The sequence below is a fragment of the Centroberyx affinis genome, unplaced genomic scaffold (assembly GCF_046629955.1).
Source record: "Centroberyx affinis isolate AG114_WGS23_722 - 3 ecotype Tasmania unplaced genomic scaffold, CSIRO-AGI_Caff_v1 ptg004051l_1, whole genome shotgun sequence".
In the NCBI taxonomy this organism is placed as follows: domain Eukaryota; kingdom Metazoa; phylum Chordata; class Actinopteri; order Beryciformes; family Berycidae; genus Centroberyx; species Centroberyx affinis.
This window is the reverse complement of record NW_027281847.1, coordinates 81029-195000: the sequence shown is the minus strand read 5'-3', so window position 1 is coordinate 195000 and position 113972 is coordinate 81029. Positions and strand designations below refer to the sequence as shown.

Here is a 113972-nt window from a genome sequence, read left to right as displayed (position 1 = left end):
TTGACAGCTACCATGCTGTTCTAACATTAGGCTGCTACTAAGCTAACATTACTGAGCCAGTTCCTCTCTATAAAACACATTGTGTTCATGTCTGGGTCTCGGGATAGTTTGCTCTGTATTGACTGTCAGTCCAGGGTGCAAAAGTAATGAGAAATCTCACTGACTTGTTAGCTAACATAAGATAATTAACTAAGATAAGCAACAATACATTTTAATAACCAATGTCACGTCAGCGTCGCTCAAACTTATAGTCTGAAAAGCATAGCTGTAGCCTACTTCAGATTTTTAAATATGAAGTGAAATTATTTAAGGTCAATTTATTATCTTACCTGGTGATTAAATGAAGTAGTGGTAAAAGTCAAAGTATTTCACTGCAGGCCACTGTGTGGGATAATTTATCCGGCTTTATCGGAGTAATGAAAAAGGACATTGATGGAGGCCAATTAAGTTCATTTTTTCAATGTACATTTCCCTCTCTGTTGGAGGCAGTGTGCCGAAATAATTATTTGACAGACTTGTCTACTCGAAAACAGGAAAAACCTTGTCAGGCTGTCCATATCTGGAAAGATTTCCTCCCGATCGCCGCTTTTGCCAGTTTGTTAGCGATATTGTTTTCCCCCACGGTGGGCGTGGCTTTCCAAGTATGACGTGCTCTGCAGTGTCTCTATGGTAAAGTAATAGGAGAGGTTATCCTATGTTATGACCATTTTTACGGTCATTGGGAAAACATCTAATTGGCGCATCTATCAGACATCTGTTGGACACATCTGTTCAGTCCACTGACCTCAGATCAGGAAAATACTGATTTGGATGCTTAATGAATCATGAGCAACAGAAGGCTGAAGGTTGAAGGCGGGCTTGTGTAAGTAGCCTAAGTGGAGCTGCACAAGACTGGTTACGGTAGTACATATAAAAAAGGTGAGTGCGTGAATGTGTGCAACCCTGACAGTTGCTATAAATAATTATATCTTCTCAGTCAGCCTACTTTTTTTTTTCACTAATTAACATTTTAAAAATAGTGATACAGCACACACTCCAGCCCTCTCCTGGCATGGTTCATATTCAGATTCATTTGTCACTAACTACTTCCAGGGACACTTATTAGTCAGTTCCTAGTTTATGAGTGTGCATGCAAGCAGTTCATTAAGTCTTCCATAAGCAGTTTATGGAGAAAGGAGCTGGTACTTAATGGCTGAGTAAGGGCCCATTGAGTGGTTTATGATGCCTTGTGGATTATACCCCCATTGTTATAAACCGTAATTGTCTGGAGGACATGAGCATAAATTCCCGACACGTAACCGGGGATGATCGCTTTGTCATGTCGGTTATTCCGTCTCTCTCACGTTTCTGCTCCAACGAGCTCGGTTGACATTCAATTGAGTGCGAGGATGTTCGGGAGAGCTGGGGAGACAGCATCTCATTCTCCTCCGTGTCTGCGTGCCAGCTAGTTACTCTCACACATAGGCATAGAACATGATGTAACTCCCCTCGCCTGCCATTCAAACCGGCCTCGGCGAACGCGTGTGTCTTGCGTCTCTCCGGCGTTTTTGATTTCTGCGGTGACTCACGCGGCCGTCTAGCCCGCTCGATATCACGCCGGCTGCCTAATCGAGTGTCTAAATAGCATTTCCGTTAAAACAAGAAGACAGCAGCTCTTCTTCCAGTGAAAAGGCTTCTGTCGTGTTTACAGGAGGAGAAACGTCTGCTTGGATCTCGTTAGCGATGTTCATTCTTCGTTTGCTTCTATTTCATCAGGCATTAGCATATCTTCATCTGAGTTTCTGAATTCATATGTAGTGATTTATAGTCAGAAATTCACATTCGGCATGTTTGGCACCAAATCCATGCAAAAACATATTTATGGTAGAATTGATCAATAGTACACTGGTTGTCAATAGGACGTGCTTCGCCTGCACTGATTATGTTTATATGCTTTTCAGAAACCCACACCAGTCAACCCTGAATGTTTGAATCCCATATAAGCAGACGATTCCCCACAGTTCAAACTCCCAAATTTCGCAAAAACACAGCCAGTTCTGAATTTTTTAAGCTTTGCATGAATATTTTACCATGCGCAAACACTCATAAAGCACATGTCGAATCAATTTTTATTACCATTCGGAGAAAAAAAACCCACATATTTGGAGTGAAAATATTTTTCTTCACTCCTATCCCGTGTGTGTTGCCATGGGAGTGCAAACGTGATTTCATCCCATAACAATAACAGCAGACTTTCCCCGGGAGAGGCAGCGTCAGCTAGAACGGGGCGACCGGCATCGTTCGAAAAATGGAAGCTGTAATGATTTTTTTAATTAGGACGCATTGTTTGTGATTACAGGGAAACGCTAATTAATTGGAGAGGGGAGAGAGTAATTGATTGTGCCAATACAGTTATGAGAGTCACTCAGGAGAGAGAGGGGGGGGGGTGGGGGGTGGGGGCGGCCGTGGACGGCGTGAACGAGGGCCCTCCACCGCTGACGTCAGCACATCTTCAGAGGGGTTTGATAAGAGCCGTCACTGTACACGGCTAATATGAAGCCGTGGATGAGAGCTCTCCACCCTGCAGGCAGTAGTCAGTTCAAGAAAGCTTTCACAGTTGCTCTTTCTAAACACCTATGAGGGAGAGGTCCCTTTTTTTTTTAATGTTTACAGAAGCAACAGCAGCGGTGTGTTTGGAATAAATAGAAGAAGGTAGAAGAAATAATAGAAGCTGCAGTCTACAGTGAGTGTCTTTTTTATTGCAGTATGTTGGGCCAGGGTTGACATTGCGTGCAAAACACCAAAGCAATGACCGCTTATCACCGAGGGGGTCGCCGCCTTTTAGAGTGTTATGTTGGTGAGTAATGAGTAGGTTATGTGTGTTTCAGAGTTTTGAGTGATATGGGTTTTTGAAGGCTGATACAGATACTTTTGGACTGAAGCTGCTGATAACTCGTGATTTTTGCCTTTTCAATATCAAAAAATTACAAGACATTACAAGTATTCAGGGTGGGAAAGCCTCTGAAACAGCATTTAGACCATCATGGGACACTAAAACTCTCAATTGAAACCTAGGGTGATAATAATAAAATGTATTCATGCATACTTGTGTGGAATCTGATCAGAATGTCACATTACAGTCTCAGGTTAATGTCTTCCCATAGACAACCAGTTTAGTATTGATCAATTCTGCATTAATGCAATCAACCAAACTCCATCCTATCCATCATATCAGAGGTGGACGACACTGACGGGATATCTGATTTTTAATAAAAAGCCAATATCGTCTCCATATATCAGTCTAATCCTGGTGTTTGTCCCCCTAGTAAATGTGTGTGTGTGTGTGTGTGTGTGAGACTTTCACTGATGGATCTGAGAATGTCTCAAAAGTTCAGACTGTGCTTGAGGCTGGGTGTCTCAGGGTGTCATGAGACGTTCTGACAGTTTCTCACTCAAACACACACACACACACACACACACACACACACAGTGTAAAGGATGGAGAGGAAGCGTGGCACAATGATATGTTTATTGAGAGGCTTTGGATAATAGAAAAGGTGGCGGCTGCTGATAGAATGTCACAACCATCGACAAAAACATGGACATGAACTCTGCCCTTATCTAGACACACACACACACACGCACACACACACACACGCACACACACACACACACACACACACACACCTTACACCCACCCCCATCGCTCCAAAGAGAGAAAAACTGACAGCAATGCACAGGACAAGACAAGTATCACAGTTTCTACAAGTTCATTTCTACATGGAAAATTCACAGTTACACATACATGAGGGAGATTTTCTTAGGCACGGCAAAAGCAAGAAGACATGTATCTCAACAGCAACAAAATAAAAATAAAACATTTTGCACGTGTCTTAAATCCTTGAGGGGGAAAGTGGGGGGGGGGGGCAGACGGACTGAATGCTTACACCAAGGGACTCGAGTGAAAGATCACACCAAAGAAGAAGAAGAAGAAGGGCGTTGAAGTTGAATGCCGAGGAAAAGAGAAAAGAGTAAGGACTCAGTTCATCTGGTTTACCCCCTCCCCACCCCACCCCTCGTGTTTTCGGTATACATCTCTTTTACATTTTAAGGTACTCTCTCTTCCTATACATATAGACATTAAGGATTTTGCAGAACGCGGGACTGGAACATTTAATATAAATGCAATCCCAGGTCGGTTCAGAAGAAGGGCTATAAGAGCATTTCTCGGTCTACGCACGGCTCCGCTGGTCCGCATCCGGCGGTCGAAAAAAACGCTTCGAAACGATCAGATCACGAGCAAATCACATACAGACAATTATCACAGATGTGTTATTTGAGCCGTTTTGGGCTCTTTTTCTATATCTGCAAAGTTCAGTATGTTGCCCCGTCTGTCTGGAGCGCTTCGGGAGCACGATAAATATATAAAGAGACCATCGATAATTCAGCAGCCCTCTCCGGCGCGTCGACACGACGAGAACGCCGACGCACACACACACCGCCTCGCGCTCCCTCCCTCCCCACCTCGTCTTTCGGAAGCGGCTCGGAAAAAAAAAACCACACACACACACACACACACACACACACACACGCTGGCCGTGTACTTTGTTTTAAAATGAGCGCTGCCGAGTGGTGAGCTGGTGAGCGCAATTTGTTCAAACGGGATCGGGGTTCGGTCTGTTTGTTATTCCGTTATTTGGCCGGTAACCTCGCCGGCAGCCTCGGGGGAATCCGACGGGGAGACGAGGAAATGTTGAGGCAGTAAACAGAGGCTTTTCCGTGCAGTTGGACAACGCTGAGTACCCAAAAAAACAGAAGGTACTGGAAAACTAGGGAATGTCGCAGCATATAGAGTCGATTCCCAGACAGCTGGGACACCAGACCAACCATCAGATCTTAGGGAATGCTTGTGTGGCGTCTTGAATTAGCATTTTAAAGTTCAGTTTTCATGATTTTGTTTTCAAAGATGCCATGGCTCAGAAAAAGAATAATGTAGTTCAGTTAAAAAGTTGAATTTGTTAAACTGAACGAATCTAAAGCCTCGGTCCTCAGTACTGGATCCTGATTGGCTGACAGCAGCAGCTCCTCTAATTCAGACGAGGTAAACCTGCTGAGCGGAGGCTTTCCAATTTAAATGCTCCAAACTCGCCTGATTGGAGGAATTTCAGTCATTTGTTAGTGAGAGGAGCCAATCAGGACCGAGTCCAGTTGTGATGCGTTTCCTGGAGTTAGTCTGAAACTGTCTAGAAATAAGGATGGAGTTTGGAAAATGCAAAAAAAAAAAAAAAAAAAAGAAACTTTAACAATGCCTTCATTGAACATCTTTGATGATATATGTAGATAAATAGAGAATTCCTATCATATGGGACCATTAAGAAACCTGATAGCGCTTTCATTTCACGCCGGGTCAGAAGGTGTTACTCTTGCTGCCATCTAGCACCAACAGACTTCTTGCAAAGCGGCAGGATCCATACCAGGCTGTGAGGAACATGTGAGGAACATGTGAGGAACATGGGGCCAGTGACAGACGAGTCATATCACCTGGATGAAAGGAAAGAGGAAGAAGTCTAGCATGTAAACCTCATGACAGAGTGGAAGGAGCACGAGATTTCACACTATACAGGATACTCTGCCTCTGTCTTGAAGGTCTGGCTCTGCGCTAGCGGCTGAATGAGCGAACCACAGTGATACTATTGCTTCACATACGGTAGATAATAAAGAATGCTGGACGCCCTGCAGTGGTATTCAAAGCAATACCACACACAGACAGCAGTGACTTGTGGGGGAAAGATAGGATTCCCATCCAGAACCTATGTTAGTTTTGAGATAAAACTTTTCATCTTCACAGCAAAAATGGTTAATCACAGTGGAGATGGCATTATGGTGCAGTGTGTGTGTGTGTGTGTGTGTGTGTGTGAGTGTGTGTGTGTGTGTGTGTGTGTGTGTGTGAGTATTGTCCTGCATGAGAGACAGAAGTGTTTGTTTACTGTGTGCTTGTTTAGATAAGCCTGTGCCTGGATGTACTGCTTCTAGTGTTTCTGTGTGTGTGTGTGTGTGTGTGTATATATGTTAATTCAGCAGATGGAGTTTGATTCTCACCACTGGGAAATCTCAATCCCACAATGCACTGGGAGCGGGGCCAAATGAAGAAGCAGCAGCAGCAGCAGCAGCAGCAGCAGCAGCAGCAGCAGCAATAGAGGACCAACCAGTGCTTGAATATTGAAAAAGCTCTCTCTCTCTCTCTATCTCTCTCTCCCTCTCTCTCTCTCCGTCCCTCCAGCATCCGGCCATTGTTGTGCTATCCATAAACATGAATTGGGTCCATAACCATGAATTGACTCTTAATTCATGTGCATAAAACACACACATGTATCACAGACACAGTAAAAAGATACGGATTAACATAGAGCACAGAGGAAAACGGGTTGTTGGTTAATCCCCCCCACATTTTTTTTTTGTTTCTGAGCTGAACAGAAAACAGGAATGTCCGGAAATCTTGGCTTGAGAAAATTCCCAAGGACAAAACAGAGAGCGTCAATATGTAGGGTCTCTATAGGAGATTATTCCGATTTTGAGGCTACTTTCACGTGGGTTGTCTTCCTTATTTCAGCCGGAAAGTCTTCCCAGTGTCTTTTGTGGAGTTGGAATTCAGCTTCTTTAATACACATCGTATCAAACAACTACAGTGAACATGGGGGAGTTACCGGGCAAAAGAAGATGAACGCACCGAAACCAGCGCTCCCCAACACGAGACGGGTGGGATGGCCAGACGGTATCGACACCCAGCGCGTTGATGACATCACATTCCCCCACCACGGATCAGATCAGTGTCAGTGTGTAGGAATGTGTGTGTGTGTGTGTGTGTGTGTGTGTTAGGGTTCGACCGATAGGGGTTTTTGCAGATGTTTTGCGGATTGAAGCTAGCGAAAGCTGATATTTTGTGCTGATGTTCAATATCTTTAAATTTGACCGATTCAGTGTCAGGGTGGAAAAGCCTCTGAAGCAGCATTCTGGCCATCATGGGACACTAAAACTCTCCACTGAAAGCCAGACTAATGAAATTCTCTTAGGTGGGTTAGCAGCTCCTTAAGGCAGGGTGAGGCAGGTTTCATTGCAGGTTTTACAGACTGACACCCTGAAGCTGTGGAGTCAAATCCTCCCACACCAAACTGGAATGATTCTCTGGTCCGACATCTGATATAAAAATAATAATAATAGAAACATATCGACTAGCTGATATATCGGTCTAACCCTAATGTGTGTGTGTGTCTGTGCATGTATGCCTGCTCACAGTGAGAAAAAAAAAGAGTCTTCTATCCCCTGTAGCCCTTCTTTGGCGGGTCTGGGAAGAAAGAAAAAAAAAAAATAAATAAAAAAAAGAGGGGGCTGGTCTTTACTCCGAAACAACCAATCACAGTTCGGCGGCGGTGAACTTAAATGGCTGCTGACACCTCGCCGTGAGATACGGAGCGGACGGAAAAGAGCGCGAGAGGACGGAGGGGTCGGTCAGAGTCCGGGTTTTAGCCTGGGTCCAGGTCCTGTTAGTCCGTTGCTTTAGACTGGTGCTACTGCAGGCCCAGCAGTCGGCGGCCGGCTTCCCATAGGCTCAGCTGCAGCCGGGGGTCGGAGGTCGCCGGCGATGTCATCTCCCTGCGCCCGTCGGCCCAGCAGCCCCCTCCGCCCTCCCCCTCCAGGGCGGGCGACAGGGCGGTGTACAGCACGGTGGCAGCGCCCTCTGCAGGAGTCTGGAGGAGTGCACACACACACACACACACACACGCACACACACACACACACATGCACGCACGCACACACACACACCACACACACACACACACACACACACACACACACATGCACGCACGCACACACACACACACACACACACACAGTAGCCTTAATTGAAAAAACATGTGACATATCAATGATACATAAACATCAAAAACAAGTGGAGTGACTGCCGGATGACAAGTTCAACAATAAGTTACCAAAGCACGGAACAGGCCTGAGTGTGTGTGTGTGTGTGTGTGTGTGTGTGTGTGTGTGTGTGTGTGTGTGTGCGCGTGTGTGTGTGTGTGTGTGAGTGCCAGAGGAGCATTGATGTCACTGTATGTTAGCATCAGTGAAAACAAGGCTCAGGGTGTGTGCCTGCGTGTGTGTGTGTGTCTGTAAGGATGTGTGAGTGTGTGTGTGTGTGTGTGTGTGTGTGTGTGTGTGAGGATGTGTGTATGTGTGTGTGTTGTAACAATGATCTCTGTGTCAGCTGTGAGACCAGAAGCAGGTTTCAGAGAGCAGAGAGGGGATCATATCCTGGGAGCATCAACAGTACACTTGCCTATTCTGTGTGTGTGTGTTTGTGTGTGTCTGTGTGTGTGTGTGTGTGTGTGTGTGTGTGTGTCAGTCTGTCTGAGCAACTGGGCTCCACAATATGGGCAAATAATTAGAATTTTGATTGTTTTCATGAATGAATTTCTTGCAGTGCTAAATATTGCGATATGAGCGATGATACAAGCGAACACAAACTTTTCCTTCATAATTTGTTTTGCAATCTTTTATTTTTAGAGCGTTATTTTGAGAGTGATTTTGTTCAGTTTGCATAAAATGAAAGATTTTCTCCAACATGTAACTTGATTTGCAGTCTTCTATTGTTATTATATATAAATATATACACTGTTTATATATATTTTACTGTTGTTTTAATTACTCTGTGCAGTTGTCGTTTTGTATTTAATACTTTTTTCTTCTTTATTTTACTGATTCATGTTTTTTATTTATTGGTCAAATTTTTATTCATTTTGTAAGGTGTTTTGTAACTGTTTTGTTGAGTGGCTCAGTTTATTATAATTACTATTATTCTAAAATAAAATAACAATTTCTACCCTAGTAGCCTGAATTCTTGCATGACAGCATGTATCTGTGTCCACCAGCTTGCCTGTGTTTATGAGTATATGTGTGTGAGTGTGTGTGTGTGTGTGTGTGTGTCACACGGGTGGCTGTCTTTCACATGCCCTCCCAGATGCTTCCCCGATATCAATATGAAAGGCCAGATGATGCATTGTTCTCAACGTGAGGACCACAGCCTCTGAGCACATTATGAAATTACACACACACACACACACACACACACACACACACACACACACACACGCTTCTAGCCTTTGGCTCTGCTCTGGGCATGCACTTAAATGTTATGGCCTGAGATGAGAGGTGTTTTAACAGACCAGTGTCCGTGTGGTGTGTGTGTGTGTGTGTGTGGTTTGTCAGTGAGTGTGTGTTAATGTGATTAATGTGTTTGTGTATGCGGGGCAAAACCACCCAAAAGGCTATGCTTGGAGGCAACTGCCTGTGACAATTACACATTTGCACATTTCACACACACACACACACACACACACACACACACACACACACACACACGTCTCCTTCCATTACGTCCCAGGGACATTAACAGTAGCCTGAGGCCAATGCTTTAAGCTGTGTAAGAAATATTTAAAAATATCCACACTGTGAAAAGCCTGCTTTAATTTTAGCAGCACTTCCAGTTTCAGTCATGTGGATTGACTATGCATGTGTGTGTGTGCGTGTGTGTGTGTGTGTGTGTGTGTGTGTGTGTGATCTTGTGTAATGAATTGTTGAACAATGTCTGCAGTAGAGTTCATTGTTTCAGTTCACTGTGGTTCACCAGTACAGTATGAGTCAGATCTTAAACCAGATTTAACATTACAGCTCCTATCCCTTTCCAGGAAGAAAGGTCATTTGGACTCTAATGTTACTGGGTTATTGAAATATATGGAATATGTCTGTTCAGAGGACTGGTAGGGTTTTGATAAGTGAGGTGGGATGCACATATGAGGGATTGGTGCCACAAACATGGCTTTTGATGAGATCTACAGTATCTTATCCTACTGAGATCACAGCCAAATGAGGCATCAAAATGTCTTTGTCTGATTTAAACTTCAAATGGGCGGAAGCAGTTTGGCTCTGTTGTAAAGTTAATGAAAACCTTCCTAAGCTCTTTTGGCTGCAAGCTCTTGATATGCGCTTTATCACTGCTGTTGGATGGAAATCTGGTATTTCCATAAAGGCAGCTTTTCAGGAATTAAGACAAATACAGATTACGTCCGATCCCGTGGCACAGCTGTGGCGATGATAGTTCTTTCTTAATATGAGAGGATTGCCGGGTTCACAGATAAGGTGTGAGGATTCATAGTCCAAGTTAGATTTGCACAACAATACAACCTTTACTTCCGTTTATTAATGAGATACTGCTCAATAAAGAACAGACATGATTTTCTCAAGTGGTCTACAACACAGTGAGGCAGTTTGATACTGTACAGACAGACCCCTGACCGGCTGACCTGAATTTGCATCTTGACGACCAATTCAATTTTTTAAATTAAACAAATTACATACAGTAAATTATATTAGTTGAGTAGATTTTGTTTTAACATTTGTTTTAACCTGCTAAAATCACCTTACGCTAGCTAGTGTTAGCTAGCAGACACAGCTAGCATAAACAATTTGACAGTGAAAAGAGCGCTACTAAGGACATGAGGCATAATGTTAGCATATTACTAATACTTAAACTATTACATTAACAACATGAACTGAAAGGAACACTACTAAGGATATGAGGTATAATGTTAGCAAATGACTAATACTAAAAATATTACATTAACAACATGAATCACCAGACTGCTAACATTAGCGTGGATCAACATCATGAATGTTCCCTTCAGTCCAGTTGCTGTAGCTTTTCATTTGGACCTTCTCCAGCTCTGCTCATCTCTCCACCATAACAAAGAATAATTTTAGTGTATATTTCATTTTTTTTAGTCCAAAGCAGCGTTTCCGTTATCCGGTAATTACTGTTTTTTTACCGGTAAAATCTGTTGAAGTCCGACATATTTAAATCTTTCCGGTCATAATGTCCGGTGAAAATAATTCCCTCTAAGCACAATTACTGGAACATTGTGCTCCTTGTTTTACTGAGACTGAGTTACAGCAACAGGTTGAGTTCTACTCCCAGTCTATCTCCTGACCTGCTCCCGATGAGAAGCTTTGAGTCTCTTTCAGTAAAGTAATAATGCACTACGTGAGTTGATTTAAGTGACATGAGACACAACTGGGGAGGATTTACTAAATTGTTTTGAATGCAGCGTAATGTATTAACCAATCAAGGGCGATGTGTGTGTGCGTCGGGTGAAGGTAAGATGCCTTTCCAGTTTATTTTCATGACTTTTTGCTGGACTGTGCTTTTTACAAATTTACTGTGTTGTTTTTCTTGATTGTCGGTTGCGTATTTAGCAATTGGCAATGTGTGATGATGGTTAACGGGACATGCACTTTGCGCATTTGGCATTGCGTAATGGTGAAAGCATATGGCTATTTGGCAATAAAATACATGTCAGGAAGTAAAGTGCAAATTTTCATAGTAGATGATCGTATTTTTCTATTTTGCATGGTAACGTTGTGTGTGTGATGCACACACAAGAGAGATAGTGTTATGCACGTGAGTCTATTGACGGGACTTATTATATTTGGAATATAACGTATAAGCAAAAGTAGCCTACTTTTCGATAAAAAATATTATAAATCTACATGCCTTGATGATGTCATTCTTTATATAGCCTGCCTTTAAGCTCAATAAACACAGATAATATTTGACCGGAATTTCTCCCATTTGTCCGGGACATTGAAATCTTCCAGGTACTTTCTAACGGAAACCCTGGTCCAAAGACAGGTTGAGTTTGCCTCTTGTTTCCCTCTGCTCCGCTCTCTTCCTGGCGGGGTTTCCCACCCCGAGGATGACGTAAATAAAACATGGCCTCCGTGTGAATAATGCAAATGGCTGAAGGTGGCGACTCCTACCCTGAAAAGCAGGCGGGCGGCGGCGCTCTGTGCCAGGCGGAGGGGCGTCCAGAGGTGCCGGTAGAGAGCGGTGTCCACCATGCCCGGGTCCACGGCGCATGAAGTCACTGGGAACCCTCCGCGCCGCAGCTCCCGTTGCAGGTGGGAGGAAAATAACAGCTGTGCCAGCTTACTCTGACAGTAGGCGCCATGGGCTGAATAACACTGGCTGAAGAGAGAGAAAGCGGTAGAGTGTTTTGTCTCATATTTGTACTTGAACAACAATGAACTGTGGCTTTGTATGCATTTTGTTCAAATATAACAAAACACAGGTAATTTTTTGTTTTTCCATCAGCTTTTTCCTCAAAATCAGTTAATCATGTATGGAGAGTCAGGTATGCCAAATGACTTTGCATGCAAAAAAGGTCTTGAGTGATGTTCTATGAGTTATGTTTGCTGATAAAAAAAGGGCACATTACAATAATAGCATCTAAGATAGAGGTTCACAGCGTATGAGAGAACGCCATGAATCAGGGCTAATGATAAGGAAACATTGAATGATTTTGTTAACGGGGGGGGAGGTCACACTGAAAATGGAATAATCTGGCAGAAAACCTTAATTTTGCGGTTGTCATTCCATTTCTCACTTTAGATCCATCATTTCTGCACGTACGCCAGTTGACTGTTAATGGCTTCTGTTTCTTCCCCTGCAATATTCTTGTCTTTCTTCTGTGCTTGTGTATCCTTGTTCGCTGTGTCTACCTTATGCTTTCAACAGGCTTCTTGATTTGTGATGTCTTTTATCCGACTATACAACTTTTCATATTTATTCATGCCCTCTTTCTACTCAGGGCCCATGAGTAAATGAGAGCCTTGCCCTCAGTGTGATTGTCCTGTTTAAATAAAGGTTATAAATGAATGAATACACCTTATTCCACCCTGCTCTATGCACTGTAAATCAGTATATAAGGTAGTCATGCTTGTGTGCTTAAGTGCCTTTGTGTGTATACTGTATGTATGTATGCAAGGTCTTGTTGTCCTTGCAACTTGAATTGCCAAATTTAAGCAAATTTTAAAATGTCACGAAAAATAAAATGCAAATAGTGAATAATCGGGTTGCTGAACATAGAATGGAGCTAAGTCAGAAAAAACACCACAATTAAAATTCAAATAGTTATATATATATATTATATATATATATATATATATATACAGTATATATAAAAAATAGTATAGCATAAACTAAATAAAATAGTTTACACTATGTCAAGCAAGTATAAAAACTTTCTTTGAACTTGAAAGTTGACGTTTCCATTCAGCCTTTCTAGTTTGAAAAAAAAAATAACATAAAAAGTAACGAAAACAAGAAAACAGGCTAATATGCACCGTGATACTCTAAGTTGACAATATGTCTTTAATGTTTGTGTGTGTGTGTGTGTGTGTGTGTGTGCGTGCGTGTGTGTGTGTGCGTGCATCAGCCTACCTGCCATTTAAGTCATCTAGCCTGATCTCGCCGACCCGGTGGGCGGAGGAGGAGACGTTGACCACGCGGGAGCAGGAACCGCGTTTCCCACAATCCTTCAGCACGTCCAGGAGCAGCCAGGTCAGCAGGAAGTGGCCTAGGTAGTTGACCCCCAAGTGCTGCTCAAACCCATCTTTGGTCCGGCCCTCGGGAACCAGCATGACACCCGCTGACACACACACACACACACACAAGCAATTCATGCACACAAAAGCATAATTCAGTAATTGTTTGAGGATAAGTGTGGCTGTAGTCCAAAAATGGTGCATAATACCTTTAGGAAAAATGCCAAATCCTTAGGTAGGTCAGACGTGCTTGTTTTATTAAACATGCTAGATTCATGTACATACACTTAAACAGAGCAAACACAACACAGCACACACTCTCATAAAAATACAACACTCACCTTTTATTTAAAAAAAATCACAATAATACTCCTGTAATATGACCATAGGGACTTACAGTGTGACTGTGGTAGTCTGTGGTGAGTTTATAGTGACTTTATCATACTTTATGGTATTTTTTTTTATCTGTAGCATCACTACACTATTCCAATAGGGACTTACAGTGTGACTGTGGTCCTCAGTGAATGAAAATGGCGACGCAAAATCCTCTGGTAGGTCAGACGTGTTTGTGTTATTAAACGTGCCAGATAGAGGCTACTGTATGTGTACACCAGGGGCGGACTGGCCATCTGGAGAAGTCCCACGCCGTGTGTTAGTTCTGCCCGCCGGCTCCATACAGGTGTGTGTGTGTGTGTGTGTGTGTGTGTGTGTGTGTATGTGTCATCACATCTCACGATCTCGCCACTTTACTTTACTTTGTAAATCGGTATTGGTACATTCTACCTTTCGTACGCTGAGCGGACAGTAACAGATTGATAGTGTTGTGCATAAATGTGTCGATCTAACAGATGAACATTATGTTGACTTCAAGGTGCTGTCAGAAATATCAGAATTACGAGTTGATCGCACATGAACCATATAAAGAACAGATGATCCCCAAGTTGCTGAGATGTGACGTTTGTGGGCAGAGAGAAATGGAAACCTTGTCAACAACTAATGGCAAAAGTGATGTTTTTTATTATATTTTGAATTAAAATATATCATCCCACGTATAAAATCCCAAATTCATTTGAAAGATTCTGAAAAAGTAGGCCATATTATGTGTCCATATTGTGAGAAGCGGGGTGGTGGGTGGAGTATCTGTGGGTCAGTTGAGTTTTTTTATACACCAACATGACATGTGAACCTGACACATAGCGGTTGGCTGCGATGAATGTCCGTCACTCACCATTATTGACCAGGACATTTAGCGGCAGGCCCCGCCCCTTGAAGCTCTGTACGAATCGGCGGACAGACTGCAGAGAGGCTAGGTCCAGCTCCTCGAACTCCACTGGAATGGACACACACACACACACACACACACACACACACAAGACAGAGCCATTGTAAACGGATTATTTCTGCTAGCCATTTCGGTGGTAAGACATCAAAGCGTGTATTAATCATCTCTTACATTGGGCTCTGCGGCTCCTTACACTACAACACTGGCAGCGCTCCGCTCCCCACTCTCTCTCCGGCACATAATATCAAACCTAATACTTCCTCCTGAGCTCCATCAAAGCTTAACACACCGTTATATCAGGGCTAATGTGTGATAAGACACGGGAAAGAAAGCAACGGCCGGGCGCTGTTATCGTCGGAGTGTGAAAGTGAGCGTGAGTGTGTTGAAATTACTTTTGGGATGAAGAAATATGGAGCGTCTGACTATTGTGGACCCTCAGAAAGCCGTGCACGTGTTTCTCGTGCACACAACTGAGATGAACGTGCCCTTTAATGTCCAAGCGAGAGCTAAGATGATGTACGGTGTTGTAATAAACCTTTGCAATGAGAATTCCCTCCACTATGGCCGGTAAATGATAAGGGATTATATTGGATGGTGTCTGTCCCGGCACATCATCTCACTGCTCTAACCAGTGGGAGTGTGTGTGTGTGTCACAGTGAGTGGACCAGCACCAGGCTGTCAGGATCACTGTCTTTTTCTCCCCCGTCACCATGTTTGAGCGTGTGTGTGTGTGTGTGTGTGCATGTGCGTGTGTGTCGGTGTGTTTGTGTGTGAGTGAAAAAGTGCATGTATAATGTCTGTCCTGACGCTCACATGGGACCGCTTGCTGTCTTGTCTATGGAGCATGATGTGTTATGACAGGTTGAGCTGAGTGTAAAGTATCTGATGTCGAGTGGAACAGCGCTGTGTGCTCAGCCAGCTTCACTGTTAATATAATGATTCACAACATTTTCATTCAAATAAATAGCCGATAACCTATAGCCAGTTCAAAGTTTTTACATTTGCTGTTCTAAACACCCGGGGTCTGGTAGCTCTTTCCTGGGAAAAACACTTAGAATTTGTCTAAATTGGTGGCAGGATGAACTAGTGGTTTGAGAGGTCCCCCCCTCAGCTGGAGGGGCCCAGGTTTGATCCCCCATGTGTCCACACCTGCTGAGGTATGCTTGAGGAAGTCACCTAACCCTTATCTGCTCCAAGGACACTACAGCAGCCGGCTGACCCTGCACCCCAACCAGAGGGAGGGAAAATAATTTCCTCCCTCTGGTACTAATAGATCAAAATCACATCAAATTGCCAGCTGGGACAATATCACTGTGAATAGCAATGTGTTATAAGGAATCAGTATTAAAAAATGCTGTCGGTCATAACCGGTGTTATATAACTGCAATATTTCACACAGACAATCCCACACAGTATTCCCTGGTAAAAAGTAAAGGTAGAAATGCAATGAAATCCAAATAAATTCAAGGTTAGAATAATACTTCTGCAAATTCTGCTTAAAATTCAAACTGTTCAAACAAATTTGCCTGATTGAAACCAGAATTTCGCAGTCTCGCAATTCACTTCCGAGCCCCAGCTGGGCCGGCTGTGAATCGTTGTTTTTGGGCCCGCTCCTTTGTATCTTCCCCCTCTAACTCATTCCATCGTCGCCATAAATAAAACGAAGGAAACTCACTGCTCTTCTCCCTCATTGGCGGAGTGACCTTCCCACCCCACACAGGATTGCAGTCACTCCTTATCTTCGGCCGTAAATTGAAATCTCATCTCTTAAAGAAACGCTTTATGTCCTCTTCCCTCCCCACATCCTGCTCCACTGGCTTTTATTTCACTGCCTAGCACTTCTTCTATGAAACACAAATATTCCAGGCACACAGGAATATTTGCTCCATCCATTTGTCTGGGTGTGTAACTACTGGTTGCTTGTAATGTCGGTGATCTCGGAATTGAAGGTTATTCTACTGCTGCACTCATAAGTCACTCTGGAAAAGAAAGTCAGCTAAATGGCCCGAAAATGTAAATGAACTCAAACACACAATGATAACATGACTGGTGAGCAGACACTTGCATTGTCATCTTTGAAGCCTGAAGTCCCATTAGACTTTGCCGCTTTGCTTTGATTAGAAATGTAACTCAGAAGTCTTGCCTGCGACCCATTTGGAGACTTATCTCTCCAGACAGAATATTTATTGAGATAAAGAATCTGTCACCGCTGTGCGCTTTGGGTTGCTTTCCAATCAGAGCCGCATTACGTCGAAAGTGTAATTGCTACACTGAGAAGAGGAGGCACTTTGAAGGTAAAAAATAATTAATGGAAACACCATCAAAGGACGTCAAAACCTTAGCGGTGGAGATTAAACTGCTGAAAATGTTTACATTCTCTTTGTGAGCTGTTCGTCAGACTTAAAGGGTAACTTTGGTATTTTTCAACCTGGACCCTATTTTCCCATCTTTTTGTGTCTAAGTGACTAAAGGGGACAACTATTTTTGAAATTGGTCCAGTATTGAGCGAGATCGCTTCAGCCGGCAGCCGGGAAACGGGCTGCAATGTAATCCGACGGGGCAAATGCGAACCGTCAATGTACGTCCACTGTTTGTCCCCTTTAGTCACTTCGACACAAAAAGATGGGAAAATAGGGTCCAGGTTGAAAAATACCGAAGTTACCCTTTAAAATTCGGGTTAGCCTGACGTGGGTTTTTGAAGGCTGATACCAATATTTTTCCCACGGTGCAAGACATGAGCATAAGGAGCCAAATTCAGGTCAGTCAGTGAGTCAGACATTCATCAGACACTTAGCTCCTAACACCAATGGCGCTCTCTCACCTCGTACTGAGTGATGCTCCCTCGCCTGGTGGTACAGTCTAACTGATGGTCACACAGCAGATACTGAAATATCTAAGACCTTCACCCACTGGGCAATGTGTTGCTATACTTATATTGGGGTAGGGAAAGATTCAGCTTTGCAGTTAAACAAACAAACATGTTGTCCCCCAGGAATATTGCAAGCACTTCTTGGGCCAATCAGTAACAAAACACATCATCCCACCAAGTTTCATTAAAATCAAACCGGTGGTGTAGCAGTTAACTGCCTGGTGCCAAAGTACTACAGCACTATTGCACTAGTACCACCAGGGGTGTTTGGACCTTCGGGCCAATCACAGTGCTTAAAAACGGAAAAGTCCACCCAACCGGGAAGCCGGGCGACGTTAAACAATCAGACATTCTGTCTTATTTTCAGCCCATCTCATAACTGGTACCCTTGTACACAACAATATTCAATTTGTAAGCAACTCTCAACATGGTGTATTCATTTAGACCAGTGATAAGGAGTCATATCATAGCCATCTGCAACACTCCTCCAGCCAATCAGAATTAAGTATTCATCAAGGCCATTGTGTAATAAATATTATTTTGAGAGCTGTCATGTCATGTTTCCTCTGGCAGGGAGAAGGTGAGCCAGTTTTGAGGGAAGTGGCAGAAAATAGTTATAGCCAGGTGCGGTCTCCTTCAAATGGGGAAATGCTAGCAAAATATGAAACAAGTGTATTTGTTTTTTTAAAGGTATTGTTATCCATTCTATCAGTATCTTAGCAAGGACAGCAAGAGATTAAGGGAGCCAGGGTCAGGGAGACCAACCAAACCCCAAATCCAGACAGGACACTGCACCACCCATGGCTTCACTACAGCCTTTTTCTATGTTTATTTTATGTATGCAGCTGTTAGTGCTAAGTGTGAATCAAATTAGAATAATTATATAAAATAATTCAATTCAATAGATCTTTAATTTTATCAATTTAAGATTAACTGTATACTGTACAGTGTTTCTGTGAAAAGCTCTATTTGGGGGTAAAAAGGTCAACAGTCAATCACAATACCTGCAAGTTATCAGAGTATTTGTCATATGGCCTAATTTCTTTTTGAGGGTAAATAATGATAAAAAAAAAAAAAAAAAAAACACCATCAAATTGGGTTCCGGCAGTATAATGACTTGGATCCCTAAAAAGATCTTCAGTTCTACAGGTGCCAAGACTCATGCCAAATAATGTAAAAATGCATGAAACTGCACATAATGAACAAAAAAAAACTTCTGGTAGAGGAAACCCACACCCCTCTCCAAATGTCCCCACCACTTTAAAACAAAACTGACACCCTTGTCATCAACAGTTACCATCAGGATACAAATGTTTTAGCTGTGTGTAATGTTCTGCTGAGGATATTTTAGACTATTTAGGGGGGTTTAAAAGTGAATTACTACACTACTACTATAGTACAAAGTCTGAGTCTGACATCTCATGTCTCAATCTGGACCTTCAACAAGAAAAACTACATACTGCTACTCATCCCTACGACTCCAGACAGGCTGTAGAGGGTCAAACATAATGGAGGAAGACAGGAAGAAGACAGAGAGAGGAGGAGGCAGGAAAGTTGATAGAGTTGAGAGAGGAAAAGGCTGCTGTGACAGATGAGAGTGCAGCCGTCCCTGATGAACGTCTGATAGCGTCTGATAGTATCTCCTAGCCGTGCCACTCATCTCTGTGTGCGTGTGTGTGTGTGTGTGTGTGTGTGTGTGTGTGTCCCACCTGTCAGTCCCATCCTCTGAGCGGGTCCCCTAGGGGCCGGGCCTTTCAGACAGGACAGTCATATCTAGAAAGCACACTGGGAGTGAAATGCCATCGATCGGGCTCCGGCCCGGTGCTGCCAGCCCTCAATTAAGATCTCGGCGTCCTCCATAAAGCAGAGCGACCTCCACTCAATAACCTCAGCTCCGTCTTCAGAAACACTGACTGCGTCCCTATCATGCTGGGATCATCTGAAACTATGTATGAGCCCGGTGAGCCCGGTAATGCTGCCTTCAAGCGCTGTGGGAAATGCTGTAATTACGAGCTGAGCTGCATACAAACGACCCGACCACCGGCACAACAATACACTTGCCTATTCTCTGTCTGTGTGTCCATGTGTACGTGTGTGTGTGTGTGTGTGAGATGCCGGGGGACCAAACCATGGGGGTCCTATGTGTGGTATATAGGTAAATTGTGCACCCAATTATTTATTATAGCATAGTCTTGGTAACACAGCTGTTGAGTGAAAACAGTGCAGGAGGCAGTTGGAACATTTCTAGGGAAAGCCACTGAACTCTACCGTTCTTCTATTTTAATTATATCCATCTATTTTACAGGTGAGACGTTATACTAAACATGTATTATTTACATGATAGCTTACCTAATTCATTCACCTACATGAATGGCACTGGTTATGTTCAGAAATGTATTTATAGTACAGTATATTTGTTAAATGTTCAAGTCTTGATGAAGTTAACTGTTCTAAAGTTTTGGTCAGCTGTGACACGTTGTCATAGTAACCATAAACCACCTCCGGGTCAGGCTGAGGGATGGAAACAAGGGAATGCACATACAGTTATTATAACTGAAGGGCAACAGGAGATATTTACATGATTGAAATGTAATTTAATTTGATTTGAAACCTGTAAAAGAGAGTTATAGCCCATTGCATGCCATTTATACTCACCTTTTGTACTGTAATCTATTTTAATTTGTTGTAGTTTACCGTATATTTAATGTTCATTACATAATGAGTTGGCGGTTGGAACATCTCTGGGGAAAGACACTGCACTCTACTGCTCTACTATTTTAATTATATTTGTCTGTTTTACAGAATAAACCCAATCTTTTAAAATTTGTCACTGCAGACCCGAACATCAACAATGCAACATAGACACACCAATAATTACCCAGCATTCATCGAGTCTCCAACTCAAAATCATCATTCGCATTGCTTGAGCTGCACTTGCACCGAGGCTACCGTAATGACAAACTGATTTGATTTTGAAGAAATTTGGAGAAGTGATGCATCTCACCACTGCGTTCTGGCATTTTCAAAATTACACTGATTGGCCCAAGGGGAGTGCTATAATTACAGGTCAAAACAAGGTGACATATTTGATTGGCCATGAGGGGGGCTACATCATTCATGGGGGGGGCGACATGTTTACTATTGCCTTGTTTCTAAAGTAAAACATCAACCACCAAAAAACTGCTTTCGCTACATGGCCCATTTTGTTATTATTTCCAACCAGAAATACTTGAACCAGAAGCCACATTTATGACTTGTGAAACCTTGAAGGAAGCAAAAGTCAAAGCAAAAGTGGTTTTATGGAAGAATGGAAGAATGATTTCTACTTCTGGTCCAGAGCTGGTGGACCGTCGACTCGGATAGTTTTTTTTCCCCATCGATTCCCTTTGATAAACATACAGCTCGGTCCTCACATTCCCACCAATTTGTCCCATGTGGGTGGAGAGGCAATCACACACTAGTGAGCGTTACACAACAGCGTTACACACATCAGCTCCCTAGTTTTGAACACTAACTGTGATTGTAGACTGTTCCCGTCACATCGGTGCACACTGGGTATATATGAGTCCCAACAGCTTGTTGTCAGCTCGTCCAATCAGAAGTCATGTATCAACAGTCAGTCCTGGCTCAACTCGCTTGGTACAAAGGATACTACTGTATACTGTACCAAACTCACAATGTAGTGCAGAATGTGAAACAGAAGGTTATGAATAAACAAACAGTTGAAACCGCTAATGCATGTTCCACATTACTCACAACTAACAGTAGATGAGTAGATGATTCATTTCCTGGCTTGGAAGCTGTTGCACCTTCCTCTGCTCCCTGTTTTTTTTTTCACAAAAAGGATGAGGGGTGGACTGTCAATTTCCTTATATAACCCCCCCCCCACCCCCCCCCCACCCCCGCCCCCTTTCCACCTGGCTTTAACATGTATCATCATGTCTGGATACGATTTAGCTGGATTACATTTGCATAGACATTAAAATCCGTTTTCTTTTTCCCTCACCAAAACGCAGAATGCCAACGCTTCTTCTCGTAATAATTACATTCCAAATTGACAGTAAACACCTCGTCTCTCTGGTTCCCCATCCACCAGTATCCTGACGATCCATTTTTGACATTTATGATCTGCGCTCTAAAGTTTAGTTCTGTTTCGGTAGTTGGAGATACAACGCATTTACGCTTTGTTGCTATTGAGGCCAAATGCGTCTCTGACAGCCTCCGGAAGCGGTATGGGTAATCGGGTCTTGAAGGTGTCTTGGGTGCATTTACACCCGGATTTGACGTGTTTTTACTCTACAATACAAAGGATGCTTATTAATGCCAGGCAGAAAGGGGGTCAAAGCTGTTTGTGCCTAGAGATAGGCAAGTGGTTTAATTCCCCTGCGTATGGAGCCACATGTATTCCCCCAATGGCCTGGGATCAAATCTACTACTTCTCACCTACTCTGTCTCCCTCGCTGCAATCCCACTGTCTGAATAAAGTCTAACTAGAATACTAAAAGGAGGAGGAAAAAAAAACAGTACTTTCCAGAGATGTCTCAACCCCTCTGAAATCCTATAAACGCCTCATATGAGACCCAGAGGAGGTGGTATAAATAATTTCACTTTGCCCTGTCTGTTAATAAAGTGAAAACAATACAGTGGTATCAAAGCATATTTGGTCTGGGCATGGTGCCAGGGTGAGATCCACCGAGGAGGTTTTTATTCAGCTAATGTAGGAGAGAGGAGGCTTGCTGGCGACCCAGTCAACCTGGACTTGTACTGTTGATGGAATGATACACTCCCAAGCCAAGCCGGCTGTACATCCAATTCTGTTAATATAGTGGGGCTGTCTGCGTGGCGCTGATACACTGCGCTGTCACCATGATTCACACACACATGCTGGAAGACACACACAAAGACTGCAGCTCTAATACAAACAGACCCTGGCACATACATGTCACACACACACGCAATAAAAGATAATACACAAGAACATAGCTTTTTGCGCAAATGCACGCACTCACACAAAGACACACTCATGTACAAACACACACACACACACACACACACACACACCCCAACGAGGTCACAGTCTTTTGTAAACAGACTCCAACAGAGAAGCTAAGTGGCAGATTCAATTACTGTCATTACCCAACAAAGCAAAAACAAAGGCAAATCTAAAAATAATGTTAATTGGAGTGAATGAGCTTTGGAAAATTGCACGTTGGCAAAACACTGTGGGTTTGCAGGAAGGGAGCAGCTTGGTTACCTAAGCTGAGATTTTAATGTGTGTTAAAGACACACACACACACACACACACACACACACACAGATTCCCTAGCTTCACACTGTTAATCTCGGCCTATGGTTTGAGGCAGAATGTGTTACTTTCAAGTGCACCGTGACTAAAGTTAGTGGACAGACAGTGCTGCCTGTGGCAAAAATACAGAAATACCCCTTATCTGTGTGTGTGTGTGTGTGTGTGTGTGTGTGTCACGCAATACATTGCATGTTCGTAATTTAAAGTAAAATGCCTTAAGCCTCATTGCCGTCTAAAGTCATTAGCATATTTCCATAGGATTACATAGAGGTGTTCTAGGGACAGTTCATTACCTTGCCAACAGTGGTTTATCAGGCAATACACTGCAGCATGATTGCAAATGGACACACACACACACACACACACACACACACACACACACACACACACACACACACACACTTAGTTACATGCTACACAGGTGCACAAACTCATACATGAAAAGAACACACACACATAATCAAAACAGCACACACTCGCATGTAAATACACACGCCTAACAGAAAATCATTAGAATATTCCTATAATATTAATATAGGGACTTATAGTGTGTCTGTGGTGAGTTATCGTTACTTTATCATATTTTACACTGTTTTTATATCTCCTATACAATTCTGTTGCTTTTGCTTCCTTGCTTTATTTTTCATTGGAATGAATAGCAGAGAAATCCCATTTATTGCTGACCTTCACACAGCCAATAGCAGTATTGCTTCAGGTACATATTCTATGTACAAGGCCACTCGCTACATTCCAGATACAACAAAACTCCACTGAACGCCGTCTTGGCGCGCGATGTGACATGAAATTACTTTTCTGCCTCTCACAGATAACCAGGGCCCAGCCAGTCAGAGATGTGGTGCTTACATTTAAATGCCTCCAGTGTGATGTGATACTGAAAGAGTCCAACTGCACACAACGCAGCCGGTCACGGCCACAAGCGCTTGTCGGCAGTGTAATAGAGACGCTCAAATGCTAGCGAATTGTGAACATGATCATCAGTTATTATCCTTCAAGGGCGTCCTGGTGGCTCAGCTTGACACTGTGATCCGATGTGGTCCTGGGTTCCACTTCAACTGGTTTTGGTTGGAAATATTAATAATAAAATGGACTCTGTAACAAATCTGTTTTTGGTGGCTATTATTTCATTTTAGAAATCAATTACTGCAAACCGAGGAGGAGAAAATGCGTTGATGTTTTATTTAATTTATGAGCGAAACATTGTTCTATACTATCTGCAGCTGTGTCTCCAACATCCAGAGGACAACTTAAAAGAATGCACGAAAATGCATGATGACTAAAACTTATATATATAAATATAATGCTAAAATACATCAATTGTTGACATGGCTTCATGCTCTCCGCCCTCTAAACATCCACTTTTCCATTGCATTTAGAACTCTGTTGTCGTTCATGTGCGCTCAATGCATAAATCTGATATTTCCGTCAGCACTTGAGGGCAGCGTTACTTTCTATCTCAGGCCCAGAGCGCACTAGAGGATTATCAGGCAGATTAACACCAAATGTGGCCATCCCAACAATTGGGAGACTGATGGTCTGCGCAGATTATCTGGTAGTGTGAAGACTTTACAGCAATGAAAACAAACCCGTTTGGTATTATTAGGAAATTCAAGGCGCTGAGACTGTATTGGTACAGCACGTTTATGCAATATCAAGACTCATAAACTTATGACCGCACCAACATGTTTAACAGGAGAATTTGATCTGTCAGACTGCATTGACATTCATCTCTACTTCTAACACATACACAGAGAGAGAGTGAGAGAGAGAGAAGACATAATATAGATCATCGTCAAAAGTATCAAACTGATGTAAATTACATGAAAACAATGTCTTTTAAGAGGAATAAGGGCATAGATTAATATTTTTCTGAAAATAAAATGAATTTTTGTTCATATTGGTGGCTATTTGCCTTTTGATGATCACTGACTGGAGGTCATAGTTCACATCAGTGCACAGACACATCACCCTCAGACTAACAGTACTGTAGTGCAGGGTCCATGTCAGGGACTCCCAAATACACACACATTAGGTCATGGACCTCCATCTGATAAGATTTTGTCTCAGGGACCCATGTGGAAAAATGTTTGTTGTTGAATTATGCTGCATTCAAGTGCTTCTTGTAAGCTCGTACTTATTTTCTTAGTTTATTTCTCCTAGTTAGGGTGCTAGTAGGTCTTTATTACATCTTTTGCAGTGATATACTGTAAATAAACTCTTGGCTAAATAGTATTTGCAGCTCTTGTCTCTTCAGCACATAAAGGACAAAAAAATTAATTAAAATCTGCTCAAAAATTCAACTTAAATACTAAATAAAATACTATATTTGTTCAGTGGCTATCAGAGCTGCCCTTCTACCACTGTACCAAATTTTGGAAAAATTGACAGGGCGGTTATGTCTAAACTGGAAATGAGCTCTCCAGTGCCTTCATGTTGTTTGATTGGGCCAAAAATGGAGGGTTTGCCTCTTCTTCTGTCTGCTGATAAGCCACACTGTAGGCAAGTTTGATGGTGTTAGGTGAAACCCTTCCTATGTTATATGCCTTTTTGTGAGAAGCCACGCCCACTGCCACGCCCCCCTTTGGCCAATTGGTGTCAAAACTTAATCAGTTCTTCCTTGCCCCATGACCAACCTTTCCACAAAGTTTCAAGAAAATCCATTGATAACTTTTTTGAGATATCCTGCTGACAGACAGACAAACAAACAGACAGACAGATAGAATGGGGTGAAAACATAACCGTTGGCGGAGGTAAAAAGCCTGTTTAAGATGAACAAGAGTGGACTGTGATGCGATGAAGACGTCCACCAATAGAGGGCGCATGCCATTCTATCAGTAGTGACTGGAGAGGAAGCCGTTGGCAGGTGGAGTTAGCCAAAGAAAACTGTGTATAGAAGAAGTTGCGTTATGGATAACAAGACATGGCTTCAATTCATGACTTTTTTCAGTCTTTGCAGAAATGAGTGGTGAATGACGGCGGAAAGCCAAGGTGATGTTGGAAGTGTCCAGTTAAAGTTTGTAACGTTACAAAGCCAGGGGTTTGGTTTAAGTTGGACGTGGTGACAAAGCCACGTTCACCTGGAATTTCTTTATTTCCGACAGCACCTGAAGGCAGCATTAGTATTACATTGTAGAACTGTCTACACTGTACGTGGGCAGATAACAACTGCCAGAGTGAAACCTATGATTACACCAGTCATTCTTATACATTCTCTAATTGGCATAATGTGTAATGAATTAAGTTATAGTGGAGATTAAACTGCTTCTCATTTCGCACGGGGACCGCCTGAGGTCCAGTTTGCTGGACTCCTTCTATTTCTCTTTCCTTCTATTTCTCTTTCCCCATAACACACACACACAAAAAAAAAACGTGCGAGAACACTAGGAGGGGTGCCAAAGGACGTTTGGACAGAGATGTTTAAAGCTCCTGCCTCACATACTAATGAGAATCCATTACCTTCTCATTCCCAAACACACTCACTCACACACACATTCTCATTCAGGGCACAGGCATCTGGCTACAGACACCCCCCCCCCCCTCTCTCTCTCCCTCCTTGTCCCCTATGCCTCAGTGCCTGCCAATTACAAAAGGAGTAATCAATTCCACCACGGCCCCGTCTAGGGAAATCGACTTCAATGACACTGGCTACATGGCCGCTGTCGCTGTACCTGACAGCCACTTAGACACAGCGGAGGGACCCAGCTGGCCCGCTTTCCGCTGCAGGGCCAAACAGGGCTAACCGGGGCCCGCTCCCAATTAGTGGCGCTCCATTTCCTATCATACATAGTTTTTGTTTGTTTTATTTGTCTCGGTATATATACGTTCCGCTGCTGCTGGTGTTCTGCGTATGTGCTGTAAGTCATATATTTTCACTTTTCTTTCATGTGTTTCTACTCCACAAGTTCAAGTGGCAGAACTATCAGCTGTGTTATGTGTAATACCCCCATTTGTTCTACTCTTAATTATGTCCTACTTTTCCTTGTTGTATCCTATTTCTATTGACTGCCGCAAGCATCCAATTTCCCCACAGGGATCATTAAAGATTAATCTCATCTGATCTTATTTCCCACTAAATATAAAATATTTCCTTGGTTCTTTTACCACTTGTTGCTAGAGTTGTCAGCTGGGATTTCACTTGCTTTATCACATGTTCTCAACCAATGACTGATAGCCATTTTAGCATATCAAGGTATATATGATATATATATATATATGTGTTCACAAAGCGTTGTGGCCTGAGATGGTTAACAATCATTCCATATAAATCAAGAAGCAGATGGATGCTTTACAATGTAACACTAGCCTGCAGTTAGCTCCAACAATCAGAAGTCATGTACAATATTATAATATAAACACAAGAGTCAGTGAAATGTGACAACCCAAACAGGTTCAGTAGGTATTATAAGAACAATTATTATATTATAATAACAATTACAACCAAGGTGACTTGCTGATTCACAGTTTGACCAGCATCAGACTTGAGAAAACCTGATAAAACAAACATACTATATTTATCATGTTTTCATGTTGCATACTAATACATTTAGCGTTGTTAATTAGTTAATTTGGCAGATCATCTTTGTCATAATGACAAATGCCGGTGCAGTCAGTGTGCAGAAATCAAAGCGGCAGAAGCTCCTACACCGTGTCGCACCAGTGAAACTGGAAACTGGCCCGGCCCTATTGGTCATGCCTGACTGTCTCTGGTTTTGGGCGGGTAATCCCCAGTGTAAAGTCTATTCATTTCTGTCTAGTGTCATGACAGGACACATAATTACACCGTGGTCACAACTCTCCTGTGCTGCAGCCACTATTAGACTATTTGAACTTAGACAATCTGCAGACTGCCAAAAACAAAACACATTATTACATTATTAATTCTCATCATAACACATTATGGCATTTACAGAGATGTCAGTTCCAACTGGTTTGCTATTATCAGATGACCTGGCAAACAATAGGCAATAGGCACTGGATTTTTTTACTGTCCGGACTTGTAAATTTAAAATTACAGATGCCTATTTATTACAGTTACAGAACCTCCACTAGTAGTAATAATATAATCCAAATTGTCTTAAGCCCTATTCACACAGAACTAGTATTATCACTTTGCAAATTATAAGCATGGCAGATTCGCACGGGACTAAAATCACAGATGATCTCCGCAATTATTACAAATCACTTCACGCCCCCCGAGGAAAATGGGCTAGTGACAAGCCTTAGCGGGCCGCTAAAGACTCAAGGCCCTTCGGTACAGCAAAGGATGACTTATGAGGCTCCTTAGTCACAAGAATATGGTGGAATTTATGGTGCTGCGAAGGTCGGCCGAATCCATTTCTCAACATGCGAGTTATAGTGACCAGTCTAACCTTTGGTCAATGGAATAATAAATCTCTTCCTTGCTGTCATTTGTCTCCCCTTCCTCCTCCTCCTCGTCTTTCTCTCTCCTCTTTAGTCCATCTCTCTCTCTTCTCTCTTACAGTGTTTTTCCCTGTTGCCCCCCCTCTCCCGCTCTTCCTCTCCTCATACCCCTCCTCTTTTATTTTCCCCTTGTATCTCTTGTTCATCCTCCTCTCCTCCTCGGAGTACATCGGCAGTAGCGGTAGTCAACCTCATTACTACTATCGTTATCATTATTATTCAGTCCTGGTAGGACAAGAGAGCCCACAGCCACTGTACAGCCAGCATGGGAGCTCTGTGTGTGTGTGTGTGTGTGTGTGTGTGTGTGTGTGTGTGTGTGTGTGTGGACTGCATTGCTATGAGCAAATGTGTGTAAATATATGAGCTGCATACCTACAAGTGTGTGTGGACTGCATGGCTGTGAGCAAGCAAATGTGTGTGTGGGAGTGCGTGTGTGTGTGTGTGTGTGTGCACGCACAAGTGTGTGCATGTGAGTGGTATACCTGCAAGGCTGCAAGTATGTGTGTGTGTGTGTGTGTGTGTGTGTGTGTGTGTGTGTGGTAAAGCCTGTAAAAACAAGCCTGAGGGACACACTGCTGCAGCTCTGCCCTTTATCTTCAAACGTTGGCAGAACAAAACAAAGTGCAAAAATGTGTGTGCGTGTGTGTGTGTGTGTGTGTGTGTGTGTGGGTGTGTGTGTAGACATATTTGCATCGTTACCTTTGGCCTCTTTGTACTCTTCGCGGATCCTTCTGACTGCTGTCAGACCCTTCTGCTCATCCCTTCCACCTGAGAGAGAGAGAGAGAGAGAGAGAGAGAGAGAGAAAGACAAAGAGAGAGAGAAACAGAGGGAGAGAGAGAGAAAGACAAAGAGAGAGAAACAGGGATAGAGAGAGAGAGAGCGAGAAAGACAAAGAGAGAGAGAAACAGGGATAGAGAGAGAAAGACAAAGAGAGAGAGAAACCGGGAGAGACAAAGAGAGAGGGAAACAGAGGGGGAGAGAGAGAGACAGAGAGAGAAAGACAAAGAGAGAGAGAAACAGAGGGAGAGAGAGAAAGACAAAGAGAGAGAAACAGGGGGAGAGAGAGAGAGACAGAGAAAGACAAAGAGAGAGAGAAACAGAGGGGGGGGGAGAGAGAGAGAGAGAGAGAGAGGTTACTACAGTGTCTGATATGGCCTTACTAGCTTTATTACAATAATCATTTAATGTATAAACTGCTGTTTGTTGATTTTGACTTTGACTTGTGATGAGACTTATATAATGTATATCTTATAAACACACACTAGCATTACTTTTGTACACAAGACATATTAATAACAACATATATTGTGTTCAAATGTATTGTCATTAACATATGTTGTACTGAAAAGTAACACAAATGTGTGTTGTCCCAAAGACACACAAATATGCTAAAAAAGACACACTTTTTTTTTTTGAGTGTAGTAATAGATGGACAAGCATTATTATCAGTATCAATAAGCAGCATGGATAATGGCATCAGTAATGATAAAAATTTATAGTATATCAATTAATAGTATTGATAAAATCCTAACAATACCCAACCCTAGTCTGTGTTCTCATCACTTAACAGGTAAGTTGACCAACGTGCCAAAAGCTTGCTGTGTTCCTTTAAAGTTAGACAATTTATTTTAAGACTTTTTCAGACTTTTTAAGCACCAGCGGATACCCTGGTGAGAGATACAGTGATTTACACTCGGGACAGACATTTTGTTTATCGAGGACGTCTGCATATAAATGAAGCCCGCCACAATGAAAGAGAGGAGAAGGGATTTAGAACGAGAGAGAGAGAGAAAATATGAGGAAGGGAGAAAGAAACAGGAGAGAGAGACAGAGAGAGAGAGAGAGAGAGAGAGAGAGAGAGAGATGGAAAGCTGGTGTGTCTCATCTTCTGATCCCCTTCTCCAAGAGTAAACTTCCTCCCAAAGCAGTTAGATGCACGCTCACGCACACACACACACACACACACACACACACACACACACACAGATACACACAGGCACACACAAAGACACAGAGACACAAATAAACACAAACTCTTGCTCTCTCCACACACATACTGATACAAACACACACACACACACACTCTCTGTCCACACATGCTGGCACACACACACACTTTCTCTGTGCACACACACACACAAACCTGCTCTTTCCACACGCATACTGACACACACAATCTCTCACTTGCTCTCTCCACACATGCATCTGACACACACACAAACAAACACACACTCTCTCCGCACAGGCAAACTAACACACACACAAAAACACAAACTCACCCATTCCCTCCACACACACACACACACACACACACACACACACACACACACACTAATCTTGGATTATCATGCAGGCCTTTTCAAGGGCACTGCATCGTTTGGCCTGATGCACCGCAGTTCAGGCAGGGCTGAAGGAACACGGCTCTTCTGGGTGAACGCTGCATGAGGGACAGACACAAACACACACACACACACACACACACACACACACACACACACACTTTCCTAACAAAATAGTAGATCTGCAACAGGCTACTCTGCTGAACCCACAATCACAAACATGCACAAACACACTGCGTATGATTTAGCACACACTTTTTGCACAACCGCTCTAGGTCAAAGCTTTCCATTAGAATAGCCGCTGATTAAAACTTTGCCCTTAGGAAATAATTTGCCTACTAAATATTTTGGGCTTGGGGGGGGGGGGGGGATATTAAACACATAACCCAATTAATTCATTAAAATAATCTCGCCGGCTGCTGAACAAATGAACGAACCGAGCATGACAGAGTAAGAGGGTCTTAACACGCAGCTCATACCTGGAATATTACGCTAACAACTGTAATGGGCGAGGGAGAAGCCCAGCGGTCCATCCAGCTTCACTGGCTGGATGGCAGATGTGGATTGGAAAGAAACACAAATTGGAAATAAACTTTAACTTTAAAGGTGCCATGTGTAGCATTTTTGAAAAACATGTCATTGTCAAATTATTTGTGATATCTTGGTTTATGATTATCATAAACAAATTGGAAACCTTCTATTTCATGGCACTGGTATTGTTAGTACTAGTGTTTCTCAAAATTAAGACCACATTTCCCATAAACCCTGTTGCTTCTTGTCCCCCCCGCCCCCTTTCTGGCGTGGATAAGAAGAGGATAAACATGTTGGAAGTGAATTTTCCATCAGCCTTTCACTCCTTCCACCAGCTTTAGCTCCGTTTGCTCTGGAAGAACAGCGCCTTCTTCCTGTTCTGTGCCGTAAAGCAATCCAGCAGATTTCCCGCCAAATCCGACCAGGTGGCACACAATGTAAAATACAGAGTAGAGACTGGTAGAGGCTGACAGTCTTCTCGGTGATGGTCTCACTTGTTTACAATAATTATATCATCTCAAAATGAATGTGGTAATGATTTATTGATGCTACAAAATGCTACACGCAGCACCTTTAAACTGTGGTAGATTTAACAAAGGATATGTCACAGCAAGTCAAGAGAGTGGGATCGCAATCACTCTGATAAGATTAGATGAAACTTTAATAACCCCTTTGGAGAAACTGGGTCGATGCAGCAGTAACAGTAATAGCAAACAGCAAAGAAAAATAGAATATAAATAAGAATATAGAAAATGGGGGTATAAAAACATAACACAACCAACAATTTAAAGGACATAGTAGGACACATAGTGGCAAAAATGTTTTTCTCAATCTGAAATATACCAAGGATGGGAAATATATGCAGCATGAGATTAGTAAAAAAAAAATTAAAACTATCAAGATATATTATGCATTTACTGGCAAATGTGCACATTTCCCAAGGTAATTGTGTTAATCCGGTGTGTAGGCTACACTTCCCAGTTAATGTGAGTGGAAAACGGCAGTCACAGCAGCGTGAATGAAAGTTCATCGATAAATCCCATCAAGGCTTATGTAACAAAATTGGCCCGCAGAGCGTTTTTTTGCCTCCGCCGTAACAAATCTGTTATGATGATGTGCGTTTTGAGGAGACAGAAATGATTCCCTTTCTGAACCTGACTTATCAATCATGCATATTACAATCTGATTTGTATGCCAATTTTCAGTGAAATGTAATAAAGTCACAGATGAAAAACATGCAGCCTGCTATTATTTCACATATTTGATCGGCTAATGGAGTATCAGTCTTTATTCATGATTTTGTGATTTGTAGAGAGGCAGCTCTGTTTAAGGGACAGGTGGATAGATGTACAGAGATTGAAGCACAATAAAACAACAGTGCCCATATCTCATTAACAATAATCATAATAATTATTATCATAACAATAATGGCATCATTACTCAATTGTATTTAACATGTCTGAATTACAAATTTAGACTAGTCTGAATGAGAACACATCATCTCCAAGTGGCAGCATCAAAACGTACTGACGCACTAACGGGCCAGTAGTTTCAGTGTTCGGGCCAGTAACTTTGAAAACCACTGGCCCAGATGGCTCGTGGAAAATTCACCTGAATGTCAACTATTGACCTAGTTGATGCATGGTTCCTTTTTATATCAACACCTTTTTTTTTAGCATCAGTTAGGGGCAGTAAAGTCCAGACTGACTGTGCCCACTTATCTGAAAATAAAACTTTATGTATTCAAGTGAATGTAGTATTTACACAATTACACAGAATTACACAAGAAATATTAAGACTTTCACACTGCACATACTGCATATTTTCATATATTGTCTCATTATACATATTTTTCATTCTTTTTTTGCATCAGTATGTTCTACCGCTGTTATTTTGCACACCCTGCATACATACTTTCCATTCATTCCACTTCTATTTAATACATTCTACTGTTGTAATTGTTGGCGGTGTTATGTTGAATACACACCCATTCGCTCCATTCTTGTTTCCTTTGCTGTTATCTAGTTACTATTTTGCTGCTGTGACGACCCACTTTCCCCACAGCGATCATTAAAATTTCATCGCATCTTATCTTAAACATACTCAGAAAGGCAGCATTACCCCAAAATCCGACTCAAAAAAAAACACTTGGAGAGCTGCTGCAAATTATTTACTCTCCACCTCTGCTACTTTTCCAGCGACCGGTTTAACTGAAATATCTTCACTTCATGAATTACCTCAAGAAGTGGAAGGATATTTGCAGTGAATATAAACCGAGAACACACATAATATTGTGTGGGACTACAACAGACACTAGCAAATGTATTGATTTTGTGTGTGTGTGTGTGTGTGTGTGTGTGTGTAGCCGTAGTGCTCTAGTCTCATTCATGTTCCGCTCAGACAGTCTCCAAGGATACACTGACATTGACATTGCGGTATACACACTGAATGAATAAAGCGGAGTTTTCTTAAAAGTTTTCAAGCTCGGGAGCTGCACGGGGAATGCAGTCTCGCCCTGCAAGCCAGGCTCATGAAAAAATATGACTGTGCTGCACATGGAAGAATCCTGCAGCTGTTACAGGCCTGCAAACCCATCCATCCAATAAGATTCTTGACTTATATGCTATTTCTACTCTAAATAAATGTTTTACTGTAATGTTTCAAATATAACCCAAGTTTTTCATGGCATATAATGTTTTTTTTTGGAGGGATCCCTGTCTGCATTCTTCATTATGAGCTCAAAAACCGGTCTAATTCTAACGGGTAACGCCACCCTTCCTCCTCAGCCTCCTCTCTCCTTGCTCTCTTGCCAAAGAAAGCCATTATTTTTAGTGCCCTGACTCATTCTATAACAAGCAAATAGTAAACATGTTGTCCCCCACCAGTGATGTAGTTCCCCCCCTTGGGTCAGTCAGTGATTGCTGAGTGTATTTGAAATATGAGTGAAATTGTATAAGCATTTTCATATGGGACAATGAAAGGACAGATTGACCATATATTTCTGTTGCCTACTCTCCTCAGAATTAGGCTAACAAATTGTATCTTGAAATGTAGTAACTGTAATTAAATACAATCCTCACATTACACAATGTACACTACAATACAATTTATAATACAATATCCAATATAACATACAACACCAGGAGCGTGAGTGTTATGAATAATATAAATGCTAAATGATAAGTGATATATGGTATTGCACAGTAGGTAAGTGGTAATATGATATAAGTAGTCAACACTGAGGCACAGTGGTAGTGCAGTGATGATGCAATAACAGTACAACAGTCCAACAACTGCACAATAACTACAGTGTCTTGTGGTTAGAGGTTTGCCCAAAAATTCTCCATTGACTCTCAGTTCAACACATCAACCCAGTTTGATGTCTCCAAGTGTGTAGTGTGTGTAGACTATTATGTTACCTATGATAACTTTAACTGTATTGCTTTACCACTGAGTCCCCATTCATTGTCCCTCCCATTGTATGATAACTTTAACTGTATGACCTGCTTTACCACTGAGTCCCCATTCATTGTCAATGGCGCCCCCTAGCGGCACAAAGTCAACATTACAGTGTGACTAACAAACGAATGAACAAACTACCGGACGGAGACCGATCCATAGTCCCCCCCTTTGGTGGGGGACAATTAAGATGTGATATCAATATATAGGTTCCTCATAGTCAGTCAGCTGGAATGTCGATCGATAATGAATCCAGGTTGATTAGCAGACTCTATGCTGATATGTAGGCTGTTTGCTAACTGGATTTGTGCTTTAATTACTTTACTACTGGGTAATTTTGAAAGATATTACTGACTTCATGAGAATGATTAAAGCATGTTGCGGTCCAAAAAAATCCTGTTTTACGTAGTGTGTTCTTTAAGAAACAACCAAGCATGACCAAGCCCCTCATGAAATAAAACAAAACAGAAGAAGAATAAAAGATTGTAACCTTCTACTCTCATCCTGCAGGCTCAGGCCAGGATCACACCTCATGCATTAAAACTACAACATGCAACTGTTTGACTTTAGAATAAACATAAATAAATCACATCTTGTCATATCAGTCTGGGTCTGTCTGTGACCAGGAAATGCTTAAATCCCCATTTGCCTGAAACTGGCTTTTCAATGATGTCTGCGATGTTCTGGGGTGTGTCCTATTTGCTGTGGGCGTGGCCAGCAGTGAGTTGGGTTGTGACTATCAAGGTGAGGCTAGTGGCCACAGAACAGGAAGTCATAGTAACAGCAACAATGGTGGAAAAAACAAAACCCTTTGAAAATCACGGTGAACATCAAGGTTGCTTTTTCTACTGCCAATTCCCTGCATTTGCTGTTTCAAGGTAGACAGCTCATAAAGATGAGTGACTGTTTGGGGCGGAAACTTGACCAACTGAGAGAAAGGAGGGCGGGACTAAATACACTTCCTGTCTCAAGGTGAGAAGTTGCATATTGTAGCTTTAAATGTGTTACTTCCCAATGTTTCATTAATTCATTTCAATGAGAGAATCCCTTCAGAAAACCACTGTTGTTTTGCACTGAGGAACAAAATAAAATCCCTTCAGAGGTCTAACTATCACAGGATGATGAGATTTGAGGGAAATTACAGAGATCCTTTATACTGTATGTGGTGGAAGTTTCCTGTAATAAAAGAGACTTGGAGAGTAGAGTTGTCTTTCTGTCGTCTTTATTGCCTGCAGACAAGGCACAATGCATTCACAACAGGTGTGATCAGCAAAGGGCGAGAAACCAAGCCTTTGTCTCTGTCTTATAGCTGAAGCCCCAGAAAGCCTGGCCCATCCCTATTTTAGGTTTCTTCTGATAAGACGTTTCGGTGCATAACAAAATCCAGTTCGTACTGGACACTCCAGGCCATCTCTGGGCAGAACTTTTATTTATCTCAAACTGGTGGAGAATGGAAAATTACTGAAGCAGAGACAGCATTCAACTGAGGAATGAGATTGTGCTTAATACATAATGAATAGAATGGTATATAATGGTATAATTTCTACTACACTGTATGAATAGTCCTGTGGAATTACATACACAGCACACAAATACTACACTCCTGGACCTCGCCCAGTAAAACTAATATAGTTCAAATAGTTCTTTATACAGACTTAAAATACACGTAAAACTCATGTGTAGCTGTTTCATACTGTCAGTCCTTGTATCAAAAGTCGAGTCAAACAATTTGAAAATGAAAAAGAGTTATTAATCCCATAAAAGCCATTTCCTTTACTGAATTCCTTAAACTATCCTGCAACACAATAGTGCATCTACACACCTTTATTATGCAAAAAGCCTCTCATACTTTAAATCTGCATAGCTCCTCGCATTTAACGACCAATTTGGCAACAAATAGCATTTCTATCCCGGTGGAGATCAAAAAGCCTTTACATCACCTCCCGCCAGATTTCCTCACGATGAAAACAAATCGTTTTGATGTTATCTGAAGCCTTAAGACTGATCAGCGGGAATGTCGGGAGGCTTCTGAATGCGCTGTTGACCCTCTGATACTAATTAAGCATCTGTGACAGCTACAGGCTTTAAGCAGGCATACACAGAGGAGGCATTCAAAATCAGCCTGTCACCGCAAAACCACGGCTTTTCTCACACAGTACACATTACTGTATGACAGAGAGATGCATCTATAGCAAGGCAGGAATCTAACCTCTAACCTGGCAGAGAGAGAGACAGGATAAAGTGGCTTTGTGGTGAGTCAGACACGCATACAGATACATGTATCATTCATAAATCTAACCTACAGTGTACAAATATTGATTCAGGGCAAGACTAACAAGAGCAGCAGTACATGACAGAACTGACAATCAGCTTTACTGTTCGGTGTGTGTTTGTGTGCGTATGTATGGCAAATGTCACACCTAGAACAACTACATCAGTTATTATCATTATCATTATTATCTATCGATCCCTGCAGGGAGGTGGTGTTTATGGGCGAGCACATCCTCTCGCTTTTTTGTTGATTGGTTTATACTGGGTGGGAAAGCCGACTGGATTCTTCCTTGAAATCTTGCCAGCTAATAATTAGGACTGGACTGATATATGGGGCTGATATTGGCATTTAATAAAAAATCAGATATGGTCCAGCCAGTGTCGTCCACCTCTGATATGATGGATATGATGTAGTTTGTCTCATTAAATGTAGATAGAACTGATCAAAACTACGTAGGGATTTAATGATACATTCTGCTCAACATTTAACCATAAAGGAGTATGTTATTGTACATGCTGCAGCGTGTTGCTAGTGTTACCTGGAGGGCAAGGCTGTCTTACAATACTCGCTAACAGTCTTTGTCTTGTCAGTTGTCTTGCTGCCGTTTTCTTCCTTCACTGGAAAGCCAACATGCTGCCACACAGCAGACTGAGAACCTGACGGAGCGTCCCCCCACTTTCAGTTTGGCCTGAATCCATCTGCTCTCCTACAGCATCGACACAGCAGTCAGTTCAGCTGGACTGACTGAGCTAAAACTCTGCTGCTCAGACAATGCAGAGGAGAAAAGACCATTGTGACAGTCATTTCTTGGATATTAGACCGCAGCTGTTTCCGACTCCAATTCCAATTTGTGTATCGCGAAATTTCATGACAATAAAAGTGTGGTTCTGTGCTGGAACATTACAGTAAACAAAGACGGACCTGAATATGCAAAAGGGTTCGTGAGGCAGGAAGCTGACTGAGCCTGCAGGTCGGGCAGTGACGACGCACTCACCGCCTATTTTGGGTGTAAAATTGCAATGTAAACAGATGGAAGCAGGCCCTTGGCGAAACCTCTTTATCGTACCTTTAATACTGCGTGTCTATCCTGTTAAATGTTTGCATCTCCTGCTCCCGGTCCTGTGTGCGTGACGGACGGCGGTGTGGTGCTTGATACTGTACCTATGATAACATGCGCCCCCAGGCTGGCCATGTGGCGGGCCACCTCATAACCGATTCCCCTGCCTCCTCCTGTCACTATGGCAACCTTGCCATCTTGTCTGGGCATCACTGGCAGAGGCAGAAGAGGACAGACAGATAGCAGGGGGAATGTCATTCAACAAGGAAGCCGCTTATCCTCTTTTAAAAAAAAAAGGAAAAAAAAAGAAAAAAGGCAGATCTGTATTTCAAGGCATGAGAAGTGCTTTTGGTACCAGCTCAAAACAGATCTCACATGTAACACCTGAATGAAAAATCACTATACAATCCCTATAGGGACTTGTAGTTTGTCTGTGATACTCAGTAGTGAGTTTATAGTGACTTTTTTTTTATCTCCTATGGTATCACTATGATATTCCAATAACATCCCTAAATAATATTATATATAATGCATAGTTCTGCTGTGATGTTTGTATAATATGCTATCTTTCTAAAATGTATTATAGGATTAAGTATAATTATTTATATTATAGACAAGAGGAAAAAATCATTCTCTAGTTTGTAACAACTTAATATTATAAGTAACTCTTGAGACCAAATCAGGAACTGTCTTTCTACCTGATCATTTCTATAGTCTTATCTGAAACTGATCCTTACTGTGATCCAAATGTCTTTACCTTCAACTACATCACCCTGAGTAAAAAAAAAAAATCACTATAATATTCCTGTATGGGCTTACAGTGTGTTTGTGGTACTCTGTAGTGAGTTTATAGTCACTTATCCTAATTTATGGCATTTTGTTTCCCATAGAGACTTAGTTTTGCTGTGATATTTGGGTAATATCTTGTTTAAAATCATGAGCAGGCAGGACGGAGTGCACAATTGGTGCGCACTTCAGACTCTCCTTAATGCACGTTTCTTATCAGTGGTTGAAGTGTATTTCATACTCTCGCCACTCCATGGCACATGGCTACCTTTCACCTGGTGTGTTTACATGTTTTGTAACAGAGAGAGAAAGATATAAGAGGGTGTCATAGATCACCGGCGATCTTTTAATCCAAGTGACTGACAACCGGCGACTGAAAATAAGCACTGTAAACAAGTAACGTTACGTTGTCTCGCGTGGAGAGAACACAACCCCACATTTCATTCAAAACTCTGGCAATATAATGCTGCCTTGCTTAGTAGCAAACGTGCACGCCTCGTAGAACATAACGTGAGAGTTTTAAGGAATCGTTATGGTCTTCTGGTAAATTCGGCATATAAATGATCCACCAAATAGCGCTTTATTTCAATAAAATCTCAACTTTTATAACTGCCTCTCTCTGCTCGCTACCGCCCACCATAGTGTATTTTAGTATACGATGAAGATGGTGGAACAGGAACCAATTCTAAGAGTTTCATTTTTGTTGAAATAAGTGCTGCTCGGTGTATTGAATGTATGCCGAATTGAAGTGTGGATCCTAAACGTTCACAAAAGATCTTAAAACATGTTCTACAATGTATGTAAGTTTGCCGATACGCAAGGTCACGTAAAGTTGCATACGAGAGAATGGCACGTATCACGGCTAGTGTAAGCTAACGTTAGTAGTAAGATAGCCTAGTAGTAAGAGTTGAACAAACCTGGCAACCTGAAAGGTCTGCTAAACAGCTGAGCTAGCAGCACCTTCAAACCGACCAGGTAAATCTTGATAATTGGTAGAATATATGACAGAAAAAACGCCATATCTCTCCGGTGCTTTTCCCGTCTGCTCCTACAGTACGGTGAGCGAGCAGAGCGGAGCAGAGGAGCGCAGTTCCGTCTGTTTTTGCTTGGGACGCGTTCCAATATGAAGCCGTCCATGCTCTCCTTTCCCCCTGAGAGACACTAGCTGGGTTTCCATCTAAGTATTTCTATGCAGTTTATGATGTATCATATTTAAACCACTAAATAGCAACAACGAATTTGAATGAATGTCCCTGAATTTCGCAAAAAGATTGACTCTTGTTTGTGGTGGAAAGGTTTTGTTGCTTTTCTTTTTTTTTTATTTATTATTTATTTATTTATTTTTAAACGATGTAGCAATGTGTCCACCGGCCTCCCACATGTTGTCTCTCCCAGATAGACTAGTTGGTACATAGTGCATTTCGTTGTTTTCATCTTCAGACAGCATGAAATATGAGTATTTACACTGAATATTAGCAGACTCTTAAAACAACTTGCTCAATAGGATCAATTTCCTCCTGAGATAAATGCGACAAGGAAAATTCTATATCCAATTATTACGGAGCCCGGGAGTGGCCATTGGGAGAGAAAAAAAGTTAGATCTTGTCCACGATTTACTGTAACGTGCGCACGTTTTAGTTCATTCGTGCACACGAGATACAATTTGTTCCCTCGATTTTGTTAAACTGTGTATTTTAGGGAAAAAATGCAACTTAAAAGGAACCTTTTAGGTATTGCAGATAGGCCTAGTAAGGATTTGGTATGCGAATATCCATTGTCTGTTTACACCGAATAGGCATATCCCCCAAATATTGCAAAATATTTAGCCACTTAACCTTCAGGCCATGTAACCACAGTCAGGTGCTGCATTGACACGCTTTGACACGAGGGGGAGGCGGGGCCCTTGCGTAATTTGCGGGGCCCTACGCAACTTGCGTAGTGAGTATAGGGCCGCCCGGCTCTGGCTGCAGCACACCCAGGACAGCGCCACATTTAAACATAATCACCAATATGTGTATACTAGGGTAATGCCTATGAATAACTGTAAAAAATATCTTAAGTTAATGTACGTGAGACAATAGAAATATGTAGTTCATGATGATATAGTTCATTGTATATAAGGTGGGTTCCCTGCTGTATACAGGACATCAATTGTTGTACTTTGTTGTTTTAATGTTTAAATGTTTTGTGTGTGTGTGTGTGTGTGTGTGTGTGTGTGTGTGTGTGTGTGTGTGTTGCACAATGTATGGGGCTAATTGTGGGTTTTAAGTGTTTTAATTGACAAATATTGTTTGTTTGTATCTATTAAAGTGATGGTTTTATGTTGAGGACTCTTGGAAGAATAGCCCAGTTGGGCTAAAAGAGATCCTAATAAAAAATCAAATCAAATCAAATTGAATCAATAAGAAATTTTTCTTGTGGCTGTGTTTGCTCAAGTAGTTCCCTCCTATGTTCAGGAAGCCAATTTTTTCACTTCTGCATTTTATTTTTTGCCACATTTCAAGTGTTTGCTTAAAATTTGCTTGACATTTGGATGGAAACATACTGGTGCCAATCATTGATGACAGCGCTCTCCTCACACTGAACCAACTGTTTTTGATGTGGTAGGCTCAAGTTTGCATGTTATACGGAATCACAGCTATTTGAATAGCTCAGGCCTATTTGAATAGATAGGTCCTATTTTTCAATAAGCATCAGTGTTATGAGTACTACTTCATATGTTGGTGGCTCCAAATGACCGTGAGAGGTAACTGAAAAAAAAAACTGATAACTCCTCTGATAACAGCAGCGAGCGGCGCGATGCCAGCGACCAGAGCGACCAGATGAAGTTGAGCTGAGGTTAACTTTATGCAAATTAGCGGCGACGCGCTGAAGCAGCAACCGTCGACAGAGAGGGATTTGATTTTCTCCCCACTGTAACGTCTCGTGAAGTTCACATCAGATATTTGTTCCATATGGAGAAACTGATTGCTGCTCTTTCCGGTTTCCCTTTATGATCCATCGTTGTTTGTTGTAATGTGAACTAAGTAAGAGCGTTGTTTGGAAATATAGACGAGGTACATTTTGCTAGCTAAATACGATCTGATCCTGGCAAATGCTGTGCCTGTAGGGCCATATATCCTCCCAGATATCCTGAAGCTGTCCATCCCGTAGCTGTAGTCATGTGATTAGTGCATGATGGAGGGGACTCATCGCTGCTGCTCGGCTGCTCGATGTGCCGTGTGATCCAGCTCCGTACAGCCGACATATCGCTCCCTTCAGCTGGCTGCCTCTCTCATTAACCACTGTCTTGAGAGGTAATACGGGATAAAAGGAATGCGGGGATAACACACTACTCCTCTGAACCTTAATTTCCCTGGGTAGGCTTTATGAACATGTTTGTACAGCGGTAACGTTATTAACTCCCCTCGCTAGGAAGAATTCACCTTCGGCTGACCGGTGGATTTTTTGGTTTGGCCCTCCTGGGACCACTTCAGTCCATTACACCACTCTGCTCTTTTTAGACTCTACTCTCCCGCTACTCCTGTTAATTGGTGGAATAGGACCTCGGCCGTGGAAATCCTGACTTTTATTCTGTAATCTGACTAAGGGTGCGCGCACGCGACAAGGTTCCATGAACTCATTAGCATCTAAGTTTCCTTCCCCAGCTGATCATTCAACAAAGGGAAAAGAAAAAGCCAAATCTCCTACATGCTCCGTGACAGCCTAATTTATAGGGATGTAGTGAAAGTTTGTGACCCGAAATTTCGCGATACAAAACTTTGACGATTCACCGCGATTTCAGCTGCGGTCTCATATCTAAGAAGTGACTGTCACAATGGTCTTTTCTCCTCTGCATTGTCTGAACAGCAGAGTTTTAGCTCAGTCAGTCCAGCTGAACTCGCTACTGTGTCGAGGCTGTAGGAGAGCAGATGGATTCAGGCCAAACTGAAAGTGGGGGGACGCTCCATCAGGTTCTCAGTCTGCTGTGTGGCAGCATGTTGGCTTTCCAGTGAAGGAAGAAAAGAAAACGGCAGCAAGACAACTGACAAGACAAAGACTGTTAGCGAGTATTGTAAGACAGCCTTGCCCTCCAGGTAACACTAGCAACACGCTGCAGCATGTACAATAACATCACCATGAGAAACTCCAGTTGCTGGTTTATAGTTATGTTGAGTTTGAGTCTTAAATTTGGTTAGCAGATGAATACTTTACTGTTTTTGTTTTACTCTTAAGGCTTCTTTGGGGATGAAATTGATCTTACGGTCCCCTTGACACAGGATGTTGAATATGTTCACGAACGTGTTAAATGTCAGTTTTCAGTCTATTTTCATGGCCTCATTCAAATGAATGGGAAGTAAAAATCCAAATGCTACAAACTTCCATCCAATCTTGGTGAGTAGTGCTGAATAACCCCCATGTTAAAACTAAGTGGAATATTGCTTAAAAGAAGTCTTTAAATGTAACTTACGGAAACCTGTAGCCACCCTGGATATGGTTTTCACTTTTCCCTTATAAATAAAAAAGGGTCTTCTTTCATTCGTAATTGTCTACATTCAAATTTTGCTCCAAACTTCCAAACCTTGAGCTGGATGGCTGAACGTATCCTTACACCCCCCCACTAACCTGAGCCATACGGTCAAACTCCCACATCCGTCCTATGAGGCCGTCCCCACAGGAGGTTGAGGCTGCGTACCAGATGAGCCTGTGTGGCTGTTCAGGAGGATCACAGCCGAGCGCTCCCACCCTGACCTGCACCGGCTCCTATAGAGGAAACCCTCCTGAACACAGTGACGGCGTGTAAACCCTTTCCCACCTCCAGACCGACGCCGCTGACACTCCATGTCACGCACTGCGACTTCCAATCGATACCGCCGCACCCCGCAGTCCCCTACACAGCAGTGACATCTTGCGCCTATAGAATTCACAGTCAGATCTGTGGTTGCATGTTGTGTGAAGCAGATTGATTAAAAAGGGCAAAGTCCGCATTTAGCCTTTCCTATTTATTTTAGTCTCTTGGAAATTGCTTATTAATACACTAAATCAATTTAGTGTGTGTTTGCAATTGCAATTGTCAATTGATGCCATGAAGGGTAATCACTGAATGTGCTTCATGTTGTTTTCGTATAGATTTTCATGTACATGTAGCTTTGCCCCTTTTATCTATAGTCATGATGGAGCCTGTTCTATTTGCCTTGGACAATGAACAGGATTTTGATCCAAAAGAGTTTATTGTTTTATTCATGTATTATATACATTTATCCATAATTTTCAACAAATTAAATGCAATATATAAAAGGGAATTTTGAATTCCCTTGAACTGAAACCTTGTGGATGAGAAAATGACCATTGCATCTCTGACTCTTGATTAGTATTTTTGTTTGACTGTATGATTTGACAGTGGCCATTTATTTTGTATTTTTTGCAATATTTGTCATCATTTTGGATGCTATACAGCATTTTGAGATTCAAATTAGGAGTGCAGCATTTTGCATGATGACTTTTGCACATTGAAACTATGTTGTGTCAATTTAAACCAGTCACATAATACAATAAAATGTATGCAGCCATGGTAATGTATGGTGCTTTGGATTAAAGGGTACACCAAGCTGCATATGACATACACCTGTTCTAAAACAGGGTACTACAATATACTGAATATGTAGTAATCCACAACATTTTCAGATAGATAAATGTCCAATTTGCTACTATTACTCATTGATATAACACAATAGAGATTCAACCTATAGTCAGTTCATGAAATATTTTACATTTGCTGTTCTAAACACCCGGTGTGTGGCAGCTCTGTCCTGGGAAAAATCCTCTGGTGCAGAGGAAGTGATGCATTTTACATTCCCCATTTATCTGGAATAAATAGAAGACAAAATAAAAAAATAAAAAATACAACTTCATCTAAAGACTTGTGAAGGAAAATGTGAAGGAAATCAACTATGAAGCCCAACTCTCCAAGTCCCTCATTTCAACTGTATGGGTCTGTACAGCCCCAGACCTGTTAGCTACAGGTCTGGGGCGTTCACAGTCACTTCCCCTCTTTCTCTTGATAAATCATTAGTATCAGCTTTGTGTCTTTCCCACTATCCAATAGTCAAGTTGGGGCCGGAGCAGCAGCACTGACAGGCAGTTGGCCCCAGTTAAAGTCAAGGCAGCTAAATGAGCAACAACATGAAGAGACTGTCACAACTGGCCTGATAGAGGCTGAGCGGTGCAGGGTCGTGTCACTGAGTGTGTGTGTGTGTGTGTGTACATATGTGTTTGTGCAGAGGAGTGGGTGTATGTGTTCATGATGTTGTGTGTGTGTGTGTGTGTGTGTGTGTGTGCTCATTCGATCGCAGCCTGAGAGGTTGAGGGTCATCGAGGCGGGCCGGCCTGCTATTGTTTAGAGGAAATCGCATCTCACGCATGACTGTGGCTTGATTTGGGATGATGGGGCATCAGGGAGACAGTCGAACACACACACACACACACACACACACACACACACACGCACACACACACTGGGAACAGGACATGACAGGAGGGTGTCTTATGTAAACAACATGTGAGAAGCATCAAAATAGCTCCAATCAACAGTCACCCACTCTCTTACATGACAACCACTGGCTGGCTGCAAAGCTCGCCCTGTCTTATTTTCTAAATCCAGGCTGACAACAGCTCCACGGGATGTGTGTGTGTTTGTGTGTGTGTGTGTGTGTGTGTGTGTGTGTGTGTGGGCCGTAGAGTCTTTATTCCATCTTGTATATGGATCCATTCCTGGTGAGAAGGGAATGTGGAAGATATCGGGTGTTTTAGAGACAGAATGACACTTTAGATCGGAACAATTTTGACACGTCGCGCTTCACCCCCCCCCCTTCGGTTTCTGCCGCTGATCGACTGCCAGCCAGAGGAGCTGGTGGGTGAAGTGTCATGCGGCGAAGACGAAGGCGTTTTCCGGTGGGCGCCGGGGACAATTTGTTGGCTTCATATTGGTACGCTGTGTGCGAGTTTGTGTGTGTTTTCTCTCTCTCTCTCTCGCTCTCTCTCTCTCTCTCTCTCTCTCTCTCGGTCTGAGCCGCTTCTCCAGATGCTGTGAGCCAAGCTTTTTCCTCTGAAGCCTCCTCCGTCTGAGAGGCAGACAGTCAGGGATGGACTCAAAGCCCAGAGACTCAGCCACAGCCGCACGCAGCGCCCAGCCTCTAATGAGACCGTGTGTGTGTGTGTGTGTGTGTGAGAGAGAGAGAGAGGGAGAGAGAGAGAGAGAGAGAGAGAGAGAGAGAGAGAGAAAGAGAAATCCTTGAGGGAATGCCTTTTTTTGGCAAATCGGAGCGCAAAGGTGTGCGTGTGTGTCTACGCTTGAGTGTGTTTTGGTGTGTTTAAGCAGTGGCATGTTTTGTGCACGAGTGTGTGTGTCTGTATGTGCATGGAAGTGTGTGTGTGTGTAAGAGAGAGAGAGATAAGTCCTGGAGGAATGCCTTTTTCACATCTGGGAGCACAAACACGTGTTTGTCCCTATGAGTGTGTTTTTAGTGTGTGCATGCTTGTTTGTGCATGTGTGTGTTTTGGTTGTTTTCTGTGCCTGTATGTAGGTTTTGTGTGTTTGTGTGTGTGTGTGTGTGTGTGTGTGTGTGTGTGTGTGTGTGTGTGTGCGTTCATCAAACACCATCTTGACACCCTCTCTCATTACTGTCCTCAGGGAGTTGATGCTTTTCCATTAGCAGATGTAGAATAAGGAACAGTGGGAGGGACACTCACTCGCACCAATTAAGTCTATCATTAACTCCATGCTACACACACACACACACACACCCACACACACACACACACACCCACACACACACACACACACGCACACACACACATACTATATTACACACGTTTAACTGTGTGTGTTTTTCTGTTTCTGTCCGTAACCTGTTGCCACTGAGACAGTAATGAGGTGAGATTCTTTCATCTCTCCCTCTCTCTCTTTCTCTTTCTCTCTTTCTCACCCACACATGCACACACACACACGCACACACACACACACACACACAAACACACGCACACACACATAAGCTGTCAGACAGAGCTTCATGAACACGGAGAGCGTTTGAGGCGGTGTGTGTTCTGCTTCCTTGGCTTTGAGCCCTTCACTAACCCTTCTGTCTAACCCAACTAACTCACAATGCCTCACACACACACACACACACACACACACACACACACAGTACTAGTCACAGCCAGACACTATTCTATCAGCCAGTTGATTTGACCTTGCCTAACTGCGGCTGACATGAACTCAAACATCCCTACCCACACACACACACACACACACACACACACATTCTAGTACACACACATCTCATTTTGCGTGAAAGAATATTAAATCAGATATCACCCATCTGAATGCGATGCCTAGTCGGACTGAATTATTCCTCTCCTCTATCATTTCTTGCTGTGGCAGTAAACTCATTACGTTTCATTGGAACGACTGTCTGTCCTATCAGCTCACAGGTGGAGCTATCTCACCTGCGTTCAGAGTGCGCTTGGCTGATATTTTTGATGATGCAATCGTCCGTATTTTTGAAATATCGAACCGCGTTTCAGGCTTTCATCGCCCCCCCCGATCTAATCTCTCCTTCAAATGCAATCTTCGAGCTCAAAAGACTGAGCGCAAGCTGGTCCTAAGCACAATTCTACTTTTTCCCCACACACTCAGACACACTCTCCTAGACGGCCAGATTCGACCGATATGGGTTTTTGAAGGCCGATATTGATATTTCTGGATTGAAGCTATATATATATTGTAATCTATATATATTGTAATTGTAATATTGAAATCACTCAAAGTCATTTCAAGTATTCAGCGTTTCTGCCAGAATTGTATATGGAAAAGCGTCTGAAACAGCATTTAGACCGTCATGGGACACTAAAACTCTCCATTGAAACGCAGGATCATAATCATGCAATCTGATCAAAATGCCTCACAACTTTGCTTTTATGAACGGCTTATTATTATTTTTTTATGTTATATATGTGTATATGTATGCGTATGTATGTGGGTTTACATATGTATGTATATATTTTTATTTTAGTTTTACTGCTTTTATTAAGTAATGATGTCACTACTGTTTCATTTATCTACTACTATTTTTTTTATTTATGTATTTTATTTTATCTTGTGGTCTCACCATTGCTTTGCCTCTTGTGATGTTGATTGTCTGTCTGCTGGAAAGCACTTTGAGTTGCTTCTCTGCATGAAAGGTGCTATACAAATCATTATTATTATTATTAGAAGGAGTTCAGGTTAAGGGCTTCCCATAGACAACCAGTGTAGCATTGATCAATTCTACAATAAATATGTAATCCAACATCATATCAGAGGTGGACAACACCTTTTCCGACTGTATCCGACTGTGTGCTGACCAGGCTAAACTTGGCTGCATTGTGTGGTGGTGGTCTGAACCTCGGCGCCTGGTTGGGTTTTGGAGTTGGCTCTCTTGATCAGCCTAAATCTCCGGTGCTCTTATTGGATTACCCCGATTCACGGGATTGAAACGTACAATGTCGCTGCTCTTTGCTGTTCTGTCTTTGTTAATTTTGTGCGGCACAGTGAACAGTGAGTGAACAACTGAAAGAGTAACAATAGTTACTATCTGATTTTCAATCAGGTTTTAGGAAAAAACACAGCACAATGACAGCGGCCTTAAAAGTAGTAAATGATTTTTATTGAATCTTTAGACAACAAGCAACATTGTGCAGCCCTTTTCATTGATTTATCTAAGGCTTTTCATACTGTGGATCATGCAATACTGATGCAAAGTCTTATCAGTGTAGGACTGTCATAACAAACTGTCTGTTGGTTTGAAAATTATCTATCAGGCAGATCTCAGTGCGTGCAGGCAGAAGGTATCACTTCTAGCTCCCTTAGTGTATCCAGGGGCGTGCCACAGGGATCGGTCCTGGGACCACTACTATTCATTATATATATCAACAGTCTCGTTCAAAATGTTTCCAACGCAAATCTCCACTTTTATGCTGATGATACTGTGATATACTGCTCTGCGTCTACACCAAACCAGGCTCTCTGTCAGCTACAACTTGCTTTTAATACTGTACAACGTACCCTGTGTGACTTAAAACTTGTTTTGAATGCCGACAAATCAAAACTCATGATGTTTTCGAATGCAAAATCCAAGCCACTGAACCTCCCATCTATCACCACTTTTCAGGGCTCTGAGATTGAGTCTATATCTCAATACAAGTATCTAGGAATTGTAACTGATGATTCTGTCTCATTTAAGCCTCACATTCAGCAGCTGGTGAAGTTGAAATTGGGTTTTTATTTTAGAAACAAGTCTTGCTTTTCCTTCGAGGCCAAAAGGAGACTTGTTGCTGCCACCTTTATGTCTGTGCTGGACTATGGCGATGTTATATACATGCATGCATCTTCGCAATGCCTACACACGCTGGATACTGTCTACCATGGAGCACTGAGATTTATTACAAATTTTAAAGCCCTTACTCACCATTTCTCTTTGTATGCTCTGGTTGGATGGTCTGCCTTGTCCACCCGCAGACTTAACCATTGGCATATCCTTATTTATAAGGCTATTCTTGTTCTGCTTCCATCTTACCTACGGATCTACATCCTTCAAAAAAGTACGGGAAGTTATTGTCTTCGCTCCCAGGACTTATTCCTACTAACTGTCCCTAAAGTCCGTACTGAACTGGGAAAAAGGGCGTTTAGGTTTGCTGCTCCCTCTGCTTGGAATCAGTTGCAAAATTACCTGAATCTTCGGGAGCTGGTCTCACTGGATGCATTTATAAGTGTTTCTAAATGACTTGGAAGCAAGCACATCTGGCTGTAGATGTTTTGAATGTTGATGAATGTTTTTTGATATCTTATGATTCTGTAATTTGTTCTTTGTTTTCGTTTTAAATTGTTATATGTTTGTTTTATGTCTGCAGCCGTGTAACTCTGCTGGCCAGGACACTCTTGAAAAAGAGATTTTTAATCTCAGCAAACCCATATCAGTCTAACCCTCACCAATATTGATCGAACCACAGAGATTGTGGATGTGAGTCTTATATAAAGTGGGCTTCTCCATCCAGTCTACAGTGAAATGCTAATAATGCAGGCAGTTTGAGCTGGAGGGAGTCCATCACTCTGAGTATCTCACATCTCCATCCATCGGGGGACGGCGCGCTGGGGGACGTACGCTTAGAAGAGGAAAAGGAAGGAAGGAAGGAAGAGAGAGAGAGAGAGAGTCTAGGGAGAGAGTCTCGGACACAACAGACCCATTTTCCGGAGTGTGTGTGTGTGTGTGTGTGTGTGTGTGTGTGTGTGTGTATGTGGACGCAGCAGACACGCGTCACCTCAGCTCTACTGCCGTCAAGCTAAACTGACATAAACAGCCCCGGGCGGCCCTATCAGAGATGGACTTTACATAACGGCTGAGTCACTCACAATCTATTTTTATGGCTTTGAGGTGTGTGTGTCTGTGTGTGTCTGCGTGTGTGTGTGTGTGTGCGTGCATGTGTGTCTGTGTGTGTGTCTGTGTGCAAAGAGAGAGCAAGAGGAAGGTAATGGACACATAAACACGCACATGCCCACACACACACACACTGTAAAACTATGTTTTCACAATAGTAAAAAACATCACTGAACTCATCACCTCAGAAATGATAATAATAATAATGTTGTAATAATGCCAGTTCAACTCAAAAACTTTCATTTTCATTTCATTTTGGATTCTTTTCAGTGTTTGACAAAGCGCACCATCCTTGATTTCTTTGTCCTCTCCACTAATATTTAAGTCATTAATAAATAAAAATATTGAGATCGCAGATTGTATAAAAGAAAAGAGCAGATGTTCAATCGTCAAACCAAACATATATTTTTTCAACAGTCCGTGACATTAGATGAGATGTGAACGACCAATATGAAAAAATAACATTAACACTACAACAGCCAAGATTCTGTCACCTCCCTAAAACATATTTTATTGCATTGATTTTACAAAAAAGCAAAAAATCAGAACGGTCTCAACAGTGATGTGTTTGTTTCAGCAGGGCATGTCTAAGACAAACAGCATATGTCATACATGAGATAAAAACTATTCATCAACTTGATGTATTGCATCACCACTTGGTGCCCTGAACAGGAGAATGTTAATGGCTTTAAAATCCATACGCACCATCAGTCTTTATCTACACAGAGGAAATGTTGTTTTAGTGGAGGATAAGTGCCAAATGCAACAATGGCAAAATTAGAAAGGGTAAATTTGACCTTTCTCCTGAAATAAGTTTATACCTCATGAATCACATTATTTTAGAGATATGCAGCTACTGGGAGCCAGTGAATATAATATTTGAACAGTGTTATATATATTTGTTATATACATTCTGTTCATGTTATATACAGCAGGGTGGCACAGGGAGACCATCCTTAAACGGGATGATCCAGGTTAAAGGCCCTGTTCTGAGAGAAGAGAACTAGTATATTATTAAATATATTATTATAAAACAAAAAAGGTAAGCATGATCAGGTGCCAGTCCAGATGCTGCCTTCAAGTGCTCCTCGTAACGTAAATTTCTGAAATCAGAAGTCGTAGATGCAACTTGTCGCACATCAGGCGCTTTTGGTCGGAAATAATAACAAAATGGACAATATAACTGAAGTTTTTTGGTGGCTGTTGTTGTTGTTATTTTCAAAATCAACATTATGTTTTAATTAGTTTATTAGACAAAAATAATTCTAGGGTGCTAGTAATGATGTAGGTCTTTGCGATATAAAGAAACTCCTGGCTAAATAGTATTTGCAGCTTTTGTCTCTTCAACACATAGGACAGCTTATAAGTATGCACAAAATGCATGACAACTAAATGTTTAGCAGTGAGTGAAAATCTACAAAAATAATAACAAACAATAACATATCATAATAAAATCCATCACTTTCACTATCATTTGCTGACACAGCTTCCATACACTCCCCTAAACATCAACAACTCATAGAACAACTTTCCCAGTCATATTTATCCCTTGGCTGTGTCGTTCATGTGCAGCTCAACTCATAATTTCGATATTTCTGACAGCACTTAAAGGCAGCGCAAGTATTGCTTGTCCACTACCAAGGCATGAATACCAGACACACACACACACACGCACACACACACTTTGTCATATGGGTACATTATGAAGCCAGAATAGACCAGGATAAGCTCTACATTCCCCTCCGCCCCCTCCAACTTCAATAATTTACTTTTATTTCTACATATTTTATGACTTCAATCTCAATTGAACTTGGATCTATCGAGGTGTATTAACATCCAGGCGTGCCGAAAGCTATTCTATCAGCGCCCGCCCGCCTCCTGCCTGGTGTCAGAACTGGTATTACTCTGTCTTGTCAGTGGGATAAGTTGCTTAGATCATGCAAATATAACTGTGTTGCATTTGCATCTGAGTGATGTTAAGAAAAATGACAAGAAAAGCAGCGAATACACTTCTTACTGCTGTAAAAAGGTTCAAGGAGGGGAGAAATAAAAGTACAACCTACTCATATTTGACACACTCCACACTGATTGTATGATTATGATAATGATTATGGTTATTGTTATGGTTATTGTTAAATTAGCCGTATGTCTACCACACACACACACACTAGTCACACTACTTCAACTTTTGTTTGTGCCATTACACACGTACTATTACCGCAATATTACAGTTTACTCAGCTATTTAATGAGGTAATATTTTCAGTAAACTTGAGTAAATTTCACTTATGGCTTATATACACACACACACACACACACACACACACACATACCTACACACATGCATGCGCACACACGCACGCACACCTGTCTCCCACGCTGAGTCCCGCTGAGCCTTCCCTGCTCCACTTTTTTTTTTTTTTTTTTTTTTCTTCATCTGTCATTCTGGAGCATGTCTCAGAGTTTAACCCCCTCCCACGCTGGCACACACACACACACACACACACACACATGCTCACACACACACACACACGCTCACACACACGCACACGCGTATAGTGCTTTTCCTCTGCAACAAACTGCACAAACATATACACTCAACACACAGCTCTCTTCCTTCTTAACATCTTACCACACACCCTTGCGCACTCACACACACCCACACACACACTCCCACACACACACACACATTCACACACACACACACACACACAATCCAGGGCACCGATTTAAACAGACAGACACAGACAGAGTTGGAGCAGTTGTCATGTAGCTCTACTCACTCTCTGCTCTCCCTTTTTATGTTATTACACACTGGGACAGATAGAGCCTGGACTGTCATTTACAGTGTGTGTGTGTGTGTGTGTGTGTGTGTGTGTGCGTGTGTGTGTGTGTTGCGGGGAGGGGGTGACAGAGGGTGTATACATATCTACTCATGGCTGACAGGAGTCATTTTGTAGGCAGGTCAAAGAGGGCATCTGCCATCCCACCAGACTCTCTCTCTCTCTCTCTCTCTCTCTCTCTCTCTCTCTCTTTCTCTCTTTCTCTCTCTCCCTCTCTCTCTGCAGGAGAGGACAGAACAGTTTAGGAGGCCGCGGGGTTTCTTCTTCCTCATGGTTGAATCCGGCGGTTTCTTATGGATTTTTAAAAACTAGACGCTGGCATCCCGTCGCTCAAAATAAATAGGAAGGGTTTAAAATGTTTAAGCCTGTACCTGCGAGTTAAGGAGGAGAGATGCGTCGCTAAATCCTCCCGGGCGCGTGTGAGAGAAATCGCGATTCAAACGAAAATGGGGGGGGGGGGGGGGGGGGACTACAGGGGTCATCATGAGGCGAGCAGCCGCCGACAGAAACAAAGATTTATACTTTACAAGGGGATTCGTCTATGCTTCTTCCCCTCCTTCAAAAAAACCCCCACCATCCTCGTCCGTTTGGTGCCACTTGCTATGAAGTCTGCCAGGGAATTTAGGTCATAAAGATTTATAGGAGGCTGGAAAGGTGGGCGAACTCTAATCTGCGAGTCAAAAAGTAGGTAAAGCGGGTCGAGGTGGGGTCACCCTCCGCTCCGTCCCTGCCTGAAATGTCCTAAAACCCCGAAAAAGCAAAGTGTCCTTGGTGTGTCCTTCACCATTCTCCAAGCTGGAATTTTGGACATTTTTTTTTTAACTTCCCTTTTTCAGTGTGGAGGGAAAAAAAGAAGAAGAAATGCTTTGGACCCAGATGAAATATGGCAATCGTATCTCACATGTTTAATAGCCTTATGGGCCATGTGACAGCATGGTGGCATTGGGTGGGGGGTGGGGGGGGGGGAGACAACGTGCCTGCAATACTGAGAAGTCCTTCATTACGCGCGGCCAATAGTGTGTGTGTGTGTGTGTGTGTGTGTGTGTGTGTGTGTGTGTGTGTGTGTGTGTGCGTGTCTGAAAGTTGCATGGACAACACATCTTCCCGAACAAAGCATGTGGCCCTGCAAAAAAAAACAAAAAAACACAAGTGCAAAATGTCAAGGGGAATATAAATGCGCGCTATGCGTATTAGCGGGTTGTTTATGATAAGGAGTTAAAAAAAAAAAAAAAAGAACATGACACAAGACAGATTAGGAATAAGACGCATAGGAGCCAACGGAGATAATCCTGTTATCATGTTGGATGTAAAATGCCAACGTGGGAGCATCCTCAGAGACTGAGATGAACTGAACATGAACTAATGCTGCAGATATACGGACAGAGAGAGAGAAAGGGGGGGGGGGAGATAATGAAGACAAAACAGTATTGGCAACCTGAAGTAAACAGCGTCGTTCTTGACCTTAAGGGACACCCACGCCGTTTACCGCAATGTCACCGGCTGTCTTCGCACTCCATTAACCCACAGCCCACACACACAAACACACACGCGCACACACACACACGGGCGCGCACCGTGCTCCGTTTGACACCGGTTCGATCTCCCCGCGATGACATTGTATCACCTTTGAGGATTCCCAATCACCGGATCTGGGTGTCTCTTAGCCCGATATTGATAGATGATCGGTGCTGCTGTTAAGTTGAACAGAGGGCATTCTGGGGACTGATCGGTTCCTATAGGTGGGTTTGCTTATTGGATAGGCTATACCGGGTACCGGTGGGGAGACGCACGCCGGACATCACCTTCTAACCGGAGCGCATTTCACATTATGGGTACGCACGACGGGAATGCGCGCGCGCAAACACAGACACACAGACACACACACACACACACACACACACACACACACACACACACACACGTAACCTACAAACACGCACACGGCAAGCAAGGCGAGAGAAAAAGAAAGACAAGCATGTGGCAGACTTACGGGGGGGATGACCCTGGGTTCCGCGCGCCCCGTCCTGTTATTCCCGTTATTTCCCCGTTTCAACTGAATCCTCAAATGCCGTGGTCGCAGTCCACGTCTCTGCAAATGTACCACAGGATCACGTAGAGGATGAGGAGGATGGCGAAGATGAAGAGCGCTACGAGGATCGCCTTGGTCACCGGAGAGATGAACGACTGCATGTCAGGACCAGAGCCGGGGCAGAGCGGCGTGCGGCTCCGCGTCCGTCCGTCCTCAGTCTGCTATCCTCCCTCCTATCTCTCTCTCCTCCGCTCCTCTCCTCCGCTCCGGTGGCAACTGTTGAGGACGGAGCCCGGGGCTTTGTCGTGCACGCACGCACACATTTAGAGCGCGACGCACACGCACACGCACTCTCCCGACGCGGATATATGCACCGGCTATACGGGCGCGCAAAGCGTATGGGGCTTCCCTTACTAAACGGAGCGCAGGAGTGGGCTATCTGTCCCCGGATCCACTCTCTCCCATAGCCTGTCGCTCATCAGAGGCGCCGAGAAGACAGAGACAGGAGGGGGGGAAGGAGAGATGACCGACGCGGTTCGTTCAAAGAAGGTTGCATTAAAAAAACACACGCACAAAGCCCGAGGAAACGCAGGAAGATCACATCCAGCAGACAGACGTTTCTCCAGACAGAATGGAGAAGTCCTAAGTTGCGCGCCGCGCTGCTGCGCTCGGGTCGGCAAACAGGTTGATTAGTATTCCTCACGGCGGAGTGTCAGTGTGTGTGTGTGTGTGTGTGTGAGTGTGTGTGTGTGTGAGAGAGAGAGGGAGAGAGAGTGTGAGTGCTCGGCAGGATAGGCTATCATCTTATCACGACCCTCAACGTCCCATTTTGTGGCAGAGCAGTTAGCCGAAGGACGAACACAAGCGCAGGCTGCAGGACTGCTGCTTTGAAGCCCGTTTCCACTTGGAGTGGAGTAGGAATATTATAGTGATTGGAGATAAAAGAAAAAAATAAATTTAAATACGGCAAGGTCATTATAAACTCACTATTGAGTACCATAGACATAACTCCCAGTAGGAATATTATAGGGATTTTTCGTAAGGGATCGTCCACATATTCTAATCTATTGAGACAAGCTTAATGATGGTCAGTTGGAATGGATGATAGCACCGCTGCTATTTTTGCGCATAGACGGTAGATTCGGATAATCAGGCCATTATGAAACATTACAACATTATCCTTAGGCCTATATTAAATTAACTTTGTTTTCCCAAACGTTTTACCATTACAGGTAGTAACAGAAGGAGGACACATCTCTCACACTTTAACAACTGGCCTGGTCATTATAACCCCACAAATTGAGTAAATCAACGTTTGTGGTTTCATACTATCATTTACGCACAGAAACTGAGCCATAACACCCCGTCACACCCGTTTGTCACAATAGATATGCCTGCATGAAACTGATGATTGATGACTTTTAATTTATACATGGATTTTATTACATGATCGGAAATCATATTTAGCTGACTATGAGATGTCCCACTGTTCATAGACGCGCAAATAATTGCCTGTACTAGGCTTAGAAGACAGGTTACAGGGTTACATCATGGGTATCGGTTCACTAAACCCCATGGCAAAGTCCCTACATCTAATATCATTTACCACCAAAACGTCAAACTCACTCATATAGGCAGACTAGATTTCTGGGGACCAAGTGGAGCAATGACAAGATATTATTATATGGTTATTAGGTCACCAGACAATCAGCTTAGAGGGAACATTGGTCCTGAATGTTCCCCCAGTGTGACTTTTTTAGATATGGCTTGCTAATACATTTCTGGCTCGATCTTTGCTCTCCATTATAATGATAAAAACGACAAGATCAAACTTGGACTCAGTTATACTAAGGTATGGTGAGTGGCTCACTTCGTCATTCCTAAAGGAAACAAAAAAACACTGACTTTTTCTTTCATAATTAGTCTGATCTGTGTGATTTAAAGACTGTCAAAATGTAGTCTATAGGCCTAATTTTAGAAGACAACGATGAGAGGACGGCATGAAAAATAAACAATTTCTCCATAGCGGCTTTATTTAGGTCTATTTATCTTGTAAATCACTTTGCACTGTTTTGATAAGTGCTTTATAAATAAAGGTTATTATAAGTAGTGGTAGACTAGCAGTATTAGTGGTAAAAGCAGTAGTAGCAGCAGTAGTAACTGTAGTAGTAGGCCTACAGTAGGCTAGTAACAATAGTACAAGAAGTAGCAGTAGCCCAGTAGTACTAGCAGTACTAATGTTGAGAAGGAGCGCACTGTTCACCCCGTTAGCGAATGTCTATTGTTGGCCACTAGATGGCGACAAATAGAAGTTTTCTTGCCTTGGCTCATCAGATGTGATGTTGTATTTGACTATTCCGCACATCATCATTACACAGTACAGTCTTGCATAACAATCATGACAACTAAACGGATTTAACGATTAAGACGCATAGCAGGTAAGACAAAACAATATTGGCTTACATATAGCGTCACTACCACCGAGGTGCACGGTATTGTTTCTCTTGTTAGCGAGCTAGCTAGTTAGCGAACGTTAGCTTAACTAGCCAGCTACAACAGTGTGGCCTATTGACCAGAATGGCTGAGGAAGCTCCAAGCGCTAGCCCGAAAGCTAACTAGTTCGCCAGATAAGTTTCGTGAAATGTACAAACAAGTTGTGTGTTTTGCCTTGTATCGCGTTTAATCTGAGGGTGGAATAGTTTGTTGGTTACAGCATATGGCATGACATAACTTAGGAACATGAATGTCAATTGAATATTGTAATATCAGACATTAACACTAGTCAAAGACGGACCATTTTTGCAGCAAGTTGTTAGCAGCTAACAAACTAGCTCAAACAGGCCGTCTTTGACAAGCCTTGTCAATGTAGCAAAAATAAAAATGCAACTTCCGGCCTCAGCCTTCAAAATAAAACATTTATTGACGCACGTACGTTTTAATGTTTATACGATAGGACATAGTACACGTATGCGGCATATGGCAGGGGCCTGTATGGCATTGGGAGCCCCCCTTCTATGCTAATATGCTACTGAAATAGGTTATTTGACTTTGAAATTGGTTAATGGACTTAAAAGCAGTAGACACCCATGTAAGATGTATCCTGGAGGTTGGTTTGAGAATACCTTTATGTATTTTGCAGTCCTGTACTTACAGCATCTTGCATTGTGCCATTGCTGTGGAATGGACATTTACACAAAATACGTATTAAACAGCTGGAATTTAACTTCGTATTTATTGTCATGTTTCCACCGAGCGTTTTGAGACTGTTGGGAGTGACAATCTTAGTCTTTTACTTTGAAGGGAAAACTGCCTTACTTTCCGATCGCACTTCAGCAGTAATGTAGCTAACGTTACGAAGCTTCCTTGACAAGCGTAGCTAGCTAGGTAGATACTTGGACTTAACCCACTTTAGTGACTGTATGAGTGTGGTCACACATGACACTGAGTGGCTGCTGCAGTGGGTGTTTTTAGCCGATACAAATACTTCACCCACTGGCCCATGGGTCTAACTAGTTGACCGTCTCAAACTATTGTAAAATGGTCCGCTAGCGCTACGTTAGCAACCGTTCCAAGACCAAGTAATGCAGAGCTGTATTTGTTTGAGCGTAATGCAAAGTAACAGGCAATGTTGGGGTAATGTTGCAGTTAAATCTGTCATTGGTTAGCTAACTAGAAAACCAAATTTTCTAGCTTTCTTTTTGGTAGGCCTATTGGAAATAACTTGGTGTCCACATTGTGAATGATTGGCATTTAGTCCTGATACGTTCCGCTCCCTTTGCTTTGAGCACGTCACGCCAAACATCAGTCAAATTCTGTCAATATGATGCTGCCTTGCCTATCGGCAAACGTACATACCTCATAGAACATGACTTAAGACCTGTTACGAATCGATAGGGTCCTCCGATAATTTCGGCGTATAGAGGATAAATCAGGCAGCGCATTATAATAAAATATCTCCCTCCATGTCATATTATGGTGGGAAAAGATTATGAGAATAACAGGCGAACCAGTTATAAAAGTGGAAATATTATTCAGTAAAGGTGTTGCATGGTGGATTGGATACATGCCGAATTTAAGAGTGGCTCCTAACTATTCCTGGAGCATATTAAATAATGTTCTACAAGGTATGTACATTTGCCAATAAGCAAGGCAATAGTAAACTGTCAAATCTTTGTATGGAGTGAATGGGAGAATAGAACCTGTCAGGACTATAGGACATAACTTGTTGTCAGCATTGAGAGTGATTGATATTTGGCCTTTGATCATTGTTCAGTCATCTCTCTCTCTCTCTTCCTCTCTCTCTCTGTCTTTTCACAGACTCAAGAACCAGTCTAAATAAAGATGAACATTGATGACAAGTTGGAGGGCATGCTGCTGAAATGCAGCAGTGGAGGAGTAGATGGAGGAGGGAGGGTTGGGCTGGGGAGCGGAGGGGGCCTGGTGGTGATGACCCTGGGAGAACGGTCACTGGCCAACCACCCTCTGTTGGCCGAGGATGACGACGATGAAGACGAAGACGAGGACTTGACCGGAAGCTCACTGGTTACACATGACCTGGTCCCTCCGGAGCAACTGATGATGCAGGAGGAGATGACAAAGAATGATGGAGGAGGAGGAGAAGGAGGAGGAGAGGTGGGAGTTAATTTCCCCCTTAAACTCTCCAATAAGTTGCCCTGCTCGCTCCATATGCCAGTGAGTTTCATGCTGGTTTAGTAGTGGTCCTTGTTTGAAACTATCTATTCAGCGCTATTTTGATTAGATGATTCTTATGGATACAATACCCAGTCTCCACATAATCATACTCTCAATGAATTTTCAAGATGATATCTTTTGGTCATACCATCCCACAGAACATCAGTTCAGCCATAGCAGTCCTTTGAACACTCATAAATCAACCAAAGATTGACCCGTCACTGAATCCCACCCCTCACCACCATTAATAGCTATTGCATTTCAGACAAACAGTCCTACTTGGCATAGTGTCAGGTTGCAAAACAATGGTGTTTGCCAGTGGCGTTGCCAAAGAGGCAATACTTTAAAAAACAGAGGCGCCCCGGTGGGTCACCGAGTAGAGCGCCTATCATATAAGGCTCAGTCCTTCCGGCAGTGACTCAGATTCGAATCCGGCCCGCAGTCATTTGCTGCATGTCCTCCCCTCTCTCTCTCTCCCATACCTTCCCGTCTCTCTCTCACTATCTCTGTCAAATAACGCATAAAATGCCTAAAATAAATCTTAAAAAACAAACTGATTTAATATTGTCAAGAGGCATTTAAAATGCCTACACTTTGCCATGGATAGATGTATCCAACATTTTGAGTTGAGTACAGTGGTATATGCAAGAATGTATGACCTCAAAGGTGGTCATTGAAAACAACAGCATCCGTAAACAACACTGTTCATGCACTGCAGATTAAGATTAAATGTCAGCTTCAGGTATTTCAGAGAAGCAAGAAGATCTTATCAGTTTAATACCATAATGTCACCCCCTCCCCGCAGCTAACTGACTTAACCTTTGATAATTAATGTTAGCCAAATGATCAAAGTTAATAAATGTTAATCATATTCTGTCATCAGATGAGTATGGCAGATAGTCATTGAACAATGCCTATTATTCTCTCGCTGGTGCTGAAACCCTGGAACCAGGTTATTTTTCTTTGTGTTGAGACAATCATGCGGTTGCCCACACAGCTTGAATCACAGGAGACATTTTGCAATGTTCTGGTTTGGTTTAGAAAATTAGATAAGAAAAATACTTAATCCTCCAGCCTCTCAGGATACCTTCAATCATTAGTGTATGTTCTCCATGCACATGCCCCATTCACCATTTTATTCCCCCCACCTAGAAAAATAGAGGGAAAAAAGCTCACATCTCAATCAAATGCTTGTCCGCCTAAGGTGTAGAATGTTGAAAGTTGTCCAAGGGTCATAGTTTCAAAGCTAGGACTGGTCAGTCTGCATTAGAGGGGAGCGGTTTGGAAATAGGCCAACTGCTTTGTTTGTAATCACAAAAGTGTCTCCTTATCTATGGTCCTGCTTTCACAGTTGAACATCAAGCAGGAGCTGAAGCTGTCTGAGCCGCTGGTCCAGATGAAGAAGGACAAGAAGCAAGCTAAGGACCTGATGGTGTGTCCCAAGAAGAAGAAGAGGAAGCAACGCTCGCCAGCTAAGGTGCAAGTGAGAAAAGTTCTTAATGATATTCAGCAATTTTAAATAAGTAGGTTCATGGTGGAGATGGCCTGCAATGCACATGTGTGAGTGTGAAGAGCATTATTTCAGAAAATTTATGAATTTCCATAGTGGCAGCTATAAGAGACAAACAAAGGCTATTATCTTTATTTTTTATTCTTTTTTCCTCTCCTATGATAGATTCTCACTATCAATGACGATGGATCATTGGGCCTCCAAAACCCCAAGTGTCACGTTTGTGTTCACTGTAACGCTGCATTCCGAACGAACTACCATCTGCAGAGACATGTCTTCATCCACACTGGTATGAATTACACTGTCACGTAAACATTACAGAATACATATACTGACATACTATTAACTTATTTACTTGAAATTAGATATTATGGTGATGATGTAAAAATTCCTTCATAAGTGAAGCTAGGTTTCAAAGATCAAGAGATGAATTGTCAAGCTAAAGGGGAACAATGCAAAAAATAATAATACTGCAAAGTTACTTTGAGTGTCATATTAAACACAATGTCTGCATTGTTATTCATATGCTGAGGTTAATGCATTATTCAATCTGGTTCACCAGGTGAGAAGCCATTTCAGTGCAGCCAGTGTGACATGCGCTTCATTCAGAAATATTTGCTCCAGAGACACGAGAAGATCCATACTGGTGAGTGAAGGATGAAGGACATCAATAGCCATGTCTGACTTTTTTAGTCTTCCACGGATTATATTTTTTTCTCTTTTTGTCTCTTTGCCTAGGTGAGAAGCCCTTTCGCTGTGATGAGTGTGGGATGAGGTTCATCCAGAAGTATCACATGGAGAGACACAAGAGGACCCACAGTGGAGAGAAGCCCTACCAGTGTGACTACTGCCACCAGGTAAGCTGCGTTTCTGTTTGCTAGTAAATTACTGCATCTGAAGCCAGAGGACAGTTTAATAAGGAGCTAAATCTGTGTTGTAGTACTTAAAGACACCATAAAATGGAAATTAGAACTCAGACTATTAAGTGGCTCTATATATGGACAGGACTTGAAATTCAGTTGAGAGTTTAAGAGTTGATGAAAATACTAGCCAAAGGCCCAATAGTAGCATTGTTACCTGAGAAATGAGCACCCACCTCAACACCTCAAGCATGTCAATCAAAATATCACTTCCCTGAGTGCAGGCTGAGTAAGCTACCATTCACAGAGTTTATACGCAGAATGGAAAAAAAGTAAGTTCTTGGATGTTTTGAGTGCATATTTATGTTGGCATAAAGTTGGTGAATGCATTTTTTTCTTTTTTGGTCTGTATTGCCTCCTTGGCATACGTTACGGGTAACTACAAAGCTTAACAACTTAATTTTTTATTACATGGTGTCTGTAAGCTGCTACAATAGAAACAATGTTCATCCTTATTTCCACAGTACTTCTCCAGAACAGACCGGGTTTTAAAGCACAGGCGAATGTGTCATGACAACCGAGAGAGGAAGGCCAACAAGGCAGCTGGGAAAGTTGGATCTTTGCGTGAAACTGACTCGCTAGGCCTCTCCTTTCCTGCCAAAGAGTGTTCACTGCCCAAGAAAAAGCGTCAGAAGTGTTCAGACAAGTTACAGAGCTCAGCCGCTTCCACTGCTGCCCAAATGGAAGGGCACACTGTTGCTGTCTTGGGAACAGAGGAAAAAGAGGAGCAGAGACAGAGCAAAATTGAATGTCTACCTCTCTATGCCGTCTCCTCCAAAGTCAAACATGAGTATGTGATAGCAGACTACTCCGTGGAACTTCCTGAAGAATCAGCTAGCCGCCACCAAGAGGGAGAGGTGTCATCTGAAGAGATTCCTCCTCCTAAACTGGTCCTGAAGAAGGTCCCCAAGAGGAGCCTTAAACAGTCCAGTGAACAACCCCCTCCCAGCCTGTCCCCTTTGTCTTCCTTTGAGGAAAACAGTAAGGTCACTCGGTACACCTTTGAGATTGTGGACAAACAAGGCCTTTTGGACGTGGAGAGCAACACTGAACTTGAGCCAGTTGAAACTCTTCAAGGAGGACCAACCAAGCCAGCAGCCAGCAGCACAAACTATGATGACGCCATGCAGTTCCTCAAGAAGAAACGTTATCTACAGGCTGCAATGGCCAACAACAATCGGGATTATGCCCTCAACCCAAGCAGCATCTCTTCTCAGCCGTCTGTTACACAAACTGTGGTGTCAACCGTCATTGATGAAACTGTCCCTGCCACCATCCTGGAACCTCAGCCCATCAACACGGAGATTAAGGCAACCCATGACAAGAACGTGTTGCCAGATGAGGTTCTCCAGACTCTGTTGGACCACTACTCCAACAAAACTAATGGGCAATCGGACATCTCCTTCAGTGTGGCGGACACGGAGGTGACCTCGAGCATATCCATCAACTCCTCGGATGTCTCAGACAGCAGCCCTGTGGAGAGCCTGGGAGCCTCCAGCGCCCAGACTCAGCCGCCTACTGAGAAGGTCAGCCTCTTGCAAGAGTACTCCAAGTTCCTCCAGCAAGCCCTGGAGAGGACCAGCCAGAACGACAGCTACCTGAGCAGCCAGAGCCTCAGCCTGGTCTCCGAGAGCCCCACCCTAGCCGGGCAGCCTCTGTTCTCCACGGAGAAACAGTTCCCTTCCCCCAGCAGGTTCAAATCAGGGATGAGCTCTCCGCTAAGGTCCACTTTAGAGAAACCTCACTTTGGATTGCTGGTGGGGGACTCCCAGCACTCGTTTTCGTTTTCAGGTGATGAGACCACCCCTCCCTCCGCGGTGTCCCCAGCCGAGGAAGACTTTCTGGAACAGGTCTCGCCCTCCAAAAAGTCAGACTCTTCACAAGGGATGCTCCAGACTTTTCAAATCAGCACCTTTGATCAGAACTTCAGATCTCATTTCCAGACATCGAGGTCGGGAGCCTCTTCACAGTTCACTATTGCCAATGGACAAGTTAGTCTTCGAGGACACAGCACAGACTTCTCAGAGTTCCCCTTAGTTACAGTCACTGAGACCAGGTCTCAACTCAACTCCTCCCCTGACGTTTCATCCAGTGAAACCTTTGGCTGAGGAGAGGGGAAAGGATTCATACCTGTAATCATTTCAGTGGCACTTTATATCCCATGTCCTCAGTTCTGCCAAAACATGTCCCATTGCAAATGTGTGCTCTTGCTCAAAGCATTGTTACTTTTTTTTCTTTCTTTTTCTGGTAAGTTTAACTTTACAGAATGGGAATAATGGAAATGGAAAAAGCATAATTAGCATCCCCCCTAAAAAAAAAAAAAAGAATTTGATTGGTGCATGGGTATATTTCATGCCCCATTCAAAGAAGAATGTACATCAAGACATTAGCGACCAAAGCATAATGCAAGGATAGTGGAATATTCTCTCATATCTTTGCCATAGATTATTTGTATTTAAATTTTGTGTTTATTGTCAATCATTTTTACCTAACAATTCCTTGCACAAAAATTTGATCAAGTCATTGTTGCTGCTTAATGCAATATTTTTCACTTACTAAAATGTAGGCCTATATGTAGCCTATGCCTTTTTGCTGTTTGCTACCTCCCCTTGCTGTTTATCTGGTAAGAAACTAAGCAGAAGCAACTGAAATTAATTTCAAGTTCATTCCGAGACACTTTTTATTCCAGCTGTTGAACACGCATGTCAAATTGCCTATTCAAACTGAAACATGATTACGACATCATGATTGATTCTTCGTCTTATGTTGAAGTCACTTTATTTGCCGTCACCTGAAGCAGATGTTGCTACAGGATATGCTTAATGAATGGTATAGGAGAGATTTTTCTGATTGTATTTATCTGGTATGGATTCCAGTATATTTTTGATTCACAGATTGGCTTTAATTTGGTTGCTGTGATGGCCAATAAGAATAATATAGACCTAATTATGTATTTCTTAGAATTTGATTTCTATTGCTATTTTCACATTTAACATTGTGTGTGTTCATTTCCTGCCTTTGTGGCAGGATATGTTGGCACAGATTAGACTTTTTTCACCTAGTGATGAAAGGTTAGGCTATCTAATGAAAAAGCTTAATAGTCTAGGCTCTTAGGGAAATTGGGCTTTAATAGATTAAAATCTTTTTTTTTTAGTTTTTTGTTTTTTTCTTTGCAAAAATTGCAGTTCTCATACACTTAATGGTTGCAAAATAATGCTCATTTCCTGTTACTACAGTAAGCGAGTTGTAATGAAATTACTAACCAGGATTGCGCTTAATCTGTGCATATAATTTGCACATTTGTCATTAAAGGGGAATGTATGTACCTTCACAGTAGAATTGGCAGTAATGCTTTTACTTAATAGGGATTTTTTCTATTAAATGAGGTGTCTGAGATGATGACTGCTCCATTAGAAATACTTGTATCAGATTTGCTTTAAAACAAATTTGGCGTAACTGCCCCTCCCTACTCCCCAACCCCAACCCCAACCCCATGCTTTAGTCACTTAATGTCATAGCTCTTGTCACCACCAATTTGCAGTGGTTTGTTTGTTTTCCCTCCTTGGAAGCATGGGTCTATTTAGGGACACAAACAGGTGAAGACAACCCATTGTATTGTGATTAAAAGTCAAAGTTTGACCATGCTGTATGGTCAAATATAAATGTGGAAATAGGTATTTGCTTTTCCAGTTTCATTAGTTTTGCATCTGTGCCTTTTTTTTTTATATTCCAGCCTTTCCTATGCCCATTCCTATATATGTCTTTCTTTTTACTTAGTCGATGCTCTAAGGCTAGTAATTTCACTTGCACAATATTAAACACATAAGCTATCAGTCTATTCACTCTGTAATCTTAAATTAAGATCTATCTAGGAACTTCTTTTCATCTTGGTTGTTCATCATATTTTAGTATTTTAAGTATCCAGGACTGACCTCTTGTGGGAGGCAAGAAATAGCACCAAGACAAATTCTCAGCGTAATATCTGTGGTTATAAAATATGGTATTTTAATGGACTGTCCTGCAGTATGTGTATATGAGTGGAGAATCATGTTTCAGATGTCTGCAGTTTTGATAATTGATTATTTCTTATTTACAAACTAGAATTCAGTGGTAAGCCACATTTGTTCAGGCCTTGAGGAAACTATGCGGTTTTAAAAACAAATGGTCAAGTGAGCTTTCTACGATACTGTGTCAGACATTACGTTGTTGATTTTTTTTATGTGCGTGTGATGTCTTGCTTTTGGTGCTATTGTTCAAATCAAATTAGGTTTTGACATTGAAGTTCAGCTCCCTCTTTACTTGTTACAATTCTACTGACAATCAGGGACAGACAGCACCCATATTCTAAATCAAATAGCTCATTTTTCCTCTGAACATTCCTTCTAGAATGTATAGAAATGATCCTGCTGTAAATATCTTGTATATTTTTCACATTGTGCATTTTTATGTTCTGAGAAATACTGGTACTTGTCAGTAGAGTGACAAGGCTTGTGCAAGAGACACTTTTTGTCAGTGGAATGCACATTAATGCAGTTTTGGGTTTTTTTTCCAACATTTCTCAGATCGACAATGAACCCGCTTCACTTGGAGTCAAAGTGTCGCTTTCAGAGAGTTGTATATATCTCACCGTGGTTATCAATATTAAATTGTCAATTTTTCACAGTTTGGTTAGTTTAAAAAGAAAAAATCAGTGAATTATGAATCCCTCGCAAATTATTTGCAGTCGATCATGTATGTTGATAGGCTGTTTTCTACAACTGTTGATGATGAAAAGCATTTCAAGTCCCTCCCCCTATGAAATTATATGTGTTTGAAATACTCCACTAGCTACCTATTCAGATGTAAGCACTTTTTAAAAGCACAGGGCAGATTAATATTTCTGCTTTGGTAATTGTAACCTTTAAGTTCTTTGTTGTGACTTTAAATTCAAATCGGCAATTTAAAATGTGAAATCTTGTTGGTGGAAAATAATCAAATTATATGAGCAGTGCTACAATCCATGGTAATTTTTTTTTCTGTTTTCAAGTAACTATTAACCATAACCTGGCCATAAGTGTCCTTGTATAAGCTGGAGAAAAAAATCTTTGTTTTGTGTAAAAAAAAAAAAAATGTGTGAATGATGAACTTTTTGATAAAAACTATTTTTGAAACATGTTGCATAAGGCACTGATATGTATATCATATGCAGTCACTATTGCTACCCTCATTTATCTCTGTATGATTCATAGATGTTTCAAGATGTTTCAAATATGGACAGGAATCCTCTCGAGTCGGACTTGACTCTGGTATTTTCATACTTTTAAAGAACTTGAGAAGGAAGCCCTACTGCTCCACTGGGGGAACTGATCATAAGTTAGACAGTAAGGTTTATTTGCATGGTCTCTAACTTGTTGGGTCGAGTGAACTTGTTTTATGAATATTAATGTGCAGCTTTAATTGTAGCTGATTAATTTCAGTAAAATTAGCCAATATGATTAGATTTTTGCAATATATTATGATTTGTAAACGACCAGATTAAATTGTTGTTTTGATTGTTGTGTGTCATGTCCTTATAAATAAAATAATTCACAGTATTTTTGACTTTCAGTTGTTTTTGATATGCAAAGCCTATTCAGGTGTTTGACATTCACATTCCATCCAAATGAAGTCCGAGGAATAAATTGAAGGAGAGCATCATATCACTTAAATCTTTAGTTGAATTGATTGCTTGACCCTGCAAATACCCTTGGGATTTGGAATCAAGTCTGTAACTCTGTTAGTTTCATAGTTGTGGCTAAAAAATAACTGTCTTATGGCAGATGTCCCAGATCACCCCCAAAATGTAATCAATTATTCCTCCAAGGCCCATCTGTCTACCAGGAAATAATGCACCCCCACCTACAGTACAGACACTTATGATGTTCCACATTAAATCATATCTAACAACAAAACTTTGTGGGGTCCCTGGGAGACAAGATTTCATTGAATAGATGCACATCGATCTAGGAGTCCTTGACATGAAAAAGGTTGGGAACCCCTGCATTATAGAAAGAGTTCATCTTTTACAAATGTCTGCATCTTAGAACACCATTTGTCTTTATTCAGTCTCCACCATGTATTTCTATTAAAGGTAAAGAAGAATAGAAGTTCTTGAAATAGAAATAGTTGGGAGTCCACAGAAGGTTAGGGAAGAATAAGTATAATACCAATAATAAAGAAATAATGGGAATAATATGAATATTCAAATTTTCTGCTATCCCACAAATGACGTTAATCATTAGACCTAGGCTACTCAATCTTGCCCACTGGCAGGCTTGCCAAAGCTAACACAGCAGGGCAGCAACACACCCTGGAAGGTTACAGGTGCCAGCACATCTACCTGCTGACGTCTTCGTGCACACGTAGCATTGTAAAAGCAGGGGCTGGGAACCTTGCCCATGTTGAGTTGATCATGGAATTACAATTACAGTGTTAGAACTTATTTGTCATTTTGGGACACTGCTTTTTTTCTTTCTCCTCGACCTGGAATGATATGGTACTTTGTGAAAGGTAAGGAAGTGCTTTGTGGGGAATGTGTAGGAATGCGTGCTTAATTTTGGCTTGGCCCCTACCTGTGCCGTTCTCCCGGATGGAGACGGTACGCGGAATTCCATTTAGAAAATGTGGTAATTTAATATGAGCTTGCCCATAAAATATGAGCAACCCCATGAAATATGACTCGAGACCTTTTTGAATCGTGTGGAACCAGTCATCAATACGGCATACATTTAATCCACCAAGCAGCACCTATTTCGATGAAATTCCAATGTGGTAATTGGTTCACTCTGCTCGCTGCCGCCAACCGCGGTGTGTTGTGGTGGGAGAAGATTGTGAGAAGGCTTAAAGTTGAAATTGTATTGAAATAAGTGCTGTTTGTGGTATTGGGTTATGCCGAAATAAAGAGTGGCTCCGAATAATTCAGAAAAGATCTTGAATAATATTTTATGAGGTATGTACTTTGCTGACGAGTAATGACACGTGAAATTGACAGTTTTTTTAAAAAGACTTTGGTGTGATTTATTCTCCATACCCGAGAAAGGCACGTACCGGGGTCGGGTATGTTGTAGTGTTGTCAGTCCCACTGAGCAGGACACCACAGGTCAAGTGCAACGGTTATATTTTACTCTAAGTCTAAATTAATAGATTTACGTTACGTTAGGTGAACTATTGGTCCACTCAGAATCCGCGAACCAATGTTTACAAAAAAATATAGTTGAGATTAACACACACCTGTGACCGCCAACTGCTGATTTAGTTAAATATTATTGCACAGAAAAAGTTGTGTTGCCAGCAACAACTTTGTTTAGATAACATTGCTATTCAACAACTAGAGAAATAAGAACATTTAATAATTAATAGGCCTATTATAGCCTATCATTTTCGTTCTTTCTTTTTTATATATAGGCCCTATTTATATAAGTTATATATATACAATGGTGTGTTCACCGCTGGGTGCCTACAACGCCTCTTAGCTATTCTAAAATCACTAAACCATGGCTTATTTATATTTTTAATGTCAGTAAAATGTCAGCCTTCCCCTCAGGCTGAAGTTTTCTCTGCAGGCGCCTATAGTTTAGCTGTTAAGTAACCAGCACACCCTCTGCTGTATCCGGGTGGCCACCGGGTAGAATGTGGGCACACCTCTGTTTAACCGGGATGTGACACTTAAAGCTTCATCAGCTTTGTCTTGTCTTTTTGTTCAGACGGGAAATAATCTGCAGCTTCCCTCTAAACAGAGTAAAACTTTGTTGTGAATAGAGATGGACAAATTTAGACCTGAAGGTGGATTATTTTCATACTGTATTTTTTCCAATAATGCTGTGATGCTGTGGTTAATGAATAATCTTGGAGCATGTACCGTCCTCATGGAAATTTTGTCTATTCAGTGCCAGATTGTATGACTTTATGTAAGCCTGCAGGCTATGACACTTTTCTATTAGATTTACATTTACATTGACTTTTTAGACATTTGCTGACGCTGTTATCCAGAGTGAGTTACAATGAGTGCAACAGTAGAGTAAGCTTCAACTGCTAGATCACCTACATCAGAGACAACCAAAAATAAGGAGGGCAGTTGTCAGGACCTTATAGTTTTCCTGTGCCCATAACAATCCAAAGAGCAACGTGCTAGTGCTGGAAAATAAATAGATTATGAGCCAAGAAGAAAGAGAGAGGGGACTGTTTTCTTTAGCAGAGAGGCAGTAGCTGAGGTAATACATCCCATCCTACCTGTAGGTTGCCATGGATACCCTGCCCATAGGTTGGACTGTGCACAGGTATGACCTGAAGGACGATGGGGCAGGACTGTTGAAGCCGGGAGGAGGCACTGACACCACCACAAACACACACACCTGTGATCTCTTCCACGAAGACGCACAGGTAGAATCTTTGTCACTATCAATCTCATTCATAATCGCCCGGTCAGTTTTAATATATCCCAATTTCAGGGTGATAGAGTTGAGGGGTAGCTGAGTATTGTCAATGACAAAATGGGTTGAATTCCTATAGTTTAAGGATTTTCTGGCTTGGTGTCCAGTGGTTGACTGATTCAGATTTTAAGAGGGGTGCAGGGAAGTAGGCTATATTAACTTAAGTTTTCTTTAAAATCAAGGGGTAGCAAGGGGAATGCTACGCCCTTTCATGCCCCATCAAACCATATCATCCCATGTTGCTCAGTGGGTAGAATGTGGCATTAACAGTGTCAGGGTTAAGGGTCTGTTTTCCATATTTTTTTCATTGGCTTACAGTACTGATAAGGCACTTTGGATAAAATGCTGGCACCACATAGCATATAGCCTATTATTATGTTAAAGGTGCTACGGGTAGCAATTTTAAACATGAATGTATCACTTTCAAATTAAGTGTGATATGTTGGTATAATTCCCTTAAACAAATGAGACCATAGCCGAGACGACTGGTAGCCTCTATCTCATGCCCGTGGTGTTGGTTGGGCTAGTGTTCCTCAAAAGTAAGACCACATTTCCCATAAACTCTGTTGCTTCCTGACACAAATCTGCCACTCTTCCTCTTCAACATGTGTGCTTCCTCTGTCAGGGGTTTTCTCTTTGGCTTTACTGAAGAGGATAAACATATTGGAAGTGATTTTTCCATCAACCTTTCACTCCTTCCACTATTTGCCTTTGCCAGAAACTCTGGAAGAACAGCGCCCTCTTCCTGTTTTGTGCCATAAAGCAATACAGCAGATTTCCTGCTAAGTCCGCCATAAAGCAATCCAACTAAATCCGACCCGGTGCCACACAATGTAAAATGCAGTGTAGAGGCCAGTAGAGGCCACCAGTCATCTTGCCGATGGTCGTTTGTTAACGGCGATAATACTAATGTGTCAGAATGAATGTGGTGATGATTTAGTTGATGTTAAAGTGCTGCACGTAGCACCTTTAAACCTTGTGTTGTGTTTCTGTGTTCAGGGCCTCCAGCGGCCTAGCCAGCCATGGTGGAGGGTCAAGCTGTTTGTTTGGGAGCCGGTGCTGTTCGGCACCTGGGACGGCGTCTTCACCACCTGCATGATCAACATCTTCGGTGTGGTGCTCTTCCTCCGCACCGGCTACCTGGTGGTGAGTATAGATCTAACCCCAGTCTATGGCATAGACACTGGAGTTGTCACGGTGGTGCCATTTTGACACCGGTGTTGTTTCCCTCCCCAAAACCGGCTATACCGGTTATACCGCCTGTTACCACTAGAGGGTCTAAGCGCTAGCAAAGTCAGTGTCACTACAACATAAGTAAAACTTAAAATTCCTCTCCAAACTGTATTAACGGCATTTGTAAACATTACAGTTTTTAATCAGGGATTTATAACACTGCTCAACACTCAGGGAGTTAATGTGAGTGCAGTGCAGATTCTGGCATATTGCCCTTCTTTAGGCTCCCATTGGATTGTACTGGACACATTACTGTCACTAGGTAAGGACAAATAATTAATCCTATTCATCCTAATCTGTCATATTAATGATCAGATTTAGTGATCAGTATGTTGTTAGTATGTCCATTTATCATTTTGTAGCCTAACTTGAACATGGAAGCTCTGAATATATACGTATTTTACAAAATACAAAATAATGATATTCCCGGTGTGGAGCTAATGCCACCGGTGTGGACTCCAAGACCGTACGCCACCGGTAACACCGCCCACCGCGACAAGCCTAATAGACACATGAGATGTCTATTTTTATCCTAGAGCTTCGGTGTGTTAAATCTTACACTGAAGCTTATTCTTCTGTTGAACTTACTGTAAGTCACTCTGGATAAGATTGTCAGCTAAATATCTAGATGTAAAATATGTAGATAAAGATTCAAAGGACCTTGTTTGATTATGGCTGAGTGTCAATAGGCCTATTTATACTGTTGGGGGAAAAATGTGGCCTTTCTCATCTGGCTCCTGCCGTGTTGAAATTTTTTGATGTTATTTTACTGTGCCATGGGAAAGAATCTCTCTCAGGACACATTTTGTCCTGGTGTTGATAGGCCTGACCTCACCACAAGGTCTCTGGCACCAGTACAACATGAGTGACGAGAGTCCTTTCCTAGCTTATCCTAAATACTTTTACTACAAAGCAGAGAATGGGGTTAATAAAATGAAAGTTTAATAATCCCATTGGGGAAATGCGGACGTTGCAGCAACACACATAGTAATCGGATACAGTAAAGAAAAATAGGGTGTAAATAAGAATAGAGCAAACAGGGGTATTAAACATAATGCAATCGATAGTTACAACACTGGAGTGTATTAACTAGAACTGTAAGAATAAAAAAAAAGATATGTATTAGAAACAACAGCAGTAGAACATATTGAGACAAAGAAAGGAATGGAAAAATATGTATGATATGAAAATACACTAAATGTGAAATATATGTATTATGAAAATGAATGAAAAAGTAGTAAAATGTCAACATGTATGCAATATATAATGGATGAGAAAATGCGAGAATTTACCGCATGTATACAAGATGTGCAAAATGTGCATTGTATTTGTATTAGCAGGGATACAGAAGGTCATACATATGTACAGAACATGTATGTAAAAACTATACTCCTTTTAATTTACAGCTGTAGATAACTGAAGTACAGGAAGTGCAGATTTGCAGTTTATCAAAATCTCCAGATGTAGTTACCATAAGAACAGAAAAAGTGACAATGGGCCTCATGCAGGAAGCGATATACGAACAAATTTTCTCTTATTGTTCGTATCCACGATTTGTTCTTATTTTGTTAGTACCCATTGATTTCTGGGATTCACCAATGTTTTCTTATTTTTGCTCTTCTCTTAGGTAAGAGAAAAGTTTACGAGTGGTCTTACCAAGATAAGAAAAAAACATCTCATTTTCACAGTCCACAAACTGTTTGTCCAACGCAAGGAAACATAAGTTTTAAATTTGAGGAACATAAAAAAACGCATGAATATCATCTAATCAAATTTAGATTATTATATGTTTTAGAGTAATTATAATGATTGGATTATTAAATTTGTGGGCTAAAGAAATACTATTGGTCCATTGATCCCAGTTAAGACTATAAATAATAAATAATATGTTGTGATTCTGTACGGCTGCTACCTTGGCCAGGTCTCTCTTGTAAAAGAGATTTTTGATCTCAATGGGACTTCCTGGTAAAATAAAGGTAAAATAAATAAATAAATAAAAACCCTTGGATGATATTGCGGCCACACGCCTCCAATTTATGATCAAGTGGGATTCATCATTCAGCACACCTGGGTAAGAGCAGATTTGGATGGTTAAGAACATTTGGTGCATCTGGAGTTGACTTCTCTTATTTTTTCTCTGAACAGAAAATTAAGAGAAAATATAAGAGAAATTTAAGAGAATGTTGCTGCATGTTGCTGCAAGTGCACTGCTGTCTGTTTTCACTGACAGAAAACTGATCCACTACACTACATCCGCTTTTGTCAGTAAATAGCAAACCAAAGAAAGGAGTGAAACAGCAAAGGGAAGATTTTTTATATTTAGTCTCCATTTCGCCTGATGGCATCATACAGGGGAACACAGGTGTGTTGCTTGGGATGCTCCTGGTCTCCGTGGTCGTGCTGGTTGCCTTGGTAACGGTGATGTCGGGCATCGGAGTGTGTGAGCGCTGTGGCATTGGGAGTGGAGGAATCTACTCCATGATCTCTACCGTCCTCGGAGGCAGGGTGGGCGGCACCGTGGGCCTCCTCTATGTGTTTGGACAGGTGAGTGTGTGTGTGTGTGTGTGTTTGACTGTACAAGTGTAAAATATCTGTACTTCCAATTAGAGTTTGACTGATATGTCTTTGAAGCCAGATACCAATATTTTTTAGATTGAAGCTTAAGCTGCCGATAGCTGACAATTTGTGCCAGACAATTTGTGTTCAATATCTTTAAATTCGCCAAAAAAGTACAAAAAAATGTCCAGTTTCCCACAGAATTGTATTCTTGTCAGGGCCTTTTAGATCATAGGGCGCTAAAACAATAATAATTAAACACATTTAGGCATACTTGTGTGGAATGTAATATGTGTTATTGTCAAGTTTGTGGATGTCGGTGTGTGTTTGCATGGACACTCAATTACACATGCATGCCAGTGGTTGTAACACGGTTGTTATATGTGTGTAACAGATCCCATACACTCAGGATTTATTTCCGTCCCACCCACCTTACCTCCCTTGTCGTCCCACCTCCCATCCCGCAGTGCGTGGCCGGGGCCATGTACGTCACAGGTTTCTCGGAGTCGGTGGCGGAGCTGCTGAATCTCCAGAGCCAGTGGGCGGTGCGCGGCATGTCGGCGGCGGTGCTCCTGGCGCTGCTCGGCATCAACCTGGCCGGCGTCAAGTGGATCGTCCGACTCCAGCTCCTGCTGCTGGGCGTGCTGGCCGTCTCCACGCTGGACTTTGTCATCGGCACATTCACCCACCTTGATCCAGGTAGGGCTGGGATGATGGGTATAGGGGTGAGGGGTGAAGGGGCAGAGAAACAGAGTCATGGGTGGGGTTAGACCCATACGGAACCGAGGATACAGCTTCTCAGGGTGGAAAAGGCTCTGAAACAGCATTTAGACCATCATGGGACACTAAAACTCTCCACTGAAATACTAATGATTTTTTTTCCCTTTTTTTCCTCACTCTCCTTAAGGCAGAGTGAGGAAGGTTTCATTACAAGATTTACAGACTGACTTACAGATCTGAAATTAAAATAATAGCCTCCATCATATCAGAGGTGGATGACACTGACTGGCTGATATCTGACTTGTAATAAAAGGCCAATGTCAGCCCAGTACATTCACAAACCATTTTTGGTCTAATACCAGTCAGGGGAAGAATGTGAGCATTATATTCCCCACAAAAATAGGAACAAAAAAGTTTTACTTTATGAGGACATGCGCCACATTTATGGTTAGAGGTTAGTATTTGAGTTACATTATTATTGGGGTTAGTGTTACTGTGCAGCTAGATGTGTTTACATTTGCAATTTACATTTTATCCAGAACAACTTGACTACAACATGTGCAAAAGTCAATACACAATATTCCTGGCCAAAGAGTAGTATGAAAGAGTAGTATGTAAGACTGAGTGTTAGGAAAAGAAAACAGCTAAGGAGAGAGGTTTATCAGAGATAATTGTTTATGAATCATATGAATCCATAAAGTCTACCGTCACAGTGCGCTGGACTAAAGTGAATATGTAAGTCTATTTAGTGCAGCACTCTCAGAACTCTGACTGTTGACTCGAATTGTAAATGTCAGTTAGTGGTTTCAGCCAGTAGGTGTCACTGTGGCATCACCTATATTACTGAATGTATTCTACCAAGACCAGACCTCTAGAGCTCTCTCATCTGTGACACTGGTGTCTGTGTAACTATGTTTTTGTTGCATATTCAACCCATTTTCCTCATGCCTGTTATCTTGTTTTTGTCCGCGTAGATCCTTAGTAGGTAGGGCTTCTTAAAATCCTTAATAATTCTGGTTGTTGTGTTTAAAGATCTAGTGAACGATGGAAGTCTATAGGAACAGCAGACTGCTAGACTGTCGTCACAAACTGCTGTAAAGTCCTGTTTTGTTGCTGCTGTGGTAGCTTAGGCCAAGTCTGAGACCCAGAAGAACTTTTTCTGGTGAGGAAACATTGTCGCCCTTTTTTTTTTTTTTTTTTTTTTTTTTCAGTAGATTGTATTCTTTTGCTGGCCTTCAGGAAGTCCTTCCCCACATTTCCTGTTCTCACTGATTATCAACGTCCTGTCCAGAGGGAAGAGCAAAGTGTTCCAGAAGTCAAGTCAAGTCAAACTTTATTTGGATAGCACATTTCAGACACAAGGGAACTCAATTTACTTTGCATAAAAACAATACTAAAGCTAGACGCATGAAAAAGTAGAGCACACCCACAATAAAAATACATATCACATGGAGAAAAGATACACACAAGTCTGCCTTTTCTCTCTCCCAGCAAAACACAATGAGCTCATGCACGACAAGTCGACCAGTGCTGGGCGGTAGTTAGTTTGGCGACATTAGACTTTAGCACTCCATTTATCCCCCCGTCTCTAAAACCAGCCTTTCATCCCACCTCTCTCACCCCCCCCCCCCCCACCCCTCCAGTCTTCTTCATAGCACAGCTGGCACCGGCCGATTTGCAGTTTCTGAGGGTTTGTGGGAGAACCAGCCATAATGCACAGCCCAGGTTTTTCCAATTAAGAGCTGCTGTGTGTGTTGTGGTGACCTCATGGTTGGCAGAGGGCCAGCCGGTCCCCTAGCTCGCTGAAACAGCCTCGTCTAGCCTCCGCTCGCTGGACGCCGAGGCACATCCTGGTTACCTGCCAGAACAGCAAGGAGGAAAAGGAGCCACCGCCAAACACACATGTTTATAATACGATAACACCTCTAATCAGACTTGTCAAGGCCGTCACAGTGGAAGGTTTCAGCGACCACAGCACATTGTTGACATAGCTAAGGCATTTCTTGGCAGCCAGGTGGTATCCTCTATCAAAACTAGGGTCAGACAGATGTATTGGTTTGCCAGTATATCAGGCAATTACTGGTCTTTTATTAATGTAGTGCACCTCCAATATGATCTAATGCAGTCTAATTATTTTTGTTCTCATCATTCTGGGTTTCAATGGAGAGTTTTAGTGTCCTGTGGTCAGAATGTGGTTTCAGATGCTTTTCCAACCTGACAAGAATAAAATTCTGTGGGAAACTGGAAAAACAGTTGTATTTTTTGTACTTCTTTGGCATGAATATGGTCAAATTTGAAAGATATTGAATATCAAAATATCGGCTATCAACAGCTTCAATCCAAAAACGTTTACCTTCAAAACCCCATGTCAGTCGAACCCTCATCATCACCACCATAGCTGAGGCATGAGTTGGCAGCCATCTACCATATCCCATCAAAACATCTACTGAACTTCTCTACCTCTCCAGTGATGCAATTCAACAAAACCCTGACCTACTGACCGCTGTGTGGTAATATCATTATGAGTGGAAGGATTTAGGTGTGTCATTATGTATAGGAGCTGTCAGTTGATGTTCGAGTGATCTGGCTTCCTCATCTCCCCAGCCACAAGGAGCTGTTAAGTGATTGATTATGACAAGTCCTTCCTGCAGTGCAGTGGCAGGTGGAGTTGGAACCGAAAAAGTGCGTGGCCACAACATGTTAGACAGTTCAGAGAGGAGCGTTATTACCCCTGACGGGAGGAAAAACCATCTGCCAAATGTATTTTTTTCTTGTCTTGAGAGTACACTCTGGAGATCATGGCTTATTTTGGTCAGTAAAACTGCCAAGGTATTGTCTCTCGCAACCAAAGTGTTCAACCGCAAAACCATCCGACCATGGTGCACAGATGAAATACGACCAGGCGCGCCTCTCTCTGTCCCTCCAATTGAAGCCTATTCCCCGCAGAACAGGAAGCCGTTATGTGCTTCGCGGGTCTGGGGTTTAGGGTGTTAACCAGACTCACCCACATTTTTGGACAATGACAAAGAGAGGAGGCCGGAACTGAGATCTGAGGCCTGCTGCTACTCCAGAGACCGCCACATCATCTCTTCCTGTGATCCTCACTACAGTATGGCGTTCTCAATCATCTGAATGGGATCTGCCGCTCCTCTGTAGCGTCATGGTCTGTTCTGGATTGTATGTGCCTCATGTTATGTGTGATAGTCTATTTCCATGGGGGGATTAAATGGTCAGAGAGTTAGAGAGAGAGGCCTCTGAAGCTCATGTAATGGGACTACACATTCCAGTCTGTGTCAGTGGAATGCTGAGCTGGAAAAGGAGGCCCATTCTCTATGTACACTTGCTAGTCAGACAATATGTCTATTAAAATATGTGTTACACCCGCTACAAGTCACTAGCATAAGGAATGACAATCAAGGAGGTAAAGAGTAAACATTTTTATTACAAAAGTTCAGCTTGACAATTTATATTCGCCCACCTTAACCTCCTTACAGTTGACTTCCCAGCTATCACTAACAGGGCAGGGGCTGAGTTCCACTAAAACACACCAGTGCACACTGTAATCAATCAAGTCTTGCACGCTAGGTTAGTTAACACATTCCAAAGTTTACACACGTGATTAATTTCACTGCAAACGATTAATAACCACGTCACACCTTAAGCCTGCCCTGACTGTCTGACTGGGATTCGACCTGAGTAAAGTTATTGGTGGGGGAAGCAAGCAGATGGACAACAAAACAAAACAAACAAACGAAAATAAATAAGAAAAGAAGGGCAATACCCATATCTTTTTGCCCGCTACCAGCACACTTGCCAGGGCGGACTAGACAGAAAAAGAAACCCCAGAAAAACAAACTGGCAAACAACGAAAATAGTCCCACGGCAAGAGCAGCTAATGGACCACTGATGCTCTGGTACGTCGATCTACTTTCCTACCGACTACCAGCCGCCTTCAACCCAAGAGGGGAAGTAGGTCAGTTGTTCCTGCGCTCTCGTCTTCCCTGTACGCCAGCATGAGGTGTGCACCTGCCTCACTCCACCGGCCTGAACCAACAGTCGCAACATGCGTTCCTCCTGCAGGTAGCGCTATATCTGCAAACCTCACTAATTGGTGCACCTCCTCTTTTTTACTGGGTGCCACCTGCCACATATGGATGCTCTCACCACTGTATTGTCTAATAATCAGGTGCATTAGCAGCTCCTTAAGGCAGCGAGGCAGGTTTCACTGCAGGTTTTACAGACTGAAGCTGTGGAGTAAAACCCCCCCACATCACATTGGAATGATTTCTCTGGTCAGACATCTGATATTAAAATAAGAGTAATCATAAAAACATCTTCACTAGCTGTGGTCAAGGAGAAACCTCCATCATATCAGAGGTGGACGACAATGATTGGCTGATATCTAATTTTTACCAGTATAATCCAAAGAATAACCAGGCTTTTCTCTTTTCGCCTTTATTCATGAGAGATCAAATGCTTAAACGCTGTCAGTGTATCCAAACATTCGACCCATGTTCATAGAAATCGTTTTGTCGTATAAATAAGTGAACACCCTCAGCTTCACACTCAGTGCAGAGCTCAGTGCCGAGCGCTGTGTGAGTCAGGCTTGGTCGGGTGTTGGAGCGTGATGTTATATAGAGGGTGGGGAGCCCGCGGTGCAGACATGGACACTGACTGCCCTGGCTTAGTTACATTCTGATTGTTTGGATAGAGGGTGGTCTCATCGGGTCACAGGGTGGACAAGGGTTTGGGCTCCTAGTCCCACTTGATTTGGGTTTTTACAGCCTCCTTACGTTTCGACCCTAGAGAACATGTGGCTAGCAAGAAAAGCTTGGTTGGAATAAATACGTCCAGCACTTTCGGGTTTGGCTTTTGTCATGCATTTCTAAAACAAAAGAAAAAAAATGAGCATGCTCACTCTCTCTCTCTCTCTCTCTCTCTCTCTCTCTCTCTCTCTCTCTCTCTCTCGCTCTCTCTCTCGCTCTCTCTCTCGCTCTCTCTCATTCTTTCTGTCAGACTTGGAAGCTGCTGAGCTTCTGAAAAGGGTGGTGACTTCCTTTTGGATAAACATGTCATTAATCTGAGAGAACACATTCTTTCCCATCGCAAGATAACCAAGGGGGAAATGTCCGGTGTTGTAACATAGGCAGGCCCTTCAGATTTGGCTCGCTGGGTTAAATGACCCCCCACCAGTGCAGACCTGTCTTTCCCTGTACTCTCTCCGTCCTGGTCTCGACTGGACTAACCTATACTGTCATTAGGCTGAAATTGATTAAATGAGATCACAAATTAGGTATTCATTTGTATCTTTTAATCCAAGGAACATTAGTATTGGACAGCCAGACAGAGTTTTTAATGTATTTTATAACTTTTTTTTTTTGTTTGTCGTTTGTATTGTTTGGGAATTACTGTTGCAAAATGGACCTTTGAGTCATGGCGAGATCTGAAAGCCGCAAAGAGATTATTGCATCAGCAACACCTCCATTCGATACTGAAAAAAAAATCCAAATTAGTCATTTAGTCTTTTAGTCTAGTATTGAGTGTTAAAATCTTGTTTTCCTGTAAACAAGAGAAAACATCTACCAATGGGTTCAGATAATTTGACTTTCCATTACATTTTGACCTGTTTGTCGCCCCATCCATGACAATCCATGTAATGTAATCCATGACATTTTTATATAAATAAATCTTAATTTTGCTGCTCTCTATCACTGATATAACACAATAGTGATTCAACCTATATCCAGTTTATGAAAGCTTTTACATTTGCTGTTCTAAACACCCAGTGTCTGGTAGCTCTTTCCTAGTAAATAATACGTTTAGAAGCTAATAATAGCCGTTATGAAATGGTTGTGGCCAAAAAAAGCAGCTTGCAATATTATTGTAGATCTAATTTAAAAAGAGAGATAGATTTATATAGAGTGTGCAGTCTTTTGGTCCTTCACATCACAAATACCAGTGTGCATTTTCCCTGACAACATCCCAGTATTAATCTATTTTTCTTCCACCAGCTGATGGCTCTCATGTCCAGCTTTCCAAAAGCACCAGGGTGACATCTCATACTGTTTGAAGGAGGCCCGTTACAGCGTTTATGTATGAACACACCTCTGGCCCTTTTCACAGGGGTTAGACTGATGTATCTGTCTGATATTGACCTTTTATTGTAAATCGAATATCGGCTGGTGAATATCAGTGTCGTCCACCTCAGATAAGATGGAGGTTCCTCCCTGACCACAGCTAGTGAATATGTTGTTTTTTATTTTATTATTTTTGTATCAGATGTCTGACTAGACAAATCATTCCAGTGTGATGTGGGAGGATTTTACGCCACAGTTTCAGTCTGTAAAACCTGCAGTGAAACCTACATCACCCTGCCTCAAGGAGCTGCTAACACACCTAAAAGAATTTCATTAGCATGGTTTTCAATTCTATTGATGTTCCATGATGGTCTGAATGCTGTTTCAGAGGCCTTTCCACCCTGACAACTGCTGTTTTCATTCATCGTTTTCATCATGTGGGTGTTGTGAAGCCCTTTCAGATTGTAACTGTGATTAAGGGCTATACAAATAGACTTGACTTGACATAAAAATGGTCAACTTTGGTCAACATGAAAATGGTCAACTGAGCATCGACACAAAATATCAGCAATCGGCAGCCTCAGTCCAAAAATATTGGTATGAGTATTGGCCTTCAAAATCCCATATAGGTCTAACCTTAAGTATTGATGTTGATGTGCTTTGTTATTTGTGTACTGTTGCTTCCTCTGTCAGAGCATGGCTTCATTGGTTATTCGGCCGAGCTGCTTGGCAGGAACACGATGCCGGACTACAGCACAGGGGAAAACTTTTTCACCGTCTTTGGTGTCTTCTTCCCCGCTGCCACAGGTGAGCTGCCCCCATCATCTCTACTTGATCTCCACTTGATCTTACATTACATAAGAAGCTTCCATTACAGGTCACTCGAGGTTATCAGCATAGCACTGGTATACCAGAATACATATTGTTCTTTAAGATTAACTCAATAGTCAAACTTTTGAACTCCTGCATTACACCTCACGCATCCCTGTATTGTATGTTGTATGAATTATGTGTGGCGTGTGTGTGTGTGTGTGTGTGTATAGGAGTCATGGCAGGCTTCAACATGAGCTCAGACCTTCAGCGGCCTGAACACAACATCCCTGTCGGAACGTTAGCAGCTGTCTTCACCTCGTAAGAAATCGTTACCCTAAATGACACAAACGCTACACTTAATGACACAAACGTTACCCTAAATGACACAAACGTTACCCTAAATGACACAAACGCTACACTAAATGACACAAATGCTACACTTAATGACACAAACGTTACACTAAATGACACAAACGCTACACTAAATGACACAAACGCTACACTTAATGACACAAACGCTACACTAAATGACACAAATGCTACAACAAACAACACAAACCCTACACTAATCAACAAAAGCGCTACACTACAACGACATAAATGCTACACTAAACGATGCAAAAGCTAAAATAAACTGTAGCTACGACAATACAGTAATGAACAAAAACACTACAGTAAACTACAGAATAAGCTACACAGACTACAACTACAGTAAAAGCATACAGATTGAGCTACAGTAAAAGTAATATACTGACTGAACTACAGTGAAAAATAAAGACTAAAATGTAGTAAAAGTACCCAGATTAAACAACTGTTAAAGTATAGACTGAGCGACAGTAAAAGTATGCCTTGCTCTACCCACTGAGCTACAGAACCACTTTTTTGTACTTTAGCTTCATGTTCATGCCTGTTGCACAATTCGATATCACACCACTATTGTAAGATTGCAACATACATTTCTCCTTCTATTCAACTTGACCACATCGTTCAAGCTTTCAAATGAAACGCCCCCAAAGTTCTTTCCCTTGGAATATGATTCATCCTAAAAGGTGCTTTTTCAAATGTGTTTCGTTTTACTTGTGTGGTGCAGTCAGACCAATCAGGGGCATAATCTTAAAAGGGTAAGCTCTGCCCTTTCATTGTGCAGTACAGACAAACCCAGAGTTCCAGTTTGACCCATATCAGTCACTCGGGTGTGGATTTGCGTTGACACAATTCTCCTATTAATAGTGAGAGAGGACCAGTTGATAATGCTGTGTGGTGTACTGTTGGTGACCCACAGGTGGTTCCTGTATCTGGTCTTTGTCTTCCTCCTGGGGGCCATCTGCACCAGAGAAGCACTACGCTATGACTTCTTGATAGCGGAAAAGGTAACCTCCTCTCTCTCTTTCACTCTCTCTCTCTCTCTCTGTCTCTGTTTCCATCCTTCCCTCTAAAGGCCTGTCCCTCTCTACCAGGAGGGATTCCCCACAATGACAAGCTCCTCTTGTTGATGTTGTGTGGTTAATGCATATCCCCGTTTGTAATGCCACCCAAAGGTCACACTATGTCTAATCCCTGGCTATCTGTAGGTTCTGTAAGCTTTTCAGAAAGATCTAGTACCTGTAAGTGAAACCTGATACCTGATACGGTAACACTTTATTTTCTGGGCCAGCAATTTCCTAATCATTTCCTAGAAAGGAACTGTTCATTTCTTAGGAAGTTTCCTGGAAAGAACCATGAAATGATGTACTAATTATAGGGAAAATAGAGAAAGAGTTCAATGGTAGTTGGTAGTTGGTAAGTACCTCCAGTTTCTTCTGTTGTTTCCAAGACAGAACCATGAAATAATGTAGTAGTTCTATAGAAAATTAGAAATGTATTAAAATTAATTAAGAATTCAACAAATAACTATATTATATAATTATATGAATAATGACTTTTAATTGACCTCTGCCTGTTATTTTTGTACGGAGCCCCTAAGGGGACAGAAACTATCCTGTTTTTTTTTTGTCCATGTCCCCTTAGGGGCTCTGTATTTTTCCAATAAATAGTTTATAGTTTTGCAGTTCTTTCCAGGAAATTATTTTAGAAATGTACAGTATCTTATCGACTCCACCAGGCTGCTTATGTTTTCTATATAACTACTACATAATTTCATGGTTCTTTCCAGGAAACATCAGCGCTACCCTTGATACCTATAACTATAACTTGTTATAAGAGTATCAAAATCTCCTAATCAAGTAGAAATATTGCTACTTTGCTGAAATTTTATTACAGGACTGAAATTATACTTAATTCTACTTGCTAATTTAAAGTGTACTCAAACTGAAGTTACTGAATTACTTAAAAACAACAGTCATTATCAGATCTTTCCCATGCAATGCCAGAAGTTATGAGAGGGAAGAAATGGATAAAATGGGTCAGGGATTGTGCATCTGTGTGTGTGCTGGGTACAAATCAACCAAACAGCCCACCTCAGTGGGTGGCGCTTTGAAGGGCAGCTACATGAATTTCCGGCTCCAGTGCCAAGACAGCTCTTAACCTACTTCTCAACGTTTTTGAGTGTTTTTAATTACTAGTAGATCACATAACTGTGTCTGTTGAGGTTACTGAACATAAATATCTTATACAGCAATGTAGACTGAATGTACTTTTTAAAATAGTTTTTAGATGTAAGGTTTTTAAGAAATATTATAGCAGTTTTATATGACATTGCCAGTTGGTGTTTGGATATGACTACAAAACACTAATAAATCCATACTGTTACCGCCTCATGCTGGGTCTCAAGTAAAATCATAATTGGCTTTAACCGATCATCGAATCTTTTCAGCGTCCCTTACTTCTCCATCAGTGGTCGGCCCACATTGTTTTCATAAGGGGCTGGCTGCAGCGGAACTGAACTGGGTGTAGTCGCTGTGTTCCTCTCCCACCCTCTGTTTTCCCTCTTCCTCCAGGTCTCCTTGGTGGGTTTCCTCTTTCTGCTGGGCCTCTACATCTCCTCCCTGGCTTCCTGCATGGGCGGCCTGTACGGAGCACCCAGGATCCTCCAGTGCATCGCCCAAGAGAGGGTCATCCCCGCCCTGGCCTTCCTGGGAAAAGGGGTGGGTGGGTGGATAGAGCAATGAACAACATGAGCATGTACATTCAGATTACTTAGTGATGGTGTGTGTTTGCGCACTCCCATACACTTGCACTTTCAACCCCCATGGCTAAATGAGAACTGTCACACACTACATCCAGCACTGAGCCACTTAATATGTTTACAGGCACACTAATAATTCAATCTTAACCTGATAAAGCCGTTTATCTTTCAGTAGTCAGTGTATTACCTTCATCTGAATATCTTAATGGGAGTAAGGTGATAATCAGAGTAAGCAGAACCCAATGAACAGACCTAGATTTCTGCTTAATCTTTCCATTTATTTATTTGGACATGTAAAGGCCTTGGTAATTTCTTTGGGGGGGGTTTCAGACGTGGTAACCGAAAAAGTTGTATTTACAAGTCAAGTTTATTTATGAAGCCCTTCATCCTTCACCATAAAAGCATGTCTCAAAGAGAACAGGCCTACCTAGATCTAACTAATCAATCACAAAACAAAATGATGCAATACAGTATGCAATAAGATAAAACAAGAAAACAAAACAAAGCAGAGACAGAGACAGAGAAAATACAGAAATAGCAAAGGAAACAACATGGCACAGTGCAGACTGATTATTAAATAAATCCATATAAACTGGGTTATTAGAGAAATCACATTACTTTGAGCCATGTAAACACTGTAATTGAAATATTGCCTTAAGCTGATTACTCCCAGTAATGGGGGTATTTGTGCGCATGTAAGCGTACTCAGAGTGCCTGGCCTGGATGTATAGGGGGTGTGGTGGGTGGACTCAATGGGAAACGGTGAGAGGACTGCCTAATTATAGAGTGGCCGTCTCCACTCTATAGAAGCGAGGGGACCGAGTGTATTACAGCGATGACTTATGACACACTGCTGCTACACAAACACACACCAAACACACACACACACGCATTCAGTCACGTTCGCGTCCCGACCCCAGCCACCTCCAATTTTCCTCAGACTTCCCCGGGCGGCAGCAGCGTCTGACCTCTCTCAGCGGGCTGGAATGAGGCCCTAGACATCTTGGCCCAAATCAAAGCTTCAGAACAAACGCAGGAAGGGCGACAGGCGGGGCCCGGCCCTGGTGAGGCTGGACGCCCGCCAGGCACACAGCAGTGCTCCTTTAGCTCTATGATGGGACTGGAGCAGTGAAAGCAAGCTGGTTAACAAACTACAAATTAGAAAGATTTTTCCCAAGTAAAGAAAAAGGGTTATTGTTGGTGTATTGTTATTGCACTCTTGTTATAGCTGGTGTTTCAGTTATACCTAATGATTTACTACCGACACTCCCTGCTCTTTGTCTCTCTGTCCAGGGGTGTAGTGGAGGCAAAACCCTTCTAAACTCAGTTACCCACCTTTTTACTTGTAGAATAAAGCTCACCAAAATGCATAAATTACAGTAATGGTTTTGGAAAGTATAATTTGTTTTTGTTTATAATGATGGATTTAAAAACACTTCAATACCCAGAAATCCTGTAACATGATGTTGGTTAAGTGCACACAGCATGCTCATATTTATCAACCTAGCCAGGCTGTGATGCTTTATACCAAAGGAAACCAAAGGGACGAGGAAAAGATCTAATGTTGGTGAGTCCAACTTTCTCTGGACGGAGCGCCGCTCACTGCTGTTTAGGAGACAGTTTGTATTTCGCTCTTTAATTTGGATTCCTGTGGGTGAAGATTTCCCACCAGTGACCATAGCCAACACCAGAATCTCATTGGGTAAATACAGTGAATCTAAAGCATCTCAATTAGTGGGACACTTCTCTGTTTCAGCTCCACTTATCTTAACTTAACTTAGGCTGATAAGATGGGTGTGTTCTTACATAAAAATGTTGCAGAGTGCAGCTTTAATCACCTTTTTGTTTGCCATTACATGCCTCTCTCTCACACTGTCGTACTAAAACAGAAAGGCCCTAACAAGACCCCAGTGGCGGCTATCTGTCTGACCAGCCTGCTGACCATGGCCTTCATCTTCATCGGCCGGGTCAACGTGCTGGCCCCCATCGTCACCATCAACTTCATGCTCACCTACAGCTTCATCGACTACTCCTACTTCAGCGTGGCCATGACTTACCAGCTCCAGACCAAGGAGAGGAGGGACGCCCTTCTCCTGGCTGGGAGGAACCAGCGGAGGCCGACCAGGCAGAGCTCCAGGCCGCTGCTGGAGGTCACCCACCAGAACTATGGCAGTGGAGGGAAGAGTCCGCAGGGTAAAGGCACTCTGTTGGAGTTCACTAAAGACATGGACCGGATCTTTCCCCCTGTCCCAAACGGAGACGCTGGAGCTGAGAAGATCTCTTCCACGCAAGAGCTGAGCAGCAGATGCAAGAGCAGGAAGACCAAGGTTCCTGCCAAGCAGATGCTGATGGACAGCTTCGGTTTGGACCTGAACAGCAATGTGTCAGGCCAGGAGACGGGCTCAGCTCCCCACGAAGAGGAAGCCGAGGTCCAGCGTGGACCCGGGGAACTGGGGCCCGGGGTTGGAGAAGACCCTCAAGTCGAGTCCCCTCCTAAACTGAGCCATGTCGAGCTGGATCAGTCCCCTGGGCCGCATAGCCACAAGACAGGTGAACAGCTTTACCCGTGACACACTAGACCGGAGAGTAGAGATCACAGAGGTTCTTTGTGGTCGCGTTTTATGTAGTAATCTGACCCATTCCTAAACTCCCAGGTGCTGGTGGTAAAGCAGAGCACCAGAGCTTGGAAATCAAACCCATGCCGGATTCATTCTATGCCAAGTTCTGCAACCACTGGGTCGCTCTCATCGGTGTAAGTTACACATTAAAAGATATCCATCATTTCTTTGGCAGCAGTATGTAGTTTAGTAGTTCCAATATGTCATATTTTCAGCCAATATGTCCAAATGTAAATGAATAATATTAATGTATCGCTGTCTGTTTTCTTTCAGGCATTGTGCTCCATCCTGATCATGTTCGTTATTCAGTGGGTCTACGCCTTAGCAAACATAGTAGTGGCCTTGCTTCTCTACTTCTACATTGGGAAAACAAGTCCTGGACTACCCATAGGTGACTTTCTTAGTACATTTCCTCTTTTGAGACCGCATGGCTTCATCATTAGATCCAACCGTTACTTATCATCCCAGAGAAAGTGGACTGGCTTATGTGCTCTTTGCTACATTCTGGTGAGAGTTTCACTTGCAGTGTCTTTGCCTGGCAGCTGTCGTGGCTTAGGATTTCTAGAATAGCTGGATGGGATTCCCTGCAACTGTGTGTTATACAATCTGCACATAACGACATGCCTCAGCCCTCTGACTCAACAGTCCTGAGCATGAGCTCTACAAGTGTCAACCACTTGTTTCACAGGTGGCATGGCCAGTGAGATGCTGTTCATACTTCCCTGCTCTGTTACTCCGCTTCTATGCACTGATACTACTTTAGATCATTCTAAGACAGTAAGCAGCTTTTCCAGAGTAAATTTAGCTAATTTGTCGCACATTGTTTGGCCTTTTTGGTGCATCTACTATTTTCTGCACGTGTCCAGGACAACACTATAACACTCTTTGTTTTTTTGTTTTTTTTAATGTATTTGCAGGAATTGCAGCTCGATTCAGCTTTTTCGCATGGCTCAAATCAACATTGAGTAGCATTGGCAGGTATATGTCAATTTTATCACTCTGTTACAAAATGCCCAGCCTGGAATCAGAATAGCTTTGGTGCATAGATCGCTTCACTATTCCCAAATTGGATGGAGTTCATGATTAAGAATGTGTGAAAGCTGATTAAGAGTTTGAAATGTAATTTAAACCTGTAAAATGCCTTTTTATATTTGCATTGTGTATAAAGAGTAGTCAGTTGAGTTACATGGGATGAGAAAAAGGGCTTTTTCCGTCATTGTTAAGTATTGAACATTCGGATCACAGTGCTGTATTGTGCAATTCTGACAATCTTTGAAGAATCTTACATCCTAAATAATCTGTCCAGATTATTAATGAAGCACGGATTTTCCATGCAGCTCATGACCTATTGGCACTGCTATTACTAAGTCCTAGCGTATAAAATGAGGAATTGTACCTGTAAATAATTTCATTTACTATTTGCTGATAATTTAATGGGTCAGGGTCACATCTTCACCTTAAACCCATTTCTCCATACCAATCCCTTTTCCTCTCAGGAGAGACGGTTCTCCCAAGGACCAGATCGTGGTGACGCCCTCGCTGTCCGGGGTCGGGATGCAAACCAAGCAGCTGACGGAGGAGAACGCCGACTTCGCCTCTCGTCACCGCTATCACCAGTCCTCCTATATCGAGGCGGGTAGGATGGTGCCGCCGCCACTCAACTGACTGACTGACACACTGGCTCAGTTACATGTCATGGTAGACAGGCTGGGACTGCAATTTCACAGATTTTGCAATTTGCCTTTAGACAGTGGCTTTAGAGTCATGTTATCCTGTCTGGGCCACATTCTGTAACCATATTCTACTGAACAGGAACATTCAGCGGCTCAGATTATTTTCCTGTGGTGGCCGTGGGAAAGACCAGCTGCTTCTTTGGAGTAGCACAATGTGTGTGTGTGTGTGTGTGTGTGTGTTTGTGTGTGTCTGTGTGTGAGAGTGAGAGTGAGAGTGAGAGAGAGAGAGAGAGAGAGAGAGAGAGAGAGAGAGAGATCAGAGGTAGGTGGATTGTTAGTGATATTTCTTCAATAAAGTAAAAATTAAAACTGGTTGAATTGTCCTCGTAGACTATAAGGCTCAAACTTCAATTGAAGCATTACAGTCACAGAAATATGTAGTGTGTATATATACAATATGTGTGTGTGTGTTACTACCTGCTTTACAGGAGGGAAAACATGTCAGATGAAAACTGCATTTACAAATCATCTACCTCTATAAATGGAGAAAATCATTCTTATGTGGTTTTGGGGCAACAGCAGTGATTAGCCAAAGATCTGCGTAAAGCACTCAGTTGTGGAAGAAGGAAGAAATAACACCACAGTGATTGGGAGAGCATTTTTTACTGCATTTATATCCCTTACTACATATTTCAATAATACATCCATGTTGTCCATGTCATGTGGATTAATGTGTGTCACGGCGTTCAAGTCGGTCTCTCTTAGTTCTTGCGGCTGAACAGTTTGCAGAGCCGAGAGAACCACTTCCGTTTCCTCTTCAAACACCTGAAGAGTGGAACAAAGTGCAACACTTACAACCAGCTTTAGTTACTGTAGATGCTGATTGGCGCAGTTACGGTTAAGGTGACTGCATTAGCGATAGGTGTTTGACTGTATTGTTATTTAAAATGCCAAAGTGAACTGTATCCTTACAATTACATAATAACTACTGTATGTGTTTTTGCAAATACAAGGTATTTCAATACTGTTAATTCCCCACAGCAATGTATTATTCAGCTTTGAGAGGTGTTTTCTAATTGGTAATGCCTCTAGGACAGGTCACCTTCACTCCTGCGGTGCTGTTGAGTTGTTTTGATTTTCCTTGTGCTGTTAATGGAGACGCAGATTCAGTGCGACCTGGATTTCTTCCTCACCGCTCTGTCAACCAGGCAGGTTTGAGCGGTTTGTGGTGTCATCTCCACTCTTGGTGTACTCAGTGAAAGCCACAGAGCCACAGAGCTGCTAGGGGCCTGTCTCACCAAGCCGGGTTAGTGGTAATGGTAACTTCACAGCTCTGCTCATCCAAACTGCTTTGCAAGGCTGCTCTGGAGTAGTAGCACCAGTTTGGAGGTGTTACAGACTGGATGAGGCAGCTTGATATCCACAGCAGGCAGGTAATTTGTGATATGCTGCAACCTATGAAACCTACTCTATGAAACCAGCTCCCCTGCATTGCTGTTGTGATGTGTGCTTTCACCCTTTTGTTGTGATTTCTTGGCAATTGCCTTGGGGTGCAGTAGGTGCCACACACAAGGTTTGATTAGCCTTGGGTTTGAGAGTTACACAGAGAATGTAATTAGCGGGCTCCGAATAGTTGAAGGAATATAATCTTGTATCAGTGAAATAAATTGAAACAAGAACCCATCTTAGAACAGCACTTAAGGTCCTCAATAATTTTTTTATGAAACATTCAGAGTAAAGCCCTTATAAATTGTTGCATTGTGATATCAGTAACAACTGTTCTTACAATAACACTTCAAAACAACTTATGTCAGAATATTAATCATGAGGCAATCATGGAATCAATTAAGATAAATGAGAGAATAAGCAGCGTGATTTTTAAAGACAAAGCAGACAGTAGTTTAAGTCATAATTTAAGTCCAATGAGCCATCACGCATCGTAAGGTGGTTTCAGAATCAAAAGATATAGATGATCAAAACACAGCCAAACAGGAAAAGGGAAGGGGCCTAAATCACATCGCTAATCAGTAGGACTTTTTCCTGAGCCCACCAAGCCATCAGTCATGTCAGTGACTTTCTTATCAAACAACAGCCAATCAGGAAAGAGGGAGGGGCTCGGTTGACATCGATAATCAATGGGATACTCACTCCCGAGTCTGACAAACCATCACTTATGTAAATATGACTTTTAGATCAATAGAAATAGAAAACCCATAGGAAAATCTATCCTTACAAGCCATCTCTTGTCAGTGTAACTCAGCAGGTAGAGACAGAAAACAGACAATTAGGAAAAGGGCAGCGGCATCAGTGACATCTAATCAACACAAAACTAAGACTTACAGCCCATGTATCACAATAGGCTACCACCAAACTTCACTGGTTAGCACCTTCAACCAGAGAGGAGAGATGAATCACTGAAATGAGCCGCTGTAACGATTGGTTGGACTCAAAACCTGCAGACTCTTGGGCCTCTTCATGGTTGAAAACCCCTGTAACAGAAAATTCCCACTTTTCCAGTCCGCTTCGCTGGTTCGCTCGTGTGCAGCTCAACTTGGAATTCTCCGACAGCACCTGAAGGCAGCATAAACTACTGTGTTGAATAGCGGATTGGGTGGGAAACCACTATCGCTGCTGTGTGCATGTGTGTGTATGTAGGCCTACGTGTTGGTGTGTGTGTGTGTGTGTGTGTGTGTGTGTGTGTGTGTGTGTGTGTGTGTGTGTGTGTGTGTGTGCGTGCGTGCGTGTGTGTGGGAGGAGCCCAGGCGCCTCCACTGTGATAACAGGCTTCTGCTTCAACTCTACTATCGACTATTCCCCGCCGTCGGACCCAGCGGATCTCTAATGGATTTTTGGAGGGATTTTTTTATTATGATGAGACTCCATTAAAAGCCGAAGCGCTCTTCCCATGGTGGCCCCGGGAGATTCCCCGGTCTCTATTCGGTCTTTACTCGGAATCTATCGGCGGCCGTTTTCAGGTCTTGAAAAATCATGGAAACGTGGTTTTTGAGTCACGTCCTCGGTTTGTCTCTGTCGGTCCTCCTGCTGGCTTTGCCGGGGCCCCTCGGTGCGTGGACCCCAACTAACAACAACAACAGCACCGGGGATCCGGTAACGGGAGGATATTATTATTCAGCTGGCACAGATGAACTCAGCACCATGGAAAACAAAGTGTTCACCGCTGCAACTTCAGCTTCACACACCAGCGAGAGTTTAGTACCAAGTGGAGGAAACCTCCTGCGCGCACACACTGCTGAAACACACACTTCTACTGCAGGAAGCCTGGGTAAGAAGACTGGCAGTGACAGTGGTAAGATAGTTTGCAAACTAGAACCCCATTGTCCCGTATGAAAATGTCCCTTGAAAGTGTCAATGTCTGCTAAATAAAGTAAATGTCTTACTTTTCAGAGCCATTCCCACCCATATAAAAATGAACTAGGTATAGTAGGATGATACTATACAAACATAGCAGCAAATCCCTAAGTCCCTATAGAGGTATTATAGGAATATTATAGTGATACCACAGGAGATACAAAATACCATTAAGTACATTAAGGTCACTATAAACTCACTACCACAGTCATAAGTCACTATAGGAATGTTACAGGAATATTATAGTGATAGCTACCATAGGAGATAAAAATATATATATTAAGCACAATAACTAGCCTACAATCACTATAAACTCACTAAAGAATGCCACAGATGCATGTTTTTTTGTTGTTTTTTCATCATCTCTTCATCACACAAATGAAATACTTGAATATTTAATTGAAACAAAACACTCATTAAGTCAAGGTGAAGTTTGCCTGTTGGTGCCCGCAGGCTGTTGGTTAAATGACTTGAATTCTAAATGGAAATACCCATTGAGAAGAAATATCTTAAGCTGCTCTATCTGCCACAGACCACATGTCAGAATGAGTTTAAATGACTTTCCTCATCTTAGACATGGTACCACTAGAGACAGGTTGTTGAAAGATAAGAAATGGCATTGCTCATTTTTGCTCCAGTAGTTATCATTCACTTAGAAGTGGTGCAATAGTGTGAAAGTGTCTTTATAAGGCTTACAGTCTCACTTCTCTGGTTCTGATATAGAAGACGGTAAACTCACTTCACACAACTTTTATTTATGGAATATAGTTTACGCAACCTTTTAGGCTGACATAGGCTAAATCTTTTTTACTTACATTCACAGTATACATCATAGTAAGTAGCATCAAACAAGTGATTAACCTTCAGCAATTATAGTTAATGTTAATTAGCTTCAATGATAAATTCCATGAGATACGTTGATGGGGTTCCCTCATCTGTTACAAGCTATTCCCATTCATCAGTTTTTGTCTTTTCATATTGATCAGTGAGTTGAACTGACATTGAACATTTTCATAAACTTGCATACACTTTGTCCAATCACCAATAAACAGTGAGAAACCCAGTCCTGTATTTAGTGCTCCTATCATGATCTGAATGTCAAAACTTTTGGGCATTTCCTCCTTGGAAATAACCTGAGGCGTTGTTGTGGACCAAAAAAAAGCCTTGACACTTGTTCACATACTGTTAGTAAGGAGTCTGGGGTCCTAATTTAATGTCCCGCAACCACTATGTCATTGATTAAAACCCTGTTCAGACTTTTAACCACGCAGTCTATAATATGGATCTGCATATGTGCCGCATCTGTATGTGTCATCACAGTCATGAACTACTTTGCAAAGGCAGCAGTATTACATCATGGTAGGGCTGCAACTAACGATTATTTTCATTGTCGATTAATCTGTCGATTATTTTCTCGATTAATCGATTAGTTGTTTGGTCTATAAAATGTCAGAAAATGGTGAAAAATGTGGATCAGTGTTTCCCAAAGCCCAAGATGACGTCCTCAAATGTCTTGTTTTGTCCACAACCCAAAGATATTCAGTTTACTGTCATAGAGGAGTAAAGAAACCAGAAATTATTCACATTTAAGACGCTGGAATCAGAGAATTTTGACTTATTTTTCTTAAAAAATTACTGGGCACTTAAATGGGTATTAATTTTCCTTAACAAAAGACAGCATCAGGCCTTTTTTAGAGCATTATTTCTTTTGGCAGGCCTACAGTACCTGGTCTGCCTAAAAGTGATAGAATTTACTGCTATTCTGGGAAGAATGGTGCTGCTCAAATTTATACAATTGTCTATTTAGGCCTATAGCCTAAAATATTACTGGTATAGACTGGTATATTACTATTACTACTACTGTTACTACTAGAGCTGCAACGATTGATCAATTAAGCGATTAGTTGTCAACTATTAAATTAATCGCCAACTATTTTGATAACCAATTAATCGGTTTGAGTAATTTTTTAAGAAAAATAAGTCAAAATTCTCTGATTCCAGCTTCTTAAATGTGAATATTTTCTGGTTTCTTTCCTCCTCTATGACAGTAAACTGAATATCTTTGGGTTGTGGACAAAACAAGACATTTGAGGACGTCATCCTGGGCTTTGGGAAACACTGATCCACATTTTTCACCATTTTCTGACATTTTATAGACCAAACAACTAATCGATTAATCGAGAAAATAATCGACAGATTAATCGACAATGAAAATAATCGTTAGTTGCAGCCCTAGTTACTACTACTGTTACTACTACTACTACCACTACTGCTGCTGCTGCTGCTACTGCTACTGCTCTCATGCAAAATCACACAAAACAATGAACTACTTTATTAGAAAATGTGATTTATTATTGGTATTATTGGTAGGCTAACAGAACATAGTCATCAGTCTTGCAGCATAAAAACAGAATGAAGCCACAAAAGTGAATCAAACGAGATAAACATATCAAATTTTCTTTTTGTAATATATTTTGTGATATTTTGGTATTTTTAATTACATTTTAGGCTGTGACTATTGTATGAATTTAGAGTGCTTTCTAGTAATTCTGCCATACTTTTATTGGGGACAAGCCTTTATTTACACACAACACTCCCCAGCTATTGTTAGGCATCCAGACACAAAGTTTTAAGATGTATAAATGATAACCTAAGGCCTTTCTGGCAGGGTTCTGCTGAGCTTTATGATCTTTTCCAGCAACACCCTGCTTCACATTCACACTGGGAGCTGCCCAGCACAACCACAGTCTTCTACTGCTGGCCTGTGAGCAACTCCACTGAAGCAGATGGAGGTGTTAAGTGCCTTGCTCAAGGGCACAGATGCTGCTGAGGAAGGAAAAAGTGCTCCTCTTTTACTTTCCATTCCTTTCATTCACACAGATTTCACCTAGATTCACTTTCCACACCCCGATCCAGGGATTCAAGCTGGCAGTCTTCTGACTACAAAACCCACAAATTAAGCCGTGAATCACACACACAGCTCAACATTCTGCGTCACGTTTAGCACCGTTGGCCATAACCATCTCTTTGGCCTGTAAACAATAGAATCTCACCCATTCTCTTCATAACATTCCTACATGCTACCATCACCTCTCTGCTGATTAATATGCTGAACGTATTGCATTTGCTTGAAATTAATATGCCAGCCATGGCCCTGCTGCTGAGTTTTTGAAGCATAGCGGATTTGAGAGGAAGACACTGACAGAGCTTGGGTTAATGGTGGAGAGCGGAGAGATAAACAACAGAGGATCTGGGAGGGTCCGTCACCCGGTGCCAATAGCACGTTCCAGTCTGAGTTTGGTTGCTCGGACTTGATCCAGAGAGAGAGAGAGAGAGAGAATGAAAGACAGAGAGAGACACATGCAGAGGAAGTGAGGGAGAGAAATAGAGGCCAGTGGCCCAGTTCCCTTCGTAGCCTCCCTGCGGACAGGCTGTCCTGCTCCTGAACTCTCCCCTCCATTGGTTTTGGATGGTGGCTTCTTGTTGGTGTGTGTTGGCTGTCGGGATGCTGTCCAGCGCCGAGCCTCATCCTCAGGGTGCCGTTGTTCCAGTCCTGGGCTGCTGGAGGCCGGCCAGCTCACAGGCTCTCAGACAGCACAGCCATCAGGGCTAGGTAGAGAGAAATCCTAGGTCAGAAAAAGAGACCTCATACACACACATACACATACAAACACACACAAACACACACATGCACACAGAAATATCCACACCCTATCCCCAGAGCCTGACTGACTTCGGGTGAGGTTCATTTCTCACACACACTTAATATCAAACAAATGTCTTGTCGGCCTGTCATGAAGCTAGAATACAACCAAACTAAGAAAACAAAGCCAGCTCCACACTGGTTATGTAATCTATAATGGGATGATTAAAAGATGATTCACAATTTGATACTGAAGCCACAGCCTTATGTACGTATGACAGTGGGTCTTAGACAAAGTTTTATAAGCAATTCCTATTGTAAAGCAAAATGTTGCTTTTTTCATCTGACATTTTCACGTCTGTTAGCACCATACAACTTAACAATATTCCACACAAACAATGAGCCAGGGTGAAAACTCTCCACACACAATGGACATGAATAGCTAGCTGGATGCCCACAACCACAGTGACAGTTTTCTACCAGGGCCTTGTGCTCGCTCAGCTTTAGGAAGGAAATGGCCGATTCCCAACAGACACAGTTGCCGCCATATTTAGGGCCTCGGGCCTTTGTTAGGGTAGACAAGCCCGGCTGCCAATTGTTCTCCACCCAAAATCATTACATCCGCAGCAAGCTACTTCTGACAGCATCTTCCCCCTCCTGCAGTCCATATAGGCCAGACACAGCCTGTTGGGTTCCCTCTAGTGGCCACATGTTGCACATGTTGCATTGACTCCCTGTACATTATCCTGCTTATTACACAGATATTTACCAAAGACATTCATCATTTGACATGAAATACTGATTTAAAATGATTTTATTTAAAGCTAAAGTAACTTGTAAGCTTCTGCCAAAAAAATTGACCAGCAGGACCAGTTAGTTTGATTAGAAATCAATAAAATTGACCAGACTTCTTCACTGTGGAGTGATGTGATTCAGTGTGAAGCAGAAATAACAGACCTCAGAATGTGTTCACTGGCCAATCAGAATTGAGCCGTGTAATGATATTATTTATTGTTTCATTTTTCCACAGCCACTGAGCAAACACAAGCCCTCACAGAAACAAGCAGCTGGTCACTAGAGAAGACGGCCGGCCCGTCCACCGAGCCTCTCATTTCCACCATTGTCGCCACCACTGAGGCCAGCAGCACCGACTGGGAGGACCTCCCCACCCCAGACCAGCTGCCGGACTTCTCCCCTGCCCTCTCCCTGGAGCCCAGGCCCTGGACGGTGACGGAAGAGGCCGGGCTGCCCCGGGACAGACCCGAGAGCACCCTACGACTAGGGGATGCCACAGACTCGGCCTCAGCCTCTGGGACGGCCCAGGGGGTCCCCGTCCACACGGACAGCACCTACATCTCCACCACCATCAGCCGAGCCGGGGAGAGGACCCTGCTGTCCGTCACCTCCTCCGCCTCCGGCAACAGCACCTCCTCCGTGTTTACAGAGGACTCCAATTCCCATCAGCCCCCCTCCACCCGGGGTATCCCGGTCAGGGGGACGGAATCTGAGGACTATACTGATAGTCACGCGTCCACCAGGGCTGATGACAGGGATACGACGCATTTAGACCAGCATCTCAGGGAGACATTTTCTGAGACTGAGACTGAGAGTCCAGGCGTGTCTAGGGGAACCCACACTTTAACGGGACAGCCTAACATAACCCAGCATCAACCCACCTCCACGTCGGAAGGGACTCCCAATTCAACCCCACCTCTCAGAGTGACAGGCCACAGTACTGACCGATCGGAAGTGTCGGTTTCGTCCACACCCCCTGTCATTTCACCAGAGAGTGGTCCTACCAATATCTCAGGGACAATCCAGGGTTCGGACTCCAGCGTTGGGACCTCCACCGATGGGACCTCCACCGAGTCTTTTACTGGAGCTCAGAACTCCAGCAGCCAGAACCAGGGAGGAACAGAAGTGGTGTCATCCCAGACCGGGTCAGAGCCTAGCACAGGACTGGGTCTGACCACAGCACCCCCTACGGTCAGAACCAGCGTGACGGACCAGGATGATTCTCTGCTGCCCTTCATCCCCAAGACAGACAGGCCAGTGCTGGCTACCGAGGTCTTCCTCACCACCACGCCTGTCACCGTTACACACAGGTACCTTTAGACATTGATTTAGAATAGAGCCTAATACAGATGTAACTCTAACACTTTAGCACACACTATGTTGAGTAATAGCAGGTCACCAACATTATCCAAATGAAGATGTGTGACATTTAGTAATAAAAAGTTGTCCATGATTTTTACTATTTGGCCTGTAGATTCATACATTTTAAAAATGTAATATTAACTCAAAATAGTCGATGCAGCCAGGTTTGTTTTTGTAACAATTTCATTTGAGAAACCATGTATTCATCCGCTCTTAGCTGTACACAGTCTACCATAGCCCACCACCTTCACTTGCTTTGCAAACAGGGAAAGTAGTCCCTGCTAGTTCAAAACTAGTTCAAAACTGCTAGTTTGTATCATATTTCATGTAAATTCTACCAATTTCCTACGCAAAGCTGCCAAACTTGGCAGCTTATCATTTAAGGTTACTTACCATTTAGCTTTAGAACAGCTACAAGTTCTAATTTTCTCACTTTTGACGTAATGCTAGTCGCCTACTATCACTCAACATAGTCTATGCTAAAGTGTTAGCATGGAGCACCAGAGCCACAGGTCTACTGGGGACATATGGCTGATTTCAGAGTCTATTTTCTGTCTATGTTGACCAACATGTCCATCTCCCAAAAACTTGCCGTATTCCTTTAAAAGTGATCAACAAGCCAAGTCTGGCTGCTTTATTGATTGACTGACTGATTCACAGATACATTCATTCATTTACTCCTGCTCCAGATCTCAGGTAACAGAGGAGGAGGAGACCTTCACACCCACTGCCTCCACCACCACCACCCCCACACCCAACCCGCCCCTACCTACCCCTCCACCCCCCCAGCCCAGCAGCAGCAGTGCCAGCCCTACCCAGGGGTCGCCCACCCAGGGCACTATCCAGCACACTAGGCCCTCCACCACAGCCTCCACCCTGGGCCAGCAGACCTCTGCGGCGCCCCCCCCTCAGCGCCTGCCGCCCAGCCAGACCCAAGGGCCCTCGACGGGGGTGGCAAGCCCCACAGACGTCACCACGTTCCAGCAGGAGACCAGCACGGCCACTCTGGGGATCACAACGGCCCACAGCGAGCACACCACCGCCACCTACAGCCACAGCACCCCGACCAGGAGCCCCGTGACACCTCACACCACGGGGAAGCAGACTGACAGGGGAACCACGGAGCAGGCGGTGACAACAGCGCCCATTGAAGTCCAGCCCACCAAGGCACCACCAAGTCAGTAGTTTATTTACTTATTTATTTATTTATATTTTTTAAGAAAAATAAGTCAAAATTCTCTGATTCCAGCTTCTTAAATGTGAATATTTTCTGGTTTCTTTACTCCTCTATGACAGTAACTGAATATCTTTGGGTTGTGGACAAAACAAGACATTTGAGGATGTCATCTTGGGCTTTGGGAAACACTGATCGACATTTTTTAACCGTTTTCTGACATTTTATAGACCAAACAACTAATCGATTAATCGAGAAAATAATCGACAGATTAATCGACAATGAAAATAATCATTAGTTGCAGCCCTAAAACATGCCGGAGTTAGCAAAACATGCTAATTTACATCTGTAGTCCCTAGGCAGGTAACAAAAACAGGAACATTACAAGTGACAATATACAATTACAAATATACTAATACACAAGTAGAAAAGGACAAAATACATTGTACAACATGTCAGGTTAAAAGTGATCACAGTTCACCCTCTTCCTTCTTTTAAAGTGGTAATCCTTGAGATACTGGTTTGAGTTTCTATAGGCGCTGCTCTGTTCTTTGTCTGTTCAGCCATGGTGGCTGTCGCTGGTGCCCTGGGTGGGCGACCCCTGGGTAGGTCTGGTACTGCTGCTGCTGGGCTGGCGGGGTGGAGGGGTAGGCAGAGGAGGGTTGGGGGTAACTACACATTTCTTCTTCTATTTATTCAAAACAAACCAAAAATGTAAAATGCATCTCTTCCTGTGCACAAAAATATTTTTCCTGAGGAAGACCCACCAGACACCGGGTGTTTAGAACAGCAAATGTAATAGTTTTCATGAACTGGCTATTGCTTGAATCAATATTGTGTTATAGCAATCTGTGATGGAGAGTAGCAAAACACACATTTATTTATATGAAAATGTTAGGACTCACAAAACACAGGGGCAACAGACAATTTGGTAAACATTTACAAGAGAGAGAGATTAGGTCATAAGCATACAGAGCTGGGAAAAAGTGGACTCAACAATACAACTCAAATCATACTTTGGATAAAATTGATATACTGTATACTGATGGCAGAAATGTTCAAGTCTTGTACTATACAACTGTACAACGTTAAGTCGTGCAGTAGTATGTTCAAGATTAACCGTTTTCAAAAAACTATTTCTAGTTCTCCCTGGTCTGTAGAATATAGGGGCTGACTTTTAGTTGGTAGATCTGCACATGATGTACTTCTATGGACTTTCTCTAATGTGCACCATAAAATGAATCAGCTCCTCCTTACATTGAGAGACAAGCACTACTCAGTTTGCGTCCCGATTATGCTGCAGTAGTCTTGTTTTTAGACTATCTGAGTCTAGTAGCCTGGGTTCAAAGTCCTGACTCAGATCATTTTCATTACTCTCTTCCCCCTCTCATGTCTCTCATCCATTTCCATTAGGTTAGATTTGATAAGATTTTATTAGATTAGAGTAGATTAGATGAAACTTTAATGATCCCCATGGGGAAATTGCATCGTTGCAGCAGCAGAGAATAAGATATAGATAAGGCAAATAGTGAGGATTCAGGATAATACAAGTAATCACACCAAATATATTGAAATACAGCAGATATATAAATACAGATACAGGTCTTCATTGACATTTTTAAGGGTTGAAACTATTCACATTATTGGTGTACAGGTGGGAGAACAAATATACAGAAAATGTTTCCAGATGTGTAAATGTGCATTGTAAGCTATTCACATAATCAAATTTACAGATGGAGGTAACATATCCAGCCTACAACTACGTACCGAATTACTATTTCGTTTTAACCATTCTCTAAAATCGTTCTCTCTTCTCCGAAAATCCAGGAAACCCCTGTGCACCAAACCCCTGCATGAACGGAGGGATGTGTGTGAGCTACGAAGGCCGTGAATTGACCTGCCGCTGTCTGCAGGCATGGACAGGGCCGACCTGCAGCCAGGGTGAGCTAGTCTGTCCTCATGTCAGCTCAACAACATTGGAACACCCTGGGTTGTTTGCTACAGTGTTCCTAAGAATATAATCTCAAGTAGTTCATATAAGACACCACACATTTATTTAAAGACTTACACCAGGACCTTTCTGTAGGATTTAAAATAAAAATCCCTGGTAACACTTTACTTGAAGTGGTGCTCATAAGCAGGATTATTATAATCAGAGTATCATATAATAAACAAAACATGTAAAACAAAATAGGGGGTTGAATGCATAGTTAATAACAACATATTCAATTGAATATGTTTGTCTGATCATTATATTGTAAGAAAAGTTTATCTTTGCTTCTAACAGGCTTGTAATTGGCTTGTAACTTCAAGCTTCTTAGCTCTTCCTGTATTTCGTTTCAAGCAGTTTGTTCTTATTTGATTGCTCTACGCTCTCAAGAAGATTGTCATTTTTGGTTGTTTGTAATGTTGGTGATCAAGGAATTGAAGCTTAGTCTACTGCTGCACTCATTGTAAGTCACTCTGGATAAGAGAGTCAGATAAATGCCTAAAAAGTAAATGATAGGAGGATTATATTTATCCATCATTAGCCAATCTGCCTTCATGATGTGCTGTGTGTGTTCTTGCACTTCTGTTCTTATGAGGATCATATGTCCTCACCTTACTCAATATCTGACGAGAGGACTGGTACCAAAATCATCTCTGTGTCCCCAGTAGATAGTTCTGTCTGATGCACTGCTAACGCCTTAACATACAGTGTGTTAAGTAATCATAGGAGGCTAATATTATCCAAAATATGAAGATAAGTAATCCAAAGTTGGTATTGTTTTTTATGTAGATTTATAACTTCTGGAAACAAAATCGCAATCGTCATCATTACTGAACTTTAGCTGTCTAGCTAACTTTGCTCACTTCCTGTGTAAAGAAAACAAGTTACGCTTGAAGTCTCAAGTTCATTCTTTTTCTCAAATTTGATCTATTTTACCAATCTGCTAAACAAGCCTGGCAGGTTTAGACGCTTGTCATTAAAATTACCTAACCATCCAGCCTTAAAGCTGCTGCTCATTTTCTCACTTTTACGATGCTAATTGTCTACGGTTACGTAACATACTGTATGCTAAAGCTTTAGCATGCGCACTGAGAGAGCTATCTACCAGGGTTCATAATAGGGTTGGGGGTTAGGGAATGTAGTCAATGAAAGCCCTCACAAGTATAATAATACAAGCTGCACCTGTGTGTGTGTGTGTGTGTGTGTGTGTCCAGATGTGGATGAGTGTAAGAGGGACCCCTGCCCCTCCGACTCCAAGTGTGTAAACACGCGAGGGTCCTTCAGCTGTGAATGTCCACTGGGCTTCGACCTGGAGGACGGACGCACCTGCACCAGAGGTACAACTCCTTTATTCTGTTGGAATACATCACAATAGTCAATCAATCAGTCAGTTGATCAATAGATATGCCTCTGTGCAAACATTGCAGGTTTTACAGGTATGGAAATGCTACGCAAACTTAAATTCGATATTAACTGTTATATTTACTCCTTCCAGGAAAGTCCCTTCCTGTCCCAGTTTGTTCCCTCTTGTCCTTCTTTTTAAGTCTGGGTCTGACAGTACATTTTCTCCTGTCCTTTAGCAAAGACGTTTCTGGGAACCTTCAGCGTTAACAGACTCCCACATGACCCTGTTATCTTCAAGAGCACCACCCTGCATGAGATCCAGAGAGAGATCATTCAGCTGGTGAGAGGCGCTCCACATCGCTGCATCTCTGCATATCAAAAATTGATTTGTGAGAAAATGTCCACCAATATTTATGTGTATCATGACATGTTAAATATACTCTGGATTTATACTCTCTTCCTTTCTTTGCCTCAGCTCAATGCCTCGTTGTCAGTTCTGCGTGGCTACAGCCGCTCAACTCTGAGTAAGAAGTAAGTTCTTGCATCACTGCATCTGAAATTGCAATGTACATAAACAAGGAATGCAAGTGGACTTTTCTGATAAAAGCTCTGACAGCAGACAGACATCTTAACAAGTCATTTAGCATTAGAAAGGCCAAGTACCATCAATTGACAGCTGTTTTTAATTTTTGAACTGAAATATCTTAGCCTTCTGTGACTAGCTTACTACTGTTGTTAGGATTTCAAAATCACATAAGTAAATAGTTACGATGATTATATTTACCCCCTTGAATTGATGGTTTTTGGCCTTCTCTTCTCTTTTGTAAATCTAGTATTGAGTCAGAAAATAATATTTCTGCCTACCGGGTGAGATAATTTCACTTGCATTTCCAATGCAAATCCACTTGTTTCACAGATTTTCTTAAATCAAGTGTCATTTTTTTATATTAGTGGAATGATCTGCCTATTCAGCCTTGTTTCTAGAAAAAATCCTGAAGCAAGTGAAACTGCATTGGAAACAAGTGGAATGATCTCACCTATTTGGCAGAATTGTTTCAGAAAAGTAAGATTTTAAGACTGAACATGAGACTTAAGATGGACATTTTTCAGTATAGACCTCTGACCTCCTCTGTCCTCCTCCCCACAGAGAGGAGGACGGGGTGCGTATCTCTGCTGTCAACATGTTTTCCATCTCCACCGAAGTGACGAGCGCTGAGGTCTTCAACAACATCCAGATGTCTATCAGCAACTGCAGCTCCTCCTCGGCCCACTGCAGGATGGTGCTGCACCACCAGCTCACTTACCATGGTAGTTTAATCAGTTTTCCTCCTCATCAGCAACATCATAATCATCATCCAATGAAATTATAATATTTTTTCAGCACTTTTCTTAAAAAGGGCACACAAGCCATTTTTTTTTAAATGATACTGTTTCCAAAAGACTTACATTAAACATTATTGAAGGCAGACTACTGATATCTACTGCTCCAAAATTTATTGTGAATACATTTAAAGCCCCTAGAGGGCACAGTTTCACCACAAGTAGTGAGCTACCTGTGTGAAAAACAATACTATCATACATTTTCTGAAGAATGCTATACAAATATCAAAGCAAAACCTCAAAATACCATGCACCTGTAATAAGTCAAAAAAGTAAGCCACAGGAAATCCTATGATAATATCAAAGGAGTTAAAAAAAAACCCCTGCAAACTCAGAACTAAATACCACAGACACAATAAGTCCCTATAGGAATATTGTAGGAATATTATGAAGATACCATAGGAGATAAAAAAGTAACATAAAGTACAATAAGGTCATTATAAACTCACTATAAAGCACTACAGACAGACTGTAAATTCCTACAGGAATATTATAGTGATTATACTGAGGGAAAAATATATGCCAGTATCACTCATTAAATATGTCTGAAAACAAGGAAATAAGATGTATGCCTTTATTTCCCTATGATTCCAGACTTTTCAGACACTCATGATCAATTAGCCCACTTGTTATACTCATGTCTAATACTGTCCACATTTGTGTCCCAGTGGAGAGTCTTTGCCTGGCCCAGAAGGCTCAGTGCGATACGGAGCGGTCCACCTGCACAGACAACAGTGGCACAGCCTACTGCCAGTGTCAGCCAGGCTATTACAAACACAACCCCGAAGACCTGTCCTGCATAGGTAAGCTGTGTGTGTGTGTGTGTGTGTGTTGCGTGTGTCCTATTCCTGCGGTGCGTTTTCTTAGAAATGAGAATCTAATCTGAACCAACTACAGGAAATGACCTCAAAGCATACGGTGTTATGAGTATGCTGTACACTATTCGACAGTTGTTCCGTATGGTTTTGTTGGTGTAAGGAGACGGACATTGACAGCTGATAGCCAGCAGTTCCTCATGCTTGGAAAGCCTAGCATAACAAAATGAAGTCTGGACTGATTCTCACATTCAGATATTTCTTTGTGTGTTCTTAACTGGTATGAAAACCAGAGAAGGTCAGTTACAGCTAAGAGTACAAACGAGGCCATCATGCTTAGCTAAATTTACAGGGACTGGACTCACACTTGTGTTGACTGGAAATCTCTAACCTGGTGGGCTGACAGGTTCCCCAAACTCTGTCCAATAAATTAACTACTTGTGTGATTTTTCTCCCTGATTCACTTGTAATTGGGCAGTTTTCCACGATGGTTCGGACCAAAGAAAACAAACTGTAGGTGTAATCGCAACCTAAGAGGCTTTTCCACCCTGACAAGAAAATACACTGAATCCTATGAATTTCTTGGATTTTTTTTAAGCATCAAATTGGTCAAATTTAACCCCATGAACAAATTTTTTTTTTTTTCATACTGTACGTCAAAGTCACACACATATTATGTATCTGCTCGTTCCAAGCTGCTCATATTGAGTGAAATGTTCAAACCCATCACGCCATATTTTTATGGCTGCACCATTACATCAAATGTGCACCATTTTGTACACATTTCCCTGTAATTGAGCCTGACATATTTGGTATCTTTGGAAACCTTGAGATCTTGACTAGAATTTAAAATAAAATGGGTTTGAACATAGCTTGGCTGTGCGTTGATAATGGTGGATCGACTGGTGGGACTGGCAGGGTTGAAGAGGTTAAAGATGTTAAATATTGCCACAAAATATCGGCTATTGGCTCTCCCATATCGAGTCCCAGTTGAACACTTGTTACATTTTGTGTAACTGGAAGTTTTCTGACTGACTTATCTTTTGTTGCAGAATGCGGGGATGGCTATAAGCTGGAAAACGGCACCTGTGTCCAGTAAGCATGGAGTTTTTTTTTATTATTTCTTTTTCCTTTAGTGTCAAAGTCCTGTTCTTATTGTAAATTTTATTGTTTGTTTCCACTTTTTAGGTGCATGTTTGGATTTGGAGGGTTCAACTGTGGAAATTGTAAGTGGCATTTCAAATCCCTGAACAAGCAAAATGTATAACATGCTCAATTTCAAATTGCAAATTGCTTTTGTGTGATATATATTTAATAATTCCCTGCTGATGTTGTAGTTCACATGATGTTTACATGATGTATGTTTGTAGTGTTGTAGTATTAACATGTTGTCCTTGATGTTGCAGTTTACAAGCTGATTGCAGTGGTGGTGTCGCCTGCAGGGGGCGCCGTGCTCCTCATCCTCATCATCGCTCTCATTGTCACTTGCTGCAAGTAAGGATACAGCCAATAAGCACCATAACACATCCACCTTAACAAGTAGTTTAGTCCAGTATAGAGTCTGAAAATATTTTCTTTGTTAAAAAAAACAATCTGCCAACGGGGTGACACAATTTCATTTTTTCCAATAGAAATCAATTTGTTTCAAGAATTGTCTCGAATCAGGAGTCATTTTTTATACTAGTGCAGTGATCTGCCTAATTCTACCTTTTTTCAAAATACTGACACAAAAAATCCTGAAACTGGACTGAAAACAAGTGGATTTTGAGACTGAAGATTCTTGTTTTAAGTAAAATAAGATTTTAAGACTGTGAATAGGAAACCGCTTGTTAAAAGGGACACTTTTTGCAGTGTACGAACTGAAATCCACATGTTGGAGTATCTGCTCAGATATTTACAGTTAATGTGAAACACTATGTTGCCCTTGACTGCTGAACAACGAAAACGGACAGGAGACTCCCATGTAATAACATAGTAACACACTGTCGGCCAATTTGAATGTCTAGTAAATAAAATACACCACGCTGAATCAACTGGACAATGCAGAACACAGCTTTTGCACTCTGAACCACTCATTTTAAATTGACGAGTTCATGGATGTAAGATCATGGGTGGCAAGGTGGGACCAAATTTGATCTTATAGGTTTTTTTATCATCATAAAGGAGAACAATGATCAAGCAAAAGTCACAAGTCATTTACTTGGAAGCCATACAAAAATAATTAACACCATTCAGGACCAGTGTTCCCTCTAAGCTGGTAGTTTGGTGACCGATTTATCACACTGACCAAATCATAAACTCTTGTCAGTTATCAGTCATTGCTCCACCTGTCACCCATAATTTTGGTTTGAAAGTTTTGGTGGCAAATGATGTTAAATGCAGGGCCTTTGCGATAGCTTGGGGTTTTAGTGAACTGACACGGTCGCGTTGTCTCCCAGGAAAGACAAGAATGACATCAACAAGATCATCTTCAAGAGCGGAGACCTGCAGATGTCTCCGTACGCCGACTTCCCCAAGAGCAACCGGGTGTCTATGGAGTGGGGCAGGGAGACCATCGAGATGCAGGAGAACGGCAGCACCAAGAACCTGCTGCAGATGACCGACATTTACTACTCTGTAAGGAGACGCCACATAGAGTAACAAGCTAGATTACAATATATGTAGGGTTAACATGGTTCAGTTTTCCTCTATCTCTCTCTGTGCAGACTTGATCTCTCTCTCTCTCCCTCTCCCTCTGTCTTTCTTGGTTAGGTTAAGGCTGAGTTTAACTTGTACATGGACACAAATGATGAATCACTTAAAAGAGAGTGCGGGTGAGACAAAGACACTTCTCATCCCTCATTCGACTCCTCTTTTCTCTCCTTTCTCCCAGCCTGCGTTGCGTAACTCGGACCTGGAGAGAAATGGCTTGTACCCGTTCACCGGTTTGCCGGGCTCTCGCCACTCGTGCATCTACCCCGCCCAGTGGAACCCCTCCTTCATCAGCGACGATTCACGAAGAAGAGACTACTTCTAACTACCCCCCTCTTCCCAACACACACACACACACACACACACACTCAGAATCTTACCTTGTCTCGCTCTCATGATTGTCATAGCATGTCATGGCGGTTTTCTGTCGCAGTGGCGTTGTTTGTGCTGCATCTTACTTTATTTGCATTTTGCATCGGAAGTCCAGCTGGACTGTGCTGGGGAACCCATTTGACCAAGAGCATTCTGGGTTGCACACTAATTATGCATGTCCCTATGTCCCTGTGTAGACATGGAACTGTGTATGTGCGTGTGTTCATATTATGTAAATGCACACTTATGCAAGTGAAATGTTTTTGAGTGTGTTTTTGCATGACCACATGTTAAATTGTTTAAATATGAATATGTGCGTGCCACTGCTGTGATTTGTAACCATGGATACAAATGAAACTCATAGCTGCCAGACCTATGACTAATTTCTTCTTAGATCATACGGTGAGGACGGAGTATTGATGGAACAAGAAATTAACAGACCACTGAAGGCGTTAGATGCACAAAAGTGTTTTTAATGCCAATGGAAAATGATGAATGACCTTAATATGACGCCTGTGTTAATTTATTCCCTGTATGTCTTTGACATGTAGCATAATGGACGTCTCTCACATACACACTGAGTGACCTAGGAGGGACAAACTTATGGCTTTAAGTGCGTGCCTGTACGTGTGTGGGTGCGTGTGTGTGTGTGCATGCCTCTAAGGTATTGGTTTTAGCAGTGTATGTGTGTGTGTGCATGCGTGTGTGTGTACACAAGGAATTTAACACACCGGAATGATCAGAAGTATTATATCTCCTTGAGTGATTGTATGTAAAGATGTATCATAATTAGTTTGATATTTTCTAGATGGAATATTATTTTTATGCAACTATTTTCTTCCTTTGTGTATGAATGCCATGTTAATTCTGGCGTTTTAGTCAGACCTGTTTATTTAAATAAAAGTGTTGCACTGCAGTTTGTCTCCAGCTCCATTCTAATGAAAATTAACTCCACATTTTTCAAATCATTGCAGTTTTTATTTGGTAGTGGAAGCAGTTTGCATTGTGTAACTATTAGTTTAAATGCATCTCTACTTTGAAAATGTTCACTGTCAAAATTTCCAATCAAATGTATTTTGCAAAGGTAGGATTACATATTTATATCTTTTGATGAATGGGAGGATTAAAATATATCAATTAAAATATATTACAAAGTATACAATAAAATAAAAAATATATATTTAGAACTGGAAAAAAGGTACTTTGGCATTACTTTGACATTTAAGTAAGACAAATAAGACATCAAATTCAAGTGAAGCACAGAACACAGTCTCTTTAGTGGAGGATTAATCAATGTTGCAGCTGAAAGCTTACATGGCTGTATACTATATTCTCAGTCACTGAGTACATAAATAAGTAAGTAAGTAAGTAAGCTTTATTTATATAGCACTTTTCAAAAACAAGTTACAAAGTGCTTTACAAAGACATAAAAACGAGATATTACCAGATAAAAAATAAAAGTAGAATTGATACAGTACTCATGAAAAGCGAGGTATGGATTACAAAAACACAATAAAACAAATAAAATAAAATGGAAGAGTAACCGATTCAAGAGAAAGCAATTCTGAAAAAGTGTGTTTTCAAGAGAGATTTGAAAGAAGAAAACATTTTAGAATAAATATTTTAAAATTTTATGGGGAGATTGAATGAAATATTTCTTTAAAGAAGTGAGTTTTTAAAGAGTGAAATGGAATTATTAATTGACACATTTAATGAGCATTTTATTACTTCTTTTTTTTGGAAATTCACATTTTTATATGAATGTAACTGTATCTATCAATTAATCAATAATAATTAAGCACTGAACTAGTCTATAATAATTAGATTGGCACACTCCATAATGACCAGTAAACACATTAGACTGACTAGTTGAACAAACACCTTCCTTTCAGTATTTTAGGATCACTGCATATCAAATATGACTTAAGTAATGCAGATTAATAACTGGAAATGTCAAAATGAAAATTAATAGAAATCAAGTACATAACAAACACATTAGAGCGCAATGCTGCCCTACAAAGCCAAAGACCAGTAACTGAACGTGGTGAAACAGAAAAATTACTATTATCTCATTTCCTGACAATATTGTTGGTACTGCTGTGGATTGTAGATCAATAAACAGCATTTATGGGTGTAATTTGTGTTGATACTAAATCTAAAGTCAAATCAAGTACAGTCAATTGACCTTTAAAACACAGAAAGCATTTACTGCTGTTTGCCTTTGAGGTGTACAATAGTATTCCCACTTTCCGGGTCAGTTTACAGCAAAGAAACATCTACATAGATTTACTGGTACTGGTCCTCAGGTCTGACTTTCAGTATCATCCTCCTTATTCAGACAGTTAACGTTTACAACAACACTTTCCCACATTGAGCTGCTTTGAGCCAGACATCAGCCGCCCTCCGTCTGAATATAGCCTGACCGACTCCCAGGTTGACTGTGGTGCCTGACATGTACAGGGTGATGACAGTGTGCAAGATACATTCACTGAAATAGCTATTAGAATTTTTTAGAGAAAACAAATGGACCAGACTAAACACAGCACAGAGCAGGTAGATGACTCCCTGTATGATCCCAGTGATGGTGACTCTCATCTGGCTGCGGAGCCGTGGGCAGGGAGTGCCACTTGCTATCATACGCCTAATGTGTCTGTGCAGGTAGATTACAGTGGCACCACTGGACCCCACCATAACACACAAACAGAAAAGGGACTGGGCCATTATCATTATGGAACAAATGTCATATGCATGGTACAGCTTTGTTTCAAATGAAGATGTTGAAGATATAAGCGTCACATTGCGATGCGTTGTGAAATTGCGATTGAATCCATCCAATGTATGCCTTGTCAGAGTCATAACAGTAAAGTCAAACAAAGAGAACACTCTGTCAGCAAGCAAAATGCAGTAGATGATGGCTTTGATATTCCTCTTTATCCAGATGAAGACGGCTCGCTGTGCAGGGACAATTTGGGTGTAATAGAAGAAGTTCAGCCAAACAGAGGCATTTAGACTAGAGGACAAAGTATAGACCCCGAGCAGGTATGCAGCAAAGTTGACATTGTCAGACATACCAGAGAAGAACATCAAAATAACTGACATCAGGTAAATAAGCGTACAGCAAATCAAGGTCCACAGGAGGAGCTTCAGAGGTTGCTTGATCCTTTCTCTGCCGTGTGGACAGACCATGCAGAAGATGTAAAATAGGTTAGCCAAGATGTTGAGAACAATAAGAGGCCCGTTAATTAGGACACATGGCAGAAGGTCCATCGTTATCTCCATCCTGTTCGCTGTGTTCTCTTTGGTGTCCTTTTCCTTTGTGATGTGTTAACAACAAAGCCAGACGGTGTACATTATTTATTTGACCATTTATACACTAACTGACAAGGAAAAACTAGTCTCAATGTGGCATATCTGAGGTATTTGCATTAAGTGCAAATTGGAATATGCAAATAATTTACTTCATTTACCAAGCAAAGCACTAGTTCTGCTCTGAAATCACCTGGAAACACATTAACACTCGTACTACAGCATTTGTCCAAGTTTCCAGACACCTGCGGGGTAAACTGACCAAGACTGATGATAGATCAAATGATTTTCTCTTGGAGGTTTAGACATTAAATAGGTTTGACAGGAAACATAATATTATTTGAAAATACAGGTTATATCAAAATGTGTCCTTATCCTTGCCTGTGTAATTTAGTGTCTTGTCCTTTGTAATAGACAAGGATCTCATGCTATTAGGTAGCTACTGTGTCCAGTCTAATCTTGTTTATTTGTATAGCCCCTTATCACAAGCATGTCTCAAAGGGCTTTACATAGCATCATGTACAGTATATACTGTATATATCTTCAAACATCATATAAGTTACATATTTCACATCACTTTACTAGATTATATATGATACTACACAAACACAGCATGTCTTTGGACTGTGGGAGGAGATTCATAGTTATGGTGTAACTATTTTTGTAATACTGCATACTTAAAAAATAATTACAGGGTAAACTAACGTAATTAGGGGGAACAAAACAAATGTTATTGGTGCTTGTTCCATGTAGTTATGGAGCAAGTACAAGGTTGCCCCACAGTAAATACAGTTAACAGAAAGTCACATACGTCCATCTGACTACTTTGGTAATCGATGTTAGGAGAGGAGACCCTAGCCCAGCTGTTTGGTGATATTGCTGTAACAATATAGCGTACACAAAAAAATATGGAACTTCAACACACAGTTACTTGATTGAACATACAAGAGCTGTATTGAATGTAATATACAGTATGTTGAGATGAAATATCAAATAAGTTAATTTTATAATATAAAATCTAAAATAAAAATCATAATCCTTGCCTATTATTTTTATGCAATTATCTTCTTCCTTTGTGTATGAATGTCATGTTAATTATGGCGTTAATTTAAAACCTGTTTATTTAAATAAAAGTGTTGCACTGCAGTCTGTCTCCAGCTCCATTCTAATGAAAATTAATTCCACAGTTTTCAAGTCATTGCAGTTTTTATTCGATAGTGGAAGCTGATTGCATTGTGTAACTATTAGTTTAAATTCATCTCTATTTTGAAAATGTTCACTGTCAAAATTTCCTCAAAATTAAACATATTTTGCAAATGTGGTATTGCATATTTATATCTTTTGATGAATGGGAGAATGGCATGCATAATGAATTTGAGTAACACCACTTCCCTGGCCCATAAACAGCCATTAAACTGCAAGCTGTTTGGGCGATTATGCACGCAAAATTTAATAGAACACCCTACCGGTTAGTCCAAAATTTAGTGTATTGTTCTTGGCTTAATGAAAAATCACTGAATGGGGCACCCCGGTGGTTCACCGAGTAGAGCGCGTACCATAAGGCTCAGTCCTTCCCGCAGCGGCCCGGGCTCGAATCCGGCCCACGGTCATTTGCTGCATGTCCTCCCCTTCCTCTCTCTCTCTCACACTGTTTCTATCAATAAAGCTAAAATGAATCTTAAAAAGAAAAATCATTAAGTGTTTACACAGTCTTATAAAAAAAAAAAACTCAACATATTGGCGTCTGGAAACTTACTGCACTTACTAGTGCAACCCTCTTTCCAGGTGATTTCAGAGCAAAACCCAACAGTGTTTGGTAAATGAGGCACCTTATTTGCATATTTCAATTTGTACTTCATGCAAATACTTAAGATATGCTACATTTAGCATTGTTTTCCTTGTCAATAGCCCAAACAGCGTGCAACTGCAGGCTTTGTTGTTTATAGCACCACAAAGGAAAGAGATGCCAAAGACAGACACAGCCAACAAGATGGAGATGATGATTGATCAATCATCAGTCTTGGTCAGTTTACACACTGCCGTCTGTATACTTGGACAAATGCTTTTGAGTGATAATCTGTTTCCAGGCCATTTCAGAGCAGAATTAATGCTTTGCTTGGTAAACAAAGTCAATTATTTGCATTTCCAATTTGAACTTAATGCAAATACCTCAGATATACCACACCCATAGTTTTCCTTATCAGTAGTGTACAACTGCAGGCTTTGTTGTTTACGGCACCACAACGGAAGAAGACACCAAAGACAGACACA

The 113972-nt window shown here is 42.0% G+C and overlaps 5 protein-coding genes across 7 annotated transcripts; 3 read left to right on the top strand and 2 right to left on the bottom strand.

The window, feature by feature from the left end:
* Positions 1-7544: 7544 nt before the first annotated feature.
* On the bottom strand, positions 7545-39776 carry LOC139663617 (polyprenol dehydrogenase-like). The gene is made up of 7 exons (XM_071542340.1): positions 39674-39776; positions 38075-38182; positions 29011-29079; positions 14645-14746; positions 13313-13520; positions 11851-12058; positions 7545-7724 (listed from the first exon to the last, which is right to left on the bottom strand). Exons 1-7 carry the CDS (start codon positions 39774-39776, stop codon positions 7545-7547), a joined length of 978 nt encoding a protein of 325 aa, XP_071398441.1.
* A 17666-nt stretch (positions 39777-57442) lies between these two features.
* On the top strand, positions 57443-67762 carry znf148 (zinc finger protein 148). Of its 2 annotated transcripts, none has more exons than XM_071542336.1 (7): positions 57443-57515; positions 59395-59769; positions 61121-61246; positions 61445-61568; positions 61842-61925; positions 62018-62136; positions 62664-67762. In XM_071542336.1, exons 2-7 carry the CDS (start codon positions 59419-59421, stop codon positions 64305-64307), a joined length of 2448 nt encoding a protein of 815 aa, XP_071398437.1. In that variant the 5' UTR covers positions 57443-57515; positions 59395-59418; the 3' UTR covers positions 64308-67762. The 2 variants fall into 2 exon arrangements, with proteins under 2 accessions (XP_071398437.1, XP_071398436.1); XM_071542335.1 differs by having other exon boundaries at positions 61121-61252.
* An 866-nt stretch (positions 67763-68628) lies between these two features.
* Positions 68629-89752, top strand: slc12a8 (solute carrier family 12 member 8). The gene is made up of 14 exons (XM_071542339.1): positions 68629-68727; positions 70453-70596; positions 71646-71792; positions 74232-74423; positions 74903-75134; positions 81926-82039; positions 82276-82363; positions 83328-83415; positions 84982-85128; positions 87059-87719; positions 87824-87921; positions 88061-88178; positions 88705-88765; positions 89284-89752. Exons 2-14 carry the CDS (start codon positions 70459-70461, stop codon positions 89450-89452), a joined length of 2253 nt encoding a protein of 750 aa, XP_071398440.1. The 5' UTR covers positions 68629-68727; positions 70453-70458; the 3' UTR covers positions 89453-89752.
* Positions 89753-92299: 2547 nt separating this feature from the next.
* On the top strand, positions 92300-109299 carry heg1 (heart development protein with EGF-like domains 1). 2 transcript variants are annotated; one of them, XM_071542338.1, is made up of 14 exons: positions 92300-92743; positions 97503-98577; positions 99319-99806; positions 101631-101744; positions 103008-103130; positions 103374-103477; positions 103613-103668; positions 104285-104445; positions 105186-105320; positions 106385-106427; positions 106521-106558; positions 106739-106826; positions 107771-107948; positions 108205-109299. In XM_071542338.1, the coding sequence occupies exons 1-14, from the start codon at positions 92449-92451 to the stop codon at positions 108346-108348; spliced, it is 3042 nt and encodes a 1013-aa protein (XP_071398439.1). In that variant the 5' UTR covers positions 92300-92448; the 3' UTR covers positions 108349-109299. The 2 variants fall into 2 exon arrangements, with proteins under 2 accessions (XP_071398439.1, XP_071398438.1); XM_071542337.1 differs by having other exon boundaries at positions 92300-92767.
* A 1445-nt stretch (positions 109300-110744) lies between these two features.
* On the bottom strand, positions 110745-111662 carry LOC139663612 (taste receptor type 2 member 7-like). The gene has a single exon (XM_071542333.1). The coding sequence runs from the start codon at positions 111660-111662 to the stop codon at positions 110745-110747; it is 918 nt and encodes a 305-aa protein (XP_071398434.1).
* Positions 111663-113972: the final 2310 nt, after the last annotated feature.

Coding starts and splice junctions, on each gene's coding strand:
- slc12a8 (XM_071542339.1), top strand. CDS start 70,459: ATGGATACCCTGCCCATAGGTTGGACTGTGCACAGGTATGACCTGAAG. Junction 71,793..74,231: donor TCCGCACCGGCTACCTGGTG/GTGAGTATAGAT, acceptor GGCATCATACAG/GGGAACACAGGTGTGTTGCT. Junction 82,364..83,327: donor TTAGCAGCTGTCTTCACCTC/GTAAGAAATCGT, acceptor GGTGACCCACAG/GTGGTTCCTGTATCTGGTCT.
- LOC139663612 (XM_071542333.1), bottom strand. CDS start 111,662: ATGGACCTTCTGCCATGTGTCCTAATTAACGGGCCTCTTATTGTTCTC.
- znf148 (XM_071542335.1), top strand. CDS start 59,419: ATGAACATTGATGACAAGTTGGAGGGCATGCTGCTGAAATGCAGCAGT. Junction 59,770..61,120: donor CCTGCTCGCTCCATATGCCA/GTGAGTTTCATG, acceptor CTGCTTTCACAG/TTGAACATCAAGCAGGAGCT. Junction 61,253..61,444: donor GCTCGCCAGCTAAGGTGCAA/GTGAGAAAAGTT, acceptor CTCCTATGATAG/ATTCTCACTATCAATGACGA.
- heg1 (XM_071542337.1), top strand. CDS start 92,449: ATGGAAACGTGGTTTTTGAGTCACGTCCTCGGTTTGTCTCTGTCGGTC. Junction 103,669..104,284: donor CGCTCAACTCTGAGTAAGAA/GTAAGTTCTTGC, acceptor TCCTCCCCACAG/AGAGGAGGACGGGGTGCGTA. Junction 106,428..106,520: donor GAAAACGGCACCTGTGTCCA/GTAAGCATGGAG, acceptor TCCACTTTTTAG/GTGCATGTTTGGATTTGGAG.
- LOC139663617 (XM_071542340.1), bottom strand. CDS start 39,776: ATGGCGTTTTTTCTGTCATATATTCTACCAATTATCAAGATTTACCTG. Junction 13,521..14,644: donor AAATGTCCTGGTCAATAATG/GTGAGTGACGGA, acceptor TGTGTGTGTCAG/CGGGTGTCATGCTGGTTCCC. Junction 12,059..13,312: donor CTAGATGACTTAAATGGCAG/GTAGGCTGATGC, acceptor CTCTCTCTTCAG/CCAGTGTTATTCAGCCCATG.